Source organism: Serinus canaria, chromosome 22, assembly GCF_022539315.1.
Source record: "Serinus canaria isolate serCan28SL12 chromosome 22, serCan2020, whole genome shotgun sequence".
NCBI classification, from domain to species: Eukaryota; Metazoa; Chordata; class Aves; order Passeriformes; family Fringillidae; genus Serinus; species Serinus canaria.
The window spans coordinates 2688481-2825241 of NC_066335.1; the positions used below are offsets into that span (position 1 = coordinate 2688481).

The 136761-nt window shown below is 56.0% G+C and overlaps 7 protein-coding genes and 1 non-coding gene across 61 annotated transcripts; 4 read left to right on the forward strand and 4 right to left on the reverse strand.

Annotated features, from left to right (window-relative positions):
• Positions 1–18390: 18390 nt before the first annotated feature.
• On the forward strand, positions 18391–24763 carry DUSP26 (dual specificity phosphatase 26). The gene is made up of 4 exons (XM_050982927.1): positions 18391–18599; positions 21794–22066; positions 23091–23299; positions 24169–24763. Exons 2-4 carry the CDS (start codon positions 21888–21890, stop codon positions 24366–24368), a joined length of 588 nt encoding a protein of 195 aa, XP_050838884.1. The 5' UTR covers positions 18391–18599; positions 21794–21887; the 3' UTR covers positions 24369–24763.
• A 2753-nt stretch (positions 24764–27516) lies between these two features.
• RNF122 (ring finger protein 122) lies at positions 27517–32900 on the forward strand. 4 transcript variants are annotated; one of them, XM_050982930.1, is made up of 6 exons: positions 27533–27592; positions 28380–28536; positions 30242–30287; positions 30491–30532; positions 31077–31159; positions 31843–32044. In XM_050982930.1, exons 1-6 carry the CDS (start codon positions 27568–27570, stop codon positions 31946–31948), a joined length of 459 nt encoding a protein of 152 aa, XP_050838887.1. In that variant the 5' UTR covers positions 27533–27567; the 3' UTR covers positions 31949–32044. The 4 variants fall into 4 exon arrangements, with proteins under 4 accessions (XP_050838886.1, XP_050838887.1, XP_050838888.1 ...); XM_050982931.1 differs by having other exon boundaries at positions 31080–31159; XM_050982928.1 differs by lacking the exon at positions 31077–31159 and having other exon boundaries at positions 31843–32900.
• An 820-nt stretch (positions 32901–33720) lies between these two features.
• Positions 33721–33814, reverse strand: LOC115484684 (small nucleolar RNA U13). Its single transcript, XR_003945391.2, has one exon. It is a non-coding gene; the product is annotated as a small nucleolar RNA U13 (small nucleolar RNA).
• An 88-nt stretch (positions 33815–33902) lies between these two features.
• On the forward strand, positions 33903–39168 carry TTI2 (TELO2 interacting protein 2). 50 transcript variants are annotated; one of them, XM_050982877.1, is made up of 11 exons: positions 33903–35033; positions 35239–35425; positions 36223–36315; positions 36592–36776; positions 37196–37339; positions 37714–37870; positions 37912–38013; positions 38236–38316; positions 38418–38457; positions 38700–38766; positions 39028–39168. In XM_050982877.1, exons 1-11 carry the CDS (start codon positions 34024–34026, stop codon positions 39119–39121), a joined length of 2160 nt encoding a protein of 719 aa, XP_050838834.1. In that variant the 5' UTR covers positions 33903–34023; the 3' UTR covers positions 39122–39168. The 50 variants fall into 50 exon arrangements, 49 of the variants coding, with proteins under 49 accessions (XP_050838834.1, XP_050838835.1, XP_050838839.1 ...); XM_050982878.1 differs by lacking the exon at positions 38418–38457 and adding an exon at positions 38458–38497; XM_050982882.1 differs by lacking the exons at positions 38236–38316; positions 38418–38457 and adding an exon at positions 38156–38195.
• MAK16 (MAK16 homolog) lies at positions 39133–44838 on the reverse strand. Its single transcript, XM_009099808.4, has 10 exons — positions 44687–44838; positions 43924–43973; positions 43624–43733; positions 42720–42784; positions 41886–42037; positions 41057–41111; positions 40879–40953; positions 40111–40227; positions 39931–39987; positions 39133–39709 (listed from the first exon to the last, which is right to left on the reverse strand). The coding sequence occupies exons 1-10, from the start codon at positions 44699–44701 to the stop codon at positions 39521–39523; spliced, it is 885 nt and encodes a 294-aa protein (XP_009098056.2). The 5' UTR covers positions 44702–44838; the 3' UTR covers positions 39133–39520.
• A 679-nt stretch (positions 44839–45517) lies between these two features.
• SLC18A1 (solute carrier family 18 member A1) lies at positions 45518–58741 on the reverse strand. Its single transcript, XM_050982758.1, has 15 exons — positions 58627–58741; positions 57259–57646; positions 54716–54774; positions 54464–54547; positions 54185–54277; positions 53372–53461; positions 51935–51989; positions 51776–51825; positions 51581–51676; positions 48249–48327; positions 48102–48153; positions 46940–47003; positions 46739–46858; positions 46520–46653; positions 45518–45619 (listed from the first exon to the last, which is right to left on the reverse strand). The coding sequence occupies exons 1-15, from the start codon at positions 58739–58741 to the stop codon at positions 45518–45520; spliced, it is 1581 nt and encodes a 526-aa protein (XP_050838715.1).
• Positions 58742–62663: 3922 nt separating this feature from the next.
• On the forward strand, positions 62664–74156 carry ATP6V1B2 (ATPase H+ transporting V1 subunit B2). Its single transcript, XM_050982956.1, has 14 exons — positions 62664–62810; positions 65671–65726; positions 66723–66821; positions 67397–67490; positions 67612–67689; positions 68166–68305; positions 68409–68510; positions 68970–69067; positions 69764–69887; positions 70493–70643; positions 71239–71321; positions 71404–71508; positions 72540–72669; positions 72765–74156. The coding sequence occupies exons 1-14, from the start codon at positions 62702–62704 to the stop codon at positions 72899–72901; spliced, it is 1506 nt and encodes a 501-aa protein (XP_050838913.1). The 5' UTR covers positions 62664–62701; the 3' UTR covers positions 72902–74156.
• Positions 74157–78305: 4149 nt separating this feature from the next.
• On the reverse strand, positions 78306–97941 carry LZTS1 (leucine zipper tumor suppressor 1). 2 transcript variants are annotated; one of them, XM_050982969.1, is made up of 4 exons: positions 97877–97941; positions 83853–84262; positions 82709–83536; positions 78306–81554 (listed from the first exon to the last, which is right to left on the reverse strand). In XM_050982969.1, exons 2-4 carry the CDS (start codon positions 84201–84203, stop codon positions 80895–80897), a joined length of 1839 nt encoding a protein of 612 aa, XP_050838926.1. In that variant the 5' UTR covers positions 84204–84262; positions 97877–97941; the 3' UTR covers positions 78306–80894. The 2 variants fall into 2 exon arrangements, with proteins under 2 accessions (XP_050838926.1, XP_009098057.3); XM_009099809.4 differs by lacking the exon at positions 97877–97941 and having other exon boundaries at positions 82709–83533; positions 83853–86576.
• Between the last annotated feature and the right edge of the window lie 38820 nt (positions 97942–136761).

Here is a 136761-nt window from a genome sequence, read left to right on the forward strand (position 1 = left end):
TCCTCAGGTGTCACCAGCCCATTTCTGTCCCCTGGGGTGGCCAGGGGACTTTTCCACAAGAGCAGATTCTGTCCCACCAGCTCCAGGAATTTGTTTCCCTTCCTTCATCTCCCACACTCAATGAAACCAGGTCAAAATGTTTTTAATTTGCACTTGGAAAACGTTCTCTGTGGTGGAAAAAAGGCACAAGGGATGGAGAAATTCCTTATTTTGGGGTGATTATTCTGTGTAACAGACTAATACACCAATTAGGGAAATTCATATTCTGCTCTAAATTCAATTCGTGCTTCTCCTCAGGTGTCACCAGCCCATTTCTGTCCCCTGGGGTGGCCAGGGGACTTTTCCACAAGAGCAGATTCTGTCCCACCAGCTCCAGGAATTTGTTTCCCTTCCTTCATCTCCCACACTCAATGAAACCAGGTCAAAATGTTTTTAATTTGCACTTGGAATACGTTCTCTGTGCTGGGAAAAAGGCCCAATGGGTGGAGAAATTCCTTTTTTTGGGGTGAGCGAATCCTCCTGCAGCGGGTGAAGCTCAGGCCATTGTTGGTCTCGTATTTTTGGGCTGATGTTGGAGACTTGACCGAGACATCAGGGTCAGGCAGAGCAGAGCCGAGTTCGTTCCTTCCTGATGGCAGAAATCTGGTGGAATGTTGAAATGCTCTATTGATATGAAATGTAAATAAATACATTTATTTCCAGAGCAGCTCCTGGGTGGTTTGGAGGGAGAGCAGGAGAACCTCAGGAGCATTTTGAGTCTGGGACCCTCCCAGAGCAGCTCTGGGCCAGATCCATCCCCTTTGGATGATCCTCCAGAAATTTTGGGGACTTTTCTTGGAGCTTTTGCATTTTCTGCCCACAGGTAAATCCAGTCCAGGTGGTGGAGAGCTCAGGGATGGCCTGAGGTGCCCCACAAACAAATCCTGGGCCGTGGAGAAGGAAAAACAAATTAATTTAACAACTTTGCCTGTCAATCTGCAAACTCAGCCCAGCCTGGGTGCTGCTCCAAACAAACACTATCTCGGGCAATTAGCAACACTTAATTTGGAAAATTAGCTAATAGAATCGATGATGTCTTTTAATTTGCCAGGCAGTATTTTACAGGGATTCATTTTCTGCCTCTCCACCTTCCAAATTATCTTCAGGTGCTGTTTGGAATGTTTATTCTGCAACGAGCTCGGGGCTGAACGTGACCCCTCTCCAGCCCCCCGTGGAATGTCAGAGGGGGCAGGGATGGTCCTGGCCCATAAAAGGGGCTCCAGTTTTTCCCTGTGCCACCAAAACTGGGGTTTTTCAGCCTTTTCAGGCTGGCTGTGAAGCTGCTCTGCCGCTCTCCACACCACGAGTCTGGTGTTGGATTTTCTCCATTTCCTTGGGAATTTTCTCCATTTCCTTGAGGATCTTCTCAATTTCCTCAAAGATTTTCTCAATTTCTTTGAGGATCTTCTCTATTTCCTCAAGGACCTTCTCCATTTCCTCAAGGACATTTCTCCATTTCTTTGAGGATCCTTTCAATTTCTTGCAGGATTATTTTCCTCAAGGATCTTTTCCATTTCCTGAGGATTTTCTCCATTTCTTCGAGGATCTTTTCCATTTCTTGCTGGATTTTCTCCTCAAGGATCTTCTTCATTTCCTCAAGGATCTTCTCCATTTCCTCAAGGATCTTCTCCATTTCCTGCAGGATTTTTTCCTCAAGGAACTTTTCAATTTCCTCAAGGACCTTCTCCATTTCCTTAAGGACCTTCTGCATTTCCTGAGCACACTCTCCATTCCTTGAGGATCTTTTCTGTTTCCTCAAGGATCTTCTCAATTTCCTCAAGGACATTTCCTCATTTCTTTGAGGATTTTTTAAATTTCTTGCAGGATTATTTTCCTCAAGGATCTTTTCCATTTCCTTGAGGATCTCCTCCATTTCCTAAAGGATCTTTTCAATTTTCTGAGAATTTTCTCCATTTCTTTGAGGATCTTCTCTATTTCCTTGAAGATCTTTACCATTTCTTGAAGGATTTTTTCCTCAAAGATCTTTTCCATTTCCTTGAGGATCTTCTCAATTTCCTCAAGGACCTTCTCCATTTCCTCAAGGACATTCTGCATTTCCTGAGCATCCTCTCCATTTCCTTGAGAATTTTCTCCATTTCTTTGAGGATCTTCTCCATTTCTTCAAGGATCTTTTCCATTTCCTTGAGGATCTTCTCTATTTCCTCAAGGACCTTCTCCACTTCCTGCAGGATTTTTTCCTCAAGGATCTTTTCAGTTTCCTCAAGGATCTTTTCTGTTTCCTCAAGGACTTTCTCCATTTCCTCAAAGACATTTCTCCATTTCTTTGAGGATCCTTTCCATTTCTTGCAGGATTTTTTCGTCAAGGATCTTTTCCATTTCCTTGAGGATCTCCTCCATTTCCTCAAGGACTTTCTGCATTTCCTGAACATCCTCTCCATTTCCCTGAGGATCTTCTCAATTTCCTTGAAGATTTTCTCCATTTCTTTGAGGATCTTCTCCATTTCCTTGAGGACCTTTACCATTTCTTGAAGGATTTTTTCCTCAAAGATCTTTTCCATTTCCTTGAGGATCTTCTCAATTTCCTCAAGGATTTTCTCCATTTCCTCGAGGATTTTCTCAATTTCCTCGAGCATCTTCTCCCTTTTTTCCCCTTTAAGCCCGGCAGAAACCCCACCACAAACCCAAACCCCCCAAACCTGCTCCACCTTTCCCAGCTCCTCGTCCTGCCAGGCCCAGCCCAACTCGCAGCTCCCGAGCACTTTCCTGTGAATTAAACCAAGAAAAAAAATTCAATTTCCAGCAGGGAAAACTCATTTTTAGCAGAAACTGGAACTCCTAAAGCACCCCCAGGCCAGCAGCTGCCCCAGAGGTCCCAGCCCAGCTCGGAGCCACCTCCCGAGCAGCTGGTGGAGTCACGAGCCCAGATTTGGCTGCATTCATCATTTTCAGTCAATTTCCAGATCACAATTAGCGAGCAAAGCCCAGAGCATTAAAAAGAATAAATAAATAAATTCCCCATCAGGATTGGGGAGGGCTGAAGTCGGCGAGGAGCAGAACGCAGCCTCTGTTTTGGTGATTGTTGTGGTGTGAGCAATACCTGTCCCTCAGGTGTGCCAACTTCTTCCTCCCCCTGCCCCCCTCCCTAAGTGCTGTCTGTCAGTTCCACATTCCAGCAAGGGCCTCGTGGGATTGGCAGCATTTCCAAAGATGCTTCTCAGACCTGGGGTCATTGGCCTGTGCAGGTGTCCCTGTCCCCTGAGACCCTCCCCCCCCACCTGGCTGGTGGCTCACCTGTCCTCTCCCTGCCCCTCCCTGTGGGTTTCAAAGGCACTGGAACCCCGCGGTCGGGATTCTGTTGGAGCTGTTCCTGAGGTTCAGAGCTCTGGCACCCTGCAATCAACTCTGGATTTAACCCTCCAAGGGCAGAACCCGCTCCCTTTCCTCTTCACCATCTCCTGAACCTTTTCCACCAGAGCTAAACTGAGTTTCTGCCATGCCTGGACTCATTCTGAGTGCCCAACTGCAGCTCCCAGCCAGCCCAAGGTGTCTCTGAGGTGAAAATCCACAGCTTTGGTTAACAGGTGATGACATCCTTGAGGTCAGAGCAGCGGCGGGGAGGGGGAGGAATCGAAAGGTGTTTCCTCTGAAGACGTTTCTTTTACAACACTTTTCGCTTGTAGCTCGTTAATTCTCACAGCAGAGCCGCCTTTGCAACGTGAATTAAAGAAACAGATGAAAAAAGTCTGCTGCCTCCAACCGTACCCAGGGCCCCGTGCACACTCCTGTGCCTTTGATGAGAAACATTAAACATTTTTAATTTAGCACATCAATTTGAAAATCTAATTTTTTCTTTAATGCTTTGTAGCAGCAGACGCTTTTCACGGGGCTGTCACGACCACAGAAGAATTATGAGAAACTTGAACCGCGAAAAGTAAATTAGAAAAATCTCATTTCGGTTACTCCAAAAAAGAGGGGAAATTAGATTTTGATTAAAATCACTCACACATACAATTTTAGGTAAACTAATTTAGCAAGACTGACTGTATAATTTTTATTTTTTTGCTTGCCTGTGTGTCCTTTACCAGCGGCTGAACGGCCTTGGGGTGGCCAAGGAGAGGGAGCTCCTGGATCTCCTTGATTGGTGGCAGGTCAGGGAAAATGGATTTAATTAGGGAAAAACGGACTGGAACAATAAATAAAACAATAAACTGGTGTTTATTTATTGTTTAAAAAGTGTTTCGATCATTCCTTGATGTTCAAGGAACAGTGAACAGGAGCTGAGGGTCCTTGGAGCTCTGATCCCCTGGGAATGTCACAGAAATGGGAGAATGGCAGGGTGGAGGAGGAGGAGGAGGAGGAGAGGAGGAGGAGGAAGAAGAGGAGGAGGTAGGAGGAGGAGTGTGGTATTTTTGGGGTCACCCCCTCGAGGGGAGGAATGATGAATCTGAATCCATGTTCTTAGAAGATGAATCTATTATTTTATGAGTTATATTACATTATATTATATATATTACTTATATTATATTATATTATATTATATTATATTATATTATATTATATTCTATTTCTATTATATTCTCTTATATTATTATTATCTTATCTTATCTTATATTATTTATTCCTATATCTCTTACTTATCTTCTATTTATCATCTTCATTACTTCCATTCCATTACATTACCTTACCTTACCATACATTACATTCCCATTACATTACATTACATAACATTACTTACATTACATTACCTCCACTTACATTCCATTACATTACATTACTTACATTACAATTTATTACCTTCCTTACATTATCTTTATTCCATTACATTATATCACATTGCATTGCATCACATTGCATTATATATTACATTACATTATATTTATATTATATATATTACATTACATTACATATATTATATTATATTACATTATAATTAAAAGGATACAGGCAGAAGGCTAAAAAAATAATAATTAAATCTCGTGACTCTCCAGAGTCCCCACCCAGCCTGGCCGTGATTGGTCATTAATAAAAACAATTCCCATGTTGGACAAACAATCTCCTCCAGCCTCATTCCAAAGCAGCAACACCTCAAGGTGTTTCCCTAAATATTATATAGAAAATTATATATAAGAATTTAATAATAATTATTAAATTATGTTGTATTATTAAACTAATATTGATACAAATGTTTATTTGAATGGTGGATACTGTGTAGATAAAATCCTTCCCCATCTCGCTCTGCAGAGCCCCTTTCACCCTGTGACACTTCCCTGCTCCTCCTCCCGTGTCCTTGTCCCTCCTCCCCTCCCTCCATCCCTTCAGCCGCCAAAATCCTGAAATAAATGAGGAAAAAAAAGAAAAAAAAATGAAAGAAAAGGAAAAAAAAGCAAAAGAGCTGTCAGCAAATTCTGGTGGGTGCCACAGCACGAGCTGATGATTCAAAAACTGCAAAACTGCAGCAGCTCCTGCTTTGGGAGGAGGTGCAGGCTGGGGTGGGATTTCACTGCTCATGGGGTTTTACGAGTCCTTTTAAACATTTTTTTTACATTTTTTATCCCAGAGCCCCTGCAAAGTGGGATTGGGAGCCTGGGGCTCCTCGGTGACCTCAGCAGGGTCTGTCCTGCCCGTGGGATTTGGGATCCAGGTGGGGAGATGGGAATGTCATCCCAGTCCTGGGAATGTCACCCCCAGCCCAAGAATGTCATTCCCAGTCTTTGGGATGTCACCCCAATCCTTGGAATGTCACCCCAGTCTCGTGAATGTCATCCTCAGCCCAAGAATGTCACCCCCCATCCCTGGAATGTCACCCCCAGTCTTTGGGATGTCACCCCAACCTTCGGAATGTCACCCCAGCCCCTGGAATGTCACCCCAGTCCTGGGAATGCCACCCCAGCCCTGGGAATATCACACCCAATCCCCAGGAATGTCACCTCCAACCTCGGGAATGTCACCTCCGATCCCGGGAATGTCACCCCGGCCCTGGAATGTCACCCCCAGTCCTTGGGATGTCACCCTAATCCTGGGAATGTCACCCCAAGGTCACCTCCAGACCCTGGGAATGTCACCCCCAGTCCCTGGGATGTCACTTCCAACCTCGGGATGTCACCCCCGGCCCAAGAATGTCACCCCAATCCCAGGAATGTCACCGCAATATCCCCTCCAGCCCCGGGAGTGTCACCCCAGTCCCAGGAATGTCACCCCAATGTCCCCCCGGCCCCGGGAGTGTCACCCCAATGTCCCCCCAGCCCCGGGAGTGTCACCCCAGTCCCGGGAATGTCACCCCAATATCCCCCCCACCCCAGGAGTGTCACCCCAATGTCCCCCCCACCAATCCCAGGAATGTCACCCCAATGTCCCCCCGGCCCCGGCAGTGTCACCCCACTCGGTGTGGCCAAGGCGCGCTCCCTGGGGTCAGGTTTAGACCCGGGTTTATGCCGGGCCGGTCTCATTGAAGTTTTCCTTCCCAAAACCGGGATTTGGCGGAGTCTGGCACGGCTGCGCAGCGCCACCCAGGGACCGCGGGGGACGATTTTCAGTGATTTCAGTAAAAAATGAATTCCCGCAGAGCGGCGGGACCTGCAGGGCTGGGGGAGCAGCACCCTCAGGTGTGGGATCAGCACCATCAGGTGTGGGATCAGCACCCTCAGGTGTGGGATCAGCACCATCAGGTGTGGGATCAGCACCCTCAGCTTTGGGATCAGCACCCTCAGGTGTGGGATCAGCACCCTCAGCTTTGGGATCAGCACCCTCAGGTGTGGGATCAGCACCCTCAGGTGTGGGATCAGCACCCTCAGGTGTGGGATCAGCACCATCAGGTATGGGATCAGCACCCTCAGGTGTGGGATCAGCACCATCAGCTTTGGGATCAGCACCCTCAGGTGTGGGATCAGCACCCTCAGGTGTGGGATCAGCACCCTCAGCTTTGGGATCCTGCCCTGGAGAGGTCTGGGATCCTGCCCTGCAAGCTGTGGGATCCTGCCCCAAACTGTGGGATCCTGCCCTCAGCCATGGGATCAGCACCCACAGCTGTGGAATCCTGCCCTCGGCTGGGGGATCCTTCCCTCGGCTGGGGGATCCTGCCCTTGGCTTTGGGATCCTTCCCTCAGCTTTGGGATCCTGCCCTCGGCTGGGGGATCCTGCCCTCGGCTTTGGGATCCTTCCCTCAGCTTTGGGATCCTGCCCTCGGCTGTGGGATCCTTCCCTCAGCTTTGGGATCCTGCCCTCGGCTGGGGGATCCTGCCCTCGGCTGGGGGATCCTTCCCTCAGCTTTGGGATCCTGCCCTCAGCTGGGGGATCCTGCCCTCGGCTTTGGGATCCTGCCCTCGGCTGGGGGATCCTGCCCTCAGCTGTGGGATCCTGCCCTGGGCGGTGGGATCCTGCCCTCGGCTGGGGGATCCTGCCCTCGGCTTTGGGATCCTTCCCTCAGCTTTGGGATCCTGCCCTCGGCTATGGAATCCTGCCCTCGGCTGTGGGATCCTGCCCTCGGCTGGGGGATCCTGCCCTCGGCTTTGGGATCCTGCCCTGGGCGGTGGGATCCTGCCCTCGGCTGTGGAATCCTGCCCTCGGCTGGGGGATCCTGCCCTCAGCTGTGGGATTCTTCCCTCGGTGATGGGATCCTTCCTTCAGCTCTGGGATCCTGTTCCTGTGTCTGGAATTTCTGCCCCAGGGGCTGGATGAACCCGGATCCTCGTGATTCATGTGGGGCTGGATGAAAACAGATCCACATGGCTCATCCAGGGCTGGATGGACACAGACCCTGCAGCTCATCCAAGGCTGGTTCTGTTCCTGTGCCTGGGAATTCTTCATCAGGGATGGATGAACACAGATCCTCGTGGTTCATCCAGGATTGGTTCTGTTCCTGTGCCTGGGAATTCTGCACCAGGGATGGATGCACCCAGATCCTCATGGTTCACATGGGGCTGGATGAAGATGTGGCTGATCCAGGGCTGGTTCTGTTCCTGTGTCCAGGATTTCTGCCCCAGGGATGGATGAACCCAGATCCACATGGTTCATCCAGGGCTGGTTCTGTTCCTGTGTCCAGGAATTCAGGAATTCTGCCCCAGGAGCTGGATGAACCCAAATCCACATGGTTCATCCAGGGCTGGTTGTGTTCCTGTGCTCCCAGGGGAGGTTTGTGCTCGTGTGGATTTACCCTGCACAGTTCCCATGCCTGGTTAAGGATCTAATCCCTGCAGAACTCCCCGTGTACGTGGGAGTGTTTGCACAAACACCAGCGAATTTTAACAACTCCAGCAGAAGTAATTGGACACATTTATTACTGTCAGGGCACTCAGGGAGGGAGATTCCTGCCCACACCAATTTTTCCCCCTAAGAAACACAACAAAACTCCAAATAAATGAAGGGAAACGCTGCTGCTTTTACTGGGGAAGGTGGAATCCAAACCTTGTTAGCCCTTGCTCCTCCACACGGGCTGGAAGCTCACTAATAACCCTGAGCCCAGCCACGGGAGCGTTGCTAACAAGCTCCAGACTGACAGCAGGATTTGGCAGGGCTGCTGCTCCACCAGCCTCAAAGTCTTCAAACTTTTGGGGTCATTATCCCCTGACCTTGGGAGAAACCCTGCCCAGCCCCCACGGGCACTGCTGCCCAGCCCTCATTGCTAATTGCACAGCCCTAATTGCACTTTTGGGGTGTGGGGAGCAGCAGGGCTGGGCAGGGTGGGTGGACCCTGGTGCTTCTCACGTGTCTGTGCTGTTCCTTTTTCCCAGAACAGAAGAGTTTCGTGTCCAGGGTGGTGATCAGCCCCACATCCCAAGCCCTGGGTGCCACCCCAAAAGCTCCCCTGGGCTCCAGGCCTGGCCCAATCCCTGCTGGATCCCTGGGGGTGTTTTTGGAGTGCAATAACCCCACTCCAGCCTTGGGGCTTGGTGCTCGATGCCCACAGGATCTGCAGAGATCAGCAGCCGCCCAGAGCTCCTCAGGGAGCTCCCAGAGCTCCTCGGGGTCACACCCAGCCCTGGGAGCTGCTCCCTTCATGTCCCATTCCAGTCCTTCAGCACCATCATCCCTGATTCCACCACTGCTCCTCTCTGGTCTCCTCTGTCCTTCTTTCCTTCTCCCCAGACTGGCTCTGACACCATTCCATCACTGTTCCTCTGTCCTTCCTTCTCCCCAGAGTGGCTCTGGAACTCTGAATTCCATCTCAGCTTCTCCATCCTTCCTTCTTCCCAGACTGGTTCTGACACCATTCCATCTCTGATCCTCTCTCCTTCCTTCTCCCCACACTGGATCTCTGGATTCCATCACTGCTTATCCCTTCCTTCCTTCCTTCCTTCCTTCCTTCCTTCCTTCCTTCCTTCCTTCCTTCCTTCCTTCCTTCCTTCCTTCCTTCCTTCCTTCCTTCCTTCCTTCCTTCCTTCCTTCCTTCCTTCCTTTCCTTCCTTCCTTCCTTCCTTCCTTCCTTCCTTCCTTTCCTTCCTTCCTTCCTTCCTTCCTTCCTTCCTTCCTTCCTTCCTTCCTTCCTTCCTTCCTTCCTTCCTTCCTTTCCTTTCCTTCCTTCCTTCTCTTCCTTCCCTCCTTCCTTCCTTCCTTCCTTCCTTCCTTCCTTCCTTCCTTCCTTCCTTCCTTCCTCTGACACCATTCCATGACTGTTCCTCTGCCTTTCCTTCCTCCCACACTGGGGACAGGACACACCTTGGGCAAGTGGGGAAGGAGGGAGAAACTCCTTCCAGACATTTGAAGGAAAAGAGGAAGGAAATGAAATGGAACAAAACCTTCAGGACAGCCCCGCCCATCCTGCTCCCACTCAGAACCAGAGTGAGGTGCTGGAGCCATCCCAGGGACATCTCAAGGACTATCCTGACCCCAAGAATTACCTGGAATTCCGCAGGGATGCACAGCAAACCTCGGAAAAACGTCGTGAGCAAAGGCAAAAGGGGATGGGGGGAAAAAAAAAACCCAAATTTCAGCTCTTCAGAGCGTCTGCTGCTATTTTGTCTGGTGGTGTTTGTTTTGTGCACGGTGCCAGCAGTTTCTGCCAGCCCTGCTGCCAGCTCCATTCTTCTGCCTGATTCCTGCTCTCAATATTTTTAGCAGCAGCGGATCTTTAATCACGGGGAAATTGTTTTTTTTGGGGAGAGCGGTGATTTTATTTTCTGCCTGCCCAAAAGCAGCGCTGGAGGTCCTGTCTGAAGGCTCCTGCAGCCAGGGAGGACACAGAGGGAGTGTTGGGGATGGAGAATGAGGTGATTGGCTCTCACAATTAAAAAATAACTGTTGTGTGAATATTAAGAAAAGTTTTAGTGATGTCCAGTTGTGTTGTTGTGGTTTAGATATATATTTATATATATATAAAATGGAGTTTTCCCTGCTGGAAATTGAATTTTTTCTTGGTTTAATTCACAGGAAAGTGCTCGGGAGCTGCGAGTTGGGCTGGGCCTGGCAGGACGAGGAGCTGGGAAAGGTGGAGCAGGTTTGGGGGGTTTGGGTTTGTGGTGGGGTTTCTGCCGGGCTTAAAGGGGAAAAAGGGAGAAGATGCTCGAGGAAACGGAGAAAATCCTCGAGGAAATGGAGAAAATCCTTGAGGAAATTGAGAAGATCCTCGAGGAAATGGAGAGGATGCTCAGGAAATGCAGAAGGTCCTTGAGGAAATGGAGAAAATCCTCAGAAAATTGAAAGATCCTTGAGGAAAAAAACCCTCCAAGAAATGGAAAAGATCCTTGAGGAAATGGAGAAAATCCTCAAGGAAATGGAGAAGGTCCTTGAGGAAAAATAAAATGATTCTATAATATATTCTGTATACAATCTATAATATATAAATAAATTCTGTATATAATATAGAATATAAATATAATAATAAAGATTATTTATACAATAATAAATAGAAATAAATTCTATAATTCACTATATAATATAGTATATATCTTATATATAATGTAAGATACAAATAATTGGTAATAATAATAGATTAAATTAGAGATTAGAGGGAAGGGAAGGGACAGGAGGAGAAGGGAAGGGCACGGGGCAGTGGGCAAGGAAATGACAGGAAGGGACCGAAAGGACGGAAACGGAACGGCCCCAGGACAGTCCACGTCCCTTACCGTCACTTCCATTGCACGGACCACGGAACCGCACAGCCCGGCCATGAACACGGCCACTTCACGTGCCACTTCCCTGCCAGTCACACCCTTACCTTCCTACCCTTCCCTTCCCGTCCCTTCCCTTACCTTCCCTTCCTCCTTCCCTGCCCTTCCCCATACCCGTCACGTCCACTGCCAGTCCTTGCACGGTCCCGTCCCTTCCCTCACCTTCCCGTCCCCTATCCCGTCCCTTCCCCATTACCTTCCATGCTTCCTATCCCATTCGCGCCTACCCCATGCCCTTCCCTTCCCGGAACGGAACGTGAACTGAAAGGAGTCCTTCTCCTTTAGCTGAAGGCGGAACAGGAACAGACAGCTCTCCCCTTCCCCAAACAAACCCATCTGCAACACTTCCAATTGGAATCTAAATAATCTCTGGGCTTTGGGATCCGGCAGCAAACCAGCTCAGGGTCCGTGATCCCAGCGCCTGATGTTTGGGGGTGTTGGGATTCGAGCTAATTAATTCAGCCACCTGTAATTCCTGCTCAGATGTGCTGCCTGCCCTCTCCTTGGATGGGCTGTGTGCTTTGGAAGGCTGCAGACGGAGCTGGCCTGAATCCCAATCCCTCCGTGCAGCTTTTCCTCCCCCCAAATCTCTGCCTTATTTTTGTTTATTCGAGCTTTTCCTTGTTCCTTCTCATTTTCTCCCACCTCCCTCCTGCTGCTCTCTCCCTCTTCTGGGTCCTTGCTCAGAAAAAAGCCCAGAGACAACAACAAAACCCTGACATTCAGCGAGTGGCTGGGCTTTTCCTGGATGGAATGGCCTTTTCCCTCCAGGGCTGGCCTCAGGATGATGCTCCCAGCGCTGTCCCCGTGTCCCTGCCTGGTTTTATCTCAGCCCAAACCCTCCAGGGTTCCTGTCAGGAGCAAAGCTCCAGGTGATAAATATTGCAGGGTTTGGAATGCCCAGGGGTCCTGTCCTGATTTCCATCCCCTGGCAGGGAAAGGATGGGAGAAGAATGAAAAGATAATTAGTCTGGGGGTTGGAGAAATTAACTGGAAAAGGTTAATCCGTTCTTTTTAGGACTGAGGGGAAACCTGGCTTGAGCTGCATGGGCTGGAAGGTTCTGGAGGCTGAGATGTGACCACAGGACTTTCTGCTCCTCATTCCCGGTGGGAATAAACCCTTCCAGCAGCTAAAGCTGGAATGGGATTCCCCACAGCTGTAGAGCCTGGAGCTGTCCTTTCCCAGAGCTGTGGGCATCCCTGGGGCAGGAGAACCCAAATCTGAGGATTTTCCATGAAATCCATCATTTCCCATCATGTTCTCTGTGCCATGATGAGCTCCCAGAGCTGTCTGTGACCATCCCTGGGGCAGGAGAAACCCAAATCTGAGGATTTTCCATGGAATCCATCATTTCCCTGTTCCCATCTCTGGGTCATGAGAACCCAAATCTGTGGATTTTCCATAGAATCCATCATTTCTCTGTTCCCATCCCTGGGGCAGGAGAACCCAATCCCGTGGCGATTCCATGAACCCAAATCTGTGGATTTTCCATGAAATCTATTGTTTCCCTGGTCTCTGTGCCATGATGAGCTCCCAGAGCAGTCCGTGACCATCCCTGGATTCAGGAGAACCCAAATCTGTGGATTTTCCGTAGAATCCATCATTCCCTTCTTCTCATCCCTGGGTCATGAGAACCCAAATCTGTGGATTTTCCATAGAATCCATCATTTCTCTGTTCCAAACCCTGATTTTAGGAGAACCCAATCCCACAGATATTCCATGAAATCCATCATTTCCCTGTTCTCTGTGCCATGATGAGCTCCCAGAGCTGTCTGTGACCATCCCTGGGGCAGGAGAACCCAAATCTGAGGATTTTCCATGGAATCCATCATTCCCCTGTTCCCAGCCCTGGGCCAGGAGCTGCTCCAAGGAGCTCAGGGCACATCCCAGGAGCTCTGGGAGCTCTGCCGTGCACGGGCTCTGTCTGGAGCAGCTCCTTCAGGAGGCTGCACTTAATTAAAGCTGCCAAACGAAGCAATTAGCAGGGGCTGGGAACTTCCTGCAGGCCCAGCTGAGTGGAACAGCAGCTTCCCAATCTCCCTGTTGGTCTGGATGTGGATCCTCAGCCATCAGCTCCAGTAATGCTCCCGACTTTGATGGGTTCATTTGGGAAGCACCCAGACGACAATGGAATTATTTCGCTTTTAATTTTGTTTATTTTGCCTCCCCTTCCCTCTCAGCGCTGAGGGGAGAGGATCTCCGGTCTCAGAGGATGCAGGGTGGGCACCAAGGCTGGAAAAAGGGCAGGGGGATGATTGGTGGAGTTTTTCAGGTGAGTTCCAGCTGAGGGAAAACACCCAGCAGAGTTTGGGACCAGGAACAGCAGCCGAGGTATGGATACATCAGAAAGCTGGACAAGAATGAATAATAAAAACCCAGGAGTGACCAGAGTGTCCCAGATTGCAAGGCAAGGTGTATTTATTCTATCACCACCTGCATGGCAGATCCCTCCTGTCCATTGGGCAGTGTTCCTGATCTCTGCCACAGCCACTCCTCCCTGGGGCACACCTGCTGATAAGAGGCCATTGGATGTCCCTGCAGGGCTGATAAGAACTGCAGCATCCCACTGGGAGATGTGAGCCCAGGGGGAGGAGCCAAGCATTCCTACCCGGATAGAATCTGGAGATCCTGGAACACCAGCACGGCTTCTGCACTGGATTCCCAGAGGAGCAGCAGCTGCCTCTGGCCCTGGATCTCCAGAGGCAGAGTGCACCCTTCTCCAGGATCCCTGCTCCAGCAGAACCAGCCCTGGCACTGCAGGAGGGCTGAGCCACAATTCCAGTGGCACTGCTGCCAGCCCCTGACCCACAGGGTGTCAGGCTGTGCTCTGCCTCTGCCAGGGCTGCCTTGGGTCACTGCACTGTTCATTTTATCCTTTCATTTCCTTCCCTAATAAAGAACTGCTATTCCTGCTCCCATCTTTGTTGCCTGAGAGCCCCAATTTAAAATTTATAACAATTCAGAGGGGGTGTGTCCACATTTTCCATTTCAGGGAGGTTCCTGCCTTCCTCAGCAGACACCTGGCTTTCCAAACCGGGACACAGAGTCCCGACCCAGCTGGACTGGGATTGGTCATTAATTTAAAACAATTCCCATACTGGGTAAACACTTCTCCAAATCCCATTCCAAAGCAGCAGAACAGGGAGAAGCTGAAGCTTCCCAGCTTCCCAAAAAAATTTTTTTATAAAATATCATGGTGACAGTGTGGTGGCACGATGGGAGCTGCTCTGATTTCCACCAGCCCACGATCCAGCCTTTATTCATCATTGTGGCCCGAAATTAATCCCCGTGGGGGAAACGGAGGAGTTTGGGATGCTGGCATGGTTTGCTGGGAATATTTATCCAGGCCAGACAACTTCCAGAAACTCGTGGAGAGGAAAACATTGGGCTGAGGCAAGGATGAGTAATTGAGGCTGGGGATGGGAAAGTGTAATTACAATTAGCTGCACAAGAGCGTTAATCACGGCAATAATTACACGTCAGCGCTTTCCAAAGGGAAGGAGAACCGTGATGAAGTGCCCAAGTGGGTGACAAAACCCAGCAGGGGAGGGGATCAGAGGCAAAATCCTGGATATTTCCAAGGAGAGCAGAGGGAGGCTCAGGCCTGAGCTCTGTCCGGGTGGGTGCAGCCGATTTCACCAGGAGAAAATCAGGATTTGGGCTCCCAGCATTGGATTCCTCAGCTTTGTTAGGCTCTGTTTGCAGCAGGGTGAATCCCAGACCTGCAGCCACCTCCCCTTCCAGGACCCTGCAGCCACAGGAGCTTTTTGTGTCCCACCCAGAAGGGACCCCAATTTTAGGGGACATTTGTGCAGCCGAGGCTCAGTTCCCAGGGCTGCTCTGGGGGCTCACTGCGCGTTTGCTTTTGGTGCTTTTTGCTTTTAGGGGAATTTTAATTCCAGCTGGGGCTGGGTGCAGCCCCCAGAGCAGGGCCCCGGGCCAGGGATGGGGCCCAGCCCCAGCTGTGACCCTGAGTGACCCCTGAGTAACACCTGAGTAACACCTGAGTGACCCCTGGACTTACCCCAGAGTGACCCCCGAGCTATCCATTAATAACCCCTGAGTTATTGCTCTTATTCCTGAGTTACCCCTGAGTAACCCCCACGTTACTCCTGAGTTACCCCTGAGTTACTCCCGAGTTATCCCTGAGTTACCCCAAAGTTACCCCTGAGTAACCCCCACATTACTCCAGAGTTACCCATGAGTTACTCATGAGTTATCCCTGAGTTACCCCCGAGTTAGCCCTGAGTTACCCCCGAGTTATCCCAGAGTTATCCCTAAGTAACCCCTGAGTTGCCCCTGAGTAACCCATGAGTTACCCCAGAGTTACCCCAGAGTTATCCCAAAGTTACCCCTGAGTAACCCAAGTTACCCCCGAGTTACCCCAGAGTTACCCCAGAATTATCCCTGAGTTACCCGTGAGTTATCCCAGACTTATCCCTGAGTTACTCATGAGTTATCCCAGTTACCCCCAAGTTATCCTTGAGTTATCCCTGAGTTACCTGTGAGTTACCTCTGAGTAACCCCTGAGTTACCCTTGTGTAACCCCTGTGTAACCTCTGAGTAACCCCTGAGTTACCTCTGAGTTACCCCTGAGTACCCTTGTGTAACCCCTGAGTAACCCCTGAGTAACCCCTGAGTTACCCCTGAGTAACCCCTGAGTTACCCCTGAGTAACCCCCGAGTAACCCCCAAGTTACCCCAAGCTCTCCCAGGGCAGTTCCAGCTCCTGGAATTCACCCTGGATGAAAGGAGCCCGCGTGGGCGGCCCGGAGCAGCCGAGCCGTTCATTCCGGATGGATCCCGCACTCTGCAGGACCAGAGCTCTGTCCTGCTGTAAAACTGTGCAGGATGGATCCCGCACTCTGCAGGACCAGAGCTCTGCCCTGCTGTAAAACTGTGCAGGATGGATCCCGCACTCTGCAGGACCAGAGCTCCATCCTGCTGTAAAACTGTGCAGGATGGCTCCAGCACTCTGCAGGACCAGAGCTCCGTCCTGCTGTAAAACTGTGCAGGATGGCTCCAGCACTCTGCAGGACCAGAGCTCCATCCTGCTGTAAAACTGTGCAGGATGGATCCCGCACTCTGCAGGACCAGAGCTCCATCCTGCTGTAAAAACTGTGCAGGATGGATCCCGCACTCTGCAGGACCAGAGCTCTGCCCTGCTGTAAAACTGTGCAGGATGGCTCCAGCACTCTGCAGGACCAGAGCTCTATCCTGCTGTAAAACTGTGCAGGATGGCTCCAGGACTCTGCAGGACCAGAGCTCCGTCCTGCTGTAAAACTGTGCAGGATGGATCCCGCACTCTGCAGGACCAGAGCTCTGCCCTGCTGTAAAACTGTGCAGGATGGCTCCAGCACTCTGCAGGACCTCATGGCATGGCTCTGCAGGACCTCAGGGCATGGCTCTGCAGGACCTCATCTCCGCCCTGCACACCCGCTGCTGTAAAACTGATGGGATTTTAACCCCCTTTTTTATCATCATTTTATTTTTATTGTGTCCTGCTGCAGTCACGGCTCTGGCTGCCCCTGAAAGCGGCTTCACCTCAGCAGTCACCTGTGAACAGCTGAGTCAGTTTGCCCTGTAAATCCTGGTCCCCAAACCCATCAAAGTGTGCCCGGCCTCTCCAGTTTGACAAACTCTCCTGAGCAGCCAAGCCGTGTTCATTGGGATCATTATTACCATTATTGTTATTTCTCTCTGCAATATAAACACCATTACCTTTTAATTATCTGTTTGAAGAGGAGATCTGAGAGTGAATCCTGCAGGAATAACAATGGGAATGTCCCTGGAGGGGAGAGGGAGGCACAGGGTGAAGGTCAGGGCCATAAATCCCTCAGGAATGGGGCTGGAAGCTGAGGGATCCCCCCTCCAGGAGGGGTTTTCCATGAATCCCTCAGGAATGGGGCTGGAAGCTGAGGGATCTCCCCCTCCAGGAGAGGTTTTCCAGCTTTTCCAGCAGTGGGGGAAGGGAGGGGCTGCCAGAGCTGTCTGTGTGGTTTTGGTGAGGGAGGATGGAGGTGATTTATGTATGACCAGAGCAGCCTCCAGTGGCTGCATCCATGAACTTTTCCAGCTGCGCTTCCATCCCACCCCACTGACACCATCCCATGGATCCCATTGATCCCATCCCATCTCATGGATCCCATCCCATGGATCCCATCCCACCCCACTGATACCATAACATGGATCCCATTGATCCCATGGATCCCATCCCATGGATCCCATCCCACCCCACTGATACCATAACATGGATCCCATGGATCCCATGGATCCCATCCCATGCATCCCATTGATCCCATCCCACCCCACTGATCCCATCCCATCCCATTGATTCCACTGATCCCATCCCACCCCACTGATACCATCCCATTCCATGGATCCCACCCCATCCCATGGATCCCATGGATCCCATCCCATCCCACCCCACTGATCCCATCCCATGGATCCCATCCATCCCATCAATCCCATCACACTGATCCCAACCCATCAATCCTATCCCATTTCATGGATCCCATCCCACTGATCCCATCCCATCCCATGGATCCCATCCCATCCCATGGATCCCATTCCAACCCATGGATCCCATCCCATCCCATCCCATGGATCCCATTCCAACCCATGAATCCCATCCCAACCCATGAATCCCAACCCATCTCACTGATTCCATCCCATCCCATCTCATGGATCCCATTCCATCCCATGGATCCCATTGATCCCATCCCATCAATCCCATCCCATCCTGAGCAGGACAACCCCAGGATTCAAAAAAAAAAAAAAAAAAAAAAAAAAAAAAAAAAAAAAAAAACCAAAACAAAAAATAAAAACTCTGAAAAATACCTAAATTAATCCTCTTCGAAGGAAAAATACAAAAAATACAAAAAAAATACAAAAAACCTCCAGTGACTGGGAAGGAATAATACAAAAGAAAACCCTAAAAACCACCAAAAATAATCCCCTTGGAAGGAAAAATACAAAAAAATTACTAAAAAATACAAAAAGTAATTTTAAAAATCGCCTAGAAAGGAAAAAAAAACCAAAACCAAATACAAATAAACATTGCCTGGGAAGGAAAAATAAAAAAAAATACCTAAAAATACACCAAAAAATCGCTTAGGGAGGAAAAATACACAAAAAATTACCAAAAAAACCCCAAAATTACCCAAAAATAGGGGAAAAAAACTGAAAACCACCGAAAAATATCAACCTCCATCCCCATTTCCCCCCGTCCCTGCGCTCCCGTGGCTCCGCCGGGGTGCGGGGGAGGCTCCGCGGAGGATTTGGGGACATTGTCGCTGTCGCTGTCGCTGCTGCGCGGTGTCCGCGCGTCCCCTCCGCGCCCAGCCCGGCACGAACCCCGCTGCCTCCGGCCATGTCATGCCTTAAAATAGCTGCTCCTCCATCCGCCTCCCTCCGCCGGCGGCGGCAGCCAGACATGGCCGACCGGGGCTGATCCCGCTCCTCCCGCTCCTGCCGCGGCTCCCGGCGCTCGCCAAGGTACGATCGGGCTGGCCCGACCCTGCCCGCGGCTCCCCCGGGGCGCGGAGCCTCCGCACGGCTCCCTGCGGCACCCGCGGGATCGTTCCTGCACCCCCGGGATCATTCCTGAATCCTGAACCCTCCCTGCACCCCCGGGATCATTCCTGCACCCCCGGGATCGTTCCTGCACCCCCGGGATCATTCCTGAATCCTGAATCCTCCCTGCACCCCCGGGATCGTTCCTGCACCCCCGGGATCATTCCTGAATCCTGAACCCTCCCTGCACCCCCGGGATCATTCCTGCACCCCCGGGATCATTCCTGAATCCTGAACCCTCCCTGCGCCCCTCGGGATCGTTCCTGCACCCCCGGGATCGTTCCTGAATCCTGAACCCTCCCTGCGCCCCCGGGATCATTCCTGCACCCCCAGGATCATTCCTGCATCCTGAACCCTCCCTGCACCCCCAGGATCATTCCTGCATCCTGAACCCTCCCTGCACCCCCAGGATCATTCCTGCATCCTGAACCCTCCCTGCGCCCCCGGGATCATTCCTGCACCCCACCAGATCATTCCTGCATCCTGAATCCTCCCTGCACCCCCGGGATCATCCCTGAACCCCACAGGAGCGTTCCTGAATCCTCAACCTTCCCTGCACCCCTCGGGATTACTCCTGCATCCTCCACCCTCCCTGCACCCCACGGGATCATTCCTGCACCCCACAGAATCATCCCTGCACCCCACGGGATCATTCCTGCACCCCATAGGACCATCCCCCCCCTCCCCCAGGACCATTCCCGCTATCCCACAGCTCCATGCCCCCCTCCCAAGGTTCCATGCCCCCCTCCCAGGGCTCCATGCCCCCCCTCCCAAGGCTCCATGCCCCCCTCCCAGCGATCCCCGGCTCTGCCCCCCGCCCGGGGCCAGCCCTGCCCGGGAGGTGCCCGGGGCTGTTCCAGCTCCGGCCGCGGGGTCTCTCCCGACCCTGGGGGGCTGCGGGGGGCTCCGGGCGCGGCTGGCAGCCCGGCCTGGGTGGGCATGGCTGTTTTTCCAGCCAGCTGTGGCCAGAGGAGCAGCTGGAATTCCGCCGCTCCGGCCCTCCCCATGATCCGGGGCTGGGGACGCGCGGCCGCGCTGCCACCAAGGTCACACAAGGTTCCGGAGCTCGGCCCTGCCCGGAGCCTGTCCCAGCCCGGATTCCCAGCCTGGGTCAGAGCAAGAGGAGCTGGCCCTGGGGTGACACCTGGGCAGGGCTGGCAGCACCCCGGGGACAGAGAAGGGACATGGGGACATCCCTGGCTCTCCCTCCGAGCTCCCCCCTGCCCTTGGCGCGTTTCCCTCTGCGTTGCCAAGACATGGCTGGAGGCTCTGGGGGCTCCTTCCTCCTCCTCCTCGGCTGGCTGGAGCCCCGGGAATGTCACACAGGAGGGACCGAGGAGATCCCAGGAGGGACCGGGAATATCACAGAGAAGGGACCGAAGAGGGACTGGGGATATCACAGAGGAGGGACAGGGAATGTCACACAGGAGGGACAGGGAATGTCACAGAGGAGGGACAGGGAATGTCACACAGGAGGGACCGAGGTCGCTGCGCTTCCCCCAGCACAGCTCGGGGAGAAGGAGAATTTCTCATTTCTCCTCCTGAGGGAGGGGCAGCAGCGAAGGGGACACAAAAACGCCGCTCTGACCGAGCCTGGCAGCGGGCACTGCCCGGGCAGGGTCCTTGCAGATGTGTGACAGCAGCGGATGATGCAGATCCGTGCCCTGGAGGAGCTGCTGGCTAAAAGCAGCTTGCTCATGCCTGCGGTTAACCCTTCCCAGCCCAGAGCGGCCCCGGCTGCTCCCGAGCAGCCGCGGGGCCGTGCCCGTGGAGGGTTAATGCTGCCCCGCAGGGTTTTGTGCCGCGGCCAGGCTGCCTGGTGCCATGTGGAATCCTCCACCTGTTCGGGGCTTTTCCTGCCCTATCCTGGTGCCGTGCCCAGCCCTGGCCGCCTTTCCTCGCCTCCCAGTGTGGGTTGGCAGCGCCAGCCCCGAGCTGGCACCGTCCCCTGGCAGCAGAGCCACGGGAGGGGCTCCTGGGCAGGGCAGCTCCTGCCAAGGTGGCCTCAGCCCAAAGCCGCGGGGCTGGAGCAACGCTGGGCCCGTGGAGGCTCTGGCAGCTGGAAATTCTCCCCAAACCTGAGCTGGAAGTTCTCCCCAGCCCTGGCAGCTGGAAGCTCCCCAGCTCTAGCACCTGGAAGTTCTCCCCAGCCCCATCAGCTGAGCCCCTTCCCAGCTCCCTCAGCCTCCCTCCCTCCTGCCAGGAGCTGTGCAGAGCCACGAGGTCCCTCCTGAGCCTCCTTTTCTCCGGGCTGAGCCCCTTTCTGTCGGGGATGGAGAGAGACAGGGACAGGGACGCTGACTCAGAGATCAGAACCCGATTTCATTGTGGATACAAACACTTCCATGTCAGGGAGACAGTCATGTGTACTACAATGATTAGTTAAAATCACACACACAGCCTTATGCTTTTAACAGCATCTCTTGCTTGCAGAGTTTAATGGGATTTTCTTTTTAGGGTAAACCCGTTTGATTGAATCTTGCAATCCACGTTTAATTTTTAAAGTTCTGTTTGCTTTTGCCAAGGCATCCTGTTACCAAATCTCTGATGTTAACCAGGTCCAAGGTCCATCATTGTCCTGTGTCCCCCAACATTCCAACACCTTCCCAACTCCCTCAGACCCTCCTGGTGCTCCAGCCCCATTCCCAGCCCCTCGCTGAGGAGGGGTGTGGTGGTTTCTTCACTCGGGGTCACCGATTGTGACAGTGGTCACAGGGGTCCCAGGATGAGGGAGGAGATGAGGATCTGACTCCATGTTCAGAAGGCTGATTTATTATTTTATGATATATATTATATTAAAATTATACTAAAAGAACAGAAGGAAGGATTCCATCAGAAGGCTGGCTAAGAATAGAAAAGGAATGAATGACAAAGGTTTGTCTGTGACCAGACAGTCTGGGCAGCTGGGCTGGGATTGGCCATTGATGAGAAACAACCACAGAGCCCAATCCCAGCCCCACCTGCTGCACCCACAGCAGCAGAGAATCTTTGTTTGCAGTTTGGTCCTGAGGCCTCTCAGCTCCTCAGGAGGGAAAACCCCAAGGAAAGGATTTTCCATAGAACGTGTCAGTGACAGAGGGGTTTCTCCTGACGGCCTCTCCTCTGCTCCCCGACAGGACCGTGGGTGGCAGCAGCAGCAGAAGTGACCCCCAGGCCCCCGTCCGGCCTCCCCGCCCCCACAGGCATGCCTTGTGGGGCTGGGCAGCGCCCATGGCTTTCCTGTCCAGGCTCTACAGGAGCAGCAGCAGGTCCCCGAGCCGCGCCCCGCGGGACGAGCGCGGGAGCCACCCCATCCTCAGCGTCTTCGAGCTGGAGCGGCTGCTCTACACCGGCAAAACCGCCTGCAACCACGCCGACGAGGTGTGGCCTGGCCTCTACCTGGGAGACCAGTAAGTGTGGCCAGCGACACGGGCTGGGGTAGGGCTGGCAGGGATCCCCCTGGCAGGTGAGACAGAGTGGGAATTTTCCAGGGTAGGAATCCGCTTTGATTCTGGTGAAATGGACATCTTTGAGTTAAGGCTGCAGCTTGCAGGTTAGTCTGACTGCCTGTTCTCGCAAAAAACCTGTGATGGAGAAACTGTTTCAGCTGAAGGACAGGAGATAAGGTCACAGGTGGAGTGTCCATGGAGACAGGGCTGTGACAGCACCTTAAAACCCAGTGATCTCAAAAATCGGCCAGGTTTTTACATCCAGCTCTCCCAGGCAGAAACATTTATCCAGAACAGCCTTTCCACCATTCTGGCACACTCATAGTGCTCTGAGGTGTCCCTGCCTGCTGTGCTGGCAGAGATTTTCCTGAGACAAAGGAGGAAGGAGGTGACAGGGAGGGTGTGCACAGAGACAGGGCTGTGAGATCACCATAAAACAAAGAATCTCAAAAATCCACCAGGTTTTTACATCCAGCTCTCCCAGGCAGAAACATTTATCCAGAACAGCCTTCCCAGTGTTCTGGGACACTCGTAGTGCTCTGAGGTGTCCCCTCCCTGCTGTCCCTGCAGAGATCTAGATGTGACAAAGGAGGAAGGAGGTGACAGGGAGGGTGTTCACCGAGACAGGGCTGTGAGATCACCATAAACCAAAGAATCTCAAAAATCCACCAGGTTTTTACATCCAGCTCTCCCAGGCAGAAACATTTACCCAGAACAGCCTTCCCAGTGTTCTGGGACACTCATAGTGCTCTGAGGTGTCCCCTCCCTGCTGTCCCTGCAGAGATCTAGATGTGACAAAGGAGGAAGGAGGTGACAGGGAGGGTGTTCACCGAGCCAGGGCTGGGAGAGCACTGTAAAACCCAAAAATCCGCCAGGTTTTTATATCCAGCTCCCTCAGGCAGAAACATTTACCCAGAACAGCCTTCCCAGTGTTCTGGGACATTTCTCACTGCTCTGAGGTGTCCCCTCCCTGCTGTCCCTGCAGAGACATCGCGTCCAACCGGCGGGAGCTGCTGCAGCTGCGCATCACCCACGTGCTGAACGCCTCGCACTGCCGCTGGCGCGGCGGCGCCGACTACTACGAGGGCACGGGCATCCGCTACCTGGGCATCGAGGCCCACGACTCGCCCTCCTTCGACATGAGCCCCTACTTCTACCCCGCCGCTGACTTCATCCACCAGGCCCTCAACGAAGGTGCCCCGGCAGGGGAAGGGGGAGGAGAGGGAGAAGGGATGGGGGGAGCGGCCCTGGGAGAGGCGGTGGTGGTCTGGGGGTGGTTGGTGTTAAGGATCCTGGGAAATAAAGGGGTTTTGAGGCTGGGATGGGGTCTTCTCATGGGGTCACCCCAATGGTGTCTCCCCATGGGATCACCTCAGTGGTGTCTCCTCATGGGATAATCCCAGTGGTGTCTCCTCATGGGATGACCTCGATGGTGTGCCCTGGATGGGATCACCTCGATGGTGTCTTCTCATGGGATCACCTCAGTGATGTCTCATGGGATAATCCCAATGGTGTCCCCTGGATAGGATTTTGGGGCTGAAAATGTGGGATTTTGGGGCTGAAAATGTGAGATTCTTGGGGCTGAAAATGTGGGATTTTGGGGCTGAAAATGTGGTATTTTTGGGGCTGAAAATGTGGGATTTTGGGGCTGAAAATGCGGGATTTTGGGGCTGAAAATGTGGGATTTTGGGGCTGAAAATGTGGGATTTTTGGGGCTGAAAATGTGGGATTTTGGGGATGAAAATGTGGTATTTTGGGGGCTGAAAATGTGGGATTTTGGGGATGAAAATGTGGGATTTTTGGGGCTGAAAATGTGGTATTTTTGGGGCTGAGAATGTGGGATTCTGGGGATGAAAATGTGGGATTTTGGGGCTGAGAATGTGGGATTTTGGGGCTGAAAATGTGGTATTTTGGGGCTGAGAATGTGGGATTTGGGGGATGAAAATGTGAGATTCTTGGGGCTGAAAATGTGGTATTTTTGGGGCTGAAAATGTGGTATTTTTGGGGCTGAAAATGTGGGATTTTCCTGGCTCTGCCGTGACGCGGCCGCCATGTCCCTGCAGGGAGGATCCTCGTGCACTGTGCCGTCGGGGTCAGCAGGTCGGCCACCCTGGTCCTCGCCTACCTCATGATCCGCCACCACATGCCCCTGGTCGAAGCCATAAAGACGGTCAAGGACCACCGCGGGATCATCCCCAACCGCGGCTTCCTGCGCCAGCTGGTGGCCCTGGACAACGCCCTGCGGCTCAAGAGGAGCTCCTGAGGGGCTGCCGCTGTGTCAGCTCTGCCCGTGGCTCCCCCACAGCCCCCCCAGCTCAGGGGGTCCCCCCGTGGTCCGGCCCAGACCCTCCACCTGCACTCCCGGCCATGGCCTCCATCCCAGCCCGCGCGCTCCCGCAGCCTCCGGAGGGAATCGGCCCCACCTCGCCGGCTGCTCCATCCCCGTGGCCTCCAGGGAGCCTCCAAGGCTTCGTTGTCCCCCCTGGCATTTGTGTCCCTGGCTGCCAGGACAGCTCAGTGTGTCCCCTGCCGTGCGTGCCGTGTGTCCGTGGTGATGTCGGGTGTGGTGTGCGGGCTCAGGCCAGCTCCTGTCGCCGTGTTCGGGTGTTCTCCGTGCCTCCTGCCACCCTGTGACAATAAAGGCAGAGCTAAGGAAGAGCCTCGTGGGACTGGGGACGGCTCAGGGTGGCATCTGGCACGGGACTGGGGGACAGAGAGTCACCTGAGTGCTCGGGGTCGAGATGGACCCGAGTGTCCCCAAACTCAGTCCAGGGATCAAACCTGGGATCCTGCTCAGTGCCCAAACCTGAGATCCCGCCCAAACCTGGGATCCTGCCCAAACCTGGGATCCCGCCCAAATCTGGGATCCCGCCCAAACCTGGGATCCCGCCCAAACCTGGGATCCCGCCCAAATCTGGGATCCTGCTCAGTGCCCAAACCTGGGATCCTGCCCAAACCTGGGATCCCTCCCAAACCTGGGATCCCACCCAAACCTGGGATCCTGCCCAAACCTGAGATCCCGCCCAAATCTGGGATCCTGCTCAGTGCCCAAACCTGGATCCTGCCCAAATCTGGGATCCTGCTCAAACCTGAGATCCCGCCCAAACCTGAGATCCCGCCCAAATCTGGGATCCTGCTCAGTGCCCAAACCTTGGATCCCACCCAAACCTGAGATCCTGCCCAAACCTGGGATCCTGCTCAGTGCCCAAACCTGGGATCCCGCCCAAACCTGGGATCCTGCTCAGTGCCCAAACCTGGGATCCCGCCCAAACCTGGGATCCCGACCAAACCTGGGATCCTGCCCAAACCTGAGATCCCGCCCAAATCTGAGATCCCGCCCAAATCTGGGATCCTGCTCAGTGCCCAAACCTTGGATCCCACCCAAACCTGGGATCCCACCCAAACCTGAGCCCCCACCCAAACCTGAGCCCCAGCTCAGGGCCTGTCCTGGGATTGTCCCCTCTTTTTCCCAGCAGTGGGGACAACTGGGGACTCCTGGTGGGAGGCAGAGACAGGCTGGCAGTGCCAGTGTCACCCAGCTGGATGGCAGTGCCCATGTCACCCAGCTGGTCTGGCAGTCCCATTGTCACCCAGGTGGGATGGCAGTGCCAGTGTCACCCAGTAGAACTGGCAGTGCCAGTGTCACCCAGTAGAGCTGGCAGTCCCAGTGTCACCCAGCAGGGCTGGCAGTCCCAGTGTCACTGTCCAGCACGAGGTGGCCGTGCCAGTGTCCCAAAGGCAGCTCCCAGTGCCCCCCCACCCCCGGCTGTGACAAACACGCCCAGGAGCAGCAGAGCTGGGCCAGGAGGGTGCCAGGGCCAGGAAGGGGGGTCCTGGTGGCCCGGGTGGCCTCGGCCCTGGTGGCTGCCAGCCCTCATTGTCCTCCCGCTCCCGATATAGCTCCATTCTTCCCGAGCTTCCGGAGAGCCCCGGAGCAGCTGGGCTGAGCTGGGATCGTGGAAAAGGGGGGGACAGGGACCTGGGGACATGATGGGATAATGGAGAGGGGGGGACAGGGACCTGGAGACATGCTGGGATCATGGAGAGGGGGGGACAGGGACTGGGGACATGCTGGGATCATGGAAAGGGGGGGGAAAGGGACTGGGAATATGCTGGGATCATGGAGAGGGGGGGACAGGGACTGGGGACATAATGGGATCATGGAAAAGGGGGGGACAGGGACCTGGGGACATGCTGGGATCATGGAGAGGGGGGAACAGGGACCTGGGGACATGATGGGATCATGGAGAGGGGGGGACAGGGACCTGGGGACATGCTGGGACCATGGAGAGGGGGGGACAGGGACTGGGGACATGCTGGGATCATGGAAAAGGGGGGACAGTGACCTGGGGCCATGCTGGAATCATGGAAAAGGGGGGGAAAGGGACTGGGGACATGCTGGGATCAAGGAAAGGGGGGACAGTGACCTGGGGACATGCTGGGATCAAGGAAAAGGGGGGACAGTGACCTGGGGACATGCTGGGATCATGGAGAGGGGGGGGACAGGGACCTGGGGACATGCTGGGATCATGGAGGGGGGGGGACAGGGACTGGGGACATGCTGGGATCATGGAGGGGGGGGGACAGGGACTGGGGACATGCTGGGATCATGGAAAAGGGGGGGACAGGGACCTGGGGACATGCTGGGATCATGGAGAGGGGGGGACAGGGACCTGGGGACATGCTGGGATCATGGAAAAGGGGAGACAGTGACCTGGGGCCATGCTGGAATCATGGAAAAGGGGGGGAAAGGGACTGGGGACATGCTGGGATCAAGGAAAAGGGGGGGACAGGGACCTGGGGACATGCTGGGATCATGGAAAAGGGGGGACAGGGACCTGGGGACATGCTGGGATCATGGAAAAGGGGGGAAAAGGGACCTGGGGCCATACAGGGACAGCTCTGTGCCTTGGGGCACACCAGGACCCTCACCCCATGTGTCACCGCTGAGCTGGCCGGTGTCCCCGAGCCTGGGCTGGGTGTCACCATCCCAGTCTGGTTTGGGTTGGAGGGACATTAAAACTCACCCCACTCCACCCCTGCCATGGCAGGGACACCTCCCACCATCCCAGGGGGCTCCTTGGGCACTGCCAGGGATCCAGGGGCAGCCTCAGCTGCTCTGGGAATTCCATCCCAGCCCCTCCCAGCCAGGAATTCCCTTCTGCCTTTAGCTCAGCACGAAGAGGAAAACCCTCCCAACAAAGACTTTTTCCGGACTATCTGACTTTGGTGTCCCAAACCTGACACCGAGCCCCCAAAGGGCAGCTGTGTGCCCGAGGCCGGGCTGGGTGCCACCTGTGCCAGGTGATGCCCTGGGACCGGGCCCGTGGCTCTGACCCGCCGGGGGTGCGGCGGGCCGGGGGCGGGCCGGGGGCGGCCCCGGGGGGGCTGCGGGGCCGGGGCGGGGTTTTCGGGCACGGCCATGGCCCGGAGGAGCAGCCGCGGCCCCGCGGAGCCGCCCGATGCCCCCGTTCCAGTGGTGCCACGGTGAGCGCGGGGTGGGCAGGGGGTGTCTCCTCCCTGCTGCCCGGGAAGGGGGGCACTGGCTGCGGGGGGAGCGGGGCATCCCCTGGGCATTCCCCGGGCATCACCGGGCATCCCATCGGCACCCCCGGGTATCTCCGGGCAGCCCCCGGGCATCCCCGGCCATTTCCCGGCCATCCCCGGGCATCTCTGGACATCCCGTGGGCATCTCCGGGCAACTCTGGGCATCGTCGAGCATCTCCGGGCATTCCGGGGGCATCTCCGGACATCCCCTCGGCACCCCCGGGCATCTCCGGGCAGCCTCCAGGCATCTCCGGCCATCCCCGGGCATCTCCAGGCATCCCCTGGGCATCCCCCGGCCATCCCCGGCCATCCTCGGGCATCTCCGGGCATCACCAGGCAGCATCGGGCATCTCTCCACCCTGGGCTGCTCGGTGCCACCCTGGGCTGCTCCAGAGGCTGCTGCCATTGGAGGGGACACTGCCACTCCCAGACACAGGACAGTGTCCTTGTGCTGCCAGTGCCACCCTGGGCTGCTCGGTGCCACCCTGGGCTGCTGCCCTTGCAGGGGACAGTGCCACTCCCAGACACAGGACAGTGTCCTTGTGCTGCCAGTGCCACCCTGGGCTGCTCGGTGCCACCCTGGGCTGCTGCCCTTGCAGGGGACAGTGCCACTCCCAGACACAGGACAGTGTCCTGGTGCTGCTTTCTGCCCTCTTGGCGAGCTCCATTTTCTCTCTCTCTGCTCTCACCTTTTCCCACCTCAACGCTGAATTTCTCCTCCCCCCAGGGTGCCCCTGCAGCCCGGGGCTGGTTCGTGGCGGTGAACCCTGCACGATGCCGCCCATCCCCTTCCAGGACCTGCCCCTCAACCTCCTCATGGCCATCCTCGGCACCGGCATCTTCATCTTCGTGCTCTGCCTCATCTTCTGCTGCTGCTTCATGGGGTGAGCCGGGGGCTCGCTGTCCCTGGGCACTCCCAGGTCCTGTTTTGTCCCAGAAAACAGGGACAAACCCCCCGGAGCAGGGCAGGAAGCGCAGGAAGGGGCTCCCGTTGTCCAGGGAAGGGAAGGAGAGGGAAGGAGAGGGAGGATGTGCCTTTCCCTGCTCTCCCTGCTATTTTTAACCCCAAAAGCCGAGGCTGCAGCTGCTGCTGCTGCAGGGCCAGCTCTGTGTTGTCCCTGTGTTGTCCCCTGAGTCCCTCAGGCGGTTTTGGGGGCTGGGCTGGAGGAGAGGCCGTGCCCAGGGTTCTGTGCCAGGCTCCCTGGTGGTGTTCAGAGGTCCCAGGACGAGGGAAGGGATGAAAATCCTGATTCCATGTTCCAGAAGGCTGATTTATTACTTTAAATTGTGATAAATATTCTATTAAAACTATACTGAAAGAATAAAAGAAAAGGATTTCATCAGAAGGCTGGCAAAGAATAGAAAGGAATGATAATAAAATCTGACTGACCAGAGTCTGAGACAGCTGGGCTGGGATTGGCCATTAATTAAAAACAACCAGATGAGACCAATCAAAGATTCACCTGTTGCATCCCACAGCAGCAGAGAATCTTTGTTTGCATTTAATTTCTGAGGTTTCTCAGGAGGAAAAATCTTGGCAAAAGGATTTTTCATAAAGTATATCCGTGACTTTTTAGGACATGAAATAAAACCAGACCCAGGCTGGAACCTCCAAGGTAGAAAGAAGGGAAGTTTAATTTCTGACTCCAACATTTATAGACTCTCAAAAGTGACAGTGGATTGGAGGGTGGCAGTGCCACCTCTCCAGTGACACTGGACAAACCAACAGTCCATCAAATTCCTCCTCTTCCAGAAAACAATAATTATTTACAGAAAAGTGCATGAGAAATGCACTAAATGTAAGTTTTCACACACTTTTAGCAGCTTAGTTCCATTGAAGCCTTTTTTTATTTCTTTATTTTTATATTCTTTTTTTTTAAAGGCAAAATAACCTCGGCATTGCTGTTGGCACTGCAGGGGGATCTCTGGCCTGCTCTTGCCTCTGCCAGCAGGTAATTCTGTGGTGCTGCTATAAACCTCAGCTTTCCTCATCACCCTAATTTTTGAAGGTTTTTTAAGCTTTCTGATGTTGACATTCTTGTAGAGAACTTTCTCACGCACTTTTCTGTAAATAATTCATTGTTTTGCATTCTTTTATGGAGGAGGAGAAATTCGATGGGCTGTTGGTTTGTCCAGTGTCACTGGAGAGGTGGCACTGCCACCCTCCAACCCACTGACACTTTTAGAAATCTATAAATGTTGGAGTCAGGAAATAAACTTCCCTTTTTGCTCTTCACCTTGAGAGCAGGATGTGAGTCTGGGTTCTTTCCTGTTCCATACCGACATCGATGGCCCTATTGAAATGTGTCCTTACAAGGATGTGAACGTCAGAAGGATTAGAAGAACTTAGAAGAGCTCAGAGGAGCAGGGTGGCAGCTCCTGTCCCCAGCCGAGGTCACGGCAGGAGCTGCTGGGGACGCAGCGCTGCCAGCGACTTCACGGCAAACAAATCCTTCCTCCCATCCCCGCACAAACGGAGCCGTGGGTCCCAAATCCCGGGCGGGAGGGGTGCGTTCCCCTCGTTTTTGGGGGTCTCGCGGGTGGTTTTGGTGGCCAAACTGACGGAGCCTTTCTGTCGCCCCTCCCCAGCAAGCTGCGGCAGCAGGCGCAGAGCGAGAGCTTCGGGTACAAGGAGGTAAAGCTGGGGGGGCTGGGGGGGAGCGGGGACACAGCGGGGACACAGCGGGGACACAGCGGGGCCGATCCTGCTCGTCCCGAAGCGCCGGGAGGGGACACCCTGGCCGGAACCCGCCGGGCTCATCCCGGCCCTGCCCGGCTCCCTTCAGCTCGTCCCGGGGCGATCCCGGTGTGAAATCCGGCCCTCCTTCTCTCCCTCAGGTGGTTCTGAAAGGGGACGCTCGCAGGCTGAACGTGCACGGGGTGAGCGGGATGGGGATGGAGCTGGGAGGAACCGGGATAACCCTGGGGATGGAGCTGGGGTGAACCGGGATAACCCTGGGATCAGGGGACAGGCTGGGGTGAACCGGGATAACCCTGGGAACACGGGACAGGCTGGGGATGGAGCTGGGGTGAACCGGGATAACCCTGGGAACACGGGACAGGCTGGGGATGGAGCTGGGATGAACCGGGATAACCCTTGGGATGGAGCTGGGGTGAACCGGGATGAACCTGGGACACAGGACAGGCCAGGGATGGAGCTGGGGTAAACTGGGATAACCCTGGGGATGGAGCTGGGACGAACCGGGATATGTTCCCTGTGCTCAGGGACAGGCTGGGACGACCCGGGATAACATCAGGACACGGGGCACGCTCTGTCCCGGGATGCGTGGGCCCGGATCGGGAGGGAATCCCCGTCCCCGCGGCTGCTCCGGGGACTGGGCTGAGCTCCCGGCTGGGAATTCCCGGGATTTCCCGAGCCGTGGCGTCTCACACCCGCCCTCGGCCGCGGTCTCACCTCCCACAGCAGACCTGCGCCGTCTGCCTGGAGGATTTTGGGCTGAGGGAGGAGCTGGGGGTGCTGCCGTGCCAGCACGCCTTCCACAGAAAGTGAGTGCGGCGGAGCGGCCAATTCCCGGGGGGATCGGCATTCCCGAATTCCTGCCCGCGGGAATTGCGGGAACTCTCGGCGGGAATGCCGGAATCGGCATTCCCCAATTCCCGGTGGCATTCCCGAATTTCTGCCCACAGGAATTGCAGGAATTCCCTGTGGGAATTGGCATTCCCCAATTCCCGGTGGCATTCCCGAGTTCCTGCCCGCTGATGCCAGGAATTCCGGGTGGGAATTGGCATTGCCGAATCCCTGCCCGCAGGTGCCGGGAATTCCGGGTGGGACTCGGCATCCCCACAATTCCCAGTGGGAATCGGCATTCCCGAATTCCTGCCCTCAGATGCCAGGAATTCCCGGTGGCAATTGGGCATTCCCCAATTCCCGGTGGCATTCCCGAATTCCTGCCCTCAGATGCCAGGAATTCCGGGTGGGAATCGGCACTCCCGAATCCCTGCCCGCGGGAATTCCCGGTGGGAATGGAGCATTCCCGCAATTCCCGGTGCCATTCCCGAATTTCTGCCTGCAGGAGTTGCGGGAATTCCCCGTGGGAATAGGCATTCCCGAATTTCTGCCCGCAGGAATTGCAGGAATTCCCGGCGGGAATCGGCACTCCCGAATCCCTGCCCGCGGGAATTCCCGGTGGGAATGGGGCATTCCCCGATCCCCGCGTTGCTGCCCGCAGGTGCCTGCTGAAGTGGCTGCAGGTTCGCTGCGTGTGCCCCATGTGCAACGAGCCCCGCAAGCAGCCCCGCGCCGCCATCGGGACCCTCCTGGACGAGCTGGTGTGAGGCAGCCCCGCGGCCGGATCGCATCCTGCGGGATCCATCGGGATCCACCGGGATCCACTGGGATCCACCGGGATCCACCCCACCTGCCCGCGGTCCCTCTGCGGGGATCCCCAGGTTCCCGGTTGGGATTCTCACCGCGGCTCCCTTTGGGGTTTGTCCTCGTCCGGGTTGTGCTCCCCGCGGAATTCCCGGCGGGAAGCTGAGCCCCGGGCTGCGGGTCGGGGTCCTCTTCCCCCCCTTTGCTGCAGGGAGTTGTTTTTGTATCCCCCGAGCCCCTGGGGATCCCCGCGGGGCAGAGGGATTGTCTCGGGGCTTGTGCTGCTCACAGTGACCCCCAGATGGGTCAGAAAATCTCTTTCCCCAGCCCGGTGGTGGAAAAAGGAGTCAGGATTCTTCTATTCTCGTTCTCAAGGTTGTTTATTGTTTGTTATCTATAAAATTCTTTCTCCTGTCCAGCCAAGCAGGTCAGTCAGAGGCACACTGACACCCTCAGGGCGGTGTTATCTTTTTATACTAAAAACTCCATGTACAATATTTACCATCACTTCCCAATCCCCATCACCCCTGTTGGACACTGAGCTTCTACTCTAAACCCATCCAAAAGCACCATCACCCAGGAGATGGAGGCCAAGAAGAAGGAGAAAGGCTGGACACGCCCAGATTCCTCCATCTTGCCCCCTGAGCCCCCATTCTAAAACCCCAAAAATCAATTTTTCACCCCATGACAAACTAATTATTATTCTACTGAGACTTCTGTGGCTTGCAGATCCTCAAATAAGGTTGGTAATTTTTTCCATGGGTCACAATCAAAGTCTCAGGGGTCTGGGGCTCTGTGCCAGGGTCTTGAGCCCCCTGGCAGGGTTTGGGCAGTCCAGGACAGCCAGAGGGATGTCCTGAATTCCTGAATTCTGTACAGTTTGAGTCCAAAAAATTATTAAATGGATGATTTTTATCAGGTCTGAGCTGTGGGTGCTGCAGGGATGGGTCAGGGGGCCCCAGGGGGGTGTGAGCCCGCCAAGGAGGGGACACTGCTGGCGGTGACCCTGTAAGGTGGTGACAAACTGCCCAAAACAGCATCAAACTGCCCCCAAACTGTGCCCAAATCGGGGCAGGACCCCCCGAATCTTCCCAATGTCGCTGCTTTTCACACATCTGAGAGATGATGACGTCAGTAGTGACATCACTGACCCCTCCAGGGCCGGCCAATCCCCAAGCTGTGCCCATATCAGGGTGGACCCCCGGCTTTGCTCATTCCTGATGGTTTTTGACACCTCCTGGAGAATGTGACATCAGCAGTGACATCACAGAGAGCCCAGGCTGTGCACACCCCCCTTGATTTGCTCATTTCGACTGATTAGCGACAGGGCGAGGAGATGACGTGGCGGTGACGTCACAGAGCCAATCACCAGGCACTCCCACACCATGGGAATGACGTCAGCAGTGACATCATACACCCCATAATATCCCCCTAACTATTGAATTTAACGCGTTTTGACATGTGGGAATGACGTAGCAGTGACATCACAGAATCGATTACCAGGCACCTCACACACCATGGGAATGACGTCAGCAGTGGCATCATATACCCCATAACATCTTCCTACCTGGAGCAGTGACATCACAGAGCCGATTCCCAAACACCTCAGACAGCACACTGATGACGTCAGCAGTATCTAAGAGAAATCTCTAGTAGATTCCTAGCTGCCCAGCTCCGGCTGTTTTTGACACACAGACGGTAAAATGACGTCATAATGACGTCAGGACCCCCCGGCGGTCAGATGGGACTGTGCAATGTCGTAACGCAGGGCGCACACGTCACGCAGCCGCGTGCCGCTCCCATTCATCATTTCCATGAACCGGAAGGATCGCACCACCGAACGCCGCGCCCGGCCCTAGTGCCGCGCCACTGCTCTGGCTGTCACGGTGACATCACAGCCTCGCCCAGCTCTCCCCGGTTTTCTGTTTATCCCCTTTAAGCCGTTCTTCCCGTTCCTTCCATCTCCGTTTCCATCTCTCTCCCGCCCCGCACGGCAGCTCTGCCGCGTTCCGCCGTCGAAAATTAGCGATGCAAATTTATGCGCACAAAACCGCGCCCCCTCCGCCATCGGCTTTACGGCAAGCGGGGGGGGGTTTGCGACAGTTCGCGCGCGTGGTGCGGGTGGCGGCGGCGCCGCAGTGAAGGGACCGGGGGTGCTCGGGGGTCTCTGAGGGATCCCGGGGATGCTCGGGGGTCTCTGAGGGATCCTGGGTGTGCTCGGGAGTCTCTGAGGAGATCTCGGGGTTCTCTGAGGGGGTTCCGGGGGTCTCTGAGGGAGTCCCCCGGGTGCTCAGGGGTCTGTGAGGGATCTCGCGGGTCTCTGAGGGGCCCCGGGGTCCCCTCCCTCCCTCCCGCAGTCGCCGCTGCCCCCAGCGATGTGTCCCTAGCGGGGTTCCGGGGCGGGCAGGTCCCGCGGGGCCCGGGTGAGGCCATGGCCGGCAGCAGCAGCCGCAGCCCGAGCGCGGAGCGGGATCCCGGCCCCGCCGCCCCCTCGGCCGAGCAGGCTCTGCTGCGGGCCGGGCTGGCGCTGCCCGAGCGGCCCGGGGCGCTGCCCGAGCTGGGCGCGCTGCTGGAGGCGGCGGAGCCGCGCTGGCTGCGGGGCTCGGAGGGCTCCGCGGCTCTGGGCCGGCTGGCCGCGGCCCTGGCCGGGCTGGCGGCTCCGCCGCGCCGGGAGCAGGACGGGGCCGAGCCGCCCGGCCGGGACGCAGCGCTGGCGGCCGTGGCGGAGCGGGCGGAGCGCGTTGGTGCCGCCTTCCTGCTGCTCCTGCAGAAGCTGGAAGATGCCCGGAGCCAGCAGTCACCGGGAACGGCGGCGGCGGGGCCCGTCCCGCGGCGGGTGCTGGGACACGCGTTCATCTTTGCTGTCACGCACAAAGAGGAGAGGCCCTGGACCACGGCGAGGAGTCGGGCGGTGGCTCAGGAGCTGCTGGAGCGGCTGGTCCGGGCTGCGGGCTGCGGCTCCGTGGAGGAATTCCTGCGGGGAAAGGAGGAGGATGAGGAAGGAAGATTCGGAGAGGTGATGGGGCTCCTGAAGCAGGAGTTAACCAAGTGAGTGGGCAGCGGAGTGTGGCGTGGTTGGAGGGTCTCTGTAGGAAATACTGTGAAATTTCTGAGGCTCGAGACATGATAAACCAGGAGTTTTCCAAATGGAAGCTGTTGGGGGATGGTTGTCAGGGTTTGCTGCCAGCTTGAGAGCCTCAAGTGGAGGGGAAATGAGCACTGTGTGTTCCCTGAGCTGTGCCTGTCTCTCCAGAGACACCTGGAAGTGTAACCCTGCCTCCAAAGACGTGTTCTCCTGGTCTCTGCTCCGTGTCAGCCGGCCCTGGCTGTGCCCGCACCTGGAGCGGGTCCTGCCGCCTGCGCTGCTCCTCTCCGACGACTTCCAGGAGGAGAACAAAGTGCTGGGCGTGCGCTGCCTGCACCACATCGTCCTCAACGTGGTGAGGGAGGGCGTGGAGCCGTCTGCGGCTCGTGTGTGGAGGGAGGGGCAATCGCGGAATGTCCTGAGCTGGGAGGGACCCCCAGGGATCCGAGCCCCGGCCCGGCGCAGACCCCCAACAATCTCATCCATGAGCGTTTCCTGGAGTTCCAGCAGCTTCCAGGCTGTGCCCGTTCCTTGGGCAGTGCCCAGCACCCTCTGGGGGAAGAACCTGTCCCTAAAATCCAGCCTGACCCAGCTCCAGCTGTGGGTCAGGTTCCTAACTTCTCTTCCTGGTGAATGCCAGGGTTTAACCTGCATTTCCAGCAGTTCCTCACATTCCCCAGACTTTGGAAAGGCCATGGCAAGGTTTAACCTGCATTTCCAACAGTTCCTCACACTCCCCAGGCTTTGGGAAGGCCATGGCAAGGTTTAACCTGCATTTCCAGCATCTCCTCACACTCCCACGCTTTGGGAAGGCCATGGCAAGGTTTAACCTGCATTTCCAGCACTTCCTCACACTCCCCAGGCTTTGGGAAGGCCATGGCAAGGTTTAACCTGCATTTCCAGCACTTCCTCACATTCCCCAGGCTTTGGGAAGGCCATGGCAAGGTTTAACCTGCATTTCCAGCATCTCCTCACACTCCCCATGCTTTGGGAAGGCCATGGCAAGGTTTAACCTGCATTTCCAACAGTTCCTCACACTCCCCATGCTTTGGGAAGGCCATGGCAGGGTTTAACCTGCATTTCCTGCAGTTCCTCACTGGGTTTAGGTTTCTGTGCTGCCCAGGAGTAACGTCCTGCTCTCTGCTGTTGCAGCCAGGAGCGGATCTGTGCCAGTTCAACAGGGCCCAGGTGGTTTTCCACGCCCTCTACAACCACCTGTACTCACGAGAGGCCCCTCTCATCCAGGTAGGACGAGGCTGCCCTGGGCTTTGGGGAGCCCTGGGGTGGTGGCAGCCCCTCAGGTTGAGGCAGCAGGCTGAGCCTGTTCCCTGTCACAGTCCAGCCAGGCTGTCACCAGGACACAGATTCCAGGCAAACAGCCCAGAGGGAAGAGCTCTTCCCTCCTGCCCCATTCCAGGGAGCAGCTCTGAAGCACTCAGCTCAGTGGGTGGCCACGGGGTCGGGGTTTGCTGTGTTTTGGAGAGAACACGAGCTGACATTCCCCATCTGTCCCCAAACCAGGCAGTGCTGCTGTGCCTGCTGGACCTGCTGCCCGTGCTGGAGCGATGCCAGCGGCGCCAGGGCCACGGCAGAGCCACATCCCCCTGGGACCAGGTGCTGCAGCTGGTGCTGACCCACATGGAGGCCGAGCACCAGCTGGCGCTGCGCAGGGTCTACGCAGGGACCCTGCCTGCCTTTGTCACCAGGTGAGACAGAGGGGACAGGGGCACCTGGGGCACTGCCCACCTCCCTGAGGGGGTGAGAGCACAGGGATGGGCCCTGGGCTTGGTATCCAAGGGTTGGCTCCCCGCTCAGGGTGTGTTTTTGGGATCCAGGGGATCTGTCCCCCCTCCTCAGGGTGTGTTTTTGGGATCCGGGGGATCTATCCCCCCTCCTCAGGGTGTTTTTGGGATCCAGGGGATCTATACCCCCTCCTCAGGGTGTTTTTGGGATCCAGGGGATCTATCCCCCCTCCTCAGGGTGTGTTTTTGGGATCTAGGGGATCTGTCCCCCCTCCTCAGGGTGTGTTTTTGGGATCCAGGTGATCTATCCCCCCTCCTCAGGGTGTGTTTTTTGGGATCTAGGGGATCTGTCCTCCCTCCTCAGGGTGTTTTTGTGCCACCAGACTTGGCATCCTCATCGCAAGGCACCTGAAGAGGCTGGAGCGAGTCATCCTGGGCTACCTGGAGGTCTCTGATGGCCCTGGGGAAGAGGCCAGACTGGGAATCCTGGAGACTCTGCAGTGCACCATAGAGCATGCCTGGCCCAGGTACCAGAAAAGCCTGTCCTGAAGTGAATGTGTCATTCTTATCCTGAATGTTCCCACTTTGAGACCCAAAGTTACTTTTTCTTGAGGAAAAGTTCTGAAATATTGAGGGAAAATTGTCCCACTGGCATTATTGAAAAACATGGCTCCAGAATTAGGCTGGGCCCTCATTTGGACCCAGCTTGTGCTGTTCCAAATTAAACCAACATGGAGTAAACCCTGTGCTGTGGGCTGGGCTGGGCAGTGCCAGCATCCCAACACCATCCCGAGGCTCCTGCCTGTCTGGGGCTGTCCTGGCAGCAATCCTGCCCCACAGCAGCCCCAGGCTGTGCTGTCCTGCCTGGGGAAGGGTTTGGGATGAGCTCTTTCCCTTGCAGGATGCCCTGCAGGCTCCCCGTGCTCCTCAAGGCCCTGCTGAGGCTGCTCTGGGACGTTCACACGGAGCGGGGCCCGACCCCCGAGCCCGTCAAGGCTGCCCTGCTGCACAGGGCCACCCAGTGCCTCATCCTGCTGGATCGCTGCTGCCAGGGCCAGGTCAAGGTGAGCCAGGGCTCCCTGGGGGCTGCCAGGGCCAGGTCAAGGTGAGCCAGGGCTCCCTGGGGGCTGCCAGGGCTCCCTGGGGGTTGCCAGGGGCAGGTCAAGGTGAGCCAGGGCTCCCTGGGGGCTGCCAGGGCCAGGTCAAGGTGAGCCAGGGCTCCCTAGGGGCTGCCAGGGCCAGGTCAAGGTGAGCCAGGGCTCCCTGGGGGCTGCCAGGGCTCCCTGGGGGTTGCCAGGGGCAGGTCAAGGTGAGCCAGGGCTCCTTGGGGCTGCCAGGGCCAGGTCAAGGTGAGCCAGGGCTCCCTGGGGCTGCCAGGGCCAGGTCAAGGTGAGCCAGGGCTCCCTGGGGCTGCCAGGGCCAGGTCAAGGTGAGCCAGGGCTCCTTGGGGCTGCCAGGGCCAGGTCAAGGTGAGCCAGGGCTCCCTGGGGGCTGCCAGGGGCAGGTCAAGGTGAGCCAGGGCTCCTTGGGGCTGCCAGGGCCAGGTCAAGGTGAGCCAGGGCTCCCTGGGGGCTGCCAGGGCTCCCTGGGGGCTGCCAGGGCCAGGTCAAGGTGAGCCAGGGCTCCCTGGGGCTGCCAGGGCCAGGTCAAGGTGAGCCAGGGCTCCCTGGGGCTGCCAGGGCCAGGTCAAGGTGAGCCAGGGCTCCCTGGGGCTGCCAGGGCTCCTTGGGGCTGCCAGGGCCAGGTCAAGGTGAGCCAGGGCTCCCTGGGGGCTGCCAGGGCCAGGTCAAGGTGAGCCAGGGCTCCCTGGGGGCTGCCAGGGCTCCCTGGGGGTTGCCAGGGGCAGGTCAAGGTGAGCCAGGGCTCCCTAGGGGCTGCCAGGGGCAGGTCAAGGTGAGCCAGGGCTCCCTGGGGGCTGCCAGGGCTCCCTGGGGGCTGCCAGGGCCAGGTCAAGGTGAGCCAGGGCTCCCTGGGGGCTGCCAGGGCTCTCTGGGGCTGCCAGGGCTCTTTGGTGGCTGCCAGGGCTCCCTGCTGGCTCTCTCTTCCCTCTGAGCCCAGCAGGAGTTTGTTTCCCCCCTCCCCAGCAGCAGTGATGAGTGACTCGGTGGCTGTTGATGGGCTCAGTGTGAGCTGTACTCCCCCAGAAGGCTGGGGAGGGTGGGTGACACCATCACAGAGTGCCAGGGCACTGGCAGTGCTGCTCTGCTCCCTGCAGGTGCTGCTGGCAGGGCTGCACAGCTGCTGTGAGGAGAGCCAGCTGCAGGAGTGCTTCAGGAAGGTGCAGGAGAGCACCTGAGGTGCCTGACTGACACTGCTCAGCTCCTTTTGTACAATAAAACTGCTTTGTTTATTTAAAGTTCTGTCGTTCTTGTCCCACCTGTGAGCCCTACACCTCCCCCAGACATAGCTGAGGTTTCTCCAGCCTTACAGGGAGCAGCAGAGCCCCCCAGGGCAGGGCCCTTCCTGGAGCGGAGGCTGGGCTCAGCTTTTTGAGGGTGCAGAGGAGGTGGGGGGTGCTCCTCTGAGCTGGGCTTCACCCACTTGTACAAACTCACTGCAGCTGCCTGGGCTCGGGACACAAACCCCAGAAAACGCGTGGAGTATCAAACCAGGAGTTCTGAGGGTCCTGTGAGGGCTGGAGGTGGGTGACAGATGCTGGTGACACATCTGCAGTTCTGTCAGTCAGTACAAAATGGGATCAGGAGGGCTCAGGCTGCTTTTGTCTTGGTGCTGGGCTCTGTTTCCTCCTCGTACTCTATCTCGATGTGGGGACGTTTTCTCCTGGCTGGGCCCTTCAGGGGCGTTTTCCCTTTAGATTTGGAGTGGGAGGCTTTCTCCTCTACTTCTTCCTCCTCTTCCTGCTCCTCTTCACTGCTTGTCTCCAGCTTATCCATGTCCTGAGGGAGAATTGAGTGAGCACAGTGATGTCAGAGCAGGTTGTGCAACCCCAAAATCACCTCTCCACAATCCCTGGCTGCACAGGAGCTGGGCTGGACTCCCACTGAACACAATTCCCTTCCACAGCTGATTTTGCTGCCTCTTACCCATCCCCAGAGGCACCCAAGGGTGGAGGTGCCCGTGCAGCTCAGCCTCAGTTTGTACCTGCTGCTTCACCCACCTCAAAGTCGCTGAGCTCGCTGTCCTCTGCTTCCACAAACTCCCTTTTATCCACGTCCTGCAAGGAACAGAGGCAGGGACTGACACAGCAGTGTCGTGGAAGAGCCACCAAGGCCACCACAAGGATTTTCTGAGTTGTTCTCAGCTCAGCTCAGTCCCAGGGCAGGGCTGGAAGCTTTACCTCATCATCATCATCATCTTCTTCCCTCTCTGCATCCGACTCGCTCTCGCTCTCTGCATCTTGCTGCTGGAGGGCCTTGTCAAAGGCGTGGATGGGGAAGTTGTAAATGTCTCCATACTGAAAGGAAAATTGGGATTTTCCGTAAGCCTCAGGAGGAGGAAGATGGACTTTGAGCTAGGGGGGCACTGACAGCCTGCACGGGGCAGCATCAGACTGAGGTGGGGATCAGCCCCTTGCTGAGCCCAAACTCCTGCACAGAACAGGAGGGGAGCCCTCGTGTTTTGGAGCTCCCATTGCACAGGAGAGGAGGGCAGCCCTCGTGTTTTGGAGCTCCCATTGCACAGGAGGGGAGAGGAGCCCTTGTGTTTTGGAGCTCCCTGTGCGCAGGAGGGGAGAGGAGCCCTTGTGTTTTGGAGCTCCCTGTGCACAGAAGAGGAGGGCAGCCCTCGTGTTCTGGGGCTCAAGAAGGAAGGCAGCCCTCGTGTTTTAGGGAGCCCTCATGTTTTGGAGATCCCTGTGCAGAGAACAGGAGGGAAGCCCTCGTGTTTTGGGGGTCCCTGTGCATAGAAGAGGAGGGCAGCCCTTGTGTTTTGGGGCTCCCGGTGTTTTGGGGGTCCCTGTGCACAGAACAGGAGGGGAGCCCTCGTGTTTTGGGGCTCCATGTGCACAAGAGAGAAGTCTTCACGTTTTGGGGCTCCCTGTGTTTTGGGGAGCAGGCAGCCCCATTCCACAGGGCAGCTCCCACTGGGAGCTCTGTGTGACCCTCACCGTGTCCTGCTTCAGCCTTTCCAGCAGCTCCTTCTCGATGGCATTGTCCAGCTGGGCAGCAATCAGGGCTTTCTCCTAGGGAACACAGAGCAGCTGTGTGAGGCCTGGGGGCACTGGGGACAGCAGCAGTGGCACGAGGTGACACAGGGCACTCGAGGTGACACAGGGCACTCCGTACCTCCCGCCTGTTCTCGCGCCTCTCGATCTTCCTGCGCAGTGGGACGAGCTTCCTCCTGCAGGGAACAGGGAATGTCACAGCCCCTGGCAGGAACAGGCAGCACCAGCCAGCAACTGCAGCATTCCAAACATGGGGAACCTCCTGAGGTGTGGATGCCTCAGGATAAGAAAGATCTAAAGCTGGCAGAGAGTGTCCAAAGGATGGGGAAGGGTCTGGAGGGGCCACGGGAGGAGCAGCTCCTCCTGAGGAGCAGCTCTGATCTCGGCTCTCTGTGACAGGGAATGGCTGGAGCTGTGGCAGGGCTGGCTCAGGTTGGATTTTAGGGGAAGATTCTTCCCCCAGAGGGTGCTGGGCACTGCCCCAAGGCTGCCAGAGCTGGACCCTGCTCCCAGGGATGCACAGGAGGGGTTGTTGGGGTGTCTGTGCAGGGCCAGGAGTTGGGATCAATGATCCCTGTGGGTCCTTCCAGCTCAGGACATTCCCTCAGTGCATTTCTACGCTGCATTCCTGCAGCCAGGGATGCACAGGTGGGGTTGTTGGGGGCCTTGTGGGTCCTTCCAGCTCAGGACATTCCCTCAGTGCATTTCTACGCTGCATTCCTGCAGCCAGGGATGCACAGGTGGGGTTGCTGGGGGCCTTGTGGGTCCTTCCAGCTCAGGACATTCCCTCAGTGCATTTCTACGCTGCATTCCTGCAGCTCATCCGTGTCAGATCCACCTAAACCCCTTAGGAAAACAGGACCAGCTCCATGTCCCAGCAGCACAGGAGAGGGGCAGTGGCTGCAGAAGCCACCAAAGGTCACTCCCATGGTCACTCCCGTGTCCCTTACTGTCTCTTGAGGGTCAGCTTGCGGATGCGGATCAGGTACTGCGTGATCTTGGTGAACCTCTGCTTGCACTTGTGCCGGATGAAGCGGGGCCAGTAGATGAGGTTCTCATCGATCTCCTCCAGAGCCTTCTCGTAGTTCTTGCTCAGCAGCACCTGCAGGGACAGGGGAAGGGCTGGGTGACAGAGCAGGACAAAAAAGGGACATCTGGGAGGGGCTGCATGGCCCCCAGAGTCACGGAATCATTAAGGAAAAGCCATCCAAGGTGGTCCCCACCTTGTCCCCATCCCTGAGCACTGAGTGCCACCTCCAGGATGGGGATTCCAAACCTCCCCAGGCAATTCCATATGGAAGGGGCTAACAGCAGGCCTGTTAGCTAAAGGACTGAGAAGAAGGAAGAAGCGGAGAAGCAAGAAGAAGCTGATAAGGAGCTCTCTCCAAGGCTGTGACCAAGGAGACCAAGAGGAGTGAGGAACTGAAGAAAGATAAGAAGAGAACTTTGCAGCTGGACCAAGTATTTTTAGAAAGTTAGCTGAAGTCACTGTAACTTTTCCACCATGGTGTTATGCTGATTTATTGTGGCCAATAGGAGAGAAGTATGAACAATTAGAAAGTGCATAAAAGGTCAGCCATGTTCAATAACAAAGAGTTCCCATCTGAGACTGCTTGTGGTCTCTGCTTTGTGTTGTGACTGCCTCGACAGCGACAGTTCCATGCCTGAGCAGCCTTTCCATGGAGAAATTCCTACTGCTGTCCACCCTGTCCCTCCCCTGGAACAGCCTCCCTGCCCTCTGTGGGACACCAGGGCTGCTGTCCCTGCCGTGTCCCCGAGCTCACCCGCTCCCAGAGGCGCCGGGGAAACGCCGCCCGCTCGATGGCCTTCATGTAGAGATAGCAGCGACCTGGGAACAGGGAGGGGGAAAATGCCTGGTTTGTAACTGGCTTTTCACATATTCTAATGAATATTAGATGTGTTGTGTTAGAATGTTGTGCTGTGTTAATTCTCTTAAGTAGTGTGTTAAATATAGTTTTAAGTTATAACAATGTTAAAGTAGAAACTGTGCTGTGTAAGATAGTTTTTTTTTCTAAAGAAAGGACTCGCAGTGAGATTGCAGCCACAGGGCACCTGAATCTTTCAGAGAAAAAGAATTTATTGCTCCATTATCAGAAGAAATGAACTTCTTTCTGCCTTGCTCAGGCTTGAAGGCACTGTCAGGATTCAAAGGCAGACCCTGCCCAGACAGAATCCTGTGTGTGATGGAATTGATGCCCCATGGATGAGGTGTGTGAATGTGCAACAGGCTGTGGCTTTAAGGGTTAATCCTCTGTTAACGTGGGGCATTTTCGGGCTTATTTTGCCCAGAAAGAGGTAACTGGACTGTCTGTAACTCTTTGTTTTTATTGTCCTAATCCAAATTGTCCACATTATTATTACTCCAATTATATTGCTATTTTTATAACCATTTTATTATATTAAACTTTTAAAATTTAACAAACAAGTGATTGGTGTTTTTCACAGGGAACAAACCCCCAGAGCCCCTCCCCAGAGCCAGGCTGCCCTCAGGCAGTGCCACCCACCCCTCCCTGCCCACTGCATCCCAGACCCATCCAGGCTGGAAAAGACCTCCAAGATCAAACCCAACCTTTGATCCCCAGTGCCACATCCAGCCATTCCCATGGGGAATGAGGACTCCAAACCCTCCCTGGGATCCCCTTTCCATGCAGGAATCCCTGCTCCCACCTTTCTCCTCCCGCACCGTGGCGTACTGGCTGTTGGCCAGCGGGCAGGAGGAGCGGTTGCACAGCCCCGTCAGGTTGTACTCGTTCCTGCAGAAATTCTGCGTTTTGGTGCTGCAAAAAACGGGACAGGGAATTCATCAGGGGAGGGCAGGAAGACCCCACTGCTCCCACAGCTCACCCCATCCTCTGTGACTCTCGCATGTGGTGGCACAGAGGGGACACTTTAGGGAGACCGGAGCGTGTCCTGGCTGGATCGCCCAGAGCCCCCCTGGGCTCAGCCCACCCTGTCCCCCAAACTCACGTCATCTTGTAGGAGCAGAACTGCCTGTTCCCCAGCATGCTCCAGACAACCTGCGGGGGGACAAACAGCGGGTGACACACGGTGACACACGGTGACACCCCTCACCCCCGTGTCCCGCCGGCTCCGGCAGCCTGCGGGGCGGCTCTGACAGGGGACACCCTAAAAACATCGGGGTTTGCTCGGTGTCCCCCGGCACGGAGAGCGCGCAGGCACAGCACATGAGCTGCTGCCAAGTCCCCACTCACACCCCCGGTCCCCTCAGAGCCACAGCCGTGATGGGGACACACAGGGGACCCCCGGTGCTCCTGTCCCCTCAGAACCACAGCCGTGATGGGGACACACAGGGGACCCCCGGTGCTCCTGTCCCCTCAGAGCCACAGCCGCGCTGGGGACACAGGGGATCCCCGGTGCTCCTGTCCCCTCAGAGCCACAGCCGCGCTGGGGACACACAGGGGATCCCCGGTGCTCCTGTCCCCTCAGAGCCACAGCCGCATTGAGGACACAGGGGATCCCCGGTGCTCCTGTCCCCTCAGAGCCACAGCCGCATTGAGGACACACAGGGGACCCCCGGTGCCTCCGGAGCCACAGCCGCGCTGGTCACACACAGGTGACGCCCAGTGCTCCTGTCCCCTCAGAGCCACAGCCGCGCTGGGGACACACAGGGGGCACTCAGGGGACCCCCGGCCACGTGAGGCGGGCGCACGGCCGGGCCCGGCGGCGGGGCGGGCGTTTGACACGGGGCCAAAAGAACGGCGGGACTCACATCGTCCGAATGCATGGTGGCGGTGGCAGAGGTGGCAGCGGTGGCACAGACGGCGGTGGCGGTGACGGCGGTGGCGGTGACAGCGGGCACTGACGCTGCTGAGGGAGCCAGCCGCGCGGTCTAGGGCGCCGCCATTACAGGAAAGGGCGGGGCGCGCCAAGTCTCGCGAGAGCGGCGGCCCTGAGGGCGGGGAAAGGGGCGGGAAAAGGGCGGGGAAAAGGGCGGGAAAAGGGCGGGCCCTGCTGTCATGGCGGCCGCTCCCCCTCAGGGTCGAGAGCGCCCAAAGCCTCGCTCAAAGAGACGCTGAGGGGCCCCGAGCGATGTGTTTGAGTCAGGTTAAATCTGCACTCTGGAGCCGTGGGAGAAAATGCAGATTCTCTGCCAAGCTTTTTCCTCAGAACTTGCGAGACCCCCCTCGGCTGCAGCAGCTCACAAAGGCACATTAAATATAGCAATTTAATCTAACTGGCTGTGTTGAGTCTAAACCTTATTCCCACCTCAGTTTCTTTAGAGCTCTTCAAACGAATAGATGAATTTAATGCATGTTGGGAAGGACAGGCGAGCAGCACAGACACAGCACAATACATCAGAATATATCACGACACAAATGAGGTTTTTTAGTGTCCCCAGAGGAGCGGTGACATTGCAGTGACATCCTCGGTGCTGGCTGATTCCATGGCTGAGCCTCCACAGAATGGACAGAGCCTCCAGATCCTGGAGCAGAGGTTGGGAATTCTCGAGTGTGGGGCAGGCCAGGGCTGGCAGGGGCTGCCCTCACACCCCTGATCTCTGCCCAGAATTACAGTTCCAAACTGCACACACATTCCTCTGCTATTCCTCATTTTCCGCCTCCCCGTTGCTCTCCAGTTCCCGCTGGGGTTCCTTCGGGGTGCAGCTTTTGGGTTTCATGGCGCGCTCCTGGCCCAGGATGGCCTGGGTGAAGCAGAAATTGGGTTTTATTCAAAGTAACGATTCATTTGAACAGGAGCGTTGTCACATCCGAAAAAAAGCCAAAGTAAACTTTTCCCCCGGGAATAACACAAGCTGTGAGTGCAAGGAAAGACTCTCTAAACTTCCCTGTTTTAACTCTTTTTTTTTTTTGTCCATTTTTGAGGGTGGCATGGAGCTCAACAGGTGTCACCCCAGGAGAGTGTCCCTCACTGACCACGGACCCCAGGAGAGCCCCCCTGAGTGACCAGAGAGCCCCCCTGAGTGACCAGACAGCCCCCCTGAGTGACCATGGACCCCAGAAGAGTGTCCCTCACTGACCGTGGGACCCTAGGAGAGCCCCCCTGAGTGACCAAGGACCCCAGAAGAGTGTCCCTCACTGACCGTGGGACCCTAGGAGAGCACTCCTGGGACTTGGGACCCCAGGAGAGCCCCCTGACTGACCAAAGAGCCCCCCTCACTGACCAACACCCACGAGGAGAGCCCCCCCTTGACTGACCAAGGACCCCAGGAGAGCTCCCCTGAGTGACCATGGGACCCCAGGAGAGACCCCTGACTGACCATGGACCCCTGGAGAGACCCCCTGAGTGACCAGAGAGCCCCCCTGAGTGACCAAGGACCCCAGGGGAGCCCCCCCCCCAGTGACCATGGAGCCCACCCTCACTGACCATGGAGCCCACCCACACTGACCATGGAGCCCTCCCCCACTGACCACGGAGCCCACCCTACTGACCACGGAGCCCACCCTCACTGACCATAGAGCCCACCCTCACTGACCACGAAGCCCAGCCCTCACTGACCACAGAGCCCACCCCCACTGACCATGGAGCCCTCACTGACCACAGAGCCCACCCTCATGGACCACGAAGCCCAGCCCTCACTGACCATGCCCTCCTGGGTGCCCGGGGGGCTGCGCAGGAGCCAGCAGAGCGGGGCGTAGGCCACGTTCAGCACGCCCACCATCACCATCAGCCAGGGGAAGCCCAGCGCTCGCACCATCGCCCCGCCCGTGGAGGGACCTGCAAATTCCAGCCTCAAAAACAAGTGACAAAACACCGGGGGGGTGCCCCCCGAGTGGCCCCACGGTGAGTGACGCCCTCCTACCCACGGCAAAGCCCGTGCAGAAGGCCACGTCGGCGATGGCGTAGACGGTGCCGTAGGCCGAGGTGTGTCGCAGGTCCACCAGGTAGCCCATGATGGGCATCATGGAGGAGTCCACCATTCCTGCCCGGGGTGTGAGGGGCTCCTCAGTGCCCCCAGCCCCGGGGGAGCTGCCCCAGGGCAGCCCCAGCGCCCCCAGCTTACCTATGGCAAAGCCCAGGCCGGCGTTGGGGCCGATCAGCCCGTAAATGTTGGTGGCCAGAGGGACCTGGGGAGGAGAGGGAGGAGGTGGGAGGCCAGGAGAGCTGTGGGAGGGGGCAAGGTGGGACACAGGCCGTGGAATTGTGGAATGGGACCTTAAAGCTCTTTCTGTTCCACCCCTGCCACTTTCCCAGGGTGTTCCAGCCTGGCCTTGGACACGTGCAGGGATCCAGGGGGAACAACAGCTTCTCTGGGATATTACACACTTCTAATTTACTACACACTTGTCATTTTAGTGTTATCACTTAATTTTGGAAGGTTTTTTATGGCTTTATGTTAAATGCAGTGTTCCCTCAGGAGTTAGAGTTTTTTAGTATAGAGAGTTTAAAATGTTTAGTATTTAGAGCTCTAACACCATCCCAGCCCCTCGCCACCCTCACAGGGAGGAATTTCTTCCCAATATCCCATCTAACCCTGCTCTGGGTCACTTTGGAGCCATTTCCCCTCATCCTGCCCCTCCATCCCTTGGGAATCCTCTCTCCCCATCTTCCCTGCAGGCTCCCTTCAGATCCTGGACAGCCCCAGGTCACCCCACAGCCTTTCCCAAAATCCCAAATCTCAGCCTGAAGAGCTGGAGATCTGCAAAACCCATCCAGAGGTGCAAGCCCTGAGCATTTGCTGTGCCAGGACAGTGAAAATCCCTGGGGATTCTCCGGCAGGGACACCTCAGATCCCCCTGTGGGTCAGGGCTGTGGGGATCCCACCTCAGATCCCCCTGTGGGTCAGATCCCCCTGTGGGGATCCCACCTCAGATCCCCCTGTGGGTCAGGGCTGTGTGGGATCCCACCTCAGATCCCCCTGTGGGTCAGGGCTGTGGGGATCCCACCTCAGATCCCACTGTGGATCCCACCTCAGATCCCCCTGTGGTCCGCTTTGGATCCACCTCAATCTCACTGTGGGTCCCACCTCAGATCCCCCTGTGGGTCAGGGCTGTGGGGATCCCACCTCAGATCCCACTGTGGATCCCACCTCAGATCCCCCTGTGGGTCAGGGCTGTGGGGATCCCACCTCAGATCCCCCTGTGGGTCAGGGCTGTGTGGATCCCACCTCAGACCCCCCTGTGGATCCCACCTCAGATCCCCTGGGATCCCCCTGTGCTACTCACACAGAGGAGGCTGATTCCCACCACAGCCATTCCAATCATGGAGCACAGCCACCTGCAAGGTGAGCACAGGGCAGGAGATCTCAGCCTCGAGCAGGACATGCTGAAATTTGGGCTGGGCTGAGCCCAAATCTTCAATTTCCCACTTGCCTGCCCATCCTGTTGGCCAGAATCCCAAAAAGGTTGGTGCCAATCAGGTAGGAGATGCTGGCAGGCAGGAACGCCATCCCTGGGAGACAGAAAGGATTTTTAAGTGTCTTGTGCCCAAGAAAACACAGATTTTTCACAAATTTCCACTCCCCAACATCCTCATTTGGAGAATACCATGAGCTAGGCCAGACACATGAACATCTCCTGCCACAATTTCTCCCTCTTCCACCTTTCCACCTTTTCCCTTCCACTTCCACTTTTCCATCACTAAAGAAGAGAATAAAGCTGCTCAAGTAAAAAGCTCGGGATCATTATGTAACTCACATTAAATATTTGCTCTCCCTGCTGCTTTATCTGTTGTTTATTTTTCATATCCTCTCCTGCTGACAATAAATAAAGTGATCAGCTCCATTTCCCTGGGACAGCTTCCTTATTGGAGCAGGCTGGTTTGTGTTTTCATTTCCTCTCCTCTAACAGCACACAACGTGCTCAATCCTGCAGCTTTAGCCCGAGCCCTTCCAGGTTATTTTTCCCAGAATTATGGGAGAAAGAGACAAATAAAGAAGCCCCTTGAGCTCAGAACAGCTCATGAGAGGGATGGTGTTGAACTCTGAATCCAAACTGCTCTCAAATCTCTTCGGGAATATTCTTCCCATATTCGGGAATATTTGGGATTTTCTTCTGATAAATCACTTTGAGAAAATCCCAAATATACCCCCAAGGTGTTCCAGCTAGCTGTGATTTCCTGTGGTGAGGGGGGAGCCCTGAGTGCATTTTTTCCCTGGATGGCCACTTTCCCCTTCGCCCTCCCTCCCTCCAGAGAAAGCTTTGAGCGCCTGCTGTCACTGAGGATAACTGGATCAGGAGCAATTCCAGCCCCCTGCTCGCAGCCCTGCAATCCAATTTGGGATCTAAGTGCACCCCTGGGCTGATTCCTGCTCCGCTTGGCTTTTATCACCATTGCTGGCTGTTCCTCCGCAGCGAGCACAGAGCTGTTATCTCCACATTCCCATTTTCCAGGCAGCTGGCAGCCAGCAGAGCCCTCCTGGCCTGCCTGGGGTGCTGGGCACAGCCCTCAGCTGGCTCTGCAGAGGCCCTCCTGGCCTGCCTGGGGTGACTATAATAACAACAATAAGTGAATTTAAGGGATGGATGGATGCTGGGAATGGACATTTAGCACAGTGTATGGGGTACACTTGGGGGATGACCCCCTGACCTCTGGCTAATCACTCAACATCCTGGACTGAAAGTTCTCGATGGAGGGAAGGGATGCCGAGTGACTGCCAGACAGCCAGGGATGATCTCAGCAAAGGGAGGGATTGCACAGTTAGAGGGAGGGGGTACAATGTGGGGTAAACCATTTGGGGAAAATAGTGGGATACAAAACCAAAACTATTACAAAGTATTACAACACTGGGGTGCTGGGCACGGCCTCAGCTCGCTCTGCAGAGCCCATCTGGCCTCGCCAGCCCCAGCCCAGCCCCAGCCCATCCTCTGCCCTGCACGAGATGGCATCAGCTGCTTTAACTTTGGCTTCTGGATCAGGAATTGGTGTTGATTCAGCCCCCTCCTGCAGTGCTCAGGCAGGGCCAGATCTTGGTCCCTGGAAGTGCCCAAGGATGTGGCACTCAGTGCTCGAATCCCAAAAAGGTTGGTGCCAATCAGGTAGGAGATGCTGGCAGGCAGGAACGCCATCCCTGGGAGACAGAAAGGATTTTTAAGTGTCTTGTGCCCAAGAAAACACAGATTTTTCACAAATTTCCACTCCCCAACATCCTCATTTGGAGAATACCATGAGCTAGGCCAGACACATGAACATCTCCTGCCACAATTTCTCCCTCTTCCACCTTTCCACCTTTTCCCTCACTAAATAAAGAGGAATAAAGCTGCTCAAGTAAAAAGCTCGGGGATCATTATGTAACTCACAATTAAATATTTGCTCTCCCTGCTGCTTTATCTGTTGTTTATTTTTCATATCCTCTCCTGCTGACAATAAATAAAAGTGATCAGCTCCATTTCCCTGGGACAGCTTCCTTATTGGAGCAGGCTGGTTTGTGTTTCATTTCCTCTCCTCTAACAGCACACAACGTGCTCAATCCTGCAGCTTTAGCCCGAGCCCTTCCAGGTTATTTTTCCCAGAATTATGGGAGAAAGAGACAAAATAAAGAAGCCCCTTGAGCTCAGAACAGCTCATGAGAGGGATGGTGTTGAACTCTGAATCCAAACTGCTCTCAAATCTCTTCGGGAATATTCTTCCCATATTCGGGAATATTTGGGATTTTCTTCTGATAAATCACTTTGAGAAAATCCCAAATATACCCCCTAAGGTGTCCAGCTAGCTGTGATTTCCTGTGGTGAGGGGGGAGCCCTGAGTGCATTTTCCCTGGATGCCACTTTCCCCTCGCCCTCCCTCCCTCCAGAGAAGCTTTGAGCGCCTGCTGTCACTGAGGATAACTGGATCAGGAGCAATTCCAGCCCCCTGCTCGCAGCCTGCAATCCAATTTGGGATCTAAGTGCACCCCTGGGCTGATTCCTGCTCCGCTTGGCTTTTATCACCATTGCTGGCTGTTCCTGCAGCGAGCACAGGAGCTGTTATCTCCACATCCCATTTTCCAGGCAGCTGGCAGCCAGCAGAGCCCTCCTGGCCTGCCTGGGGTGCTGGGCACAGCCTCAGCTGGCTCTGCAGAGCCCTCCTGGCCTGCCTGGGGTGACTATAATAACAACAATAAGTGAATTTAAGGGATGGATGGATGCTGGGGAATGGACATTTAGCACAGTGTATGGGGTAACACTTGGGGGGATGACCCCCTGACCTCTGGCTAATCACTCAACATCCTGGACTGAAAGTTCTCGATGGAGGGGAAGGGATGCCGAGTGACTGCCAGACAGCCAGGGATGATCTCGGCAAAGGGAGGGATTGCACAGGTAGAGGGAGGGGGTACAATGTGGGGTAAACCATTTGGGGAAAATAGTGGGATACAAAACCAAAACTATTACAAAGTATTACAACACTGGGGTGCTGGGCACGGCCTCAGCTCGCTCTGCAGAGCCCATCTGGCCTCGCCAGCCCCAGCCCAGCCCCAGCCCATCCTCTGCCCTGCACGAGATGGCATCAGCTGCTTTAACTTTGGCTTCTGGATCAGGAATTGGTGTTGATTCAGCCCCTCCTGCAGTGCTCAGGCAGGGCCAGATCTTGGTCCCTGGAAGTGCCCAAGGATGTGGCACTCAGTGCTCAGGGCTGGGATCAGTCACAGGCTGGGCTCCGTGGCCCTTGGAGGGATTTTCTGGGCTTCTGAACTCTCTGGAGCTCGGGGGAACAGGACGGGACCTACCGAGCTGCCACTGCGGGGAGCACATGGTCTGCAGCATCCAGATGGGCAGCGTGGGCTCCAGCATGGCCACACCCATGTTGGAGAAGCAGAGGGCTCCTGGAAAAGGGAGAAAAAGGAGAAAAGCTCTGGTTTAGCCCCTTTTTGCTGCTGCCTCAAGCAGGCGCGAGGGAATCTTTAAGCAGGGGACAAATTTACCTGCAGCCACCAGGATGTAGGGGTCGCGCAGCAGGGTGGACACCGGGTGGCTTTGGTGCTCTGCAGAGGGGGTGACGTGGGCTGGGGGCTGTGTGTGTGCCCTCAGCTGGCCCTGGCACAGCCCCCAGCCCCGGGCAGTGCCCACCTCCCCCAGCCGGCGCCGTGCTCACCTCCGGAGAGATCCGCGAGGGCTGCAGGATGCAGAGCTGCAGGGCTGGGGACAGAACACGGCTGGGGGCTCCTTCCTGCAGCCACCACTCCTTCCTTCCTTCCTTCCTTCCTTCCTTCCTTCCTTCCTTCCTTCCTTCCTTCCTTCCTTCCTTCCTTCCTTCCTTCCTTCCTTCTTTTCTTCCTGTCCTTCCTTCCTGTCCTTCGTCCTTCCTTCCTTCCCTTATCCCTTCCTTCCTTCCGTCCGTCTTCCTTCCTTCCTGATCCTTCCTTTCCTTCCTGCCTCGTCCTTCCTTCCTTCTGCCTGGCCATGCCGGCCTGTCCTTCCTTCCTTCCTTCCTTCCTTTTCCTTCCGGTCCCTAGTCCTTCTTCCATCCTTCGCTTCCTTCTCCTGCCTTCCGTCCTCAATCCTGTCCTTTCCTTCCGTCCTTTCCTCTTCACTGGTCCTTTCCGTTCCTCCTCCTTGCCTTCCTGTCCGTATCCTGTCCGCCCTCCTTCCGCCCCCATGCCCTCCCTCCCAATCCCTCCCCTCCCTCACCACTGCCCACTCAGCCTCTCCTCCCTTCCTATCGCCTTTCCTCCGTTCCTTCCCCCTGTGCTTCACTCAGCCCCAGCCTGCCCAGAGCGCAGCCCCGGCCCCAGGAGCTCTTTGGGAACCTGCTGGGAGCAGGCAGGGAGCCCCAAAACCTCCTGGAGAGGTTTGGAAAGGATTTGTCAAGCCCTGAGTGCTCCCATGGCACTGCCAGCTGCCAGGGCAGGAGGGAGGGAGCCCCAAAACCTCCTGGAGAGGTTTGGAAGGGATTTGTCAAACCCTGAGTGCTCCCATGGCACTGCCAGCTGGGGAGCTGGAGGGTGATAGGAATGGGATGAGGAGAAGGAAAGGGTTAAAGCAGGATGTTTGGTAGGCACAGGTCCGTGTTTCTCACAGCCTCATTAGGGATATCTGCTTTACAGCCAGAACAGGATGGGAACTGGGGCTGTAATTTAATTAACTCCGTGCTTCCCACTGCAAAGGCAGCTCCTGCTGGCTGGAACTTTGCTGTGGCACTCGGGAAGCTCCCGTGGCCTCTGACTGGGAGCAAGGGTGAGGAGCCACATCTGCTGGCACAGCCTGACTCCTTCATGGCTGCAGGAAAGGGGCCTTGCCAAAGAATTCACAGTTCAGAGAGCTTCACTGAATGGGCTGTTGGAGCCATTAAAGCAATCAGGGGGGTTGTTAATTAATGAGGGATTCAGTCCTGCTCTGTCGCTGTGTCAGTCATCTGGAGATGGCAAAAATAGGATTTAATATTCATTACATGATGATGATGATGATGGAATGACCGGTGCTGGTGGTGTCACCCACCCCTGTTGATGTGTCTCTTCCTCCCCACATCCACATTTCAACAATTTCCTTTCTCTGTAGGGTTCAACCCTTTGCTTTCTCACCTCCATCCAGGAGGGCGAGGAAGGCCAGGACCAGGAAGGGCGACGCCTTCCCCACGAACTCGTACATGATGCTCCCGAAGGGGGCCCCGACTGCAAGGGAAGGGCTGGGTCACACCCTGGCAGTGCCACCGTGCCCAGAGCCTGGCAGTGCCACTGTCCCCAGAGCCTGGGGCTGCTCTGAGTCCCTGCTGGGTGGCTGGGGAGGTGTCAGACCCACGGGCAGTGCCAGGGAGGGGCAGGGGGAGGGAGGGGAGCACCCAGGAGTGCCATGGAGGGGCAGAGGGAGAGAGGGAGGGGCAGGGAGGGGACAGAGGGAGAGAGGGAGGGGAGCACCCAGCAGTGCCATGGAGGGGCAGAGGAGGGAAGCACCCAGCCCGTGGAGGGGGCAAAGGGAGAGAGGAAGAGGAGCACCCAGCCCATTGAGGGGGCAAAGGGAGGGAAGGAAGGGAGGACCCAGCCCATGGAGGGGGCAAAGGGAGGGAGAGGAGCACCCAGCAGTGCCAGCGAGGGGCAGAAGGAGGGAAGGAGCACCCAGCACTGCCCAGGGAAGGGGCAAAGGAAGGGAGGGAGGGAGCACCCAGCAGTGCCAGCGAGGGGCAGAAGGAGGGAGGGAGCACCCAGCAGTGCCAAGAAGGGGCAGAAGGAGGGAGGGAGCACCCAGCAGTGCCAGTGAGGGGCAAAGGGAGGGAGGGAGCACCCAGCAGTGCCAGGGAGGGCCAAAGGGAGGGAGGGGAGCATGCAGCCCGTGGAAGGTGGCCCTGCAGGAGCAGGTGACGCTGTGGCCGTGTCCCGCTGGGGACAGGGGCTCCGTACTCAGCACTCCCAAGGCCAGGCCCCCCAGGGCGATGCCCATGGCGCTGCCCCTCTCCGAGTCGTCCGGGTAAACGCTGGCCAGCAGCCCCAGCCCTGGGGGCACACACAGAGCCCCCCTCAGCCTGGCTGGGGCCGTGGGGGCTCCTCTCGGGGAGCAGCTGGGATTTCGGGGGTCCAGCTGCTCCCTGGCTGGGGGTGGGTGCAGTGAGGAGGAGGAGGAAGAGGAGAACCCAGCCAGGGGGAGCTCCTGCAGGGACTGAGGGGCAGCAGAACCTTCACCTGCCACCGAAGAGAAGGAGGAGCCGATGCCCTGGAGGGCTCTGGCGATGAGCAGCAGGGTGTAGGTGCCTGAGAAAGCAAACACTGCAGAGGGAGGGCAGAGCTGGGCTCAGAGCTGTGGCACAGCTGGCCCCAGCCGGCTCTGGAAGGGGTGAGAGGGCAGAGAGATGGTCCTTGTCACCCTTTCCCGGGCCTGGGGGCTCTGCTCTGTCCTTGTCACACGGAGCAGGCGGTGGGGAGGGCGGTACTCACTGACTGTGGAGAGGAACATGATGGTGAAGCCCAGGAACATGGGGATGTGGTACCCGATCCTGGAACGGGAAAAAAGAGCCCCCAGCTCAGGAGAGCTCCTCATTCCCCCCTGGGAAATGTCTGTGGGCTGGGAAGCAGCTCCTGAGGGGGTGCTGTCCCCACAAGTGCTGCTCAGAGAGTCACCAGTGCCCCCCAATAACTCTGCAAACCCCCCCAGGGCCGCAGCTCTGCTCCCCAGCCCCTGTGCCCAGCCCAGCATCTGCAGGAGGGAAAGAAAACCTGAAAATAACATTTGATCCATCACCAGCAGGCTGGGAGGCTGTGCTTGTTTATCCCCTGCCTGCTGGTATTCACCTGCCAGCACCTGAAGAGAGCATCAGTGACTTTGTGCTGGGACATAAACTCACCAGGCTGGTAGAAAAGGTGTCACTGCTGCCTTTTTGCATGGATAGATTTTACCTCTGGCTGTTTCCCTCCTGCAATCCCTGCAGTTCCAGGTAATTCCTCAGCTCCTGGTGGTTCCAGCAGCGGGCAGGAGCCGAGGGATCGAGTGTATGACAGACCCATGGCTGGCTCTCAGTTAAAAGGCAAATTAATAGGAGAAGTTTTATAGGTTTATAGTTATGGAAAGGGGCTCAGGGCTTGGCACTGCCCAGGGAGGTGCTGGAGTCACCAAGGAACAACTGGAGGTGGCACGGGGCTGGGGACAAGGGCACAGCATGGACTCGATGATCCTGGAGGGATTTTCCAGCCTCAGGGATTTTGGGATTCTGGGAGCTCCCACTCCATCCCTGCTGGCCCAGGGCAGGCAGGTCCCACCCTGCTGATGCCAGGTCGCCCACCCAGGGCATTCCCCACATCCCCGCTGTGACAGACCAGCAATGCCCTGGCTGGCTCTCACAGGGAAAATATCATGGATCTGTGTTAGGAGTTTTATGGATTCATAGTTAAGTTTCACCCTCCCCTTGAGTTGTTATTATGGGGTGGCCTGGGTTTGGGATATTTGGGAGGGTTGGCTGGTTACCATGGCAACAGCCGACCTGCAATCAAGGTGTCAGGAGGTGCCCTCCACCGCTGCACAGAGCTTTGGGAGGGGTTAAAGGGTTAAAAGGCAAAACCTCCGCTGTGGTGGGAAAAATCCTCTGCTCCCAGCACCGAAATGAGGCAGAGTGGAGATTTTCCCGAGTAAAAATCCATTTTGATTTAGGTGAAATGTACATCTTGGGGTTAAATCTGTAGCTTGCAAACAAAGCTGTTTATAGCTGCCTGTTCTCGAAAAATCCTGTGCTCAGCGAAACTGCTGCAGCTGAAGGAGAAGAGATAAGGGGGGCAGACAGAGAGAGGGCAGTCTGACCCTGGAGTTCTTTCTGATAAAGAAGAATTAGCTCGAAATCGGTAAAAATGAATATGCATGAACCTATTGTGAACTGGCATGCATATGGATTTGAGAGGGGATAGAAAAGGATCTGGAGCTCCCAGAGGTGCAGGCTGTGTGCATTCCCTCTGCTTGAGTGTAGCCGTGTGACATCACAGCTTGTCTCAGGTATCCTGTCCTTTCCCAGATGGAGAGTGAGTGTCATTCCTCACCCCTGGCATGGCAGGAACCCCAGGTGAGTGTGGTATTCACACCCCCTCTGAACAGAGAGAGGGAAAACACAATTCTTATCTCGCTTGCTGTGCTAAAGTAGGATGGAATTTGGAGGTTATTTACCCAAAGTGAGGGTGGTTTGTTCCCTTGGCCTGTCAGGGCCAGCTGTGTGTGTGGGACTGTCATGAGAGAATTGGGGGTGAGTGCAGCCCTGTGCAGTTGTGAGCAAGAGTGAATGCCTGGCAGATTCAATTCAAATGAACTTACATAGTACAGTATAATAAAGTAATTAATTAGCCTCCTGATGATGGAGTCAGATGCATCATTCCCTCTCCCCTTGGTCAGAGTCGCCTTTGATTTGCAATAGGTGTGACCATCACCAACTGTTGTGGTGTGATCCTGTCCCTCAGGTGTGCCAACTTCTCCCTCCCCCACCCCCTGCCCCCTCCCCAAGTGCTGTCTGTCAGTTCCACATTCCAGCAAGGGCCTCCTGGGATTGGCAGCAGTTCCAAAGATGCTTCTCAGACCTGGGGTCATTGCCCTGTCCAGGTGTCCCTGTCCCCTGAGACCCTCCCCCCCCACCTGGTTGGTGGCTCACCTGTCCTCTCCCTGCCCCTCCCTGTGGGTTTCAAAGGCACTGGAACCCCGCGGTCGGGATTCTGTTGGAGCTGTTCCCGAGGTTCAGAGCTCTGGCACCCTGCAATCAACTCTGGATTTAACCCTCCAGAGGAATCCTCTCTCTTTCTCTTCACCATCTCCTGAACCTTTTCCACCAGAGCTAAACTGAGTTTCTGCCATGCCTGGACTCATTCTGAGTGCCCAACTGCAGCTCCCAGCCAGCCCAAGGTGTCTCTGGGGTGAAACATCCCCAGCTGCCCCCTCTGGTCCAGAGCAGGGCCGGACGAGCCCAGGCACGCTCCACCTGCAATATTGGGATTTTATTCCAATACCCTACCTGTTGGTCAGCACGCCCACCCAGGGGTTGACCAGCAGCTGCACCAGAGCCTTGGAGGCGAAGAGCAGCCCCACGCGGGTGTTCTCCTGCGCCAGGAACTCCCCTCCCTCCAGGCAGCCCCTGCCCGGGGCTGGGGGTGCCCTGGGCGGGGGTCCTGGGGGGCTGCTCGGGGGGTGCCCGGGGGGGTCGCTCCCCGTCCCGTTCGGCGGCCCCGGGGGGATGCTGGAGGCCCGGGCGGGCACGGTGGTGTTGTCAGAGCAGGAGAGCACGGAGGGGAAGGGAGGAGCCCCGCGGGCTCTGGAGGGACCTGGCTGGGGCAGGGCCGGGCTCGGGGAGCTCTTGGCGCCTTCGTACTCGGTCGTGTAGAGGAAGGTGGGGACGATGGGGACTGGAAAAAAGCCGGGGAAGGGATTAGTGAGGGGTTGAGGGATTTTCCTGCAGTTTCTGGCTCGGCTGGAAGCTGAGCTGAGCGGTGCTGGCCAGTTGGGGGGTCCTGGAGGGTCACCTGGGCAGGAGCTGCTGGCATCACCCAGGGAGGGATGGAGAGGGGTACCCAGGGCAGCCCTGAAGGGCCCCACAGACCCTCACACTGTGCCCTGAGACAGCCTCAAGAACCCCACAGCAGACCCTGAGACAGGGCCCCAAACATCCCACTCTGTGTCCCCAAAGAGCCCCACAGTGGCAGCCCCAAGGAGCCCCACAATGTGAGGCAGCCACCAAAGAGCCCTGCTCTGTACCCACAACCAGCCCCAAAGGGCCCCACAATGCATTCTGAGAGAGCCCCAAAGAGCCCCCCAATGTACCCCTGAGAGAGCCCCAAAGAGCCCCCAATGTACCCTGAGACAGCCCAAAGAACCCCCAATCTACCCCTGAGACAGCCCCAAAGAGCCCCCAATGTACCCGAGACAGCCCCAAAGAGCCCCCAATGTACCCCTGAGAACAGCCCCAAAGAGCCCCCAATGTACCCCTGAGACAGCCCCAAAGAGCCCCTCAATGTACCCCTGAGAGAGCCCCAAGAGCCCCCAATGTACCCCTGAGAGAGCCCCAAAGAGCCCCCAATGTACCCCTGAGACAGCCCCAAAGAGCCCCCCAATGTGCCCCCAAAGAACCCCCCAAGTACCCCTGAGACAGCCAAAGGACCCCCCAGTGTGTCCCCAAGGACCCCCCAGTGTCCCCAAGCACCCCACAATGTCCCCAAGGCCCCAGACTGTGTCCCCAATGCCCCCACAGTGTGTCCCCAAGGTCCCCCAAGTGTCCCCAAGCACCCCACAGTGTGCCCCAAAGGACCTCACAGTGTCCCCCAAGGCCCCCCACTGTGTCCCCAAGGCCCCCCCAGTGTGTCCCCAAGGCCCCCCAGCCCAGCCGTACCCACGACAGTGAGCAGGACGTTGTCCAGCAGCAGCGCCACGAACACGACCCCGAGCACCAGCCTGGGCGAGGCCCTGCCCGCCACCAGCCAGGGCTGAGACCCGCCTGGGGACATGGACACGGCTGGGGACACGCTGGGGGCACAGCTGGGGACACACTGGGGACACGGCCAGGCTCCCACAGGCTCCCACGCTCAGGGGTCGAGGCCCCTCCACAAACCTGCCAAGAGAACATTCCAGGTCAAACCTCCCATGGGCTGTGGCTTCTCCCGTGGGAAGGAAACTCCTGGAGTCACTCAGTGTGTCCCCAGGGGCTGGGGGACATCCCCGGGGGCTGGGGGACATCCCCAGGATCCCAGTGCCATTCCCAGGATCCCAATGCCATCCCCAGGATCCCAGTGCCATCCCCAGGATCCCAGTGCCATTCCCAGGATCCCAGTGCCATCCCCAGGATCCCAATGCCATCCCCAGGTTCTCGGTGCCATCCCCAGGATCCCAGTGCCATCCCCAGGATCCCAGTGCCATCCCCAGGATCCCAGTGCCATTCCCAGGTTCTCAGTGCCATTCCCAGGATCCCAATGCCATCCCCAGGATCTCGGTGCCATCCCCAGGATCCCAGTGCCATTCCCAGGATCCCAGTGCCATCCCCAGGATCCCAGTGCCATTCCCAGGATCTCAGTGCCATCCCCAGGATCCCAGTGCCATCCCCAGGAGCTGGGAGATTTAGGTTGTGGCTGCTTTTTCCAGGAGCTGAGCGGTTTTTATGGGATTAATTATAATTAATTATTATGAGCTATTATATATAATAGATTATCCATGTTATTGATCAATAAATATAGATAAATATATAGATATTATAGATAATATAGATATAGACATTATAGATTAACTAGAATAAATTCTAATTAATTCTTATGAATTATATTGTATATAATAGATTCTATATATTAATATATTTGTTGTAGATATATATAATTATAATTATATAAAAATCATATTATATTAACATTTGTTAAAGCGATATGTTATATATTTATTATAGATCAATTAATTAATTAAGAGGAAAAGAGGAAAAGTTCTTACCCGGGCACGGAGTAAGAACTCCAGAGCTCGGAGCCGCCGCCGCCGAGCCGAGCTCTGCTCAGACCGGGGCTGGCGCTTCCAGCGGGGGGAGGAGCGGCCCCGGCCCCGCGGGCGGCACCGGAGCCTCGCCGGGACCCCGGGCCGGGGGGGCAGGAACGGATCCGAGCTCCGGCCGCGGGCGGGGCTGAGCCCTCCGCGGGCACCGGGAATCCTGCAGGGATGGGGCACCGGGAATCCTGCAGGGATGGGGCACCGGGAATCCTGCTGGGATGGGGCACCGGGAATCCTGCTGGGATGGGGCACCGGGAATCCTGCAGGGATGGGGCACCGGGAATCCTGCAGGGATGGGGCACCGGGAATCCTGCCAGGATCGGGCACCGGGAATCCTGCAGGGATGGGGCACCGGGCACCGGGAATCCTGCCAGGATCGGGCACCAGGAATCACGCAGGGATGGGGCACCGGGAACTTGGAATCCTGCAGGGATGGAGCACCGGGAATCCTGCAGAGATGGGACACCCGGGCACCGGGAATCCTGCAGAGATGGAGCACCGGGAATCCTGCAGTGATGGGGCACAGGGAACTGGGAATCCCGCTCTGATGGGGCACCGGGAATCCTGCTGGGATCGGGCACCCTGAACCGGGAATACTGCTGGGATGGGGAACCGGGAATCCTGCAGGGATGGGGCACCAGGGATCCCTCAGGGATCGGGGAACCGGGAACTGGGAATCCCGCTGGGATGGGGCATCGGGCCCTGGGAATTCCCAAGCACCGGGAATCCTTCCAGGATGGGGCACATGGCCCGGGATTCCCAAGCACTAAAATTCCTGCAGGGATCGGGCACCCAGCCCAGGAATCCTGCCTGGATCAGGCACCTGGGCTGGATTCCCGGGATTTCAGAGCACCGGGATTCCCGCCTGGATCCGGGCACCTGTCTCTGGATTTCCGAGCTCTGGGGGCTGTTGGCACCCGCAGGTTTCGCTCCCTCCTGCCCTCGGGGCTGCCCCCTGCCCTGGGATGCTCTCCCTGGCTTTTCCAGGCAGAGCTGGAAAATCCCCCGGGCCTGGCGAGATTGGCAGTGGGGGCTCTCTCTGTCCTTCCATCATTTCTGTTTTCCTAAACTTCCCACACTTGGCTCCGTGATTTCCCTTCCAAAGCCCAAACCGACTCCATCCTTCATCCAGGACACAGAGATTTACTGCAGGGAGAGGGAATAAATCCCAAATCTCTTCACCTTTCCTCCTCTGGCACATCGATCTGCCTCTGGTGCCGTTTGTCTGGCCCCAAACCATCATCCTGGCCCGGAATTCCCTGGGATCAGAGCAGCACTCGAGCCTTTAAATGGATTTCAGGAGGGGACAATTGAGCAGCTGGGGCTGGAAATTGCTCTCCCGATGCCTGGAGCTGAGGCAGGGCATGAGCAGGTGTGAAAAACACCAATCTCATGTTTATTAAAATTTTTAAACAGTTTAATGATAATAAAATGGTTATAAAAGTAGTAATGTAATTAGAGTAATAATAATTTGGACAATTTGGATTAGGATAATACGAGACAATATAAACAAAGAGTTAATAAAAAACAAATAAAAACAAAGAGTTACAGACAGTCTGGGTTCTTTTTTCTGGGCAAAATAAGCCCAAAAGGCCCCACGTTAACAGAGGATTAACCCTTAAAGCCACAGCCTGTTGCACATTCACACACATCATCCATGGGGCATCAATTCCATCACACACAGGATTCTGTCTGGGCAGGGTCAGCTCCTGCCTCTGGATCCTGACAGAGCCTTCAGGGATGAGCGAGGCAGGAAGAAGTTCATTTTTTCTGATAAGGGAACAATAAATTCTCTTTCTCTGAAAGATTTCGGTGTCCTGTGGCTGCTATCGGGCGCGAGTACCTCATTCCTTTCTTTAAAACAATATCCCACGTGCACAGTTCAAATTTTAACTCCAAAATTCCATTTTAACCACAAAACTCCATTTCCCACCCTGTTAAAACGTTCACACAGCGCTGCTAATCAACAGAACGGGACACAGACAGCGAATATCGGCCTGGATCCATCGGATCTGCGCTTTCCACAGCGGGGCAGCAGCACCATCTGCTGAGGGAGCGCGGAGCTGCCGCGCCGGGCAGGGCAAGGCTGCCGCTCTCGTTTTTGGGGGAAAAATCCTCTTTGCCCTGGATTTCTCTCCTGGGAAGCTGAGAAGCCTCAGAGAAAAAGGAAAACAGAAAAAAGAAAAAGAATTATCTGATTGCTGCTCCTGTGTTCTGCTGCTTTGGAACGTGGTTGGAGATTGTTTGTCCAACATGGGAATTGTTTTAACTTAATGACCAATCACGGTCAGGCTGGGTCAGACTCTGGAAAGAGTCTTTCCTCTTCCTCTTCCTTTTCCTCTTCATCTTCCTCTTCCTTTTCCTTTTCCTTTCCTCATTTTCCTCCTTTTCCTTTTCCTCCTTTTCCTTTTCCTTTTCCTTTTCCTTTTCCTTTTCCTTTTCCTTTTCCTCCTTTTCTTTTTCCTTTTCCTTTTCCTTTTCCTTTTCCTTTTCCTTTTCCTTTTCCTCTTCCTCTTCCTTTTCCTTTTCATCCTTTTACTCCTTTTCCTCTGCAGTCTTCCTTTCTTTTTCTTTTTCCTTTCCTTTTTCCTTTTCCTTTTCCTTTTCCCCTTTTTCCTTTTCCTTTCCTTTTTCCTTTCCTGCTTTCGTTTCGTTTTCTTTTCGTTTCGTCTTTCGTTTTCGTTTTCGTTTTCCTTTTCCTTTTCCTTTTCCTTTTCCTTTTCCTTTTCCTTTTCCTTTTCCTTTCCCCTTTCAGGACCTGGGACAGCTCCGGCCCCGCCCCTCGCCGCCGTTGGGCGTGTCCCGTGCGTCGCTGGGCGTGTCCTGTGCGTCGCTGGGCGTGTCCCGTGCGTCGATGGGCGTGTCCCGTGCGTCACTGGGCGTGTCCCTGTGCCCGCTATAACAGCGCATGCGCAGCCGCCCCCCTCAGCAGCCGGTCCAACATGGCGGCGGTGCGGGCCCTGCGCGGGGCCGTGAACGGCGCCGGGCCCGGCGGGCCCCGCGAGCAGGCGGCGGCTCTGACCCGCGATTTCCTGTCCCAGCCGCGCCTCAGTGAGTGCAGGGCGACCCGGGGGGGCTGTGGGAGGGGGGATCCGTCCGCCTCGGAGGCCCCGGGCCCGCCAGGCCGCAGCGCCTGGATCGCCCACCCCCTCAGAGCAGCCTGGGCTCGGGCTGTAATTAACACCGTAATTAATTAACCCGGCTCGATGGGGACGCCTGTCCCGTGTCCCTCCCGAAAAGCCGGGGTTTGTTCCGGGAGCTGGAAGTGGTGGCGATGGGAGTCTGTATTTAAGGGTGAATTGAGAAATCGGGTGAAAAAGGGGAAATGCGGGGCTTTGGTAAAATCCTTTTCTGGCAGCGCAGTGGGGAGAAATCAGAATGTGTGAAGGTGTTTTTCTGGCTGCAATTACATAAAATGGCTTTACCTGTGCCCTCCATAGCGCCGGACCTGCAGGGGGCTGCCCAGCAGCTCCTGGGTCCCGGATCCTTTGGGAATCTTGGCCCAGTTTGGAAGCCAAACCCAGCGCTGCAGTTCCAGGTCTTTACCCCGGAGCAGAGGCTGCTGGCAGGGCTGGAGCCAGGGTCACTGCAGGATTTTCCATGGAGATTCTGGATTTTCCCTGAACTGGGAAAATGGGAAGTGTTCCGGGCTGCTTTTGGTTTGCCCTGGCGCTGCCTGAGGGGCTGTTTGAGGAAGGAGAGCTCATGAGACAGTCACGGGGTGAAACGCCTCACTCAGGCTCAGCTTTTCCACGTGAAATGCCTCACTCAGGCTCAGCTTTATCATTGCCTATATCCCACTCCCGTTCCCAATCCCATTCCCAAATCCTGGTTCTCAGTTGCATTCTTGGTTATTCCAGCCCCATTCCCTGTATCCCAATATCCCATTCCTGTTCCCAGTTCCATTCCTGATTATCCCAGCCCCATTCCCTGTTACTAATTCCATTCCCTATAGCCCAGTTCCCATTCCTGGTTCCTAATCCCATTCCTGATTATCCCAGTTCCCATTCCCTATATCCCAGTCCTGTTCCCAGTCCTATTCCCTGGTGCTGTTTCCAATCCTTTTCCCAGTTCCCATTCCCTATATCCTGCTTCCCCATTCCCCATTTCCTGTGTCTCATTCCTGTCCCCGTTCCCAGTCCCATTCCTTGTTCCTGTCCCCGTTCCCAGTCCCATTCCTTGTTCCTGTCCCCGTTCCCAGTCCCGTTCCTTGTTCCTGTCCCCGTTCCCAGTCCCGTTCCTTGTTCCTGTCCCCGTTCCCAGTCCCTTTCCTTGTTCCCGTCCCCGTTCTCAGTCCCATTCCTTGTTCCTGTCCCCGTTCCCAATCCCATTCCCTGTTCCTGTCCCTGTTCCCATTCCCAATCCCACCCCCTCTGCCCCTGAGCTGTCTCCTCCTCCCGGCTGATCCCGTGTGCCTCTCCCTGCTCAGGCCCAGCAGAGATTGGGGCCAGGGCTCTGTCTCGGTGTGCTCAGGAGGATGGGAGGGCTAAAGCTGAGCTTAGGGGTTAAGCCTGGCTCTGCTGAGCCGGAGCAGTTTGGTCATTGCTGGTCAGGGCTGACCTTGCAGCAGTTCCAGCTGTTCTATTGCAGTGCTGACACCTGGGGAGGCCCTGGTGCTTCCCAGCTGGGCTCTGGTGCTTCCCTGCTGGGATTTGGGATCCTGGCTGGGCTCTGGTGCTTCCCTGCTGGGATTTGGGATCCTGGCTGGGCTCTGGGTGGCCCCACGGTCCCATTTCCCCTCCTGGGAAGGGCTGAGGAACAGCCCCAGCTGCTCCTCGTGGCTCTGAGGGAGCTCTGAGTCAGGATTGCCTCCCTGGGGTCAGCTGATGCTTTTTCCCTGAGCCAACGGCAAAATCCTCCCTTGGAATCACAGAATCATGGAATGGTTTGGGTTGGAAGGGACCTAAAGCCACCCAGTGCCACCCCTGCCATGGGGACACCTTCTGCTGTGCCAGGGTGCCCCAAGACCCCTCCAGCCTGAGCAGGGAATTCCTGTCGTGGGGAAGAAACACTGGGATCACCTCCAAGAGCAGGAAAAGTGTTCTAAGAATTCCTGTAATGGGGAATAAGCACTTGGATTGTGTCAGTGTCACCTCCAGGAGCAGGAAAAGTGCTCCATGACTTCATATCATGGAGAATAAATACTGGAATCATGTTGGAGTTACCTCCAGGGAGCAGGAAAAATGCTCCAAGAATTCCTGTCTTGGAGAGGGAAACATCAATTTCACATCAGTGTCATCTCCAGGAGCAGGAAAAATGCTCCAAGAATTCCTGTCCTGGAGAGGGAAACATGGATTTCACATCAGTGTCAGCTCTAGGAGCAGGAAAAATGCTCCATGAATTCCTGTAATGGGGAATAAACACTGGGATCACCTCCAGGAGCAGGAAAAGTGCTCCATGAATTCCTGTTGTGGAGAATAAACACTGGGATCATCTCCAGGAGCAGAAAAAATGCTCCATGAATTCCTGTCATGAAGAGGGAAACACAGATTTCACATCAGTGTCAGCTCTAGGAGCAAGAAAAATGCTCCATGAATTCCTGTAATGGGGAATAAACACTGGGATTGTGTCAGTGTCACCTCCAGGAGCAGGAAGAATGCTCCATGAATTTCTGTCATGGAGACTAAACAGTGGGATCACCTGCAGGGAGCAGGAAAAATGCTGGACACCCAATCCTGTCCCTAATCCTTCCTGTGGAGTTCCTAATAAACAGAAATCAGGCCCCAAATCTGAGCCTGGTGCTAGGGATGGAATGGGAAGGGATGGAGTGGGGTGTGGGATGTGGGAAGGGATGGAGTGGGGTGTGGGATGTGGGAAGGGATGGAGTGGGGTGTGGGATGTGGGAAGGGATGGAGTGGGGTGTGGGATGTTGCTGAGGAAGTGCCTGACTCCTGCCCTGTGTTTTTTGCAGCTTACAAAACCGTGTCAGGTGTGAATGGGCCCCTGGTTATCCTGGACCAGGTTAAGGTAAATTCTCAGCTGTTCATGGAGATTTTGGAGGGAGAGTTGCCAGGAAAAGCTGGGAAAGGTAAAATCCACCTGCTGGGAAGTTCTCCAGAGCCAGCTGGGTACACATCTGACTGCTGGGATGAATGGGAGTGGGAAGTTCCTCTAAGGCAGGAGGAAAGGGAGAGTCTTGGAGAAAGAAAGGAAGCAGAGTTCGAGTTTTTCCAAACCCCAGGAAGCAGAGTTCGAGTTTTACCAAACCCCAGGAAGCAGAGTTCGAGTTTTACCAAACCCCAGGAAGCAGAGTTTGAGTTTTACCAAACCCCAGGAAGCAGAGTTTGAGTTTTACCAAACCCCAGGAAGCAGAGTTTGAGTTTTACCAAACCCCAGGAAGCAGAGTTTGAGTTTCCAACCCCGAAGCAGTTTGAGTTTTACCAAACCCAGGAAGCAGAGTTTGAGTTTTACCAAACCCCAGGAAGCAGAGTTTGAGTTTTACCAAACCCCAGGAAGCAGAGTTTGAGTTTTACCAAGCCCCTGGAAGCAGAGTTTGAGTTTTCCAAGCCTCTGGAAGCAGAGTTTGAGTTTTACAAACCCCTGGAATGCTGATGAAATTCCAAGCTGAAATTAAGCTGTTTGCTTTGTTCCCAACCTTTCTGTTTCCACATCAGTGCTCTGGAAAAGGAAGCTGTGGATACTCCTGGCTTCTTTTCAGGCAAAGCTGCTGCAGGTTTTTCTTCTTGTGCAGAAGCCTTTCTGCCAACATTTGGAGATTTTTTTAACTGGGTCTTTCTGCCAACATTTGGAGATTTTTTAACTGATTCTGGCATCTCCAACCATCCAAATATTCCCATGAAAATGACTTTATCTTGAGAGATTTAATATCCTGGGCAGGATTTGGTTCTGATGATAAAACTATTCTTAAAAACTGAGTAGTTTTTAATCAACCAGGCTGGGAGCTGGTGATTTTTGTTTCTTGGCAGGATTTTAACACCTTCCCTCCTCCCCGTGCCCCCTCAGTTCCCCAGGTACGCCGAGATCGTGCACCTGACCCTGCCCGACGGCACCAGGAGGAGCGGGCAGGTGCTGGAAGTCAGTGGCTCCAAAGCTGTGGTTCAGGTAGGAGCAGGAAGCTCTTTTCCCATCATTAATTGATCAGGATCAGCCCCAAACCAAATCAAACCTGTCTGGAGATGGGGTCTTTTTCAGTGGAAACAACAAATCACCTGCTTGCTCCAAGTGCAGGTGGCATCAATAATTTTAGGAGATTTCTGACTCTTCACAGTGACATTTTTGTTTCCATCCCCTCTGGATGTCTTTCCACCCCCCCTGGATTTCTTTCCACCCCACTGGATTCCTTTGCTGCTGGATTCAAGGAATCCCCTGGAATTTGCAGTGTTGGGTTCCAGATCAGCCCTGTGCTGAGTGGGTGCTGGTATTTCTCCTCCAAAGCTGTTTCTTATTCACGTGGTTGCATCTGAAGGACTTGGCAGGGGGGAAACACTTGAGATCAAAGGAATTGATAGAATTCAGGAATTTTTTTTAAAGCTGGGTTTTGTGGTGTTTTCTGCTCTCCAGAGCAGCTCCTGCTTTGTGCCCTGAGGCTGCAGGTGAAGCAGCATTCAGGAGTTACTCTGTGAAGCACAACACTCCTGTCCTGTGGTTTATTTTGATTTTTCCTGCTGCATTTGCAGGTGTTTGAAGGCACTTCAGGGATTGATGCCAAGAAAACCTCGTGTGAGTTCACCGGGGACATCCTGCGAACCCCGGTCTCGGAGGACATGCTTGGTGAGGATTTACCTGTGGATTTATCCAAAACTACCTGCTTCTCACAATAATTTGTGAACAGATTTATCCAAAATTGCCTGCTTTTCACAATAATTCTCATTTTTATTGCTGTTTCCTATAGGCAGAGTGTTCAATGGGTCAGGAAAACCCATAGACAGAGGTCCCATTGTCTTGGCTGAGGATTTCCTGGACATTATGGGTTTGTTCTTAATCCTTTTCTGAGGGGGAGTAAAGGCAAACCTGGAGGGTTTCAGCTTTCTGAATTTGTATATTTAAACACAAGAACTAACTTTGTTATGTATTAGAACACAAGATCTAACTTGGGAGAGGCTTCATCTCATTTTTGAGTCTGTGTATGGCACCAAATTCTAATTAAATTACCCAAGTGCAGGGAGATGAGGGAGCAGAAAATTTTCTGCAATGTTTGAAAGATGCTCTTTGTTATTTGTAGACTTAATTCTACAACACCTAAAGGTGAAATGCTGATAACCTGGCAGAGTTTAAAATCATTTTTACCACTGACAGGAACATTTAACAGCAGAGTCTTGAAAGGTCAGGTGTGACCTAAAGATTTGTTGGTGTCACAGTGGGGTTTGTACCCATTTATCAGGGTTTTTGATAGAGCTCCCAGCATGTCCAGGGAGTAACATTGTGTTCTCTCCAAAATTCCCACAGGCCAGCCAATCAACCCCCAGTGTCGGATCTATCCCGAGGAAATGATCCAGACTGGGATTTCTGCCATAGATGGCATGAACAGTATTGCCAGGGGCCAGAAAATCCCCATTTTCTCAGCTGCTGGGCTGCCCCACAACGAGGTGAGGCCTCAGAGCTGCTCTAAACCTGGTGGGAGCCAAAACTAAGTTTAATCTTGGCTGTGGGACAGCATCAGGTGCAAACCCTGGGATGTTTCTTGCCTAGATTGCAGCTCAGATCTGTCGCCAGGCTGGCTTGGTGAAGAAATCCAAAGATGTGATGGATTACAGCGAGGAGAACTTTGCCATTGTCTTTGCTGCCATGGGGGTGAGCCCACAGAGCTGGGGGAAGGTGGGGCTGGAGGAATCAGAGAGATTCTGAGAGCGGCTGAGGCCTGAGCAGCTTTTTTGTGTGTGGAGTTAAAGAATGGGTGAAAATCCCTGAGTCTGGAATCTGCCTCTGGCACAGAGAAACTGTGGCTGCCCCACCCCTGGAAGTGTCCAGGGCTGGATGAGGCTTGGAGCACCCTGGGATAGTGGGAGGTGTCCCTGCCCATGGCACTGGAGGGGATTTTGGGGTCCCGTCCCACCCAAACCATTCCAACAAAGTGTGGCTGATCAGGATGAACTATCTCAGACTTGATCTCCAGCCTGGAATTGCAGAAGTTCCTCACTCTGGCAGAGAGGAACCTGATGGATGGAGATCTTTGCTGTGGGTTATTAATGAGCTCATCAGCCCTTAATTGGATGGGAAATGTGCCAGGCTGAGCCCAGCACTGTGCTTTAGGTGAACATGGAAACCGCTCGGTTCTTCAAGTCGGACTTTGAGGAGAACGGCTCCATGGACAACGTGTGCCTGTTCCTGAACCTGGCCAACGACCCCACGTGAGTGCCACTCCCTCAGGGGGGCAGGACAAACACCTGGGGGTGGGTGGAGCCTTCAGGGGGGTTTGTGCAGGTGCCACTTGTGGGCTGGGGCTTTGTGGCAGCAATGTTGCAGGTGAAATGCTGCTGGAGCTGCAGGTGCAGTGCTGGTGGAGCTCTGGGTGAAATTCTCCTGGAGAATTCTCCTCCAGGTGCAGTGGTGCTCCTGCAACTAAAATGCTGCTCCAGGTGCAATGCTGCTGCTGCAGCTGCAAGCTGGTGCAGCTCAAGGTTCTATGCTGCTGCTGCAGCTAAAATGCTTCTCCAGGTGCAGCTGCAGGTGCAATGCTGGAGCTACAGCTAAAATGCTGCTCCAGGTGCAGAGTTGGAGCTGCAGGTGCAATGCTGGTGCAGTTCCATGTGCTGTGCTGCTGTTGCAGCTAAAATACTGCTCCAGGTGCAGCTGAAGGTGCAGTGCTGGAGCTGCAGCTAAAATGTTGCTCCAGGTGTAATGCTGATGCTGCAGGTGCAGTGCTGCTGCAGCTAAAATGCAGCTCCAGTTGCAATGGTGCTGGAGCTCCAGGTGCAGTGGTGCTTCTGCAGCTAAAATGCTGCTCCAGGTGCAGCTGCAGGGGCAGTGCAGGAGCTGCAGGTGGTGCCTGGCAGCCCCGTGTGGCTCCCAGGTGTCCCTGCAGGTGACAGCAGTTTTTGTTGCAGCATCGAGCGCATCATCACGCCCCGGCTGGCGCTGACCACGGCAGAGTTCCTGGCCTACCAGTGTGAGAAGCACGTGCTGGTCATCCTGACAGACATGAGCTCCTATGCTGAGGCTCTCAGAGAGGTGTGTGCTCGTTAAGGTGTTAATTAGTGGGTGTGTTGGCAGAAAGGGGTGAGGCAGTGAGGTGAGGAGCCAAGCTCGAGCTGTTGGAATTAATGTTCATTGGGATGGTTGGGAGCAGCCAGTGAGGGTTTGAGCTGATCCTTGGCTGGCTGGGATTTATTTCCCAGGTGGCAATTCCACCCCTGGAAGTGTTCAAGGCCAGGTTGGAGAGGGCTTGGAGCAGCCTGGGACACTGGGAGGTGTTCCTGCCATGGCAGGGGTGGGTCTGGATGATATTTAAGTTTCTTTCCAACCCAAAGCACCCCATCATTCCATGAATGAGCAGTTTGATACCCTGATTCTGGATTTGCCTTGTCCTGTCCCACGTGGCTGTGCTGACAAACACCTGAGGGAGTGTCATGGTTTGATGCTGGCAATGCCAGTGCCCCCTGAAAATATATTCAAGACAAATCTGCCATTCCTCTCATAACCTAAAACTATTTAAGGGAATTAACACAGCGTTACTTTCTAACACAACACATATAATATTCATTTGAATATTTGCCGAAAACTAATCATAAAATAGTCTTTTTTTCACACTGGGAATGTTGTTGTGGCTTCCCCAGGTGTCAGCAGCTCGGGAGGAGGTGCCTGGGCGCCGTGGCTTCCCTGGCTACATGTACACTGACCTGGCCACCATCTACGAGCGAGCCGGGCGCGTGGAGGGCAGGAACGGCTCCATCACCCAGATCCCCATCCTCACCATGCCCAACGACGGTGAGGCCCCTGGGGGGGCCGTGCCCTGAATCCCCTGGGGGGGCCGTGCCCTGAATCCCCGCGGGGGGCCGTGCCCTGGGATCCCCCGGTTGGGTGCCATGCCTGGGATCCCCCGGTGGGGGGCCGTGCCCTGGGATCCCCCGGTGGGGGGCCGTGCCCCGGGATCCCCCGGGGGGTGCCGTGCCCCGGGATCCCCCAGGGGGTGCCGTGCCCCGAACCCCCGGGGGGTGCCGTGCCCCGGAATCCCCCGGGGGTGCCGTGCCTGGAATCCCTGTGGGGCCGTGCCCTGGAATCACCGGAGGGGGCTGTGCCCCAAATCCCTGCGGGGCTGGAGGAGGCTCCTATTTCAAGTCATAGCCAGGGGCCTCCCAAGCAGTCCTGGGGCCTTTGGATCTCCTTCCTATTCCAGGTTTTGGCTCCTTTCTGCTAAAAATGCTTTGCCCTTTGAGGGCGCAGGCTTGGTGCTCATCCAAGAGCACTTGGGATTTGTGGAGGGAATAATTACTGAAGTCACCTGGCAACAAAAAGCTGCAGCTCAGTGCTAACATGAAATTTTTCAGCCCTTTTATGTCCAAAACTTTTTTTTCCCCCACAGATATTACTCATCCCATCCCTGACTTGACTGGATACATCACTGAGGGACAGATCTATGTGGACAGACAGCTGCACAACAGGCAGGTGTGTGCCTAGCTGCTCTCAAGGTGCTCAGGGTTATTCTGATTTTTAAGGATTCCTGTTCATTTTGGGTGTTTTCCCCCAGATTTACCCCCCCATCAACGTCCTGCCCTCCCTGTCCCGGCTGATGAAGTCGGCCATCGGCGAGGGGATGACCAGGAAGGACCACGCAGATGTGTCCAACCAGCTGGTGGGTACAGAGCCCCCTTGGATCAGTCCTGGGATCCAGAACATTCCTGAGGCTGCTTTAATTAAGCCTTGGCTGAGTGTTCAGGGAGAGGTTTTGAGTTTGAAGAGGAATTGTGGATGGTTAGAGAGGAGGGAACAGCCGAGCTGGGGGTGTTCACCTGGAGAGAGCTCAGAGCCCCTTGCAGGGCCTGAAAGGGCTCCAGGAGAGCTGGGGAGGGACTGGGGATGAGGGACAGGACACAGGGAATGGCTCCCACTGCCAGAGGGCACGGATGGATGGGATATTGGGGAGGAATTCCTGGCTGGAATTGCCAGAGGAGCACCAGGAGAGCAGGGGAGGGACTGAGGATCAGGGAAGGAGGGACAGGACACAGAGAGCAGGGCTGGATGGGAGATTGGGAATTGGGAATTCCTGGCTGTGAGGAGCTGGAATTGCCAGAGGAGCACCAGGAGAGCAGGGGAGGGACTGGGGATGAAGGAAGGAGGGACAGGACACAGGGAATGGCTCCCACTGCCAGAGGGCAGGGATGGATGGGATATTAGGGAGGAATTCCTGGCTGGAATTGCCAGAGGAGCACCAGGAGAGCAGGGGAGGGACTAAAGATGAGGGATGGAGGGACAGGAACACAGGGAATGGCTCCCACTGCCAGAGGACAGGGATGGATGGGATATTGGGGAGGAATTCCTGGCTGGAATTCTCAGAGGAGCTGTGGGATTTTTTTAGGGGGAAGGTAGAATTGAATTGTTACACAGGAAACAAGGTTTTCATTTGAAAAGCCACCCTGGTGCTTACTAAAATAACAATGCAGCCACACAAACCCCTAGCCCACAAAACACTGAGGGTGGTCATTTATAAAGCATTTGTAAAAGATTGCTGCAGCAGTTGTCCAAGAGACAGCACTACAGTTAATCTTATTTTAAAACACCTGCATCCCTGCAGTGCCAGGTTGGGATGAGCTGGGCCAGAGGGGGGTGGCAGGGGTGGGGTGAGGTGAGGTTTGAGGGCCCTCCCTGAGCCCCCTCCCCTCCCAGTACGCCTGCTACGCCATCGGCAAGGACGTGCAGGCCATGAAGGCCGTGGTGGGCGAGGAAGCCCTGACCTCGGACGACCTGCTGTACCTGGAGTTCCTGCAGAAGTTTGAGAAGAACTTCATCGCTCAGGGTAAGGCTGGCAGCAGCTCCCAGCAGGGCAGGGCTGGGGCCAGGGCGTTCCCTGTGCCACTCCCTGCCCCACGTGGCCCCGGGCTGTCCCCGCAGGGCCCTACGAGAACCGCACGGTGTTCGAGACCCTGGACATCGGCTGGCAGCTGCTCAGGATCTTCCCCAAGGAGATGCTCAAGAGGATCCCCCAGAGCACGCTGGCTGAGTTCTACCCTCGGGATGCCAAGCACTAGCCTGGCTCCCTCGTGCCCCTGCTCTGTGGTTTGGTTTCCTTTTCCATGTGTTGGTGTTTCCCTGTCGCCCTCCCAGCTCCGCCCAGCAGCAGGTGACACTTGTGGCAGTGTTCCCACTGAGAGCAGTTTGGAAAAATATCCCTTCTCCCCCAGCTTGCATCTCCAGGAGGGTGCTCTGAAAATGTGCAATAGCCACCACGAGGTTTGGCCTTTGGTGGGGTTCTCAAGGCTGAGCTTGACCAGAAATTGCGAACCTTCACTTTGAAACCGTGGGTTAGAAAAACGTGACTTGCAGGGCAACATTCCTTGGTGAAAAATGCAGGTTTTTAACCAGGGCTGCACATTCTGCAAAGTTTGTGTGAACTGAGGTTGTGGAGGTGACACTGGGGACTTCCCCACCAGCAAAGGTGGAAAAGTCCTTGTCCTTTCAGAGGACAAAGGCCACTGAGGTGCTACCTGAAATGAGCAGGGTAAAGCTTAATTATTGAATTGCAGGTTTTAAATTGAAGTTTGCAGAGTAAATTTCTTCCTTCACCCTTTTTTGGTTGGATTCTGGAGATGCCAAACAGAACCAGCAGCTGAGTCTGGGCTCAGTGTCACCACAGCTAGTCAAGGCTTTGTGCTGCTGCTAAGGGGGATCCTGAGAGCTGAAACCAACCTAAAACCTGGCCTAGCTCTGCTGGTGTGAGCTCAGCTTTTAAAGCGTGGCCTGTACACGCAAGGCAACAGGAGTTCATAAAAAAGGCAGCTTTTCATGTGAGAAAGGATCTTTCCAACCTGCTCCAGGTGTGCTGGGCCCGTGCCGTGGCTGGAGCTGTTGTGGTTTGCACTCCAGGCACGGATTTGCCTCAGCATTCCCAAACTCTGCAGTCCTGGCTGGGCAATTCCGTGTTGTTCCTTTTCCAGCGGGTTCAGCCGAGGCTCTGGGCTCTCTGCTGCTGCTGCTGGCACAATTCCATGCTTTTTCCAGGCTTTCCTGTAGTCTGAGCTCAGCAGAGCATGTTGCACCTCCCTGCAGTGTCTGGGAAGGTGCTAACATGACTGGAACGTGCTAATTCCAGCTTTCCCTGACGTCTCCATGTGCAGTTCTCTGGTTTGTTCCGTGTTCTCTGTGGCTGCAGCAGCAACTCTATTCCAGTGCATTCCACCCAAAGCTGTGTCCAGTCTCTTTTTCCTGAGGCCAGGATGGGAGGGCAGAAGCCTTGGCATGAAAACACTTCAATGTAGAGAATCTCTAAATAAATTAAATATGGAAGGTGTTGAACAAACGGGAGCTTTGGTGGTTCTGGGGGTGAAAATTCACTTGGGCTGTTCAGCAGGGTGTTCCTGTCCCAGCTCCAGTGTGGATTAAGGGTCACTGGAGCCACCCCCACACTGTGCCTGGAGCTGGTGGCTGAGGAGGAGGAGGGTGTGACCTTCAGCCTCAGTCACGGGGAAAGGCTTTGCAGGAATGTGATCCCTCTGTCCTCACCTCGCTCCCTCTGCTGGGGGAAGGAGTTTGGAAACCTTAAGCTCCTGGAAGATGAGCTCTAGGCCCAGCTTTGGCTGGGATTTTGGATGTGATCAGCAGTGGGATGGGGGGCAGTCAGTGAGCCCTTCATCACCCCTGGGCAGGGTCAGGCTTAGGACAGACCCAGTCCCAGGTGGGGACAGCCTGAGCCTGCACAGGGCCCTGCAAACCCTGGAATGGGCAAACCTGGAATGGCCTGGGCAAACCTAGGAGTGGGCAAACCTGGAATGAACAAACCAAACCCTGGAATGGGCAAACCAGGAATGGCCTCGGCAAACCCAGGAATGAACAAAAGCAGGAATGGCCAAGTCAAAACTGGGAATGAACAAAACTGGGAATGAGGAAACCAAATCCAGGAATGGCAAATGTGGGAATGAACAAACCCAAGAATGGGCAGAACCAGGAATGAACAAAACGAGGAATGACCAAAGTAAAGCCAAGAATGGCAAACTTGGGAATGGGCAAGGCCAGGAGTGACAGACCTGGGAATCAACAACCCAAACCCAGGAACTGCAAAACCAGGAATGAGCAAAACCAGGAATGAACAAATCAAACCTGGGAATGGAAAATGCAGGAATGAACAAAACTGGGAATGAGCAAAGCACACCTGGGAATGGCAAATCCAGGAATGAACAAACCAAACCCAGGAATGACAAACCCCAAATCAACAACCCAAATCCAGGAATGACCAAACCAAACCCAGGAATGGAAAATGTGGGAATGAGCAAAGCACACCTGGGAATGGCAAACCCAGGAATGAACAAATCAAACCCAGGAATGGAAAATTTGGGAATGAACAAACCACGCCCAGGAATGAACAAAACTAGGAATGACAAAGCAAAGCCAGGAATGGCAAACCTGGGCCAAATCAACAACCCAAACCCAGGAATGACCAAACCAAACCCAGGAATGGAAAATGTGGGAATGAGCCAAAGCACACCTGGGAATGGCAAACCCAGGAATGAACAAACCAAACCTGGGAATGACAAACCCCAAATCAACAACCCAAATCCAGGAGTGTCAAACCCAGGAATGACCAACCCAACCCCAGGAATTGCAGACCTCTGCAGGTTTCCTCTCTCCACAGCCCCTGGGGCTCAGCACAGCACTGCTCATCCCCCGCGCTGCTCCGTGCCGAGGGACGAACAAAGGCTTTGGGCCTGTCCGTCTGTCCCTGGCAGCGCTGTGACAGCTCCTGGCACGGCTCTGTCGCGGCTGGGGACAGGGGACAGCAGGTACCGGCTCAAAGGGCCGTGCTGCTCTCCCAGCTGCCGCTGCCCGGCGTTTCCAGGCCGGCCGCTTTTTGAATTCAGATTTTTTGATCCCATAATGAGTAACGAGCACCGCCCGGGGGCTCAGCCGAGCGATGGCAGCCGGTGCCTGCCACGGGCACACGCCAGCTGTCCCCTGGCTGCGGAGGGAGGGGACAGCCCGGGCGGGTCCCTCCTGCCCCGGGGGCTCCGGGCCGGTGGCAGATGCGAGGCAGGGCCAGCACCAGGCTGGTGGGCAGAGCGGCCGGGGCTCATTTGCACATCAAAAGCGGCTTTTGCTCCCCAAACCCGGCCCTGCCAGCGCGGCGTGGCTCCGTCCGATTCCCCGTCCCGGGCAGCGCCGCGGAGGGGCTGGGGCTGGGTTCGGGGTTGGGGTGGGTTCGGGGTTGGGGTTGGAGTTGAAGTTGGGGTTGGGTTTGGGGCTGTATTCGGGTTTGGGTTCGGGTTTGGGGTTGGGATTGGGGCTGGGTTCGGGTTTGGGGTTGGGTTTGGGGTTAGGTTTGAGTTTGGGGCTGTATTCGGGTTTGGGGTTGGGTTTGGGGCTGGGTTCGGGTTTGGGTTTGCGTTCGGGGTTGGGGCTGGGTTCGGGTTTGGGTTTGCGTTCGGGTTTGGGTTCGGGGTTGGGGCTGGGTTCGGACTCGGGTTTGCGGTTGAGGCTGGGGCTGAGTTCGGGTTCGGGTTTGGTGCTGGCTCTGCCCTGCTCACAGCCAGACACGCGTGCGGTGCCACCGGCGCGTTTAAAGGAGATGCAAATCGGCTTTTCTCCGTGCCGGGGCTCATTTGCATACGCTCATTAGCCTAACGACCGCAGCAGCTGGAGCGGGGCTGGAGCAGAGCAGGGACCCCCGGCCAGGGGGATGCTCTGCCTGGGCTCCTTCTCCCTTTTGCCCCCCAAAAACCAGCCCGGCTGCCTCAGTCCCTGGTCGTGCTGAGCCTGCCCCCGAGGGAGCTCTGAAGGATTTTCCCCTGGGATTATCCGGCCTTGCTGCTCCTTCCTGCTCTCTCCTGCAGGAGCAGGGTCCCTGCTGTCCTGGGGCTCTCCCAGGACAGGACCAGTTCACATTCTGGGGCTCTCCAAGGACAGGACCAGTTCACATCCTGGGCTCTCCAAGGACAGGACCAGTTCACATCCTGGCCTCTCCCAGTACAGGACCAGTTCACATTATGGGGCTCTCCAAGGACAGGACCAGTTTCCATCCTGGGCTCTCCCAGGACAGGACCAGTTCACATTCTGGGGCTCTCCCAGGACAGGACCAGTTCACATTCTGGGGCTCTCCCAGGACAGGACCAGTTCCCATCCTGGGCTCTCCCCTGCCAGGTTTGTGCCAGGCTGGCACAGCCCAGCTGCAGCTTCAGGAGGGGTTTGCTGGAAAAGGGGCAGGACTCTCTCCTGCCTTTCAGGAGAAGCAGTCCAGGACCCTCAGGGCTGGGATTTTGGGTCTCCAGGGATGAGGTTTTGGCTTCCCTGGGGGGTGTTTGTGCCCTCAGGGTCCTGCTGTCCCTCCTGGCCCTGCCCTCGCTGCTCCCGGTGCTCCTGCGGCTGTGACCTCGGAGGGACAGGGACATCCCCGGGCAGAACTGGGAGCTCAGAGCTCTCCTTGGCTGCATTCCTGGCAAGAAAGGGGGGGCAAGGGCTGGGCTGCACCCCCAGCTGGGTTGGGGTGACAGGAGGGACCCTCAGGGCACAAAGCCCTCACGGGGATTTCCTGTCCCTTCCCTCCCCAGCAGTTCCAAAAGAAACTAAAATAAATAAAGTCTAAAAATCAATTTCCCTCACACCTGGGGCAGCAGGAGTACAGCCAAATTTCCCTGGAAAGCAGCAGCAGGTGCCAGGTGCCTTTTTGGGGTGCCCAGATCCACCCCCTGCCCCATGGGTGCAGCCAGAATGAGCAGCAGTTCCTGAAATTGGAAATTGGAAATCGCTGAAATTGGAGAGTTTTCCCCATTTGCTGCTCCCCAACCTCCCCCTTGGCCTCCCCCCACGCTGGTTTTTTGGTTTTTTTTTTTTTTTTGGAGTTGGTTTGGAGCAAAACAGCTGAAATAGTCAAAATCCGACCTTGGGTTTGTCCCAGCAGCCACGCTCCGCCTCTCCCTCGGGAATTGTTTTCCCTGGATCTCCTCAGGGTCGGGACCTGCCTGCTCAGGGATGCTGGGGGTGAAACCCAGGCCCCCCTGCAGGGTCTGGGAGGATTATCCCACCCTCCCTGATCTGCCCGAGCTCAATCCCTGCTTCTCCATCCCAGCTGCAGAGCAGAGATAACTCCGGGCTGGAAAAAGCAGGGCCAGGTGCAGGGATGTCCCCAGAGGGGACTCTGGTGGGCTGTGATAAGTTCACAGATCCCAGAATGATGAGGTTGGAAGAGACCTCTGAGATTGAGTCCAACCTGTGCCCCAACACTCACCCAGACCATAGCACCCAGTGCCATGTCCAGGCTGTTTTTAAACCCACCCAGAGATGGTGATTCTGCACCTCCCTGGGAAGAGAATTCCAGTGCTTTATTATTCTTTGGGTGAAAAATTTCTTCCCAATATCCAACCTGTCTTTTTCCTGTGTCCTCTTCTGGTGGCTCGGGCATGGAGAATCCCCACGCCACCAACAAGCACCTGCAGAGAGAGGCTGGGGAAGTTTTAAAAAATTTATTTATAAATAAAACCATAAAATTAACCAGTAGTTTACATCAGTCACCAGAAAGAACATCCAAAAAAAATCAACAAAACCAACCAAACAAACAAAAAAAAACCTGCAGAAAAATAACTCTCTGTCCAGGCCGGGACCTGGAGCGACACACCTGGAATGCGACGGGCACACACAGCGCGGTTGTGCAAAGGCAGCACGGCGAGGCCTCTGGAGATCACATCACAGAGCTGGGGGCACACGGGGCCGAGGGGACACGCCTGGGGACAGGGACGGGGACGGTGCCACCGCGGCCGGCGGGAGCAGGAGCGGGGAATTGCCGCCGTGGGGCGAGGTCGGGAGGGGCTCTGCTCCCCGCGGCTCCCGGGCGGGGCCGCGCCGATATCGGGTGGGGGGAGGCACAAAATCCCTCCCGGCCCCGCCGCCCCTGATCCTTCAGCTTTGCAAACATCCTTCGGCTGGGCAGGGGCTGGGCATGGGCAGGGACTGGGCATGGGCTGGGCAGGGCTGGGCATGGGGATGGGCAGGGCTGGGCTGGCCCCAGGGGGCACCCGCAGCAGCCTCAGGTTGGTTTTTCCAGCGGGCCGGGGGTGAGCATCGCTTGTGCCAGTGCCAGAATGGGCTGGGCAGTGCCAGACCCGGCTGGGCAGTGCCAGGTATGGCTGGGCAGTGCCAAGAAAGGCTGGGCAGTGCCAGGACCGGCTGGACAGTGCCAGACCCAGCTGGGCAGTGCCAGGTATGGCTGGGCAGTGCCAGACCCAGCTGGGCAGTGCCAGGACTGGCCAGGCAGTGCCAGGAGTGGCTGGGCAGTGCCAGAACTGTCTGGGCAGTGCCAGGTATGGCTGGACAGTACTAGGCTCAGCTGGACAATGCCAGGCCCAACTAGGCAGTGCCAGGACTGGTTGGGCAGTGCCAGACCCAGCTGGGCAGTGCCAGGACCAGCTGGGCAGTGCCAGGCCATGCTGGTCAGTGCCAGGAAGAGCTGGTCAGTGCCAGAAGTGGCTGGGCAGTACCAGGACTGGATGGGCAGTACCAGACCCAGCTGGGCAGTACCAGGACTGGCCAGGCAGTGCCAAGAAAGGCTGGGCAGTGCCAGGAAGAGTTGAGCAGTGCCAGGACTGGCTGGGCAGTACCAGGCCCAGCTGGGCAGTGCCAGGAGTGACTGGGCAGTACCAGGCCCAGCTGGGAGAGCTGGGGCAGTGGTTTGGGGTGCTCAGGCCTGGGCACAGAAGGCACAGACTGGTTCCTGTGTGTCACTTTTCCAGGCTGCAGTGGCGCGAGGGATGCGGAATTTTGCACAGCTCGGAGCCCGTGGCCAAATTGGCGGCGCTGGGATTGTGCAAGAACCACCCCCCCCCCCAAGAGCCCTGGAATGGGGCAGTGGGTAAATAATTGCAGCAAAAATATCATTGCACTGGCACAGAGGGGTCCCCTGGGGCCCCCACCCCACCAACTGGGTCCTGCAGGTTCCCTCCCCAGTCAGGGGGACACGAGGGTCACCAGCAGGGCCACCTCGTTATCTGTGGAGCCACTCGCTGGTGGCAGGAGGAACTTTTAAGAGCTGGGGTAGAAATTAAGGTGGAAGTGGTTGGTTTGGGGTGTTTAACCAGCCCCCCTTGGCCGGATCCCATGGGATCGGGGCATGGGAGGAGATAAGGCAGCCGGGGCTCCCAGGAGGGACGGCCCCAGCGAGTGCAGGGGGCTCTGGGGTGAACACAAACCCCAGTCCCTGGTCAGACCGTGGCTGGGACATTCCTGTGAACCCTCAGATCCAGCTGCTGTCTGGCAGCCGGGAGAAGGGATGGAGTCCTTGGCCATGGGAGCTGGGAATGCCAGCAGAGGGAGGGCGGTGGGTGCAGGGCAGGGGGGCTGTGCTCGGACTGAATGGGTTCAGGGTGATCTCAGGGTGATCTCGGGGTGATCTCGGTGAGTTGGGCAGTACTGGGGGGATGTGAGCAGGTGTGGACCTTCCTGAGGCCCTCATGGGCTGGCAGGGGTGGATGTGGCAGTGGCAGGAGGTGGCTCTGTGCTCCCATGGTGCCGAAGGAGGGTGAGGAGGAGTGGGAGCTTCCTCCAGAGAGCTGGGTCTGATTCCTGCCACCATCAGCAGGCAGGACGGTGCTGTGTCCATCCCCGGAGCTGGGCACACACTGGGGATGATTCCTGCCACCATCAGTGGGCAGGACGGTGCTGGGCCATCCCCGGAACTGCCATCCCTGGAGCTGTGCCATCCCCAGAGCTGTGCCATCCCTGGAGCTGTGCCATTCCCAGAGCTGTGCCATTCCCAGAGCTGTGCCATCCCCGGAGCAGGGCCAGGCTGGGTTCCCCAAACCTGGAGCAGAGCATCCCCTGGGCGCTGGGCACAGATGGCAGAGAATTCCCTGGAGTCCTGATCCCTGCCCGGGGGCAGAGGGGGCAGTGCCGGGGGAGCTGCGGGCACGTCACCATTGGCACGAGTGGCTTGGTCACCTCTGGAACACGACGGGCGGCGGAGGGACGGGGGGGACACGGCTCAGCTCGGCTGCATGGGGCAGGAGCCGAGCGGCTCGGGAGGGAGGGGACAGCTCCCCCGGTGGCTCAGATCTCGGTGGCGATGATGTCCTCGTAGGGGACGTCGGCGCCGGGGATCTCCAGCTCGATGGGCTCCTTGCCGTCCTCGCCCGCCGCCAGCTGCTGCAGCATCTTCTCCAGGCTCTGGTTCCTCTTGTACATGTGCAGGTAGCTCTGCTGCAGCTGCTTCTGGTAGTGGATCACCTTCTCCTTCTCCTCCTTCCACGTCTGCCGCTCGTGCTGGAAACTGCAGCTCATCTGCTCGTTGTTGTCGCGTTCCGCCTTCAGCTCCGCCCGCAGCCTCTCCAGCTGCCCCTGCAGGGCCTGGGCATCGTCCCCGCCCGGCCGGGGCCCCTGGCGAGCCTCGCTGAGCTGCTCCCGCAGCGCGGCCAGCTCGGAGCGCAGCTCCAGGATCTCCTGCTCCAGCAGGTTCACCTTCTCCCGCAGCAGCTCCGACTCGTTCTTCTTGCGCTGCAGCTCGTTCTCGCACACCTCCAGCTCCATGGCCTTGGTGCGCAGCGACACCTCCAGCTCCTGGCTCTTCATCTCCAGCCCCTCCATCTTCAGCCTCACCTCCTTCAGCTGCGCCTTCAGGCTCAGGATCTCCGTGGTCTTGGTGGTGAGCTCGGTCTGAGACTCCTTCAGCTGCTGCTTCAGCAGCGAGATCTCCCCGGATTTCTGGCACACCTGGGGGGGGGGGGGGAACACCTGAGTTAGGGCTGGAGCACGGGGAAAGGGCAGGGTACCCTGAAATAAAACCACACAGCACGCTGGAACCTCCAAGGTAGAAAGAAGGGCATTTTAATTTCTATTGTAACATTTTTAGATTCTCAAAAGTGACAGTGGATTGGAGGGTGACAGTGCCACCTCTCCAGTGACACTGGACAAACCAACAGCCTAATAAATTTCCCTTCCTCTAGAAAAGAATGTAAACCAATAATTATTTACAGAAAAGTGCTGAGAAGGTTTGTTACAAGAATGTAAAGATCAGAAGGTTTAGAAGAACTTAGAGGAACAGGGTACCCCGTGTGAGCCGGGCACAGCTGGGGTGCAGCACCTGGAGACCCCGAATTTAATTTTCTTACTGTAATTTTTTAGAATCATAAATTAATTACAATTAGTATTTATCATTAACAATACATTCAATAATGTTGCATATTATTATAATTAAATAAATTATATTCAATATATAATATTCAATATATAATATTAATAGTTATAATTCATACCACATTAAATAATATCTCATATTATTTAATATCTCATAATATCTCATATTATTTAATGTGGTACAAATTATAAATATTAATATTATATATTGAACATTAATATTATATATTAATTATATATTAATTTATAATTATTATACCTCTTCCCAAACGTTGGCATTTCCAGCAGATTGTGGAAATTCTCAGCAATTCTCGGTGTCTGCTCAGCAATACCAAGGAGTAAATCCAGCTTAAGCAGAGAGTGGAAGGTTTTACTGCTCCCTAACAAACGGCCATGGCAAGCCCAAGGAGTTCCTATTTCCTTGTGGCAAGGCAGTTTTACAGCTCCCGTGGGGCAGGAAAACTGGAGCTGGAGGCCTGGAATGCCGAGTTATTTCAATGCCTGAGGGGTTTGTGCTGTGCTTGTTCCCTTGGGAAGGTTCGGGGGGCAGGGAGAGCCTCAGCCCCACTGCCCTGGGGACAGCCTGGGGCTCTGCTGGGATCTCACATCCATCTGGGATGGGCTGGGATGGGATGGGATGGGATGGGATGGGATGGGATGGGATGGGATGGGAAGTGCTGGGGGGTTTGGAGCTCTCCCCCTCGCTCCTTGATCCCCCCTTTGCCTCTCACCTCCCACTGCGTCTCCTCCAGCGCCGGGGCAAAGCTGGTCTTCTCCTTCTCGTAGGACCTCAGCTTGGTCTCCAGCAGGTTCTGCTCCTTCATGAGTTTCTCCAGCTCCTCCCGCAGCTGCTGCTTCTCCTGCTGCAGCTGGAACACCTGCAGGTGCAGCACCTGCTGCGTCCGCTGCGTTTTCTGCGAGGTTTGCTTGAGCTTGCTGTTGCATTTCTGCTTCAGCCCCTCCAGCTCCTCCTTGCAGCGCCGCTGCTTCTCCTCGTAGGCCTGGCAGGAGCTGATTTCCTTCTCCTCGAAGCTCGACTGCAGCTCCTGCAGCTCCCCCTCCCTCTCCAGCAGCTTCTGCTCCAGCTCCTGGATGGTGGATTCATCGGTGGCGATGGGCGAGCGCACGCAGGCGCTCTTCTCGGCAGCGGCGCGGTGCTGGGGGGCCTTGCCGGGGTTCAGGATCTTGTTGCCTCCATCGGAGAAGGACATGGCCTTGAGGCTCATCATGTTGCTGTCCTGGATGATGGCACACTGCAGGATGTTGTGGGCAGAGCCCCCGAAGCGGCTGATGGGCCCCATGGGGGTGACCAGGGGCTCCAGCTGGTAGCTGCTGCTGGTGCTGTGCGTGGGCAGGCTGGACATGGAGTTGCGGCCGGAGTCGGACAGGCCCCCCGAGCACGGCAGCGGCCGCAGCTCCTGCTCCTTGGCCTTCTCCGGGGGGTGCAGCTGCTGGCCCAGGGGCCCCCCGCTCTCGGGGGACGAGTGCAGGATGGCCCCGGAGCGCGGCAGCACCGGCTTGAAGGCCGTGGGACGAGGCAGCGGCTTCTCCCCGCCCTGCTGGGGAGAGCGGAGCCGTCAGCACCGAGAGAGCCCCGCGTGTCCTCCTGCCCCTTCTGCCCCCCACGGTGGGACTGTCCCCCCAGGACTCGGGGCTGCTCGAGGGGAAGCTGCTGGGTTTGGAAATTAAAGGATCCGAATCCTTCCGGCCGTGCTGCCGATCCAAACTCCCGAAATCTGAGTGCCCCCAGCTGCCCCTGCTCTCCCTGAGCTTCCTCAGCCACCACAACCAACACAACCCTGTGGTGGCACCTGCAGACGCTTTGGGGACAGTGAGACATCCCCCCGGCTCCCAGGGCCGCTTTTCCCCACTCACCACTTCCAGCTGGCTGGGGAAGGGCATCAGCTTCTGCGGCGTGGGCGTCCCGAAGTCCAGCCCGCTGGTCCCGGCGGGCACGCCCAGCTCCCCGCTGCCCAGCGCCGCGTAGTCCGGCCGCTGCGAGCCGTGCGCCTTCTGGCTGACCTTGATGTAAAAGAAATCCTCATTCTTGCTGCTCTTGGAGCCGGACTTGTGGCCGGAGTCCTGCGAGAAGCCGAAGCGGAGCAGCCCGTCCGAGTAGCGGTTGAGCTTTTTCAGGTGCGAGGACTTGCGGAGCTTGTACTGGGAGGCGCGGCAGTGCTTGCTGTGGAAGCTGTGGCCGGAGATGAGGCTGCTGACGCTGCCCATGCTGCTCCCGGCGCCGCCAGATCATAGCAGAGCCCGCGGTGAGGCCGGGAGCGCCGAGCCTGGGGACAAGGGGACACGGCGTGAGCCAGGAGAGGCCACCCGGGGGTGGCAGAGATCCCCGCTTTGGGGGCTGAGTGGTAAAAATCGGTTAGAAAGTGTAAAATAGCTGATAGATTGTGAAGCAGGTGTTAGTTCGGTTATTCTATTGTAAAAGGGGTTGGGACCCAGGACATTCCTCTGGCTGCCCTGGAGGACTCCAGACCCTGGCAGGGGCTCAGAGACCTTGGCCTGGAGTCAAAACCACCTGGGCCTTGGATTTTAGCCATGGAAACAATTCCCAACTTTGTGTGAGGAGTTACAGACCACAAGAGTTTGAGTAGAATGGCAGTGAATTTGTCACAGGGTGAAAAAGCAGAATTTGGGGATTTAGAATGGGGGTTCAAGAGGCAAGAGGGAGGAACTTGGGTGTGTCCTGTCCTCCTTCTCCTTCTCCTTCTCCTCCCTCTCCTGCTGGGATGGTGACCCTTCTGGGTTGGTTTAGAGCACACACAGACTGTCTGACACTGGTGATGGCATTGGGAAATTATTGTCAATAAAGCCCAGGCAGTTCTTGGTATGAAAAGCCAACAGCAGCCCAAGGGCAGGGGCTGTGCCCCAACCCGACCTGCTGGGCAGAGCTCAGCAGGGCAGAGAGAGAATGGAATAAAGAGAAAATAAACAGCCTTGGAAAGCAGAGCTGACAATTCCCACATGTCCTGCTGGACATCAGGGAAAGGATCTTTCCCAGAGGGTGGCCGGGCACTGGCCAGGCTCCAGCTGTGCTTGGGAGCATCCTGGAAAAAGCCAGGAAACGGCTTGAAATGGCTTTGATTTATTATTAATTTAAATGGCTTTTATGAAATATTTAATTAATCGAAGTGGATTTTTATCCATCCTGAATAAAGCCGGGAAAAGTTCTCTAAAAACGCCCAGAGGAAGAAAAGGGATTTGTGGCGATTTTTAGGAGTAATCCCAACAGGTTCCTGCATCTCCTGCCTGTTCCTGGCCAGATCCCGGCTCCACAGCCTCTCCCGCATCCCTCTCCACTTCCCAGCGCTCCTCTTAACCTGCCTGAAAAGGGCTCCGCGAGCCTTAATTAGCGTTAATTGCCGAGCGGCCCTCGAGAGAGCGCTGAGTGCTGCCATCAGAAGCACGCGGGGCTCTCGGCTCCGAAAAACATAAATAAAATAAAGCCGCAGCTCCTGGTGGCCTCGGCGACACTCGGCTCCAGTGGGGACGCAGATCCAGCTCGGTAATTAGCGGTGAGGAGGGGGAAGGCGCGTAAATAAAATGAGCTGGGTGCTGTTTGCACTGGAGGAGGAGGAGGAGGAGGAGGGAAGGTTTCTGCTCCGTGCTGTGTTTGAGCAGCTCAGAGCTCCCACGGGGTGTTCCAATCCTCTCCAGAGCTCCCCAGGCAGAGTTCTGGTGCTCCAAGCAGGAATCTGGGGGTTAAAGTGGGAGTGGGAGAGGGTTGGGTGGTGGAGGGGGTGGAGGAAGGCTGTGCCAGGGCCCCCTCACTGGCAGATCCTCAATCCCAGAGTCAGGCCGCTGTTTTCCCATTCCTCTTTTCCTACTCTTCTCTTTTCCTACTCTTCTCTTTTCCTACTCTTCTCTTTTCCCACTCCTGTTTTCCCACCCCTCTTTCCCCCCTCCTCTCTTTTCCTCTTCCTCTCTTTTCCCACCCTTCTTTTCCCATTCCTCCTCTTTCCCCCTCCTCTCTTTTCCTCCCACCCCTCTTTTCCCATTCCTGATTTCCCACTCCTCCTCTTTCCCTTTTCCTCTCTTTTCCCACCCCTCTTTTCCCATTTCTCTTTTCCCACTCCTGTTTTCCCATTCTTCTTTTCCCATTCCTAATTTCCCACTCCTCCTCTTTCCCTTTTCCTCTCTTTTCCCACTCCTCCTCTTTCCCCGCTCCTCTCTTTTCCTCCCATCTCTATTTTCCCACTCCCCTTTTCCCACCCCTCTTTTCCCATTCCTGTTTTCCCACTCCTCCTCTTTCCCCACTCCCCTTTTCCCACTCCTGGCTCCGGCTGCTCCCAGCCCCACCCGCGCTCATCCCTCCCTTTATTTCCTTTCCTCTCCCCGTGCCCGAGGACCGGCTTGGCTGAAGGGCAGAGGGAGGACGGACAGACCGCCCGCCTAATCCCCAAATCCTTTTTTGGGAGATTAGGAGAAGCCAGAAAGGCCTGAGGAGCTGCCGGGACGCCGCTGATATGGCAAAAGCTCCGGGAAGAGCAGGAGGGGAGGGATCGCTGCGGGGGACGCGACAATTGTCCCCACAATTGTCCCCAGATTGTCCCCACTCCCCACAACTGTCCCCACAATTGTCCCCACTCCCCACAATTATCCCCACAATTGTCCCCACATTTGTCCCCACTCCCCACAATTGTCCCCACTCCCCGCAATTGTCCCCACAATTATCCCCACATTTGTCCCCACTCCCCACATTGTCCCCACTCCCCGCAATTGTCCCCACTCCCCGCAATTGTCCCCACAATTATCCCCACATTTGTCCCAACAATTGTCCCCACAATTGTCCCCACTTCCCACAATTGTCCCCACAATTGTCCCCACATTGTCCCCACTCCCCACAGTTGTCCCCGCACAGCCCGTGCCGGTGCCTGCGGGGGGTGGAAGGCGCTGTGACAATGACACCGGTGCCACCTGCGCTGTCCCCGGGCAGCGCTCAGCGCTCAGCTCAGCCCCGGGCTGTGACATTTCTTTTCCACGCACCCACGGCCCGTCCCTGGACATTTATTTCCCCCCGGGGGGTTCACACGCACGCACGGCGGGGCTGGGGGGGTTTGAGCCCCTGAAGAGGTCGGAGCCGCTCGCTGCCCCCTCGGGCTGATGCCCCGCGGATTTTTTGGGGGCCTGTGGGAGATGGGAGAAGGGGGAAGCAGCGCTGGGACTTTCCAGCCTCTTGGCAGGAGGCGTTTCCATCAACCCCAGCCCTCCCACGCACGCCCGAGAGGGTTGGGCACGTTTTTCTTCTCCTTCCCTTTAAAAAATGAACATTTTTGAAAGCCGTGGGGGAGTTGGAATTCGCGGGAGCAGAGCTGGGAGGGCACGGGAGCCCCAAGAGGGGTCAGAGCTGTGCCCTTTCCTCGTTCAGCGCCTCCCCTGGGGGACTGCAGGGGTTTGCTGAGCCACCGAACCCCCTCACTGCGGCCACTGAGGGCATTCACACCCGAGACCTGCGCGGACAAATCGGGGCTGGGGGCTCGGGGGGGTTTGGCTGGGTCAGGGCAGGGGAAGTGAAGTGAGAAAGGGAAAAAAAAAATAAATGTCAATGGTGATGAGAGTGCAGGGAGTGAAAGCGGGGGTGGCCCGTGGGCAGCTGGGGGTGCACAGCTGGAGAGGGGGAGCACAGCTGGAGAGGGGAGCACAGCTGGAGAGGGGGAGGAGAGCTGGAGAGGGGGAGCACAGCTGGAGAGGGTGAAGCACAGCTGGAGAGGGGAAGCACAGCTGGAGAGGGGAGCACAGCTGGAGAAGGGAAAGCACAGCTGGAGAGGGGAAGCACAGCTGGAGAGGAGGAGCACAGCTGGAGAGGGAGAGGAGAGCTGAAGAAGGGAAAGCACAGCTGGAGAGGAGAGCACAGCTGGAGAAGGGAAGCACAGCTGGAGAGGGGGAAGCACAGCTGGAGAGGGAGAGGAAAGCTGGAGAAGGGAAGCACAGCTGGAGAAGGGAAAGCACAGCTGGAGAAGGGGAGCACAGTTGGAGAGGGGAAGCACAGCTGGAGAAGGGAAGCACAGGTGGAGAGGGGGAGGACAGCTGGAGAGGGAGAGGAGAGCTGGAGAGGGGGAAGCACAGCTGGAGAAGGGAAAGCACAGCTGGAGAGCACTGGGGGCCTGGGGGTGTGACGCGGCCAGAAGTCACAAAACCACAGGATTAAAATTAAAGACTCTGGAGATCGAGTCCAAGCTGTGACCTAAAAGCGAGAGGGGTGACTGGACCTGCGGGTGGGGTCACGGCAATGTCACCGCAGATCCTGGCTGTCCCCAGAGCCCCTGAAGGTGATTACCCCCATCAATCAGCAGTGAGCCAGAGAAGGCTCCAGCGTGTCCCTGTCGCTCTGTGCCCGCAGCAAAGGAGCCTCTCAAGGATCTTTAGTCGGCACCAGGGCGGTGGCAGCAGCACGAGTGTCCCCTCCCCGAGCAGCTCTGTGACCCTGCCGAGGGCTTCCAGCTCCCCTTGGACCCAGGAATCCCGGCATGGAGATCACCCAGAGCAGCTCCTGGGAGCGTGGGGGTCCTGGGGGGGGGCTGATCCCGACAAACAGCGCAGGCTGAACCCCGGGATGGGGGAAAACACGTGGATTCACCCACTCGGGCTTGTGCGGAGAGAGGGGGGGAAAAAATGAATGGCATCTCATCAGCGCAGTCATGCCTACCCCGCACGTGGGAGCGCCGCTCTCCCCTGCCTCCTTCCCCCCGGAATTCAGCCTTATCTCCCTCAATCTTATCTCCCTCAGCCTTTGAAGCTTTCCCCCCTTTCCCCACTGCAGCAGCAGCCGCTTTCCCTGCGCCTTCCCGAGCAGGTTCCCCTGGCAGGAGCCGCGGTTTCCTGGCGGCTCCGCGGTGCTGCTCCGCTCCCTGCCGATCCTGTTCTTCCCCCCCTCTGGAATGCCAGCGCTTCCTTCTTCCCCGCGAGCTCTCGCCCCCGCCTTTTCCCTCCTGGGTTATTATTCATCCTCGCCGTGCAGATGCTCCCACACATTTGGGTGTTTGTTGGGAGATGCCGGGGTAGCACGGAGCAGCTGCCAGGAGCCCGGCTCGGGGCTCAGTCTGAGCCTTCCTCTTCCCCCCTGTCCCACCCGGCCATCTGGGCCTTGGGGACATTGGGAATGTGGCCCTGGAGGGGAAAACTGGGAATTTCCATGGTGGAAATTGCTACCTGGAGCATCTCAGCTGGGCTTTAGTGAAGGGAATGGCTCAGAGCAGAGCCTGGAGCGCAGTATTTGCACTGAGCTGGGCCTGGGAGCTGCACCAAACCCAGACTGAGCCTCCAGGACCCCCAAATGCTGCTGAACCCCCTGGGCTGGGTGAGAGCATCTGCCCTGCTCAGCTCCAGCTCCTGCTGCTCTCTCTGGGCCCAGCTGGGGCCAGACTCCCCAAACCCTCCCATCTTTTAGCCTTCCAACCCCTGCTCTTATTGCTCCCCAGACCTTGCTCTTTTAGACCTCCAAACCCTGCTCTTATTGCTCCCCTACCCTGCTCCTTTTGCTCCCCAAACCCTGCGGGTTTTAATCTCCAAACCCTCCTGCTTTTACTCTCCAACCCCTGCTCTTTTTCCTCCCCAAACCCTGCTGGTTTTACTCTCCAGCTCTGCTCTTTTTACTCTCTAAACCCCGCCCTTTTTGCTCCCTAAACCCTGCTCATTTTGCCCTCCAAATTCTGCTTTTTTCCCTCCAAACCCTGCCGGCTTCACTCTCCAAACCCTGCTGGTTTTACTCTCCGAACCCTGCCAGTTTCACTCTCCAAACCCTCCTGCTTCTACTCCCCAAACCCTGCTATTTTTTCCCTCCAAACCCTGCTCCTTTTGCCCCCCAAACCCTCCTGGTTTTACTCCCCAAACCCTGCTTGTTTTACTCCCCCACCAGTTCTTTTTGCCATCCAAACCCTGCTGGTTTCCCCCTCCAAACCGTGCTGGTTTTACTCCCCAAACCCTGCTCTTTTTACTCTCCAAACCCCGCTCCTTTTTCCCTCCAAACCCTGCTCCTTTTGCCCCCCAGATTCTGCTTTTTGCTCTCCAAACCCTGCTGGTTTTACTCCCCAAACCCTGCTGGTTTTACTCCCCAGACCCTGCTGGTTTTACTCCCCAAACCCTGCTGGTTTCCCCCTCCAAACCCTGCTCTTTTTGCTCCCCAAACAAACAGCAGCATCCAGCGCTGGGAGAGCCCCGGGCTCAGCCGACCTCGCCCCCAGCCCGTGCCCGAGCCCCTCCCGGCGCTGCTGGGGCTGAATTCAGCCCCTGCCCGGGCAGGCGCCGGCCTCGCGGTGCTCCTTTGTGCCTCGGGGCCCCACAACAAGGATTTCATTCACTGCCACCCATTGTCCCCGCTCATTCAGTGACATCCACCGCGCTGGTTTTGATGGCGGGCAGGCACAAAGCGCTCTCCATGCCATTAGCGAGGGGGGGGGGACACTCGTCGAGAAGAATAACCCGCCTCGGTGACACGTTCCAGCCACTCGAGTGGCCCGGGAGTCCATCACACTTGGTGTTCTGTCAATGAGCACCGGGAGAATTCGCAGCCGCCGCTCGTTAAGGAGAGCCTGTGCCAGGGGCTGGGTGGGCTCCGTGCCAGTGTGGCTCTGCCCACTGTCCCCTGGCAGCTGGGCACCCCGCTGCAGGCCGGCGGGTGGGAGTGTGATTGCTCAATAGCAAAAAAAAAAGGGGAAAAAATAAAGAAAATAAGAAAAAAAAAGGGTGGGGGGGAAAAGGCAAAAAATAAAATAAAAAAGCAATCTACATCACACCAGTTCCTGCGGGAGGGTGGCTCAGGTCAAGGCCACTTAGAAAGCCAACAATCATGGCTGAATTCAGCAGCAGCTTTGGGAAGGGCTCTGAGGGAGCCGCGGACACCCGAGGAGGGGCCGAGGTCCCGCCCGGGATGTGCCCACGTGCGACCGCGCCGGGCGAGCAGGGTGGGACCATCCCCGGCAGGCCGTGGGCGGCTCAGAGGAGCGTTTGGGGCAGAGCAGGGGGGGTTTCTGCCCTTCCCGCTGATTCACAGCCAGGAGCAGCTCCGGGGGTGCCACCCCACCCTCCCCGGGCACAGCGGGAGAGGCTCCCGGCCCTGCCCGGGGACGATTGCTCAACGCGCAGAAAATCGGTGTCAGCAGCGTCCCGTGACTTCCCGCGGCTCCTGTTTGCTCTCTGCGGCCTCAGCCCAGCGAGTCCCCGGCCTTAGGGAGGGGATCCGTCCCTCTCCTCTCTGCCCCGCAGCCCCCCAGGGGTGACACAAACCCTGAGAGGCCCCAGGCAGTGCCAGAACCGCCCGGGATCCTGCAGGGTCACAGCCCCTGGGAAAGCCGGGCTGGGAAGGGGCTGGGAAAGGTTCTGGCCCAAAAGAGGCACAGCGCCGAGGCTGCCAGAGCTCCAGGGATGGCATTGTTGGGGGTCTGATCCCTGTTTGTCCCTCCCAGCTCAGGACATTCTGTGATCCTGGAATTAACTGGGATGCCACCAGATGGTGATGATGAGGGACTGAGCATCTTCACCACAGCATCCCCAAAAGTCACTCTGGGACTCTGCTGCTGCCAGGCCAGCCCTGGTACTGCCCTGTGGGTGTGCCCTGAGTGAGGAGGATTCCTGGGGGCCAAAACCTCCCCAGCTGTGGTTTGAGAGCTGCAGGGCCCAGAAAATCGGGATATTCCAGGAGCTGGACACAGCCCCCTGTGAGCCTGGGCAGGGGCTGCTCCCAGCTGGGATGGATGGATGGATGGATGGATGGATGGATGGATGGATGGATGGATGGATGGATGGATGGATGGATGGATGGATGGATGGATGGATGGATGGATGGATGGATGGATGGATGGATGGATGATGGATGGATGGATGGATGGATGGATGGATGGATCCATGGATCCATGGATCCATGGATGATAGATGAATGCTCCCTCCTGGACACAGGGCAGCCTGAGAACAACCCAGGAGCTTGGGGATCCCTGCTCCACCCACCTCGGCTCGGCCTCCAGCTCTCTCTGGCCCCAGCTGGGGCCAGGCTCCCCAAACCCTGCTCTTTTAGCCCTCCAAATCCTGCTATTTTTTCTCCCCAAACCCTGCTCCTTTTGCCCTCCAAATTCTGCTCTTGGCTCTCCAAACCCTGCTGGTTTTGCCCTTTCCATCCTCCCAACACCAACATTTGTACCGACAGCCCCCAGCCCTGCCTGGGAGAGCACGACCCGAATTCTTCCTCCTTCATTTTTGGGTTAAACCCACTCCAGCCCCCCCTCCAGCTGGCAGCCCCGGCTCCACCACGTGCCAGAGCCACCCGGTGCCACCCGGAGCTCCCCGGTTCTGTCCCCGCTGCTGTCGCCGGGCTTTGGGAGCTCGGTGATTCACAGAGCACCCACACGAGGCACATCAGTCATGCTCGGCTACAAAGGGAACGCGTGTGAGACACCGTTAAATATTCCTGGGGCGGAGAGAAAGATCCTTTCAGCTCCTCTAATTCCTCCCAGCATCTGGCTTTTCGCGCTAATGAGCGACTGAGACGGCAATTAGAGCCCTGCTAATTGGCAAGGCAGCAACGCCGCTCCCCGCTTCGCTTTGGGGACACCTGAAGGGGGACAGTGGCACCGCGGCCAGCCTGCGGGATTCACCACCCCCCTCCCGTGGGGTGCAGCCACGGCGCCAAATTTGGGGACAATTTGGCCTCCCGGGGATGCTGTGGGGGACACCTCGCAGGAGGTGCCATCCCCGCAGGTGAGGAGCGGCCCCTCCTGCCCGGCCCTCCCGCAGTGGCCGCGATAATTTGAGATATTTTGGGATATTTGGGGATATTTTGGGAGCCGTCTGGGGCTGGCAGGTGGTGCCGGGGTTGGTGACAGCTGAGCCCGGCTTTCACTCGGGAGCCGCCAGGCCCCTGCTCGCACTTCTCTTCCCGAGCCTGCCCCGCACAATCTGCCGCGGGGGGAGCTGAAATTCCCGGCTCCGGGGCTGCTTTGCCCCGGGAGGCTTCGGGGATGGATCCCTGAATTCCTGCCCGGGCAGCACCGACCCCGGCGGGGCTGGGGGGTCCCGCAGCCTCCCCCGCGCCGTGCTCGGGCTCTTCCTGCTGGGAGGGCTTTGTCTGTCCGGCTAAAAATAGCAGGAACTTGGTGTCACTCGGCATGAGCCCGAAATACTTCTCCTCCCAGCTTGCCGCTGCTCACGTGGCTTCACCCCTGAATTATGGATAAAAACCGGGATGAGGGGCAGCAAACCCATTTGCCTCGGGGTGACACGAGGTGGTGGCACCAAGGGCTCCTTCCACAAACCCCAAAACCTGCAGGAAATACCTGGGCCGAGGCTCTTTGTGCTGCACAACTCCCCCGGGCACAGGAGGGGAGCAGCATCCTCTCCATGTAGAGGCAAAATTTAGCAGCGGTGCTCGGGCTGCCATGGAGACCGGGCTGTGTTTGCAATCTCCGCGCCTTTTATTGTCTCTCCCCCTCTGAAAAGCAGCCAGGAGCAGCAGGGCTGGCATTGCCTCGCTGGCATTGCCCCCCTGGCATTGCCCCCCCTGCTCCCGGTGGCCACAGCAGCCGGCCCACCCCCCCTGGGTGCCCTCTCTGCTCCTTCACCCCCTCTCAGGGCCACTTTGGGCACCTCTCTGGGGGCCAGAAAGCAAATTCGGGCTCAGGTGGGGACCATGAGGGGCACGGAGCCACCTCTGCTGTCCCCTCCTCCCTGTGCCCTGGGGACAGCCAGGAATGGGGGACAAGAGCTGGAACTGGGTTGGTTTGGGGTTTTTTCCTCCAGCCAAGGCTGGACACTGCCTGAGAAACAGGAGGGGGAGTCCCTGGCCCTGGCAGGAGCTGAAAGCCCCAAATCTCTGCCCCAACCAGAGGGAAAACCTCTCCCGGGCAGGGCCTAAAGATCTTCCTCAAACTAAGCCCAGTGCCAGGTCTAGGCTGGGCTTTGCTGTGGTTCCCTGTCTGTGGTACCAGCTACACCCAGCTGAGCTAAATTTGGGGATTTTTTTGTCCCTGCCTGGCGCTCAGAGCTGAGGAAAGGCAGCTCCTGTCGTTGATGAGGAGCCAAGCTCGGTCCTGGCTGCGAGGAGCATCTGCTGCTGCTGTCTCCTCATCCCCAGCTCCTCTCCTGCTTCCCAGAGTGTCACATCCCATCCCAAAGCTCCAATGCAGCAGCAGAAGGGGGGGGGGGGTGAAAAAAAAGGCAAATTCAGTTCTGGCTTCCTATTTTCCTCTTCCTCTCTTCTCCAGACTTGGCCCGTGGTGAATTCCACCCCTTTAATGCCTGGCTGCCAAACAGAGCAGCTCTCCCAACAGGGAAATGTGCATCAAAGTTGCAGGGAATATTTAATTAACCTTTAAAGGAGCTCTTCCCTAAGTGGCTCACGGAGATGTCGCTGGATTGTTCTGAGAATCGGGAGGAGAAAAAGGGGCAGTGAAAGATCCAAATGTTCCTGGATCCTGAGCTGGAACCTCTGACCTCGGCTTGGGCAAGGGGCCAAATCCACAGCACAGCACCCAGGGGAGCTGGGGGGACTCGAGGGGGACACCCTGGGATGGCAGCAGGGATTTTTGGGAGGTTTTCCTTCCCCAGGATCTCCCAGCTGCATCCTCTCCCTCTGCCAGGCCTCGGAGGATCCTTCCCCAGCAGAGCTCGGGGCTGAGGCTCTCCCAGAAATGATAAAAACTCCCTTCAGGCAGGAGCTGCCTCTGCTGAGGGGATAAATGGGAATATTTCAGCCCAGGGGGGAAGTCCTGGCTGTGAGGAAGAGGAGGAAGAGGAGGAAGGGCTGGCTGGGAAGGCTGCAGGGGCACCACACTTGCTGCTGCAGGAACCCCAGCGCTGCTCGTGCAGGATTTGCCTCCCCAAATCCAGGCAACGGCCATGCCTGGCTCCCACAAAAAACCAGGAATTCCTTGGGCCCTCCTGCTCCCAGGGGCTTCTTCCAGCCAGGGGAGCAGCACAAAACCCCAGCAGGCAGCGGGGAAAGCCTCGGCTGGTGACCCACGTGCCGAACCTTTGTGCATTCCCTGCTATTTTTAACTAATCCCGAATGGAAACCCTGCCTGGGGCTGCTGCTCCTGGCCTTGCTCCTTCCCTGCTGCTCCTGGAAAACCCCCCCCGAGGGCAGCTGGCCGGCGAGGAACACCGAATAAATCAGGCAGGGGGTGGATTTGGGGCCTCCCAAGAGAGAGGAGATTTATAAACACACCAGGCAGAGCTCAGGGGGGACAGGAAAAATCCCCTCCAAATTTCCTGTCGGGGCTGAGCTTTCCCTGAGCAGGATGGAGCTCCCACGGCTCTGCCACGGAGCCACAGGCAGGCTGGGCTGCTCCAGGAGCAGTTTTAGGAGCAGTTTTAGCAGCAGGTTTTGCAGCAGGTTTTGCAGCAGCTCCAGGAATAGCTGCAGTGCTACTACAGATTCACACTTGGCCACGCAGCGCGGGCACCGAGCTCTGCCGGTGGCCCCGGGTGACTCCGTGTCCCGGGAAGGGCCCCTGGAGCTCAGCTCGAGCTCTCAGGGATTTCTGGGATGGTCCCAAGGATCAGATTCCTGCCCCAGCCCCGGCCAGGCCCTGCTGCTCTGGGCTGCCCATCTCTGCATCTCTGCATGCCGCGGATGCCTCACCTGAGCCTCACCTGGGCATGACTGGACCTGCCCGCCGCAGACTGAGCCTTGCCGAGAGAGGGAAAAGAGGGATTTGGGGCTGAGGAGAGAGCGGGGGGTGCAGGAGGAGCTGGGACAGATCCCTGGGACAGATCGCTGTCCCCTCCACAGCGGAGCATCCCCCGCTGCCCCTCCTGCCCTGCACACCTGGGCATGGGACCGCAGCCCTGGCAGCCCCCGCGGCCGGGGGGCTCTGCGGGGGCTCTGTGGGGGCTCTGGGCTGCTCCGGAGCTCTCATTTTGCTGCCTGAGCCTCGCCTGCCTTCGCCTCCCCCCCTCGGCAGCGCAGCCTGCCAGGAGCGGTGACTAACGGGTGGGAGGGACGGAGCGGCTCCGGCCCCGTCCAGCGGCCCCGCCGTGCCAGGGGGGCACACCCGGGGGCTCCGGGAGTCCCGCAGCGGGAGCCCCGAGCATCCCCGGAGCCGCGATTGTGCGGCTGAGTGCGCTTTTGCAGCTGCCATTAAATTGCCCCCAACGCATTTCGCACTTGCGGCTCTTTGTGCCGCTCATTAATGGGCCTGGTAATTAATGGCCCTAGAGGAGCCCCGGGAAAACCTGGCTGGGGGTGCGGGGGTGAGCTGGACACAGGGAAGGGACAGAGTGTGACACTGGAAAAGCCTGGCTGGGGACGCAGAGGTGAGCTGGACACACTCAGGGGACAGAGGGTGACACCGGCCAGGACTGGCACGGGAGGCTGGGCTGGCCAGGAGTCCCTGGCAGAGCTTCCCGGGGAAGGTAAATCAGCGCCTGCTTGATGGTGGAGGAGGATTTTTTATTCCCCTGCTGGTGGAAGAGGAGCTCTGGGGAGGGTTTGGCCAGCCATGGGGGCTCCTGTGGAAACCCACGGGCCTGCTCCCAAAAATGGGGCTGGCGCTGGTCCCACTGTGAGCACAGGACACAGACAGAAACCCCTCGGGCCAAGGGGGTGCCACGGGGGGGTGGTGGCAGGAGGGGACAGCAGGAAATCAAGCCCAGCTGCCCCGGGATGCACGGCAGGGATGCAGCTGTGCCACCCCTGCAGCGGGACCGAGGGATGGGGGCACATCCCTGGGGAGGGGGGGATCAGCACTGGGGCTCCCACACGACCCTCCCGTGGGGGTGGGACCCTCCTGCCACACCGGGAGGGGACCTGTCCCCTGAAGCAGGAGGGAGAGCCCAGGTCCCTCCGGAGATGTCACAGAGCAAACACGGCTCGGGTGGCACAGAAGGACACGGGAATGTCGCCTGCCAGGACCTGTCCCCGCTCTCGGTCCCCTCAGGGAGCACCGGGCCGTGCGGATCTGTCCCCGAGCACTCGGTGTCACCGGCTGAGCGGTGACAGCCCGGCCGTGGCAGCTCTCCAGCGCCGCTTTTCCAGGCGAGATTAATCCCCGGCTTTCCAGGAGCTGCGCTGGCACCCGCGGGAGCTGCGCGGCCTCGGGGAGGCTCTGACCTCCCTCCCACGCCTTCCCCGGGCTGCAGAGCCCGGCCCGGAGCGGGGCCAGCCCCAGGAAAGGCCGGAGCCCTGGCAGGGCCGGCGGGACGGTGCTGCCGCATCCATCCAGGTGCGGTTGGCATTTCCCGCAGGGGTCCCCGCGCCAGGCGCGGCCCCCGCGCTCCTTCCTCCCCTCCCACGCACCCGGCGCTGCCCGCGCAGCTCCAGCGGCGAAGAATTCCTGCAGGAGCAGGCAGCCCCTCGCCGGGATGGCTCCGAGCCGATGACAACAAACCAAAGGCATCCATCCGCTCCTTCCCTTCCTTCCCCTCCTTCCCGGGCACGCCGGGGCTCTGTAACCTGAGGCAGCCCGCACCGAGGTGCTGAACAGGCAGAATTTTCTCGCTGCCGTGTGAAAAGAAGTTTTCCAGACTTCAGAGGGAAGCGAAAAGCCAGAGCTGAGCCGCGGGGGAGCCGCGGGCGGCTCCGAGAGGCCAAAGGGATGGGAGCCGCCAACGGGGGCGAGTCCAGCCGCTCTGCCGGGGCCATCCCGGCTCTTTGTGACCGAGCCCGAGCCCTGTCCCCGAGCCCTGAGCCCCGTCCCCACGGTGCCGGACCGGGAGAGGGCCGGTGCGGGGCATCCCCGGGGCCGCCGTGCCCGGCGAGGGGGTCACCCCAAAGCCATCGCACGGTGGGGAGCCCCGACCGCGCATCTCAGCCCCTCCGGGTCCCCTCGGGGTCCCGTCAGTGTCCCCGCAGCTCCCCGGGCAGCGTCCCCCGGTGCCGCCAGCGCTTCCCCCGCGCGTCCCCTCCCTGGCCCTGCCCGGACCCTCCCGGGCACGGCCCCCCGGTGTCCCCCCGTGCCCACCTCGGGTGGCCGCTGGCTCCTCGGCGCGGCGCGGGGCTCCGCGGGGCTCCCGGAGCCGGCCCGGCCGCAGCATCCCCGGCGCGGCGGCGGAGGAGGAGCCTGGACCCCGCGCCCGCGCACCGGGCCCGCCCCGGCGCAGCCCCCGGCTTTGTGCGCCGGCCCCCGGCCCCTCCTCCGCGCCCCCGGCCCCTCCTCCGGCCCCGGGCCCGGGCTGGGGCAGGAGCGGCGTTTTCTGCTCGGATGCTGAGCGAGGCGGGAGAGGGGCCCGCGGGTGGATCCGGGCTCGCCGGAGCTGGGGTTGGGTCCGGCGCCTCGGGAAGCGCTGCGGGAACGGAGCCCAGGGGGAGCAGCCAGGAGCCCGCCCGGCCGGGAAAGGTCCGGGCTGAAGTTCCTGTTCTGCCGGATTCGGAGCGAGGACTTTGAGCTCCAAAATCCCGGCCTGGGCTGCGCCCGGCTCACGCCACAGCCGCTCCCGGTGACACCAGCAGGGAACGATCCCCGCGCCTCTGACCACCGGCAACTCGCTCGGGGGGCTGGAACTGCTGGGCCAGGGGGGACCCGATCCCTTCTGACCCCTCTTGGGCTCGCCGGAGTGCGAGGGACGCTCTAAAGGAAACCCCGAAGGTCTCTGCTAAATCCCATCAGGTGGGCCCCGAGTTCTGTAGCCCAAGCAGGCTGTGCCTGGCCGCAGGTGAGGTTTGTCCTGCTCCTGATTTTCCAGCTCCGTGTCCTTCCCATTGCTCGCAGGCAGCCTGGAACCGGGCTGGAGGTGCAGCGACGTTGCCACGTCCCTTCCGTCCCTGCCCACCGGCCCCGAGGGGGGGTTCGCCTCCTCCCCCTCACCTGGGGAGCCGCTCCCTGCCCGGATTTTCCTGCCCGGAATTTTCCTGCCCGGAGTTTTCCGCCTGCCCCGCGCGGGGCCGGGGCTCTGACGCAGCGCTCAGGAATCCTCGGGCAGCTGGAGCCACATCTGGGCTTGTCCCGGCCACATCTGGGCTTGTCCCGGGCACGGAGCGGCCCAGTCCGGTATGTGGGGAGGGGGGATGGCCCGAGCCAGAACAGGATCCCACTCTAGAACAGGATCCCCAATTCCAGCCCAGGATCCCATTCCAGAACAGGATCCCCAATTCCAGCCCAGGATCCCAATTCCAGCACAGGATCCCCATTCAGTCTCACACTGGGCTGCTGGGTGCCCATGGGATTGGGATGGTGTCCCATGGGATTGGGATCATCCTGTCCCATGGGAATGGGATCGTTGTGCCCCACGGGGCTGGGATGGTGTCCCACGGATGGATCTCCATGCTCTGGCACGGCCCGGGGATCTCAGCCCCGGGATTTGCCCCATTCCCCGGTGGGAGCCGGGCCAGCACCCCGGGAGCGGGCGGGAGGCGTGACCCCAATCCCGGCCCTGCCCTGCCGGGGTTTGACAGGAGCGGGAAGGGAGAGCGGGGCTGGCGTGGATGGGATTGACGGGATTTATGGGATTTACGTGATTTATGGCGCTGCTGCTCAGCAGACGAGATCCACCCCCTGCCTTTTCTTGACGCCGTTTCCTGGCAGCTCCCTCGGTGTCTGTGCTGGGCTGAGCGGCTCCCACAGCCCCGAGAGCAGGGGCTGGAATCCGATACTGTGGGAGCTGCGAGGTGAAGGGAGGAAGAAGAGGAGAGGGAGAGGAGAGAAGGGGAGGAAGAGAGAGAAGGAGGAAAGGGAGAAAGGAGAAGAAAGAAGGAGGAGGAGGAGAAGGAGAAGAAAGAAGGAGGAGGAGGAGGAGGAGAAGAAAGAAGAAGGAGGAGGAGGAGGAGAAGAAAGAAGGAGGAGGAGGAGGAGGAAAGAAGAAGAAAGAAAGGAGGAGGAGAAGGGAGGGAGAAGAGAGAGGGGGAGGAGGAGGAGATGAAGGAAAAGGAGGAGGAAGAGAAGGAGAAGAAAGAAGAGGAGAAGGAGAGGGGAGAAGGAGGAGGAAGAAGAGAAGGAGGAGAAGAAAGAAGAGGAGAGGAAGAGGGAGGAGGATGAGAATGAAGAGAAGAGGAGGGAGAAATAGAAGTAGAAACAGGAGGACAAGGAGAAGGAGAGGAAGGAGAAAACGAGGAGACAGACACGAGAGCACAGAGAGGGTTTAGCAGGATTCCAGGAGGGAAAAGGCCCAGGAAAACGGTGATGATTCATTTTCAGCCAGCTCGGTGTTTCTATAGCAAACCACAAACAGGAGGGATCTGCTCCAGCTGGGCCAGCAGCTGGAGCTCCCAGGAATCCTCCAGGCTGGGGGCTGGAATCCTCCTGAGCTCCGGGCTGGAAGCTGGAATCCTCCTGAACTCCGGGCTGGGAGCTGGAATCCTCCTGAGCTCCGGGCTGGGAGCTGGAATCCTTCTGAGCTCCGGGCTGGGAGCTGGAATCCTCCTGAGCTCCAGGCTGGGAGCTGGAATCCTCCTGAGCTCCGGGCTGGAAGCTGGAATCCTCCTGAGCTCCGGGCTGGAAGCTGGAATCCTCCTGAGCTCCGGGCTGGAAGCTGGAATCCTCCTGAGCTCCGGGCTGGGAGCTGGAATCCTCCTGAGCTCCGGGCTGGGAGCTGGAATCCTCCTGAGCTCCGGGCTGGGAGCTGGAATCCTCCTGAGCTCTGGGCTGGGAGCTGGAATCCTCCTGAGCTCCGGGCTGGGAGCTGGAATCCTCCTGAGCTCCGGGCTGGGAGCTGGAATCCTCCTGAGCTCCGGGCTGGGAGCTGGAATCCTCCTGAGCTCCGGGCTGGGAGCTGGAATCCTCCTGAGCTCTGGGCTGGGAGCTGGAATCCTCCTGAGCTCTGGGCTGGGAGCTGGAATTCTCCTGAGCTCTGGGCTGGGAGCTCAGCAGTTCCACCACTGTGGGGGCGTCGGGGGGAAAGAGCCCCGTGGTGCCCCTGGGCTGTCCCCGGGCTGTCCCCGAGGATGTGCTCAGCTCCTCTTAGGCTGGAAATCGCCCTGCCCGGCTGCCCCATCCATCCCATCCCATCCCTCCCCATGGATCCCAATCCCATCCCATCCCATGGATCCAAATCTCATCCAATGGATCCCATGGATCCTGATCCCATCCTATGGATCCTGATCCCATCCCATGGATCCCAGTTGCATCCCATGGATCCATCCCATCCCATCCTATCCCAATCCCATGGATCCCATCCCATCAATGACACCACCAGCCCCATGGACCTGGCTGTGCAGGAAGGTCAGCCTGGGCTCGGGGTGGGGGCTCCTTCCCAAAGGAGCTGGCCTGGAAAATTCCTGCAGAGGGGAGGGATGGCGTGGTTGCTCCTTGGGAGGGGTTCCCTGTCCAGTGCTGCCCATCCCATCCCAATCCCATCCAATCCCATGGATCCCAATCCCATCCCATCCCATGGATCCCAATCCCATCCCATCCCATGGATCCCATCCCATAGATCCCAATCCCATCCCAATCCCATCCCAATCCCATCCCATGGATCCCAATCCCATCCCAATCCCATCCCAATCCCATCCCATGGATCCCATCCCATCCCAATCCCATCCCATCCCAATCCCATCCCATCCCATCCCAATCCCATCCCATGGATCCCAATCCCATGGATCCCAATCCCATCCCAATACCATCCCAATCCCATCCCATGGATCCCAATCCCATCCCAATCCCATCCCAATCCCATCCCATCCCAGCCGTATTAGAACTCGCCCCGGGTGCCGCCGCCTCCCCTGCAGCCCTCGGAGCCGCGCTGTTGCTTCACCTGCCGAGTCACCTGGAATCTTTCCCAGGGCCAGGGAGCCCCGAGAGGACCTGGAAAGGATCCTGGTGGAGGTTTGGGCTCTTGAGGAGCGTGGGGTGAAGGCCAGGTCCTGAAATGCCTCCCTGAATCCACCGGGATTTCCCCATGGTGGGACCTGAGCAGTTGTGAAAATCCCCCCCGCAAACATTCCACGTTTTAACTTTAAAAATTCCTCCAGCAAAACCAAACCACCAAAAAAACCCCCAAAAAACAACAACAAAAAAATCACAATAATCCACTTTTTGTCCTCTGGCTGTGAACCTCGGCTGATTTGTTTCCCTGCAGGGAATTTGGGCAGGGAAAAGTTCCAGGGCCTGGCTCAGGTGGGCAGCGAGTCCCTCCCTCCTCCCTGGAATCACCCTGGACGCAGCCCTGAGTGGATTTGCATGGCTACATGGAATAAAATCCCTTAAATTTTAGCACAAAGGAAAAGCAGAAATGACAAAGACAGGATTTTCAGCCCCCCCCTTTTTATTTTTCCCATTTTTTCCTACTCCCAGATTATTTACAAATCCCTTGAAATTGGATAGAACTCGGCTCACACTCGTTTGCTGCTCGGGGAGGGAATTACAAGATAATCAGATCAGTGATAAAAGCCAGAAGTAGGTGTGGATTTAATGACTTTTTCCCCCACAGAGCCACGAGGGAGGATTGGAGGAGGGAGGCAAAGGCTGGAAAAGGAAACAAAACCTCCAAAGGCTCCGCGGGGCTGGAGGGCTCCGATGGCACCTGGGGCTGGCAGGGGAACAAATTCTGCCTTGGTTTTTCCACCTGGATTTTCAACAGATCCAGGAGGGGATGGGGAAGGGACATCCCCACGGGGCTGTCCCAGATCTCCTGGTTTGGAGAGAGTTTGGTTTGGGGTTTGCTTCCCAAAACCACGGGGACAGGAATTTCCCTTCCATGGGGGCAGAAAGCGGCTGTGGGGCTGATCCCAAAGGGTGATCCCTGAGGCTGATCCAAAACCTGATCCCTAAGGCTGATCCCAAAAGGTGAATCAAACCTGAGTCAAAGGCTGATCCCAAAACCTGATCCCAAAGGGTGTTCCAAAGGCTGATCCCTAAGGCTGATCCCAAAGTATGATCTAAAGGGTGATCCCTAAGGCTGATCCAAAACCTGATCCCAAAGACTGATCCAAAAGCTCATCCCAAAGGGTGATCCCTAAGGCTGAGCCCAAAGGCTGATCCCAAAACCTGGTCCAAAGGGTAATCCACAGGCTGATCCCTAAGGCTGATCCCTAAGGCTAATCCAAAACCTGATCCCAAAGGGTGAGCCCTAAGGCTGATCCCAAAACCTGGTCCAAAGGGTGATCCCAAAGGGATCTGATCCAAAGGGTGATCCCAGAACCTGATCTAAAGGGTGATCCAAAGGCTGATCCCGAAGGGATCTGATCCAAAGGCTGATCCCAAAACCTGAGCCCAAGCCACAGTCCAGAGGCTGATCCTAAAGTTTGATCTCACAGCCTGATCCCAAAGGCTGATCCCAAAGCCTTCCCGGAGGTGTCAGAGCAGGGATTTGAGACTTCAGGACTGGGATGTGGCTTTGGGCTCAGCTTTGGGGCTGGGAATATTCATGAGCTCATCCCCAGCTGCTGTCCCAGGGTTTTGTCCCCGTTGTGCTGCACAAAGGGATTTCCAGCCAGGCCCGGGGATAATTCTGATAATTCCTGTTCTGGTTGGGGTGGAGGAGGGAATCCATCCCAATCCATCCCAATCCGTCCCAATCCTGCCCTGGGAGCGTGTCCTTCCCAGCAGGACAGGTGACTCCCACCAGCTCCTCTAATTTGGGGTAAAACCTGAGCCAGAACAATCCCAGAAAGGTTTGGGCTGGAAGGGACCTGAACTATCCAATTCCATGGGCAGGGACAGCCCCAGGATCCCAGCCTGGCCTTGGGCACTGCCAGGGCTCCAGGGGCAGCCACAGCTGCTCTGGGAAATCCAAGCAGCATTCCCAGGGAGTTCCAGCCTGTTTAGGCCAGGCTTTGCTCCCAGCTCCCATTCCTGGAGCCCTGAGAAGCAGCTCTGGCTCCAATCCCAGCAAAAAGCACCAAACAAAACCCTCAAAAGGTCGTGAGAAAAAATCCAGAGAAAATCCAGTCCCCTCCCCTGCTCAGAGGCAGATTGATATTTCCTGTCCCACTCCTGGGAGTCATCCCTGCCTTTGCCATTGGAATTAAAGTGAGAGCTGGGCTCAGCTCCTGGGCAGCTCCTCAGCTCCAAATCCTGCTCCAAAAACCCCTGCTCCAAACCCTGTTCCAAATCCTGCTCCAAAAACCCGCTCCAAAAAATCCTGCTCCAAATCCTGCTCCAGACCCTGCTCCAGATCCTGCTCCAAATCCTGCTCCAGATCCTGCTCCAAACCCTGCTCCAGATCCTGCTCCAAACCCTGCTCCAGATCCTGCTCCAAACCCTGCTCCAGATCCTGCTCCAAAAACCCCGCTCCAAAAAATCCTGCTCCAGATCCTGCTCCAAAAAACCCCTGCTCCAGATCCTGCTCCAAACCCTGCTCCAAATCCTGCTCCAGATCCTGCTCCTGGTCTGGGGAGGGAGCTGAGGGTTGGAATCCCAGGGGAGGAAGGTGGGAAGGTGAGGGGGGATCCCAAAATGTAGGAGGGAGCTGGAGTCAGGAGTCAGAAATGGGGATATCAGTGGGTGAGATATCCCAGACTCTCATCCCAACCCAGGTGTCACATTTGGAGATATCAGTGGATGATATCCCAAAGTTTTCATTCCAATCCAGGTGTCACATCTGGGAATATCAATGGATGAAATATCCCAAACTTTTCATCCCAACCCAGGTGTGACATTGGGTCAGAAATGGGGAATATCTGTTGGTGAGATATCCCAGACCGTAATCCCAATCCAGGTGTGACATCTGGGTCAGAAATGGGAATATCTGTGAGATATCCCAGACCCTCATCCCAATCCAGGTGTCACATTTGGAGATATCAGTGGATGATATCCCAAAGTTTTCATCTCAATCCAGGTGTGACATTTGGGGTCACATCTGGGAATATCAGTGGGTGAGATATCCCAGACTCTCATCCCAACCCAGGTGTCACATTTGGAGATATCAGTGGATGAGATATCCCAAACTGTAATCCCAATCCAGGTGTGACATCTGGGTCAGAAATGGGAATATCAGTGGGTGAGATATCCCAGACTCTCATCCCAACCCAGGTGTCACATTTGGAGATATCAGTGGGTGATATCCCAAACTCTACATCCCAATCCAGGTGTCACACCTGGGAGTATCAGTGGGTGAGATATCCTGACCTCCGTGTCATCCCTCTCCAGGGGCTCTGGAACAGAAATTTTCTCTCCTTTTCAGAAGAAAACTTTTCTCTCCTTTTCCTTCTCAGCCTTTTCCTCCTCCCTCCCCTCATTCCTCACCCCTCCTGCAATCCTTATCCCCATTCTGCTGAGCCTGCCCAGCTCTGCCTGCCCAGATTCACCCCAGGACAGCTCAGACCCTTCTCCTGCTGCTTTCCAGGGGAAAAAACCAGCAGGAAAAGGGCCTGGATTTCCCCAGGGGTGCTCAGTGCTTCTGCTCCGTTGGCCTGCAGATCCAAATCCTCCTCAATAATTCAGCAGAGCTGCTGCACTCCGGGATTGAATAATTCATCCTGGAGCTGGAGGGAATTTGGGACAGCAGGAGGTGGCTCTGGGCTGCAGCTGGGGGAATTTTGGAGCCCTTCCCACCCCATTCCAGGATTCCCAGCCCTCTCCATGCTGGGTGAAATCCTTTTTCCACTGGAAATGAGGATTTACCCCAGCTCCAGCACAGGATGCTGGAATTGGGTTAAAACATCCCACGGGGGTGATTTGGGGGCTGGAGCAGGAACATCCCGAGTTTGGGGGGGCTGGGACACTTTGGGGTTTGTTCATTTCCCTCACCCAGCTGGGAAAAACCCTTTTGGCTGCTCTGCTGCAAATTCGAAGCCCTTAAAGTGACTTAAATCTCTCCTAAAGAGGAGCAGTAATTCCGGGATTTATTGAGCCGGGGCTGCGTAAACAAGGCTCTGAGCCGGGCTCACTAAATCAGAGCAAATTTTCCTCTCTGCTGATTCTCCAGAGCCCTTTAAGCCGGTTTCAGGTTGATTTAAGCCCAGCCTGGCCCGGGGGAGGCAGGAGAGCTGAAATTCCCATCGCTGGGGAAGCAGGGATGCTCCAGAATTTCCCATCCCAGCACACTCCTGCACCTTTATTGAATAAACCCGGGCTCGGCTGCAGGGCCCGCCTCGCCCGCCAGAGGCTGCTGGTGCCGTTCGGAACCGTCCTGAATTCCAGCCCCATCATGTCCCGAATTCCAGCCCCATCATGTCCCGAATTCAAGCTCCATCCTCTCCTGAATTCCAGCTCCATCCTCTCCTGAATTCCAGCTCCATCCTCTCCTGAATTCCAGCTCCATCCCCTCCTGAATTCCAGCCCCATCCTCTCCTGAATTCCAGCTCCATCCTCTCATGAATTCCAGCTCTATCCTCTCCTGAATTCCAGCTCCATCATGTCCCGAATTCCAGCTCCATCCCCTCCTGAATTCCAGCCCCATCATCTCCTGAATTCCAGCTCCATCCTCTCCTTAATTCCATCCCCATCCTCTCCCGAATTCCAGGGTCTCCCTGATCCCTTTCCAGGATCCCTTTGATCCCAGAATCCCCAATCCCTTTCCAGGATCTCCCCAGTCCCTTTCCAGTGTCCCCCAATCCCTTTCCAGGGCCGGTTTGGAGCAGTGACCCCAGCAATGTCCCCTGCTGTCCCTTCCCAGCCTCAGGGTCCCCAGACCGTGTCCTGCTCCTGCCTGGGACCCCTCTGCTCCCTCCATGGGCATTTTGTGCCTCTGTGACCCCTGACCCTTTTTTGGGAGCGAGCCTGGAGGGATTTGGTGGGCACGGCCCAAATTTGGGGTTTTGTGGCTTCCAATCTTCCTGGGAAGATCCCAAATCCCACCTGGGCACGGCGTGGGGGGAAATCCTGACCCCCCCCCCCCCCCCCCCAGGTAAAACCCCTGGAATTCCCCAGGTCAGGGGTCACCATGGCAACCATGGATGGGCACCGGGCAAACCCGGGAACGGGAGCCCGGAGAATTCCCAGCCACATTCCCGGAGAATCCCCAGCCACATTCCCGGAGAATCCCCAGCCACATTCCCGGAGAATCCCCAGCCACATTCCCGGGGAATCCCCAGCCACATTCCCGGAGAATTCCCAGCCACATTCCGGGAGAATTCCCAGCCACATTCCCAGAGAATTCCCAGCCACATTCCCGGAGAATTCCCAGCCACATTCCCGGCGGGATCGGGGCTGCTTTGATGCCGTTTTCTGCCAGGGAGGGCCCGGGCAGGCCGGGCTGTAATTAGCGGGCTGTAATTAGCGGGCTGTAATTAGAGGGCTGTGATTGAGGCATTGCCATAGTTACTGTCTGCTCCCGGGGCTCTGCTCCCCTGCCCGTGGAAATTCAGAGCTGGGAATGGCTGGATTCATCCTGGAGGGATTCATCCTGGAGGAATTCATCCTGGAAGGATTTATCCTGCCAGGGTTTCACTCTGGAGGGATTCATCCTGATGGGGATTCATCCAGGGTTTCATCCTGGAGGGATTGATCCTGGAAGAATTTATCCTGGAGGGATTCATCCAGGGATTCACTCTGGAGGGATTCATCCTGGAAGGATTTATCCTGGAGGAATTCATCCAGGGATTTACTCTGGAGGGATTCATCCCAGAGGGATTCATCCAGGGATTCATCCAAGGATTTACCCTGGAGGGATTCGTCCAGGAGGGATTCATCCAGGGATTCATCCAGGGATTCATTCTGAGTGGATTCATCCTGCTTGGGATTCATCCAGGGATTCATCCTGGAGGAATTCATCCTGCCAGGGATTCATCCAGGGATCTATCCAGGAGGGATTCATCCTGCCCAGGATTCACCCTGCAGGGATTCATCCTGCAAGGATTCATCCAGGAGGGATTCATCCTGCCTGGGATTCATCCAGGAGGGATTTATCAAGAAGGAATTAATCCTGCCTGGGTTTCATCTTGGAGGGATTCATCCAGGAATTCATCCAAGGATTCATCCAGGGATTCACCCTGGAGAGAATCATCTTGGAGGGATTCATCCTGATGGGGATTCATCCAAGGATTCATCCTGGAGGGATTCACCCTGGAGGGATTCATCCAGGGATTCTTCCAGGGATTCCATTCATGGTCCTCCTCCTCCTCCTCCTCCCTCGAGCGGGATGGGGTTTCCGGCTCCGCGGTTTTATCGGCACCGGCAGAGGTTTCACTCCCAATAAACCGTTCAGGACCCGCGGTTAAACCTGGATGATGGAAATGTTCCCTGGCCTGCCGGGGGAGGGAGGGGAGAGGAGGGAAAAGTCTCCTGGAGGGCTGGAAAAAGGCGCTGGGAGGATTCAGAGCAGCCCAGAAATCATGGAACGGTTCGGGTGGGAATTCAATCCCATCCCATCCCACCCCTGCCATGGGTGGGTTGGCTGCTAATTAAAATTATTATTATTATTATTATTATTATTATTATTATTATTATTATTATTATTATTATTATTATTATTATTATTATTATTATTAGTTATTATTATTATTATTATTATTATTATTAGTATTATTATTTCCTTGCTCGTTCCTGGCAAGGAAAATGTTGAAGAGTGGAGAATCCTGAGGAGAATCCTCTCCTTTCCTGCTGGAATGGAATGGGAATGGGAAGGAATTGGGAATGGGAATGGGGAAGGGAATGGGAAGGGACATGGGAGGAAGGAAGGGAAGGGAAGGGAAGGGAAGGGAGGGAAGGGAAGGGAAGGGAAGGAAGGGAAGGGAAGGGAAGGGAAGGGAAGGAGGGAGGGAAGGGAAGGGAAGGGAAGGGAAGGGAAGGGAAGGGAAGGGAGAGGAAGGGAAGGGAAGGGAAGGGAAGGAAGGGAACGGAAGGGAAGGGAAGGGAAGGGAAAGGGAAGGGAAGGGAGGGAAGGGAAGGGAAAGGGAAGGGAAGGGAAGGGAAGGGAAGGAAGGGAACGTGGAAGGAAGGGAGGAAGGTAAGGGAAGGGAAGGGAAGGGAAGGAAGGGAGGGAAGGGAAGGAAGGGAAGGGAAGGGAAGGGAAGGGAAGGAAGGTGCAGGGAGGGAAGGGAAGGGAAGGGAAGGGAAGGGAAGGGAAGGGAAGGGAAGGGAAGGGAAGGGATCCCAGCCTGGAGGGGATTCCCAAGCCAAGCTGGGTTCAGGAGGAGCCGGGAATTTCCTGCCGGGAGATTTACGGGATGTTTAACACCCGGGGGTGTTTGTTGGCTTCTCCTTGGATAACTCCAGCTGTTCCAGAGGCTTTCCGTGCCATTAGTGCCCTCCGGGGATTAATTAGGGCTCGAGCCAGGGATTTGTAAAGCAGGCGCGGGTTTGTCCTGGGAAAACTTCCCCGAGGGCTCCTCGCCAAAGGAGAGGGGGAAAAACGGCATCAAAACGCTGCAGGGGGAATGAGGGAGGAATTCCAGGCTGTGGCACCGGCAGGAGCCAGGATGGATGGAAAAATCCCGCCCCATGAATTTCTCCTTTTGCAGAAATCCTTGGAAAAGCAGAATTGAACAGCTGGGCTCAGGTGGGAGCGCTGGGATTCGGCTCCGGCTGCTCCGAAAATCCCAAATAACTCCTGGGGATTGGGGTGGGATCAGCGCTGCAGGGACAGCAGTGAGCAGAGGATCCGTGGGGATTTGGGGGATTCGGGGGATTTGTGGCTCGGCTCCCACGGGAAGCGATTCCTGATGGGAACAAAACTCCCGGGCAGGTTTGGTCTCACCCTGATGTTCTCACCCCAAAATTGGGAGGGGTTGTGAGAGCAGAGAGAGCCCGGGGCCAGAGGGAAACAGAGCGTGGCTGTGGTGACACCTGGGGACAGCTGGGGACAGCTGGGGACACACCTGGGGACACACCTGGGCACACCTGGGGACAGATGGGGACACCTGGGCACACCTGGGGACAGATGGGGACATGGGCACACCTGAGGACATACCTGGGGACACACCTAGGGACACACTTGGGGACAGCTGGGGACACACCTGGGGACACACCTGGGCACACCTGAGCACACCTGGTGACACCTGTGAACACCTGAGGACACCTGAACACACCTGGGGACACACCTGAGGACACCTGGTGATACCTGGGGACACACCTGGAGACAGCTGGGGACACCTGAGTACACACCTGAGGACACCTGGTGACACCTGGAGACACCTAGGGACACACCTGGGGACACACCTGGGGACAACTGGGGACACACCGGAGGACACCCCTGTGGACACCTGAGCACACCTGGGGACACACCAGGAGACACCTGGGGTCACGCCTAGAGACACACCTGAACACACCTGGGGACACTTGGGGACACCTGAGGACATCTGGGGACACACCAGGGGACACACCTGGTGATACCTGGGGACATATCTGGTGACACACCTGGTGACAACTGAGGACACCTGAGGACACACCTGGTGATACCTGGTGACACCTGGAGACACACCTGGAGACACACCTGAGGACACACCTGGTGACACCTGGGGACACCTGGAGACACCTGAGCACACCTAGTGACACGCCAGGGGACACACCTGAGGACACCTGTGGCCGTTTGTCACCGCTGCCCCTCCTGGCACCGCCCAGAGCCGGTGCTGAAATCCGGGAATTCCCCTGGAATTCTGCCCCTCTCCCGGGAAGGCTCTGCCAGCCGGGAGCGGCGTTTGCTCCTCACCAGTTTCCCCCCAATTTTCCGCCCTCCCCTCACGTTCCAATCCCGCTTTTCCTTCCTTCCTGCTCTCTCCAGAAGTTCCCGGGTGGAATCCACCAGCAGTGGGATCATGGATTCTCCCGCCTAGTGAGAAGTTCTTTATTTTTCCTTTTCTTTTTTTTACGAGGCTTTTATTCCTCTGCTAATAAATTAAACTCCAATTTTCCCTCCTCGCCCTTGAATTCCCCCCTTCTCACCCGAGTGGAATTTTCGCCGGAGGTGTTTAATGCCCCTCTAATCCCTGCGCTCCCAGGGGGCTCCAAAGCTGCTTTCCAAACCCTTCAATCCTGCAGGATAAAGCGCGTTTTTATTATTCCTCTTGCCCTGAAAGTCCGGAAAAAACCCCGCGGAACGTGGTGCAGTCGAGAACAAATTTACTGAATGGTCCCACTTATCCTGGAAAAGCACCGGGAAAGGGATGGAGGGGAGGGGGAGGGGCATCCCGAGGGTGGGGGGGGCAGTGGGGGTCACACGGGTGGGTTTGGGGTCACCCAGATGGGTTTGGGGTCACACGGATGGGTTTGGGGTCACACGGGTGGGTTTGGGGTCAGCCAGGTGGGTTTGGGGTCACCCAGGTGGGTTTGAGGTCACACAGGCGGGTTTGGGGTCAGCCAGGTGGGTTTGGGGTCACCCAGCAGGTTTTGGGGTCAACCAGATGGATTTGGGGTCACCCCATTGGATTTGGATCACCCAGATGGGTTTGGGGTCACCCAGGTGGGTTTGGGGTCACCCGGATGGGTTTGGGTCAGCCAGGTGGGTTTGGGGTCACCCCACTGGATTGCGGGAATTGCGGAATTGCGGAATTGCGGGAATTGCGGAATTGAGGGAATTGCGGGAATTGCTGGGATTGCTGGAATTGCAGAATTGCGGGAATTGCGGGAATTGGGGGAATTACGGAATTGAGGGAATTGCGGAATTGCTGGAATTGGGGAATTGCGGGAATTGCGGAATTGCGGGAATTGCAGGAATTGCGGGAATTGCAGGAATTGCGGGAATTGCGGGAATTGCTGGGATTGCGGGAATTGTGGAATTGGGGGAATTGCGGGAATTGCTGGGATTGCGGGAATTGTGGAATTGGGGGAATTGCGGGAATTGCGGGAATTGCGGGATCTGGGGCCAGCAGCAGCGCTAGGTGGCAGGAGTCAGTCGCGCACAGGGAAGGATGCGGGCAGAAATCCGGAGAGGGGATTCAGGAACTCCTGGAATCGCTCCGGGCTGGAATTCTGCCAAAACCCCTCCTGGAGCCCGAGCCCAAAGCCGCAGCCGGCATTCCCCCGGCCCGGGGACAGGGAGGGGGATTTGGGACCGTCCTGCTCCAGGGTGGGGATTTGGGAACCTCCTGTTCCAGGATGGGGATTTGGGAGGGTCCCAATCCAGAATGGGGATTTGGGAGGGTCCCACTCCAGGATGGGGGTTTGGGAGGTTCCTCCTGCTTCAGGATGGGGATTTTGGACTGTCTTGCTCCAGGATGGAAATCTGGGAACCTTCTGTTCCAGGATGGGGATTTGGAAACCTGTTCCAGGATGGGGATTTGGGACCGTCCTGCTCCAGGAGGGGGATTTGGGAGGGTCCCACTCCAGGATGGGGATTTGGGACTGTCCTGCTCCAGCATGGGAATTTGGGAGGTTACTGCTGCTCCAGGATGGGAATTTGGGAACCTCCTGTTCCAGGATTGGGATTTGGGACCATCCTGTTCCAGGAAGGGGATCTGGGAATCTCCTGTTCCTGGATGGGGATTTGGGACCATCCTGTTCCAGGATGGGGATTTGGGACCATCCTGTTCCAGGATGGGGATTTGGGACCATCCTGTTCCAGGATGGGGATTTGGGAACCTCCTGTTCCAGGATGGGGATTTGGGACCTTCCTGCTCCAGGATGGGGATTTGGGAGGGTCCCACTCCAGGATGGGGATTTGGGAACCTCCTGCTCCAGGATGGGGATTTGGGAACATCCTGCTCCAGGATTGGGATTTGGGGCCATCCTGCTCCAGGATGGGGATTTGGGATGTTTTGCAAGCTGGGCTTGGATCTCCGTAGAGAATCCGGGGTCTGGGACGTGCTCAGGCGGCAGGTTGGGGTGGGGGTTGTGGGTTTGGGATCTGTGGGGTTTCTCCAGGGGTGTTTTAGTGGATACCTGTGGCTGGGAATCCCTGCAGAGCCTCACCCGGGCATTCCTGCGGAATGGAATTACACAGATTTTCACACCCAACCCCAGCCTCCATCGAGCCATCCTTTTATAACCACCCCATAAATTCGGGGAATCAATCCTCACTCCAAGAGGGAGAAAATCCCGGAGCCAGAGGGGCTGAGTGCTCCTCCAGCCCTTCCCTTTCCTCCCCAGCTCCCCGGCTCAGCCAAACATCCATGTGAGAGAGGCGCAGGGAGACATTTCCATCTCTCCGAGTCTTGTTAGAACTTTTATTTGCCTGGGGCTCGGCTTTTAGAGCCGCTGGCAGCAGCTGCCGCTTCTCCCGGCCCCAAAGCGCTCCCCTGGAGCTGGAGCCGCCGCTCCGGAGCTCTCCGAGGTGTCTGTGTGATTTTATCGGGCCCCAGAGCCGAGGGAGAGGCAGCTGATGCAAAATCAATCCCCGGAACAGCCGAAGGACAGCGAAGATCGGTGCCAAACGTTGTAGCGACAACACAAGGAACGATTCTCGCTCCGATTCCTCCCCCTGGGAATCTCGGCCGGGATGGAGACGAGGAGCGGTAATTGGAGGATGAGGGGAAGAGGGAGCGGGATCGGAGCGGGATCTGGGCCAGAGCGAAGCCCACGGAGCTGCTCCGGGAGGCCGAGACCCCACAGGGCTGGCGCAGAGGAGGCGGCGGGCGGTGATTGCTCCTTTCAGCCGCTGATTGCTCCTTTCATCGCGGCACAATGGCCTGGGATGGGATCTGGCCTCTCCTGTTAGCCCGGGAATGAGGGAGATATCCCAGTGCTCCAATCCTTTGGGATCTGATCCATTCTCTTCTTCCAGCCTGGGAATGAGGGGAGAAATCCCAGGGCTCCAATCCCTCAGGATTTGATCCATTCTCTTCTTCCAGCCTGGGAATGAGGGGAGATATCCCAGGGCTCCAATCCCTCAGGATCTGATCCAGCCTCTCCTCTCATCCCAGGAATGAGGGGAGATATCCCAGGGCTCCAATCCCTCAGGATGTGATCCAGGCTCTGCTCCCAGCCCGGGAATGAGGGGAGAAATCCCAGTGCTCCAGTCCCCCAGGATCTGATCCCTTCTCTCATGCCAGCCTGGGAATGAGGAGGAATGAGGGGAGATATCCCAGTGCTCCCAGTCCCTTGGGATCTGATCCAGGCTCTGCTCCCAGCCGGGAATGAGGGGAGATATCCCAGTGCTCCCAGTCTGAATCTGATCCCTTCTCTCCCGTCATCCCAGGAATGAGGGGAGATATCCCAGGGTTCCAATCCCTCAGGATCTGATCCACCATCTCATCTCAACCCGGGAATGAGGGGAGATATCCCAGTGCTCCCAATCCCTCAGGATCAGGAATATTGTTGGAGCTGCATTTTTATCCATGCCCAGGCTGGGATAAAGGCACAAAATAGATTCATTTTTTTATTTTTTTGGGATGCAAAGCAGCTGGGCTGGGCAGGGTCCCGGCAGCCAGGTTTGGAAGGGCTCCAGGAGGCGTGGAAGTGTGTCCGTCTGGCACACCCCGGAGCAGGGAAAAGCCGGGTTAATCCCGGTGCCGGGCGCTGTGGGAGCATCCCCGCGCTGGCAGGGGACTCCAGGAGCAGCGCAATTCCTCAGGGTGCAGAACAAAACATCTCCCGGGGCTGGAGAAGGGAAATCGCAGAGCCCGCGGCTCCGCCGGGGGGGTTCTGGCTTTGTTTTCAAATCCAGATGATGTTTGCTGCTCCACTCCTTCAGCGGGATCGGGGAATCGGGGTCCTGGGAATGAGGGGGGGGTTGGGCAGGGCACCCAAAAATGGGTGGGGGGCAGGGCTGGGGTCTGTGGGTCTGTGGGGCTGGCGGGAGGGGAATCCTGGAATGGTTTGGGTTGGGAGAGGCTCAAGGATAATCCCAGCCCAAACCCGGCCAGGATCCCAGGCTGATCCCGGCCGGCACTTCCAGGGATGGGGCGGGCACAGCTCGGGTGGGGCTGAGGTTCCTCCCGCGGGTGATGAGCTGGGATGGCGGGAGAAGGTGGGAATGGCAGGGATGTGGGAATATCGGGAATATCGGGGATGAAGTGGATAATGTGGGAATATCGGGGATGTGGGAATATCGGGAATATCGGGGATGAAGTGGATAATGTGGGAATATCGGGGATGTGGGAATATCGGGAATATCGGGGATGAACTGGATAATGTGGGAATATCGGGGATGTGGGATGAACCCCTGGATAATGTGGGAATATCGGGGATGTGGGAATATTTGGAATATTGAGGATGAACGCCTGGATACTGTGGGAATATCGGGGATGTGGGATGAAGACATGGAGAAAGTGGAAATATTGGGGATGTGGGAATATCAGGGATGAACTGGATAATGTGGGGATATCGGGGATATCAGGGATGAACCCCTGGATAATGTGAGGATATCAGGGATGTGGGAATATTGGGGATGTGGGATGAATCCTGGATAATGTGGGAACATCAGGGATGTGGGAATATCAGGGATGTGGGATGAACTCCTGGATAATGCGGGAATATCGGGAATGTGGGCAGCCCTTCCCAGCCCTTCCCACCTGGATCTGCTGCTCTGCCTCACTCGGGGAGCTGCGAGGCCCTGAGGGAGTGAAAGGGGAATTTGGGAGCTGAGGAAGGAGGAGAAACCACCAGGGGTGGGGATCCGAGGATGGGGAAGATCCAGGGATGGGAATCCAGGGATGGGGAAGATCCAGGGATGGAGATCCACGGGTGGGGAAGATCCAGAGATAGGGATCCAAGGATGGGGAACCGGGGCGGGGGGGATGCAGGAGTGGGGATCCAGGGATGGGGAAGATCCAGGGATAGGGATCCAAGGAAGTGTCCCCAATGTCGGGTGAGGTCCCTGGGGCTGTCCCGGGCTCGGGGGCGCTGCAGGAGCTGCAGGAGCTGCAGGAGCTGCAGGAGCAGCCTGGCCGTGCTCTGCTGCCCGGGGATCCCCAGGAGCCGGGTTAGGGGGGTGCAGGTGGGGGATGGGGCCGTGCAGCCCCTTCCTCCTGATTCACCTGAGAGGAACGGGGGATTTGTGTTCCCAACCCGGCTGTGGGGCTGCTGGGAGATAAAACAGCACTGGGAGAGAAAAGGAACCATGGGAAGGATTCCACTGATTGGTGAATGGAAAAAGAGATTTGATTTTACAGATAAACTTCAGGGTTGCTGATAAATGAAATTAGACATTAATGGGGAAGAAAAACCCCTAAATTCCATAAGAATTAAAATTCAAAGGGAGGGTTCTACATTAGAGGGGAATCTTTGGGATCAGGTGTTCTGGGGAGTCTGAACCTCTCAAGTGCCTCAGAGAGGGGGAAAGAGAGAAGGGAAATGTGGCTGGAAATTGGGATAAAAAGAGAAGCTTTGGGAAATTGGGATAAAAAGGGAGGTTGCATCCTCCAAACCTTGGAGAGACCCCAGGGGATGCCCCATGGCCTCTGCCTGGGTTGGAATGAAGCCAAAGGGCTCCTCTGTCTCCTGTTTGGGCACAAACCTCTGCTGTTTGGGGTTAATTTTCCTGGCAGCCCCTTGGCCCGGGGAGCAGCCTGCGGTGCTGGCTGGGGACAGGGCGAGGTGACCAAACCCAGGGAGTGTCCCCAGCTCCACACCCGCGGGGTCACCACACTCCTCACCAGACCCACTCCCCGAATTTCCCTGCAGTCCTCAGCGGCTCCCAAACACCCCAGGGTCACCTGTTGCCGGGGGTGTCCCCGTGTCACCCCCCTGCCCTGCCCGTGTTTGTTTGGAGCCCTGGAGCAGCCGGGATTGACTCGCGGATCAATTAAAGCAGCGCTCGGGCAGACGGAGGGCTCGGATCTGAGTTTCCCCCCCGATCTCCTCCTCTCTCGCTCTCCAGGGACCTTTCAGGTTAATTGCCCTGATCTCTCTCTGCCTTTTTGCGCCGGCCCTCAAGGGCTGCCTGGCAAATCCTGCCCTCCTGAATCCGGGCGGCGAGCGGGAGGAGGAGGAGGAGGAGGAGGAGGAGGAGGAGGAGGAGGAGGGAGAATTGATTTGCTCCATCAGGCAGCAGCAGCAGTTGCTGCCACTGTTTAATTCTCAGTTCAAGCCCCGTGGAGAATGCAAACGGCTCCGCTGCTCGGCCAATTTACAGCTCTGACAAGCTGCTAAACAACGTCTTTGTCAGCGGCGGGCGGCCCCGGGCTCGCCGCGGGGGGCGGGGGAGGCGCAGGTGAGGAGGAGGAGGAGGAGGAGGAAGAGGAGGAGAAGGAGAAGGAGAAGGAGAAGGAGAAGGAGAAGGAGAAGGAGAAGGAGAAGGGGAAGGAGGAGGAGGGGGAGAAGGAGAAGGAGAAGGAGAAGGAGAAGGAGAAGGAGAAGGAGAAGGAGGGAAGGAGAAGGGAAGGGAAGGGAAGGGAAGGGAAGGGAAGGGAAGGGAAGGGAAGGGAAGGGAAGGGAAGGGAAGGGAGGAGGGAAGGGAAGGGAAGGGAAGGGAAGGGAAGGGAAGGGAAGGGAAGGGAAGGGAAGGGAAGGGAAGGGAAGGGAAGGGAAGGGAAGGGAGGAAGGGAAGGGAAGGAAGGGAAGGGAAGGGAAGGGAAGGGAAGGGAAGGGAAGGGAAGGGGAAGGGAAGGAAGGGAAGGGAAGGGAAGGGAAGGGAAGGGAAGGGAAGGGAAGGGAAGGGGAAGGAAGAGGAGGAAGGGAAGGAGGAGAAGGGGAAGGAGAAAGAGAAGGAGGAGGGGAAGGAGAACGGGAAGCAGGAGGAGAGGAAGAAGGAGGAGAAGAAGAGGGATAGGGAGAGGGAGAAGGAGGAAAAGGAGGGGGAGCAAGGGAAGGAGGAAGAGGAGGAGGAGAGGGAGAGGGAGAAGAAGGAGGAAGAGGAGGAGGAGGTTTTTCTTCAGAGCATCCCCCTCTGCCCACGCTGCTCTCCCGAGCAGCCCCTCCAGCCCCTCCTGGCCCTTCCAGGGATTTGGAAGAGGCTGAGGGAAGGAAATGGGGCTGGGCTGGAGCTGGAGCTGCCTGGGGCTGGGGTGAGTGGGAGGGGGCTGCAGGCACCGCACAGCTCTGGGAGTGAGCTGGGAAATGATGAGAATCCAGCAAAACTCCCCAGAAACCCAGTTTGGGGTCGCTCCTTTGGGGTTTGGAGGGTTGGGTGCTCAGTTCAAGGAGAAATCCTGCCAGGATTCACCCAGGGAGGAGCTGGGGAACCGTCCCGAACTCCAGGATGATTTAAAAGATAATTTTTAACATGATTTTTTACACAAAACCCTTTTTCTCCAAGGCTCCAGCTCCTGGCCTGGGAACACCCAGGCCTGGCAGAGTCCCTGCTAATCTGGTCAGGCTGCACTAATCCCAGGCTGGAATCAGGGCCTGATACCGAGTTTAGGTAAATTATCTCCCTAATAATGACAAATCAATTATGGGTGCACCTGCTCCAAAAATCACCTGTGGCAATGCAGCCAAAAACCTCGGGAATAATCCCAGCACAGAGACAGAGAATTAATGAATCCTCATCCTGCTGCTGGTGCAGCACAAAAGGGAAACAAACCCAGAATCCTTCTTGGGGTTTATTAAGAGATTTGATCAGGAGATTTTGCTTTTCTTCACATCTTTTTTCTGCCGTTTTCTTTGCCATGAGCCTGGCTGGGGAGCAAGGTTTGGGCTGGGATCTGTTCCCAGCACACAGAGCTCAGCCCTGAGCTGGGGTTTGGTTTTGGGGAGCTGGGGTGGGGCTGAGAGGCTGCTGTGACATTGGTGTGACATTGGTGTGACATTTGCCATCCTGGCAGGACGCCCTGTCCCGTGGCTGGGCTGAAACAGATCCCGAGGGAGCTGGGAGGCTCTGGGAATCGCTGCCAAGGGCAGGGATGGCACCACTGCCACCAGCCCAGCCCTTCTCCAGCACCGGGAGTGGCTTTGGGGGGGTCACCTCGTGTCCCCCCTCCCTCCCCCTGCCCCTTTGCTGGCTCAGATTCCCGCTGTGCCATTTGGTGCCAGGTGGGCATCCCGTATTTGGGGACGTTATCCGTGCTGACAGCACTGATGGGACTTTTCATCAAGCAATTAAATAAAAAAAAAAAAACCCAAAAAAAACCTCAACAAGAAAGGGCCCAGCTTGTTCTGAAACACAAAGGCAGCAGCCGGCATAAATTACCGAGCGGAGCTGTGTTTACTCCAGCGCATTCCCGGGGGGGATAATTAGGGAAGAGGCTGGATCTGAGTTCCAGGAGGCACCAGGGGATGCTGCCAGGACCCTGAGCGTGGCCGGACCCCCCGGATCTGAGAGGGGGTGAGGGGAGAGCGGGGAGCGATTTCTGCTCCGCTCCCAGTTCGGGGGCTGGGGCTGCCTGGGTGGGATGATCCTCGTTAGCTGAGATCCCAATTAGCTGGCAGTGATCAGGGCTGGAGCACTTGGCTCTGCTCAGGAATTGGGATCAGGGTGGAACAGTTTGTGCTGAGCAGGAATTGGGATCAGGGGTGGAAGGAATTGGGATCAAAGCTGGAGCACTTTGCTGTGAGCAGGAACTGGGATCAAGAATGGAACAGTTTGTGCTGAACAAGAATTGGGATCAGGGGTGGCAGGAATTGGGATCAGGGGTGGAGCACTTTGCTGTGAGCAGGAATTGGGATCAGGGATGGAATCATTTGATCTGAGCAGGAATTGGGATCAGGGATGGAAGGAATTTGGATCAGAGCTGGAGCACGTTGCTGTGAGCAGGAATTGGGATCAGGAGTGGAGAAGTTTGTTCTGAGTAGGAATTGGGATCAGGGGTGACAGAAATTGGGGTCAGGGGTGGAATCATTTGATCTGAGCAGGAATTGGGATCAGGGCTGGAGCAGTTTGCTCTGAGCAGGAATTGGGATTGGAGGTAGCAGGAATTGGGATCAGGGGTGGCAGAAATTGGGATCAAGGCTGGAGTAGCTTGTTCTGATGAGGAATTGGGATCAGGGGTGGTAGGAATTGGGATCAGGGGTGGCAGGAATTGGGATTGGGGTGGAGCAGTTTGCTCTGAGCAGGAATTGGGATCAAGAATGGCAGGAATTGGATCAGGGCTGGAGCAGTTTGCTCCCAGCAGGAATTGGGGCTGGGAATGGATGCCAATGTTCCCACAGGTCAGAGGGGCTTTAAGGAGCCCTTTGGGGTCCTGTCCCTGTGAGCTGGACCTGCTCCTGCACCCCCATCCCTCCTGCAACACCACCAGACCCCCCAGATCTGTGTGCTTTGATCTCCTGCTGGAATTCCTGCAGGGAATTGCCCCAAACAGGGGCTCTCTGCATCCTTATCTTGGATAACCCAGATGGTTTCTAGGAGGAGGAGAGGAGCAGAGGCGATGCTGGGAGGGGTCACACCCCCATGGCCGTGTGGAGAGTGGGAATTCTGCTGGAAATGGGCTCAGTCCGTGCCCTGTTCCCTTGATCACAGAATCCTGGAATGGTTTGGGTTGGGAGAGACCTCAAAGCCACCCCCAAGGACACCTCAGGCTGCTCCAACGTGGCTTGGACTTCCAGGGACGAGCAGCCACAGTTCCCATGGAAACCCTTCCCAAAGCCATCCTACAGGGTTAACCTTGAGGCAGGAGGATCTGAATGCAAAGAGCAAGTGGTTTCAGGATTGGTTTTTTTTATTCCTTTATTTTTATTTTTTTTTAATTACGTCCTCCAGGCATTGGTCACACCCCCATGGCAGTGGGGTGACCTGGAGAGTGGGAATTCTGCTGGAAATGGGCTCAGTCCGTGCCCTGTTCCCTTGATCACGGAATCCTGGAATGGTTTGGGTTGGGAGAGACCTCAAAGCCACCCCCAAGGACACCTCAGGCTGCTCCAACGTGGCCTTGGACATTCCAGGGACAGAGCAGCCACAGTTCCCATGGAAAACCCCTTCCCAAAGCCATCCCTCACAGGGTTAAACCTTGAGGCAGGAGGGATCTGAATGCAAAGAGCCAAGTGGTTCTCAGGATTTGGGGTTTTTTTATTTCCTTTTATTTTTTTATTTTTTTTTAATTACCGTCCTCGGGCGCATTTTAATTCGAGGCATCAAAGGCAGGAGACAAAGCCGCGCGAATCTGGTGCCGTACCTGCGGTGGCCGGGCGTGTGGCTGTCATCTGCAGCCTTTGCTGGGGACAAACAAACCCTCTCCTCTTTGTTCTCTCTGCTGTTTCGTTCCGTGCATTAATTTCTCCTCTAAAGTTAAAAAAAAAAAAATTTAAAAAAAAAAAAAAAAAACTCTGCGAGATTTGGCGCTTTTGCAGGAAAAATGAAAAATAAAGGTGGCGTTTAGGGGATTAAAAAGAAAATACCTCTTTTCTTTCAACTAAATTACAAAGTGCTTGTGCTGCTTTGTACCTGAGAGCCGGAGGAGAGGAGCAGGTGGGGTTTGGTGGCAGATGGGAGGCGGGGAGGAAACGGCTGAGCTGCGCTCCGGAGCCAAGGAGGGGACACTGGAAATGGGAAATGTCCCTGCCGGGGTGGCTGTGGCTGAGCTGGGGCTCTGACACTGAAATGGTTCCGCTCCTGGCCCTGCACAGCTCTGGGAGAGCAGGATTGTGGAACCACGGGAGGGAATTGTGGAACCATGGGAGGGAATTGTGGAGCCACGGGAGGGAATTGTGGAACCACAGGAGGGAATCGTGGAATCGCTGAGGTTGGAAAAACTCCCAAGGTCACCAGGTCTGACCTTGTCCCCAGCCCTGAGCTCTGAGCGCCACTGGCGTTCCTGGGACACCTCCAGGGATGGGAATTCCAAACCCCCCTGGGCAGTGCTTAAAAACCTTTTCCATGGAGAAATCCCTGTGGATGTCCCAGCTGGCACAGCTGAGGCCGTTCCCTTTTGTCCTGGCAGAAATCAGCAGATCCAGCCCCAAAAGGAGGTGCTGAGCTGCACTTCCCCCCCTGGATCCCCTGCCAGTCTCTGTGACCTCCCTATGAGGCTTTCCCGAGCTTTTCCAGAGGCTGGGATCTGGCATTTTCCCTGGAATGAGCTCAGGGAAACATTTGTTCCCCACCCTGAGCAGATCCTGGCTTGGGTTTGGCTGTGCCGAGGCGCTGCTGCTTCCCAGAAAATCCATCCCATGGAGTGTCTATAATGGGAACAGAATCCACACTGCTTCCCAGAACTTCCATCCCATGGAACGGCTCCAACAGGAGCAGAATCCAGAACTTCCATCCCATGGAACGGCTCCAACAGGAGCAGAATCCAGAACTTCCATCCCATGGAATGGCTCCAACAGGAGCAGAATCCAGAACTTCCATCCCATGGAATGGCTCCAACAGGAGCAGAATCCAGAACTTCCATCCCATGGAATGGCTCCAACAGGAGCAGAATCCAGAACTTCCATCCCATGGAACAGCTCCAACAGGAGCAGAATCCTGAACTTCCATCCCATGGAATGGCTCCAACAGAGCAGAATCCAGAACTTCCATCCCATGGAAGGCTCCAACAGGAGCAGAATCCAGACTTCCATCCCATGGAAGGCTTAACAGGAGCAGAATCCAGACCTTCCATCCATGGAATGGCTCCAACAGGAGCAGAATCCAGAACTTCCATCCCATGGAATGGCTCCAACAGGAGCAGAATCCAGAACTTCCATCCCATGGAATGGCTCTAACAGGAGCAGAATCCAGACCTTCCATCCCATGGAATGGCTCCAACAGGAGCAGAATCCAGAACTTCCATCCCATGGAATGGCTCCAACAGGAGCAGAATCCAGAACATCCATCCCATGGAACAGCTCCAACAGGAGCAGAATCCAGAACTTCCATCCCATGGAACAGCTCCAACAGGAGCAGAATCCAGAACTTCCATCCCATGGAATGGCTCCAACAGGAGCAGAATCCAGAACTTTCATCCCATGGAATGGCTCCAACAGGAGCAGAATCCAGACCTTCCATCCCATGGAACAGCTCCAACAGGAGCAGAATCCAGACCTTCCATCCCGTGGAATGGCTCCAACAGGAGCAGAATCCAGAACTTTCATCCCATGGAAAGGCTCCAACAGGAGCAGAATCCAGAACTTCCATCCCATGGAAAGGCTCCAACAGGAGCAGAATCCAGAACTTCCATCCCATGGAATGGCTCCAACAGGAGCAGAATCCAGACCTTCCATCCCATGGAAAGGCTCCAACAGGAGCAGAATCCAGAACTTCCATCCCATGGAACAGCTCCAACAGGAGCAGAATCCAGAACTTTCATCCCATGGAAGGCTCCAACAGGAGCAGTCCAGAACTTCCATCCCATGGAAGGCTCCAACAGGAGCAGAATCCAGAACTTTCATCCCATGGAATGGCTCCAACAGGAGCAGAATCCAGACCTTCCATCCCATGGAACAGCTCCAACAGGAGCAGAATCCTGAACTTCCATCCCATGGAACGGCTCCAACAGGAGCAGAATCCAGAACTTCCATCCCATGGAACGGCTCCAACAGGAGCAGAATCCAGGCTCCCAATTCCCACCTCCTTTCCCAGATCCTTCCAAGCCTTTCCCACGGCGCAGCGCGAGGCCGAGCCGCTGGAATTCCGCCAGCGCCAGGATGGATCACCCCCTTGATTGCTGTCAGGGTGCTCCTAAGTGCCTCCATCCATCATTCCCGGCGCTTTCCGAGCGGGAATGAGCGCCCAGGTGCCAATCTCGGCTCCCGGAGCCTCTCCTGGTGTCCCTTCCCTCTGTTTTAGTGCCACCCTAACGAGCTCGCGCTGCACGGGGCGCGATGGAGCCACGGCCAATTAAACACAATTAAGGAAATTAAGGAAAGGCTCCCGTCTGTCAGGTGTCCTCATCAAAGCCTCCGTGGCAATTCCAGCAATAATCGGGATTCCAGCTCCAGAAAACTCCAGGAGGAACTTTGGGATCTGGGAGGAACGAGCAGGGAAGGATTTGAGCTTAAAATTCCGGTTTTAATGGGTTTGAGCTGGAATAAGGGAGATTTTGGGGTGGAATTCCTGGCTGGGATGGAATTCCCAGGGGAGCTGTGGCTGCCCCATCCCTGGAAGTGTCCCTGGGATGGAGAAAGTGTCGCTGCCCAGGGCAGGGGTGGAACGAGAGGATTTTAAGGTCCCTTCCCACCCAAAGCAGTCTGGAATTCTGTAATGAAATATTCCCGCTGTTCCTTCTTTCCCTTGAGCTGAGGGGAAAAAGGACCTTTTAAATTAGCAGAAATGTTTAAAAATCTCTTCCTGGGATTAAAACCACTGGAGAAAGGTTTGATCACCGGGAAAATAAAATTTACAGGGAGTATTGGGCCTAAAATAAAAATTACAGGGAATATTGAGCCCAAAATAAAAATTACAGGGAATATTTGGCCTAAATAAAAAGGGAATATTGGGCCCAAAATAAAAATTACAGGGAATATTGAGCCCAAAATAAAAATTACAGGGAATATCGGACCTAAAATAAAAATTACAGGGAATATTGGACCTAAAATAAAAATTACAGGGAATATTGGGCCCAAAATAAAAATTACAGGGAATATTGAGCCTAAAATAAAATTTACAGGGAGTATTGGGCTTTTCCCAGCATGGAATTCCCACCCAAAGAGGCCAAACCCTGCTGAGTCAGCATCTCCGGGATCTGGCAAATCCCAAATTCCAACCCAACCCTTTTTCTCAACCTGGAAGTGAAAATCGAGGTGAATTTAGAACAGAGGAAATATAAAATGTGGATTTTTGTTTGAAGGCCTTCAGGGGCAGTTCAGGAAAGATAAATTCCACTCACACGGGCTCGGTACAATTTGCATTTATTCAGGAAATCAGCATAATTGACCAAAAACAATTAGAAGGACAAGAGTGATGAAATCTTCTCCCAGGTCAAGTCCTTTTTTTGGAGGTCTGGAATTTGTTGAGTGGAAAATTTGGGTGTGGAAAATTTCGGGTATGGAAAATTTGGGTGTGGAAAATCCTTGGGAAAACGAGTTATGGATAGAAAGGGTCATGGAATTGGAAATGTCTGAGAAGAGAGAAAAGAAAAAAGGCAAAACCCAGAACGGCATCGGCGGGGTCCTGGTGACGGTCACTGTGGCTTTGGGAGGGATTTTGGGATTGCTTTGGGATGGGTTTTGGGATTGCTTTGGGATGGGTTTTGGGTTTGCTTTGGGATGGATTTGGGATTGCTTTGGGATGTATTTGGGTTTGCTTTGGATGGTATTTGGGGTTTGCTTGGGCGGGCATTTTGGCGTGCTTGGGGCAGTGGCCACTTTGGGCTTGCTTTGGGGGGGCTTTTGGGATTCCTTTGGGATGGTCTTTGGGGATTGCTTTTGGGACCCATTTTGGGATTGGCGCCTTTGGGAAGGGATTTGGGATGTCTGTTTGGGACCCATTTTGGGATTCTTGCTTGGGTATGTGATTCTGGGTTTGCTTTGGGACTGGATTTGGGATTGCGTTGGGGACCCAATTTGTTTGGGATTGCTTTGGGACCCACTTTTGGGATTTGCTTTGGGACGCCATTTTGGGATTGCGTTGGGGGGGATTGGGGGAGGGGGATGTGGGATGGCTTTGGGACCCATTTTGAAGGATTGCTTTGGGGGGATTTGGGATTGCTTTGGGATGGATTTTGGGGATTGCTTTGGGAGGGATTTGGGATTACTTTGGGACCCATTTTGGGATTGCTTTGGGATGAATTCTGGGTTTGCTTTGGGATGGATTTGGGATTGCTTTGGGAGGATTTGGGATTGCGTGCTTTGGGGGATTTTGGGATTGCTTTGGAGAGGGATTTTGGGATTGGGCTTGGGGGGATTTTGGGATTCCTTTGGGATGGATTTGGGATTGCTTTGGGACCCATTTTGGGTTTGCTTTGGGAGGGATTTTGGGATTGCTTTGGGAGGGATTTTGGGATTGCTTTGGGATGTATTTGGGTTTGCTTTGGGATGGATTTGGGATTGCTTTGGGACCCATTTTGGGATTGCTTTGGGATGGATTTGGGATTGCTTTGGGAGGGATTTGGGATTACTTTGGGACCCATTTTGGGATTGCTTTGGGGGGGATTTTGGGATTGCTTTGGGATGGATTTGGGATTGCTTTGGGAGGAGTTTTGGGTTTGCTTTGGGAGGGATTTGGGATTGCTTTGGGAGGGATTTGGGGACTCTGCGATGGCAAAAGCAGCAGCTCTGGGTTTGATTACCGATGCTAAACGCGGAGCATCCCCTGCCAGCCGAGCCCTCAGATCTCGGATCCATCAAATCCCCGCCTGAGCTTCCGCGCTCGGCGAGAAACGATGGAGAGGACGGGAAAAAAAGGGATGAAAGAGTGGAAAGGGCTCCTGGAGCCGCTCACCTCGGCCTCAGCCGCGCTTTCCTGCGGCGCGGGTTTGTTTTGATCCCTGCCAGCCGGGGCTGGTTTGAGTCCCCGTTCCCGGGATCCATGGAAATGAGGAGCCGCTAATGAGAGCGGCGGTGGGAGCGGCGGATCCGCGGGGAGAGGGATTTGGGATTGGGGATTTGGGATTTGGGGATTTGGGATCGGGGATTGGGGATTTGGAATCGGGGGTTTGGGATTTGGAATTAGAGATTTGGGATCAGGGGTTTGGGATTTGGGATTTGGGATCAGGGGTTTGGGATTTGGAATCAGGGACTTGGGATTTGGGATCAGGGATTTGGGGTGAGGGATTTGGGATTTGGGGTGCAGGATGCAGGATTTGGGATGTCAGATGCAAAGTGATTTGGGATTTGGGATTTGGGGTGAAGGATTTGGGATTTGGGGTGCAGGATGAGGATGCAGGACTTGGGTGAAGGATCTGGGGTGTGGAATGTGGGATTTAGGGATGTGGGATGAGTGATTTGGGATGCAAGATGAGGGATTTGGGGTGCAGGGTGAGGGATTTGGGGTGAGGGATTTGGGGTGTGGGATGTGGGGTGATGGATTTGGGACTTGGGCTGCAGGATGCAGGATTTGGGGTGAAGGATCTGGGGTGTGGAATGTGGGATTTGGGATTTGGGATCAGGGATTTGGGATTTGGGGTGTGGGATTTGGGGTGCAGGATGCAGGATTTGGGGTGAAGGATTTGGGATGCAGGATTTGGGATTTGGGGTGCAGGATGAGTGATTTGGGATGCGAGATGCAAAATTTGGGATTTGGGGTGACGGATTTGGGATTTGGCGGTGCAGCTGAAAGGAGGCAAGAGGACTTGGGGTGAAAAAAAGGATCTGGGGGGGGAATGTGGGATTTGGGATTTTGGATGTGAGTGATTGGGCTTACAAAATGAGGGATTTGGGGTGCAGGGTGTGGGATTTGGGGTGTGGGATGTGGGGTGATGGATTTGGGACTTGGGCTGCAGGATGCAGGATTTGGGGTGAAGGATCTGGGGTGTGGAATGTGGGATTTGGGATTTGGGCTAAAGGATTTGGGGTGTGGGATGAAGACGCAGGATTTGGGGGTGGGGGATTTGGGATGCAGGATGCGGGATTTGGTATGTGGGGTTTGAGATTTGGGGTGCAGAATTTGGAATGAGGGGTTTTGGGTATGGGATGCAAGATGCAGGAAAAGGGATGTGGAATTTGGGATGCAGAATTTGGGGTGTGGGATTTGGAATACAGGATTAAGGGTTTGGGATCTGGGATGCAGAATTTAGGATTTAGGATTCTGTGCCCAACCCCAAAATGCCGCCACCCCAAAGCCGTGCCAACAGGACCAACCCCATCAAAACTCCCTTTTTATGAAGGCATTTCACATTTTGATGTTAAATTGAGACTTTTTTCTTTAATATCCTGAATCTCATGGAAAAATGGTGGAAATCCCATTCCTACAACTCAAGTTTTATGGAAAAAAAAAAAGAGGAAAACTCAAATTTTATGGAAAAAATTCCCCTAATTTGGAGCATGTTGGAATTATTTTCCCCAAGGACTCTGTCCCACATTAAATAGGAATTAAATTAAGTTTTTCTTGGTGTGTTATTTCTAACAGAAATGCGTTTTTAAACTTTTTTAAGGGTATATATAATATAATATAATATAATATAATAATATCATAGTAAATATAATGATAATATCAATGATAATATAATACTGAATGTCATTAATCAATATAATATCATATACTATCATATAATATAATATAGTATATAAATAATCTATATAATCGATATCTAATCTAATACAATATATATATATCATCTAATGTCATAATCCTGTACATGTCCTATCATGTTGTACTGTCATCTCCTCTACATCTCCCTCACTTACCTGCTCCTATCATATCCTGGTATATTATATACATGGACTATGACATAATATCATATATACCTATTGTAATATATGTAATATGTAATGTAATATAGATTATACAAACTAATTTATTATTGCTAATGACTTTAGTATTTTTAATTTGACATTAATATTCATAATAATGGACTAAATGATTTCTAAATAAAGCAGCCAGAAATTCAGGATTGAGTTGCCACCGACCATCCCCATCCCCACATTCCCACCACTCCGGGCTGGGGGCTGAGCTCCCTCCGAGGCCCCCAAACCCCCCAATAATTCTGATTTTAGCAGGCAGCTCTTGCTTTGCCCAATTCAATCCAGCTGCTTTTGGAAAGAAACGTTTTTATTGGGAATGAGCAGCCGGGTGGATTTTTCCCACCTCGTTGTCAGCGCTCAGACACAAAGCTGTGTTCAATAAGAAATTTTTATTTTCCCCTTTTCAATTATCCCATTAATTCTGAGCGAAATGAACATTTGGAAATGATGAACATTTGGAAATGAAGCTTTTGGAAAATCTCAATTCCCAGCCCTGCTGGTGTCGGGTTCCAGCTGGCTCTGGGGAAGATCTGCCGGGATTTTCCCGCTGGAATTTTCTCCTGGATGAGCCAGGCAGGGCTGGGACCTCCAGAGCTTTGGCCTGCCCTCTCCAAACCCCCACTGGGGACCCTGCAAGCACCTCCCCTCTTTCCCAACAAAAAAATTCTGGGAATCTCAATGTTTAGCAGAAAATGGGGATAATTGGCTCTTCCTGGAGCAGCCAGGGAGGGCCATGAATGATTTAGAGGGAGCTGGATCAGAGATTTCTCCTGTGCTGCTGAAACATTTATTTTGCCTTCCTCGAGCGCCCGACCCCAGGCCGGGCTTTGTTTGCCTGGATTTTGAGGAAAAAATGTTTATCCACCCCAAAACAGGGGCTGGGGGAGGGAAAAACTTCCCAGGGGCACCCGGATCCAGCATTTGGGGTGGTTTTGTCTCAGCCCTGCAGCTCCTGGGGTGGTTTTGGGTCAGAGCCATGGCAGGGCGAGACGTGGCCTTGTCACTTGGGCCCTTGGATGGGTTATTCCCATTTTCTGTTCCCTTGGATGGGTTATTCCCATTTTTTCATGCTCTTGGATGGGTTATTCCCATTTTCTGTTCCCTTGGATGGGTTATTCCCATTTTTTTTGAGCCCTTGGATGGGTTAGTCCCTTTATTTTTTGTCCCCCTGGATTGGTTATTCCCATTTTGTTGGTGCTCCTGGATGAGTTGCTCCCTTTTTTTGTGCCCTTGGACTGGTTATTCCCATTTTTTATGTCCTTGGGCAGATATTCACAATTTTTGTGCCTTTGGATGGGTTATTCCCTTTTTTTGAACCCTTGGATAGATTATTCCCATTCCTTGAGACCTTGGACAGGTTATTCCCTTTTTTTGAGCCCTTGGATGGTTTATTCCCCATTTTTTGTGCCCTTGGATGGGTTATTCCCATTCCTTGAGACCTTGGACAGGTTATTCCCCCTTTTTTCATGCCCTTGGACAGATTATTCCCATTTTTTGTACCCTTGCACAAATTATTCTCATATTTTGAGCCCCTTGATGGGTTATTCCCATTTTTTGTGCCCCTGGAGAGATTATTCCCATACTTTGAGCCCCTCGATGGCTTATTCCCATTTTTTGTGCCCTTGGACATGTTATTCCCATGTTTTGAGCCCCTCAATGGGTTATTCCCATTTTTTGTGCCCTTGGACACATTATTCCCTTTTTCCTGTACCCTTGGGTGCGTTATCCCATTTTTCCCGAGCCTCATCCCCAGATCCCGCCCCTCTCCACGAGACCTTTGTTCCCCCAGCTCAGGGACCCTGTGACAGCCAGCCCTGGTGCCCTGGTGAGGGCAGTTCGTGTCTCTCCATCCCAAATTTCTCTCAGTGCCTCCTTTTTTCCCCCGGAATCCGAAGGTGTCTGAGGGCTCTGCCCGGCCCCAGCACCCGGGGCCAAGCCTGACCTTTGCTGCTCCCGGGAAAAAAGGGATTTTTTGAGAGGAAAAACTTGTGAGGAGAGATGGAGAGAACAAAAAAACCCTCTGAGGGCTCGCTCCGGGGAAGGAGGGAACAGCGACATTCCCAGGTCTGTCCCTGCTCCAGCAAATCCCATCCCTCGTGCCATGGTGGTGGCACTGTGGTGGCACTGTGGTGGTGGCACTGTGGTGGTGGCCTGGGCAGAGGGCACCCCGCTAGGTGGCAATGCCCATCCACGCCTCAACCCCGGATTTTGGGATGTGCAGAAGCCTGGGATTCTTGGAATTCCGTGCCCTGGGCCTGGCAGGAGGTGGCACCAGGGCAGGGTGGCGGTGGTTGAGGGGACCCCAGGGCAGGCTCGGGGCTCTCCCCAGGCACAGCTCCTGCTCCTGCTGGGGGAACCAGCCCCTCTCTGCACCCAGACATTCCCAAGGATCCAGGAAAAGCCTTTCCAGGCCCAGGATTGCACCTGCTGTCCCAGCAGGGCTGAGCTCACACCAGGCTCAGGTGTGCCCACGCTCCTGAGCACCTGAGCCAGGTGTGAGCTCTGCCCTGCCGGGACAGCGACTGCCCCGTGCCACTGACAGCGCCAGTGACAGGGACAGGAACAGGCCCTGCAGGGTCCTCCTGGCTGATCCCACCCCATGTTCTTCTGGGCTGATCCCACTCCATGTTCTCCTGCAGGGTCCTCCTGGCTGATCCCACTCCGTGTCCTCCCAAGGATCCTCCAGAGCTGATCCCACCCCATGTTCTCCTGCAGGATCCTCCAGCGCTGATCCCACTCCATGTTCTCCTGCAGGGTCCTCCAGCGCTGATCCCATTCCATGTCCTCCCAAGGATTCCTCCTGGCTGATCCCACCCCATGTTCTCCCAAGGATCCTCCAGAGCTGATCCCACTCCATGTTCTCCTGGGTTGATCTCACCCTATGTTCTCCTGGGCTGAACCCATTCCATGTTCTCCCAAGCTGATCCCACCCCATGTTCTCCTGCAGGATCCTCCAGAGCTGATCCCACTCCATGTTCTCCCTCCAGGCCTTTCCTGCCCCTCCTGCCTGCCCCAAACCCCCCTGGGGACCCAGATGAGAAGTGAGGGAAGGAGGGAGGGAGAGAAGGAGGGAGGGAAGGAGGGAAAGAGGGAGGGAGGAAAAGAGGGAGTGAGGGAGGGAGGGAGGAAGAGGGAGGAGGAAAGAGGGAGGGAGGAAAAGAGGGAGTGAGGGAGGGAGGGAGGGAGGAAGGGAGGGAGGGAGGGCGGGAGGGAGGGCAGGAGAGAGAGAGGGAGTGAGTGAGGGAGGGAGGGAGGGAGGGAGGCACCTCCCAGCCCCCAGCCCGCCCCCTGCCCTTATCTCAGGCTTACGGCACAATCTGCAGCGCTGCCTTTAGATAAGGGGGGCGAGAGCGAGGGCGTGCAAAGTTGAGAGCCTCGTTTTTCTCCTTTCAGGCAAAGGCAAAGGATATAAAACCGAGAGCGAGGCACCAATAAAAGCAGAAAGTTGTATTTCTTCCAATAAAAACCCCAACCGCTGCTGCTTCCCGCGGATGAGGAGCTGCCAACCCCATTTTTGGCAGCTCCGAGATCCTGGGATGCTGCTGCCATTCCCGGGCTCTCCCCAGCTCGGGAATCGCTCCAGGTGGGGCAGGTTCCTGCCATAAATCCGGGATAACGGCTCTGCCCTGCCGCGGTGGGATCCCGGGAAATCAGGGATGCTCCAGGGGCTGTCCCAGTGCCACCACTCCCGGCCCAGCTGGGGACACTCCTGGCTGAAGGAACAAAATAATCAGTCCCTGCTCGGCTGTTGGAGCCACGGGCAGGACTGGGGTGAGGCAGCTCCGGGAGCACAGAGCAGCCCCGTGAATGCTCTCTGCCCCTTCTCCCCCAATAAATTCATTTTACCAATGAAAACAGACACAGAAATGTTAAAAAAAACGATTTTTTTTTGGTATTTCCAGCCTGGGCCGTGGCTCAGGCTGATTTAACAGTCTCAGGGACATTCCTTTGTTTACCAATCAATATTTCGCCCAGGAACAGCAGGACCTGCCGTAAATATCCTCCTAAATATCCTCATAAACATCCTCATAAATATCTCCATAAACACCTTCCCAGCCACCTGAACCCCATCCACAGGTTCTCCCGGCTTGGATCCCTCAAGGAGCCCCACACTGGCTGGGCCAGGGAGCATTTTTGGGATCTGCTGGGATCCAGGTGGCCTGGAAAGGTTAAAATTAAAAAATAAAAGTGCAGGGAATGCAGAGCCTCGCAGGTAATTCCTGATTCTGAGCTTGGGAATTGCCCCTGCTCGTCATGGGTCTGGGAATTTCAGGGAATTTGGTTTCTCTTGCAATGGATAATCCGATGCAGAGGAATCTACAACAAACAGGAACATTCTGGGGCTCCCAGCAGGATTGGGGCGGTGCTGGAGAGGGAAAAATGGAGGGAAAAGGTGGAGAAACCGGGGAGCAGGGGCTGCCAGCCCGGGAGCTCCGTGGGTTTCCCAGGAATGCCATTGGATTGGGAATGTGGGGGAGGAACTTCCAGGAATGCCATTGGATTGGGAATGTGCTGGGAGGAACTTCCAGGAATCCCATTGGATTGGGAATGTGGGGGAGGAACTTCCAGGAATCCCATTGGATTGGGAATGTGCTGGGAGGAACTTCCAGGAATCCCATTGGATTGGGAATGTGGTGGGAGGAACTTCCAGGAATCCCATTGGATTGGGAATGTGGGGGAGGAACTTCCAGGAATGCCATTGGATTGGGAATGTGGGGGAGAAACTTCCAAGAAACCCATTGGATTGGGAATGTGCTGGGAGAAACTTCCAAGAAACCCATTGGATTGGGAATGTGGGGGAGGAACTTCCAGGAATGCCATTGGATTGGGAATGTGGGGGAGAAACTTCCAAGAAACCCATTGGATTGGGAATTTGGGGGAGGAACTTCCAGGAATCCCATTGGATTGGGAATGTGGGGGAGGAATTTCCAGGAATCCCATTGGATTGGGAATGTGGGGGAAGAACTTCCAGGAATCCCATTGGATTGGGAATGTGCGGGGAGGAACTTCCAGGAATGCCATTGGATGGGAATGTGGGGAGGAACTTCCAGAACCATTGGATTGGGAATTTGCTGGAGGAACTTCCAGGAATCCCATTGGATTGGGAATGTGGGGGAAGAACTTCCAGGAATCCCATTGGATTGGGAATGTGGGGGAAGAACTTCCAGGAATCCCATTGGATTGGGAATGTGCTGGGAGGAACTTCCAAGAATCCCATTGGATTTGGGAATGTGCTGGGAGCTCCCTGCTCCTGAAGGAATTCCTGGGAATTCATTTGGATGTTTTTAACCCCTGGAAGTGTCCGAGGCCGGAGGGTTTGGGGCACACTGGGATGGTGGGTGTTCCCATGGATGGGATTTCTGATCCTTTCCCACCTCATCCATGGTGGATAATTCTGGTTTTGGGGTCAAACGGCTCAAAACTGATCCCAAATCCCTGTCCCAGCCCTGCCTGGGCTGTGGGACCTTTCCTTGGGATGGGGAGGTCCCAAATGTCCCCCCGGAGGTGGCAGCAGCCCCTTCCAGAGCGGCCAAAACCAAAAGGAGCAGCAGAACCCCCCCAGCCCTCAATTATTGCTAAACCCGGGATTGTGTGATCCTTCAGAAATAAAAAAAATATTTTAAAAAACCAAAAAAAAAAACAAAAAAAAAAACAACCAAAAAATGAAATAAACCCAACACAACCCCAAGCCGGCAGAAGCAGAGAGGAGGAGGCGGAGTGAGCAATCGGGAAATCGTTCTGGGCGCAGATTGCCCTGGGGACAGGGAGGTGTGGGAGCAGATTGAGGGATGGTGTCACCCCAGGGGAGGCGGCGGAGTCGGGAACAAATCCCGGCGGGGAAGGTGCTGGAAGCCGGGGGAGACCCGCGGGATCCCCCTCCGCTCCCCCCTCCCCTCCGCAGGGACCCGGCTGCCCTTTATGAGCAATAAAACCCCAGCCGGCACGAGCAGGGAGGATAAATGACAATGAGGAGGTTAATGAGGGGAGGATTAATTGCCGGAGAGCCCCACGGTGCCACAAAGCGCTGCTGGGCTGTCCCCAGGGCTGGGCTTTGATTTGTCACTGCTCAGGGGGGTGTGACAGCCCCTGGCCCCTGGCCCCGTGCCTCATCCCGACCCCAAGGTCCTCCAGGTGCCCGGGAAGGGCAGACATTCCCTATAAATCACTGGGGGATGAGCCAGCCCTGAAATCAGCACCTGCCCTGCCCAAGAGCTGCTTTTCCCCTTTCCCAAGGCCCATGGAGGGGGGATTTGGGATGTGGAGGGAGGATTTGGGATGTGGAGGGGAGGATTTGGGATGTGGAGGGGAGGATTTGGATGTGGAGGGGATTTGGGATGTGGAGGGGAGGATTTGGGATGTGGAGGGGAGGACTTTGGGTGTGGCGGGGAGGAGTTTTGGATGTGGAGGGGAGTTTGGGATGTGGGGGTGGGATGGGCGGGGGCTTTTGGCTGTGGCGCGGGGATTTGGCGGGGATTGGTGTGAGGGGAAGATTTGGGATGTGGAGGGGGGGATTTGGGATGTGGAGGGATCATTTGGGATGTGTAGGGGAAGATTTGGGATGTGGAAGGGAAGATTTGGGATGTGGAGGGGAGGATTTGGGATGTGTCAGACACATCCTACGTGGAGGGGAATTATTTGGGATGTGAAAGGAATGATTTGGAATGTGGAGGGAATTATTTGGGACGTGGAGGGAATGACTTGGGATGTGTCAGACACATCCCACATGGAGGGGAGGATTTGGGATGTGTAGGGGAGGATTTAGGACAGGAGAGCTCCAGGAGAGCCAGAGCTGCCGGATTTCATGGGTTTTGGGTCAGGATCTGAGGTGGGATCCATCACAGCCCTGATTTGCACCAGCGCAGGTTTGGGACCTTCATCCAGGCCAGGTGTCCAAGAGGAGCAGGACAATTCCATGGGGTGGTTTCACTGGAGGTGGGATGAGAAGTGGGATGGGCCCTGCTGGATCTGTGGGATGAGCTGGAGGTGTGGGATGAGCTGGAGGTGTGGGATGAGCTGGATCTGTGGGATGAGCTGGAGGTGTGGGATGAGCTGGAGGTGTGGGATGAGCTGGAGATGTGGGATGAGATCTGCCTGGAGTGGGATGAGCTCTGCCCAAGCTCCATCTCTTGGAAAAGCAGATCTGGAACCCCTGGAGCAGGGAATGAGGCTCAGAGCCACCTGAGTTACAGGAGCCCCAGTTTCCTGGGAAAGTGGGATTGAGCTGGAGCCCCTGGAGCAGGGGATGAGGGTCAGAGCCCTCCAGGCTCCATCCCAGCCCTGTCCCACCTCTCCAGGAGGAGCTGGAGCAGAGCCCAGGCTCTGACAACGGATATTTAACAATTTCCCCCAGGGCAGTGCTCAGGCAAACAGGTTTGTCATTTATTTCCACAGATTTCCTGGAGTATTATTAATTTCCCAGGATAAACTCCATTAGGAGAAGGCATTAATTTCTGGGATATAACTTATTCACAGCTCTGCAGACAGGGATTCCACCGGTTAAGAATTACTCAAATATTGATCTGGACATTTCTAATTAACTTTGCCCACGTGTTAATATGCAGACGCCCCCAAATTGATTTTGGACGGCCCAATAATGAGATTTAACACCTGAGGTAACATATATTTATGTGTTTAATTATTAGATTCATTAGCAATTTTAATAAACGCTCTCAGCTCGGGATTGAAGCACGGCTCTTGACACTTGTTGGCTTTCCCTGTCGCCGTCTCAGCCGAGGCAGGAGAGACAAAAGCCCTTCCTGGGAAGCAATTAACACCTCGTGTAATTATTGATACATTCCCCGAGCCTGCAGCGTGGTTGGGTTTGAAACCGAGGCCGTCTGTGAGAAGCACAAAAATATCTGTGGGGTTCCTGGCGCCGGGGGGAGCAGGGAGTGGGAAATCCATGTGGGAAGGAGCAGGAGGACGGCACCGAGCGGAGAGGGACCGGGAGAGACAGAGCTCCAGGGGGAAATTCCAAATCCCAGATTCCTGAATCCCAAACTCCTGAATCCCAGATTCCAAATCCCAGATTCCTGAGTCCCAAATTCCTGAATCCCAAATTCCTTAATCCCAGATTCCTGAATCCCAAATTCCTTAATCACAGATTCCCAAATCCCAGAGTCCCGAATCCCAGAGTCCTGAATCCCAGATTCTTGAATCCCAAATTCCAAATCCCAAATTCCTGAATCCCAGATTTCCGAATCCCAAATTCCCGAATCCCAAATTCCTGAATCCCAAATTCCAAATCCCAAATTCCCGAATCCCAAATTCCTGAATCCCAAATTCCTGAATCCCAGATTCCTGAATCCCAAATTCCTGAATCCCAAATTCCTGAATCCCAAATTCCAAATCCCAAATTCCTGAATCCCAAATTCCTGAATCCCAGATTCCGAATCCCAGATTCCCGAATCCCAAATTCCCGAATCCCAAATTCCTGAATCCCAAATTCCCGAATCCCAAATTCCTGAATCCCAGATTCCTGAATCCCAAATTCCTGAATCCCAAATTCCTGAATCCCAAATTCCTGAATCCCAGATTCCAAATCCCAAATTCCTGAATCCCAGATTCCCGAATCCCAAATTCCCAAATCCCAGATTTCTGAATCCCAAATTCCTGAATCCCAAATTCGGAATCCCAGATTCCCGAATCCCAAATTCCCAAATCCCAGATTCCTGAATCCCAAATTCCTGAATCCCAGATTCCGAATCCCAGATTCCTGAATCCCAGATTCCCAAATCCCTGATTCCCGAATCCCAAATTCCCGCTGCATTTCCACAGCAGAGAAGGGATGGGATGACCCCGATGGCGTGGGGATGGTGGTCCAGGAATGGGGTGGGAATGTTCTGCCTCAAATCTTGGCTTTTCCTTCCCAAATATCCAGGTTTTCCTGCAGCATCCACCTTGGAGTGCCTCTATCCACACCCAAATCCAATCCCAAATATCCAGGTTTTCCTGCAGCATTGACCTTGGAGCACCCCTATCCACACCTGGAATGGTTTGGGGTTGGAGAGGCCTGAAGTCCC

Bases quoted from the DNA above. Each gene is read 5' to 3' on its own strand.
- DUSP26 (XM_050982927.1), top strand. From the start codon at position 21,888: ATGGCTTTCCTGTCCAGGCTCTACAGGAGCAGCAGCAGGTCCCCGAGC. The intron at 22,067-23,090 runs GTAAGTGTGGCC...CTGTCCCTGCAG, and splicing joins GGCCTCTACCTGGGAGACCA to AGACATCGCGTCCAACCGGC. The intron at 23,300-24,168 runs GTGCCCCGGCAG...ATGTCCCTGCAG, and splicing joins CCACCAGGCCCTCAACGAAG to GGAGGATCCTCGTGCACTGT.
- RNF122 (XM_050982928.1), top strand. From the start codon at position 27,568: ATGCCCCCGTTCCAGTGGTGCCACG. The intron at 30,288-30,490 runs GTAAAGCTGGGG...TCTCTCCCTCAG, and splicing joins AGAGCTTCGGGTACAAGGAG to GTGGTTCTGAAAGGGGACGC. The intron at 30,533-31,842 runs GTGAGCGGGATG...TGCTGCCCGCAG, and splicing joins GCAGGCTGAACGTGCACGGG to GTGCCTGCTGAAGTGGCTGC.
- TTI2 (XM_050982876.1), top strand. From the start codon at position 34,024: ATGCGCACAAAACCGCGCCCCCTCCGCCATCGGCTTTACGGCAAGCGG. The intron at 36,316-36,591 runs GTAGGACGAGGC...TCCCCAAACCAG, and splicing joins GAGAGGCCCCTCTCATCCAG to GCAGTGCTGCTGTGCCTGCT. The intron at 38,317-38,457 runs GTCAAGGTGAGC...TGCCAGGGCCAG, and splicing joins CTGGGGGCTGCCAGGGGCAG to GTCAAGGTGAGCCAGGGCTC.
- MAK16 (XM_009099808.4), bottom strand. The intron at 42,038-42,719 runs GTGAGCTCGGGG...CTGTCCCTGCAG, and splicing joins CCCGGCGCCTCTGGGAGCGG to GTGCTGCTGAGCAAGAACTA. The intron at 40,228-40,878 runs GTGAGGGTCACA...TTTTCCTTTCAG, and splicing joins AAAGGCTGAAGCAGGACACG to TATGGAGACATTTACAACTT.
- SLC18A1 (XM_050982758.1), bottom strand. From the start codon at position 58,741: ATGTCCCCAGGCGGGTCTCAGCCCTGGCTGGTGGCGGGCAGGGCCTCG. The intron at 57,647-58,626 runs GTACGGCTGGGC...GCTTTTTTCCAG, and splicing joins CGTCCTGCTCACTGTCGTGG to TCCCCATCGTCCCCACCTTC. The intron at 51,677-51,775 runs GTAAATTTGTCC...TCCCTTTTCCAG, and splicing joins CTACATCCTGGTGGCTGCAG to GAGCCCTCTGCTTCTCCAAC.
- ATP6V1B2 (XM_050982956.1), top strand. From the start codon at position 62,702: ATGGCGGCGGTGCGGGCCCTGCGCGGGGCCGTGAACGGCGCCGGGCCC. The intron at 68,511-68,969 runs GTGAGCCCACAG...ACTGTGCTTTAG, and splicing joins TTGTCTTTGCTGCCATGGGG to GTGAACATGGAAACCGCTCG. The intron at 69,068-69,763 runs GTGAGTGCCACT...TTTTTGTTGCAG, and splicing joins AACCTGGCCAACGACCCCAC to CATCGAGCGCATCATCACGC.
- LZTS1 (XM_050982969.1), bottom strand. From the start codon at position 84,203: ATGGGCAGCGTCAGCAGCCTCATCTCCGGCCACAGCTTCCACAGCAAG. The intron at 83,537-83,852 runs GTGAGTGGGGAA...CGCTCTCCCCAG, and splicing joins TCCCCAGCCAGCTGGAAGTG to CAGGGCGGGGAGAAGCCGCT. The intron at 81,555-82,708 runs GTGAGAGGCAAA...CCCCCCCCCCAG, and splicing joins TGGAGGAGACGCAGTGGGAG to GTGTGCCAGAAATCCGGGGA.